We start from the raw sequence: 144,179 nt of genomic DNA on the forward strand, positions 1-144,179 counted from the left end.
TGAATTTGTCTGTTCTAGTTTCTTGTCTGTTCATTCACAGTATATATATATATATATATGTATATGTATATGTATATATGTGTATATATATGTATATATGTATATATATGTGTATAATACATATCTATATATGTTTTGTCTTTCCAATGTGTCAGGCTATGTCCTGTCATGTCCCTGTATATTAAATATATTGGGGGAAGAGGTGGTTCTGCCTAATGTATCTATTAGTCTTCTTGTATGTTTGGGTATCATAAGTATCAGGTTTTGAGCTACTTACAGATCATTTAGTTCCATCCCTTATTTTACAGATGAAGAAACTGAGACCCAGAGACTTTAAGTGACATGCTAAAGATCACATAGGTGTTTTTCTGGGGTGTATATGTGTCTTGAAAGTTTTCGATGGAAGGAATAAAATAAGCATAAGCAATTTATTAACTGCTTGTTATGTGCCAGGCACTTTACAAATAATTATTTCATTTGATCCTCCTAACAACCCTGGGAAGTAGGTGCTATTCTTATCCCCACTTTACAACTGAAGAAATTGAGGCAGAAAGCAGTTAAATGATTTGCACAAGGTCACACAGCTAGGGAGAAAGTGGATTTGAACTCGTCTTCCTGACTACAGGACCAGTACTCTTTCCAGTGTACCACCTAGGCGAAAAGGTCATTGAGGTGTGTGATTGGGGCTCATTTGCCAGGGTGGGGAGGGAAGAGGAAGGATGAATTTATGTATTGAATCATGCTGTAAAAGCTGTGTTGTATGTTTGTTGATTCCCAGGGCTCTAAAACTGAGTACCTGACATTGAATTACAGCAGGAAAGGGAAAGGCTGTCTAAGAGAATAGGAGAGGATGTCAAGAAAGATAGGATGGCTTCCTAGAAGCCATCTTGGACCAGAGAAAGAATAGGGCTCTTCCCCTGGGAGCCACCTGGCATTGATTTCTGTCCAGTCTAAGAGCAACAGCTCCACCCTGAGCCCCTGTGAGGAGCATGAAGGGACCATGTGGGAACATGAAAAGGGCTGGGGTTCAGACATCTGGGTTTCAAGCTGGTCTCTGCCACCAACTTGCTTTGTGACCTGATTGAGTCATTTCCCTTTTCTGGGTGTCACTGTCTCCATTGATCAGCTGGAGAATGATTTGTGTGTCTCATCTACCTCAGAGAGCTGAGGATCCTGTGAAACTGGGATGGTCACATTTAGAGAACAAGCCTCATCTTTGACTTGTAGCTGGAAAAGGTTCGGTGGAAAGAGTGTTGGATTTGGAGTCAAGGGGATCTAGGTTTGTGTCTTGCCTGTGCCACGCACTTTCTGTGTAACTTTGGACAAGTTACTTCAATTCTTGAGCCTCAGTGTGCTCATATGTAAAATGAGAGAATTGGGCTCATTGACCCCTGAGGTCCCCTGGGGCTCTACAGCTGTGATCTGGCCCCAGAAAGGTTTAAATCCAAGATGCCCACTCTCCATGGACCCTCACTCAACCAGGCCCCTGAATATGCTGAGTTCTCTTGGCTGTTTGCCTGCCTTTGTTTACATGGTGCTTGATGGAATCACACATTTGGACCCCGCCTTGGCTGAGAAAGAATCCATGGAAACTATCTACCAATGAAAATCAGCAAATCCCCTGGAACCTATTGTCTCAGAGAGAATTGCCCAGGCACTGGAAAGTGAAGTGACTTACTTCCCCATGCTCATACAGTCACTATGTGTCAGACCTCAGACTTGAAACTAGGTCTGTCTGACTCCAGGGCTGGCCCATGTTGTTCAATCGTGTCCAACCTTTTGTGAATCTGTGGACCATAGCATGCCAATGCTGTTCATGGAGTTTTCTTGGCAAAGATACTGGAGTGGTTTGCTGTTTCTTTCTCCAGTGGATTGGGGCAAATTGAGGTTAAGTGACTTGCTCAGGGTCACACAGCAACTAACCATCTCAGACTGGATTTGAACTCCAGTCTTTATGACTGCAAGTCCAGCACTCTAGCCACTGAGCCACCTAGCTGCCTTTCCTGAGATACCAATAATATTTAAATAGGCTACCTCATAGTTTTGAAGTTTTAGTCTCGATTTTTGCTTATTTGCTGTGTGCTCTTGGACAAATCTCTATCTCTCTGAACCTCACTTTTCTCCTCCGTAAAATGGCCCTTTCCAGCTTTAGCATTCTGGCTTAAGCTCCATTCTACTTCTGACATCCCATGATCTATGGTTTTTTTGTTTTTGTTTTGTTTTTTTTTAGGTAATTGGGGTTAAGTGACTTGCCTAGTGTCACTTGTAAGTGTCAAGTGTTTTGGTCTGAGGCCAGATTTGAGCTCAGGTCCTCCTGACTTCAGGGCCGGTGCTCTATCCACTGTGCCACCTAGCTGCCCCATGATCTATGTTTTAAGATCTCTTCCAACACTGATTATTTTCTGTTCCATTCCAAAATGTCACATGATGTCCTTTACTGTGTTCTTTACTCTTGACCCATACAATAGATTCTGTTCATGGGTATATCCTGTCATTGAAAACTGAAAGGAATTGTTCAGATGAGGAAACTGAGACCAAGAGTTTTTAACTGATATGTGCAGGATCATAGAGGTATTAAATAGGAGAGCCGAGATTTGAACTCAGGTCCCCTGACTCTAAATCCAGGAACTCCATAGGTGACAGCCTGACATGCCCTGGGGATCCCTAGGAACCCTCATTTCCTATGCCCTTTTTAAGTCTCTTCACCTTCTTGTCCCTAGATGAACCTCACTCCAATGACACTCTCTATGGATTCTCCCCGGAGGAAAAAGCAGCTGGAATTTGATGACAATGACAATGATGACTCAGTTCCAGAGCAGCCCCCCCTGAAGCGAGCCCATCGAGACCCTCAGCTTTGCCTGGCCCCCTGCCAGCAGCCTCTCATCAGGTCACCAGAGCCCACCTCTGATGCTCCTGCTGCGTTTTCTAAGCTGGGGCCCTACATACTCCTAGAGGCCCAGGAAGGTGGCAGGGCCTACCGGGCAGTGCATTGCCCCACAAACACAGAGTACATGTGTAAGGTATGAGCCACCCTTCCCCAACCCCTCAACTGGTATCACCACTTCTTCCACAGCGCCAGAGAGCGAGGTCAGAGAATGTCCTGTTGGAGAGCTCGGCTTGTGGGAGGGAGTGCGGTGGGTACAGGAGGTAGCGGCATGAGAGGCATGGTGCATAACAACAAAGGGTCAGGTGCCAACTTCTAGCCTGTTGCCTGCTGGCCCTTAGATTGCCCTTAGGGTATGGAAGCTGGAGGAACCCAGAGGATTTCAGGAATGGCAGGAAGACAGAGAGCTGTCTCTGGACGTTCCCATCTTCAGATCCTAGAATTTGGCTCATCGGAATATAGAACTGGCAGTGTTTCTGGGCATACCAGAAACATACCCTTAGAGGTAGCTGGTGGCACAATGGTTAGGGTGCTGGGTCTGGAGTCAGGGAGACCTAAGTTCAAATCTGACCTCAGACACCTTCTAACTGGCTGACCCTGGGCAAATAATTTAACCACTGTCTGCCTCACTTTCTTCAACTATAAGATGGGGATAATAAGAGCACCTACTTCACAGGGTTATTGATGATAAAATGAAATCATTGTAAAAGGGCCTCTAAGTAGCTCAGTAATAGAGCACCAGGACATAGAGTCAAGAGGACTTGAGTTCAAATGCCCTTTCAGGCACTTACTAGCTGTATGACCCTGTGCAAATCACTTACCTCTGTTTGCCTCAGTTTCCTCATCTATAAAATGAGCTGAAGAAGGAAATGGCAAACCACTCCAGTATCTTTGCCAAGAAAACCCCAATTAATTGTGTCGTGCCTGAAATGACTGAACAACAACACAGTGCCTGACACCTTGTAGCCCCGATATAAATGCTTATTCCCTTCCCTCCTAGTTAGAACACAGGATGTCAGAGCTCTAAAGGACCTTGCACGGACCACAGATTCTGTGTCTTAGAAGGGACCTCAGAGATCATCTACTCTACTCCAGTCTGTACCTCTCCACAGCATCCTCAATAAGGCATCATCCAGTTTCCACTTTGAAGATCTTAGACCGTAGTATATCAGGGCTTCAGTGGGCTTTAGAACATAGAACATGAATCTTTCTGTGTCTGGGTCTCAGGGCCCACTAAAGTTCAGAAGATTTAGTGCTGAAAGGGCTCTCAGAAATTATCTGGGATAGGGATTCTTAACCTGGGATCCATGAACTTTGTAAAAAAAAATTTGTAGTGGTAGTTCAACATAATTGGTATAATTGGTTTCTTTTGTAATCCCAAGTGTTTTTTTTTATGGATTTAAATTATTCTTCTGAGAAGGGATTGTTCAACTTCACCAGATTGCTAAAAGGATCCATAACACAAAACAGGCTAAGACCTCCTGCTCTAGTCCAACCTGCTCCTTTTACAAAGGAGAAGATAGAGCTCCAGAGGGCCTGGCTAATAGCTGCCCTTAGAGGTACCCAGCTTGTGCCTATCAGGAAGCCCCACACTCTGGCTAGTGACTTGTCTAAGGTCATACAGTCAGTCTTTGCCCGAGTTGGAAGATGGCACTCCATTATGTGCCATTCTTTTTTAGATCAGGGGTTCTTAACTTGGTGTGAGAGAGATTTCAGGGGGTCTGTAAACTTGGATGGGAAAAATTATATCTATTATACATTAGCTTGTAACTGAAATTTAGTATTTCCTTCAGTTATGATGAAAAAACCCCACCATTATTTTGAGTAGGGGTCCGCAGGCTTCACTAGACTGCCAAAGGGGTCCATGACACAAAGATACCTGTTTTAAAGGATTATCTGCTATTTGGGTTCATCTTGCCCCTGCTCATTGACATATTAGACCCAATCTGCTGACTGCTAGTGTGACCTTGGACAAGTCAATTCTCTCTGTGCAACCGTTTCCCGTATGTAAAAGGGTTTGGGGTAGGTGACTTTCAAAGGTCCCTTCCAGCCCCAATAGTCTAGGATTCTGTATTTCCCTAGCTTGTTAACGCCAAACTAGCATAGTACCTGCTGGGTTGTGCTGGTGAGTGCTGGCCCCTGGTGGACATCATTGGAATTGCAACTAATCCTAACCTTCCTTTCCTAGGTGTATCTAGCCGGAATCTATCAAGAGCTGCTGTCTCTCTATGCCCATCTACCCCGACACCCTCATGTACTTCCTGTGGCTGAGGCAGTCTTGGGCAAGCACCATGTCTATGTATTCTTCCCACGGGCATATGGTGACATGCACAGCTATGTGAGGGAGCGAAGACGGATCCCTGAGCGGGAGGCGGCCTCACTCTTCCTCCAGATGGCTCAAGCCGTGGCCCATTGCCACCAGCACAGTCTGGTCTTGCGAGACCTCAAGCTGAGGAAGTTTGTCTTTGTCAACCAGGAGAGGTGAGTGCCTGAAAGCAAGCACCTCAACCCAGAACACCCCTCCCTCCCCCCCTCAAAGAAACCTGGATTCATAATCATTCAGCCTCAGGTTTGGCTTATATCCATCAATCCATCAATGGACAGTTGTTCATTAAGGACCTACTGTATGCTAGGTGCTGAGAATACAAATGTGGTGAATGAAACAATTCCTCCTGGCAAATAGTTTGTACCCAGGTTATAGTGATGGCCACAGTGGCCTTACTCCCCTCATGCCCCTTGCAGCCAAGAATCATAGAACACAAGATGTTAGTTCATAATAAATGTGTGTTGGAATGAAGGGACCATAGAACATAGACTGTCAAAGCTGATGGGAAACTTAGAGATCAATCAGTCAGTCAATAAACATTTATTAAGCTCTTACTATGTTCTGGGCACTGTGCCAAGTTCTGGGGGTATAACAAAAGGCAAAAGCAGGCTCCTTGCCCTCAAGGAGCTTACATTCTAATGGGGAGACAACATGCAAATAACTTGGTACATATAAGATACATATAGAATAGATAATAATAATAATAACAATAATAATAACTAATGTATGTGTAGCATTTACTAAGTGCCAGGCACTGTGCTAAGTGCTTTATAATTATTATCTAATTTGGTCTTCATAATAACTCTGGGAGGTATGTGCTATTGTTCCCCTCCCATTTTACAGATGAAGAAACAGGGAAGCTGAGGTTAAATGCCTTGTGCGGGGTCACACAGCTTGGGCTTGTCTGAGCCTAGGTTTGAATTCAGGTTTTCCTGACTGCAGGTCCAGCGCTCTTTCTGCTACACCACCTAGCTGCCTCCAAAATGGGAAATACAGAAAATGGAAAGATGGAACATAATCTTAGAGGGAAAGCATCCTTCTTGTTATGATGATAAGGGAGCCGAGGCACAGAAGGAAGCAAACAATTAATGACCTGGCTTCCTCTTTTTCTCTCCTCCTGTAACCTAGGACAAAGCTGGCTCTAGAGAATCTGGAGGACTCCTGTCTGCTAACGGGGCCAGATGACTCCCTGTGGGATAAGCATGGCTGCCCAGCCTACGTGGGGCCTGAGATCCTCACCTCCCGGCACTCGTATTCGGGCAAGGCAGCTGATGTATGGAGCCTGGGTGTGGCACTGTACACCATGTTGGCTGGCCGATACCCATTCCAGGACACAGCCCCTGCCCTGCTCTTTGGCAAGATCCGAAGGGGCGCCTTTGCCCTCCCTGAGGGCCTCTCAACCCGTGCCTGCTGCCTTGTCCGCTGCCTGCTCAGGCGGGAGCCCAGTGAGAGGCTGACCGCCCAGGGCATTTTGCTGCATCCCTGGTTGCAGGGAGGGGGGGATCCCTCTGAGGAGTCTGGAATATGGGGGTCAGAGCAAGTGGTGCCAGACAGCCAAGACCCCAGAGAGGAGGAGGCCAGGCAGGAAACTGAGGAGGAGCTGTATAGTTAGGCCAGGAGGGCATCTCCTCTGCCATAACCCTGACTGGCCCTAATGGCTGGGGGCAGCTGGAACATCATGGAAACTCCCCCACCTTCCTCTTTGAATCAAACCAAACCCCATTCAAGTGCCTTAACGGTGGAAAAGAAGGGATGCATGTATGTGTACATGATTGTTACCTGCTACACACACTTGTCTCACACACATGCTAGTATGTGCACACACTAGTATACATGGAGGTTGGTACACACATGTGGCAAACTCAGGCCAAACATATCCTGCACCACATGCATAGTGGTGCACATGTTGTCATACGGACATAGCCGGCGGTGTGCAGACACCTAGAAGTCATGCTGTTGCCGTAGCTTCCTGAATTGAGTTGCCATAAGGCCCCCTCATGGCCCTTTCCCCGGAGACTCAGAGTGCTGAGGAAGGATGCTGGAGGGAGAGCTGGGTCACCAGCCAGCCAATAAGAAAACAATAGGAGAGGCCTCACTTGGAGTGGGAAGACTGGGAAGAAGGTATTATCCTGGGCAGACTGGAAGGTCTGTGTTTGGGGGTGGGTAAGAAGCAGTCATCTCAGGTATCAGATCCAGTCCTTGGTTCCAGAGCTCTGAGGCTTATGAGGAATTATAGGCCCAGGTGGCTGATGGTGGACCAGGGAAGGAGAGTATGAAGGACTTCTCAGGCCCCAAGAGAGGCCCTCAGCTTACTTACTCTGGGAACTGTGTTTTCCCTTCCCTGTCCCCAGACACCAGTTCAACATTCCTTCAGGCTGTGTGATTTCAGAGCCAGTCAAAGGGTTCAGTCTGAGAACTAGGCCCTCTCCCCAGGGGCCTGCTCCAGTGCCTGGACACCTGCTTTCTCAGTTCCCTTGGGACCTCCAATTGACTCTATGGGGCAAGGACATTATATGCAGCATCTATTTTTGTCTTTTGACTAATAAAGGACATTTTTTAAATACTTCCATTTCTCCATATGGTTTCTTTGGCCCACCTCACCCCACCACTTTTTCCCTGGCTTGAAACCAGATCATCAGAGAAAGGCCATGTTTCCTAAATCTCAGGGGGGTATGAGGAGGCTAGGGTGCCCTGGACCTGCCTGTAGGTGGGAGAAGCCTAGCTGGATCCTTGTGAATAATAATGACAGCTTCTACTGATCTAGCCCTTTAAGGCTTAACAATAGCTCCACGAGGTCAGCCGTGTAAGTACTATTAGAAGAGCCAATACATTCTTTTTTGATGGGACCTGCGAACTTCCTGAGAGTTAACTCCCTCTGCCATTATAGACTGACACCTTCTCTGCAGCTTATGGTCTTGGGGAGTCTCCTGGGGGCACTGAGAGATTGTGACTTGCCCAGAGTTACCCAGCCAGGATGTGGCAGGGGCAGGACCCTGAGATCACTTCTCTTATCTACTGCACCTTCCTAATTCCTGAATAAAGTCCATTCCTGGCTTGCCTTAAGGACAATTTCATCATTCAGAAACTGAGGGAAGTCACAGATGGAGCTGCTTTCCTGCACCTGATTCCAATCAACCAGGGGAAGGTGGCTGCTAAAGTAGAAATGATGATAACCCTGGGAGAAATGACCACTCCCTCTCAGAATTCCCAAAGAGAGAAAAGCTGGGCACAGACTAACGTGAAGATTCTTTTTTTTGTTTTGTTTTGTTTTGATTTTTTATTTTCAGTTCTAAATTCTCTCCCTCCCTCTACCCCTTCCCCCCACCCATCGAGAAGGCCAGAAATTGGATACCCATCATACACACTGTCATGCAGAACATTTCCACATTAGCCATAACATGAAGATTTTGAAGGATTCAGAGAAAGGATGTTCGGTAACCCATGGACTAGAGACCTTTAGGTGAAGTCAGCCTAGGAGGTGTGTGAAGTTCTTGAGCATGGAATTCTAAAAACAAAGAGAAGAGATCTGGATGAGTAAGAAAAATGGGAGTTGTCTAGGGAGATTGGTGTAGACACAGAGGGAACACCATGACTGACTTTTTGATTCAATTTCATTTTTTAAATGTTTTATTGATGCAATATTCTTTTTTTAATGTCATTTCCTATTGACTTCCCCAATAGAGCCCTCTCTTGTAAACAAATAACAATAATAATAAGCTGTTATTTCTATATGGCTTTAAAGTTTGCAGAGCACTTTACACAGTTTTATTTGAGCCTCACAAGAACCCTGTGAGATAGGTGCTATTATCCCCATTTTGCAGATGAGAAAATGGAGGCTCAGAGAGATTAGAATTGCTCACCGTCGACACATAGTTAGTAACGACCTCAACACGTTTCAAATCTAGGTCTTCCTGACTCTTAAGTTCAGCTCTATGTCCACTTTGCCATGCTGTCACTCTAAATTAGTATATTCAAGCAAAACAAAACATCTTGGCCCTTTAGTCTTCTGAAATCATTACTGGTCACTGCTGTATATCAGCATTCTGAACTCTTCCAGTGTTGTTTTCCTTTATGTTGTTGTGGCCATGAAATGTGTTCTCCTGATTCTGCCTATTTTACTCTTCCTCTGTTAATGTAAGTCTTTCCAGGTTTCTCTGAATCTTTCATTTTAATCATTTCTTATGTTCCAATAGTATTGCTTCATGTGTAGGTGCCATATTTTGTTCAGCCATTCCCTGACTGATAGGCACTCACTGTTCTAGTTTTAGTTTCTAGTTCTTTGCTACTTGAAAAAGTGCCTGCTATAAATATTTTTGTATATACGAGACCTTTTTCTCTGTGGCTTCCTTCTTTGTTGTATAGCCCTCTAACTTGGAGTTTAAAAAGACAGGTAGAGGACGAGCTATCTCACCACCTATAAGGGATAGGAGGTGACAAGATAGTATAGTTGAAAGAGCATGGGTCCTAGAGTCATGGGTTCAAATACTGCCTCTGTCATTTCCTACCTATTCAATTTGGGGCAAATTGTCACCCCTCCAACAGGCCTCAGTTTCTTCATCTGTAAAAGGAAAGGGTTAGATTAGATACTGTCTGAGATTCCTTTGTAGTAGTAGATCTAGGATGTCTCCCATTTGGACTCTATCTTGCATATCATTTAAGACTCCCCCAAAGTATTTATTCTTCCACTTAATGCCTAAAACTCCCACCTCCTCATTACCCCTATCCCAAGGGGCTCTCCCTCCCTCTGATTAGAGAGAGTAGAGGATGAACAAGATTCCTTGAAGGATGTCACAACAGATCTATCTTTATTCAGTTACCAAGTCAATAGACATTTATGAGGCACCTATTATATGCCAGTTGTTGTTAAATCTTTTATTTTTTCACTCATCTGACTCTTTGTGACTCTAGGGTTTTCTTGGCAAAGATACTGGAGTGATTTGCCATTTCCTTCTGCAGCTAATTTTATAGACAGGGAAACTGAGGCAAACAGGGTGAAGTAACTTGCCCAGGATCACACAGCTGATAAGTGTCTGAGGTCAAATTTGAACTCAGAAAGATGAGTCTACCTGACTCCTGGCCTGGTGCTCTATCCACTGCACCACATACCTACCCCATGTCTATGTGCCAGATAATGTGCTTAAGTGTTAGATATACAAAGAAAGGCAGAAGACCATTCCTGAAGAACTCCCAGATCCATTTAAGGAAGGGGCACACGTAGCCAACTCATCACTTCCTACTTGTCTTCATTCCTCTGGCTTTGTTAAAAAACCATGAGCTGGGTTATCCCCCCTCTCCCTTTCAATTTCTTTTTTTTTTTTCAGTTTTGGTTATCTGATTTATTTTAATCCCAACTATACATATAACATACACACACATACACACACAAATACATGTAACAGGCAGTTGAATTTTATTTAACATAAACTCTTAATTTTTTCCCTTTTTTTCCTTAATTGCTATTTTCAATTTCAAATAATCTCCTTCTACCCTTTCCCCCATCCTTTGAGAAGGTAAGAAATATTATACCCATTATACATATGAAGTCACGTAAGACATTTCCACATAGACATGTCTGGGGGGGGGGGAAGGAAGCAAGAAAAATAAAGAAAATTGAAGAAAATATGCTTCAATCTGCATTCAGAGTTCATCAGTTCTCTCTCTAGGTGGATAGCACTTTTCATCATGAGTCTTTTGGAATTATCTTGGATCATTGTCTTGATTGGAGTAGCTAAATCTTTCACAATTGATTACTGTTACAATACTGTTGCTACTGTGTATAATGTTCTACTTCTGCTCACTTCATTTTGCATCATAAGTCTCTCATTTGATCATCCCAACAACCTTGGGTGGTATAGTGCTAGTAAGGTGGAATTTGAACTCAAATCTCCTTGACTCCAGGCCTGGCATTCCATCCACTGGGCCGCTTAACTTCCTATATTATATGGTAAATATGATAAATACAGAGAAGCATGGAAAGACTAGGGGCAGCTAGATGGCACCATAGTGCACAGAGTGCCGGTCCTGGAGTTAGGAAGACTCATCTTCCTAAATTCAAATCTGACCTCATACATTTACTAGCCTTGTGACCCTGGGCAAGTCATTTAACCCTGTTTGCCTGAGTTTCCTCATCTGTAAAGTGAGCTGGAGAAGAAAATGGCAAACCTCTCCAGTATCCTTGCCAAAAAAACCCTAAATGGGGTCACAGAGAGGTAGACATGACTGAAAAACGATTGAACAACAAATGGATGATGGAATATGACTGTGCTTTAAGAAATGATGAGCTGGCTGATTTTAGAAAAACATGGAAACACTTGCATGAAATAATGAAGTGTGAAATGAGCAGACGCATGAGAACATTCTAGACAGTAACAGCAATATTGTTCTAAGAACTAAGTCATTTTGAGTATTAAAAACTCAGATTAGCAACAAAGGATCTATGAAGGAAGATGCTATCCACATGCAGAGAAGGAACTGATAAATAGAAGCATGCATAGTATGGTTTTACAAATATACACATATTTGTGTCAAATGGTGGCCTTCTCTAGGGTGAGGTGGAGAGGGAGAGAGTAAAAAAAGTACACAGCAGAGAACAAAAGAAAATTTAGAAGGAAGCACAGAAAAGTAGGGTAGCCTTGAAAATAAGTTGTAGTATTTATTACATGGTTTTTCTTTTTTTAATTAATTATTTTTAGTTTTCAACATTCACTTTTATAAGATTTTGAGTTCTAAATTTTTCTCCCTCCCTCCCCTTTACCTTCCTCAAGATGTCATGTAATCTGATATAGGCTATACATATAACATGGTTTTTCAAAAAAAGCAAATGGTGTGAAATGGAAATTCATGGTTTTATATTTAATCCTCTTTTTATGTTGTGCTGCATACATGGAAATGTTCTTTTTTTTTTTCTTTTTGCATTTAAGTTCAAAAAGAATAAAAAATTTTAAAATACCCAACAAATGGAAAGACGTGAATTGATGAAGAATTAAGCAGAGCAAGGAAAACAATATCTCCAACAACTACAACAATGTAAATGGAAGGAACAACTACCACAAAACAATTGAATATTAATGTTGTGAAAATATAAAGAACTAGTTTTGACACAAAAGAAAGATATGAGAAGATATCTCTCCTTGCTCCTTAGCAGGGGGAAAGGGGAGTGTCTATGGATGTAAAATGTTGCATGTACCATCAGATTTTTTTTAAAGTTTTAATCAGTTTTGCTGAATTAAATTTTTTTCCTAAAAAAAATTCTTTGTAAATAAGGAATGGGTCTCTGGGACAGAAGGGTTGCGAGGGAAAATCTAGGTGGCAAGGTAAAGACAGAAAATATCAACAAAAATCTAGCATTACAAAATAAAAATGAATTTAAAAAAAAGAATAATATTTAGTCTGTTAATAAAGTCCAGTGACAAATGCTAAGGAAAAGGAAAAGAAAAAGGGAAGTAGGTGTATTTTTTAAGTTACTTTGGGAAAAGAAGAGGAACAAAGTGTGCTGCCCTGAGTTGTTGAGACAATGACAATGAACGACTTAGAGAGGGAGGGGCCCTCAACTCTTACTTTGCTGTTGTTTTTTCTGCCAAGTAGAATGGTTTTTGGTTTGGAAAAGGCAGCACCAAAGTTATGAATAAGAACTTGATTCACAAGATCCCAGAAGAGAAATTGCAAAACCTTCTATATTTCTGCTAGTCGTGTATTACTTTCTCAAGGTCACATCATTCCGCCAGGCCTGGTTCTCTGCCTAGCCATGTGACCTTGGAGAAGTTATTTCTTCTGACTGGACCTGTTTTCTAACCTGTAAAATGGGAACATGGATTAGATGGGCTCTAAGGCTATCTACACCTTTTGTTTGGGCAGCTAGGTGGCACAGGGGAGCTCCAAAGCCTGGAATCAAGAGAACCTGAGTTCAAATTCGGCCTCAACACTTACTAGCTGTGTGATTCTAGGGCGGCAAGTCACTTAACCGTGTTCGCTTCTGTTTCTCATCTGTAAAATGAACTGGAAAAGGAAATGACAAACCACTCTAGTATCTTTTCCAAGAAAACCCTCAAAAAAAAAATGGGGTCACAGAAAGTCTGACACGACTCAAAAAATGACTGAACAACAACTAAATGGGATAGTTTGTAAAGATATTATTATTATTACTATATAATTATTATTCCGATCCCGAGCAGTCCTAATCTTTGTACGTTTCTCTGCATCGCTAGGTCTCCATTCCCCCCTCCCCCCTTTTTGCCGGCCTTGTCAATTTCTCGGATGCCTCTCCCACCCAATGAGGCTTCTCCGATTCGTGACTCCGCCTCCCCAGCCCCGCCCCCTCTGCGCCCTGGACTTAGCCTGTTCCCCGCCCCTCGGTCTCTGCCCCTACTTGGGGCTTCCTCTTCCTTCCTCCTTCTTCCTCCTCCTTCCTCCTCCTTCCTCCTCTTTCCTCCTTTTTTCTCCTCCTTCCTCGGGCCGCAGCCAAGCCGGGCCGGATCGGGTGGTGAGTGGAGCCTACGAGGGTCCGGGAGGTATCCGGGTCGCCGCTGCCCGCCGGGGGCCGGGAGGAATCGTCCACTGAGAGCCAGCTCTGCCTTAGGGCCCCGCGACCCCCTCCAGGGGCAGCCCTGGCAGCGAGCGCCCAGCATCCCGACCTGGCCCCAACCAGGTCAGCGCCTCCGCCTCCCCAGGTGTCTGTCCCCCCTCCCCTGCCTCTCCACTCCCCCCTCCCACGGCCGAAAGTTTCCATTCCCTCTTCCCCTCCCTGGCCCTTCTCCCTCATTTCCTGGCCCCGGGTCACTTTCGGGTTTCTCTTCTCAAGCCCCTCCCCTTCCCAAACTTGGGGGCCCCTGATAACGATAGGCCAGACGATTACCCCCTTTGGGCCTGTTTCCCCACTATAAAATAAGGGAACTGAGCTCTAGGTTCTTGAGGCCCCTTCCAGCCCAGACATTCTTTGTGCTGAGGTCCCTTCCAGTTCTGACATTTTATCTCCTCAGAGCTCTGAAATTCTGTGTTCTGAGGTCTCTTCCAACCCTGACGTTATGTATCCTAAGATTCCTTCCAGTCCTGACGTTCTGTAGTCTAAGGTTTCCTCCACCTCTAACATTATGTTCTAAGATTCTTTTCGGCTCTGACATTTTGTGTTCCAAGGTCTCTTCCAGCCCTAACATTATGTATTTATTTTAACTTCTGACATTCTGTGTTCTAAGGTTCCTTTCAGCTCTGGCATTTTATGTTTTGGACACCTTTCTAACTCTAAATCCTGTGCTCCTGTGATAGATTTGGGTTCTCTGTGTCTCTCTAACCTCATCTACCCCCATCCCTTTTCAGATTTACTGGTGGTGTCACTATCACCAATTAATTCTGTTATTCAAGGGGCCTGCTTTGTAGTTGCCTGTTGTTAGCTTTTCTCCCCTCACCACTGGCATGCCAATGGCACGGAGGAGATAAATAATACCAGCCAGAGTACAGTAGAATTAAAAGGGTGAATCTGCAGCTAAAAAAATACTCAGAACTCATCATCCAGATGAAAACTGCAAAGGTTTGTTAAACATCCAACAAGTGCAGAGTTGATGTGTCAGAGATTTAGGGGATATACTCTGATCTATGCTAAGAGATATACAGCTTGGGGAGCTGGTAGGATGATACTGGGGAACAGTAACTCCTGAGCTGAGATATGAAGGGAAGGGATTGACAAATGGAAACTGTTCCAAGCAAAGGTGAAAGTGTGAGCTAAGGCTGGGAGTCCAGAGAGAGCTGGATCACCCAGGGCTGGGGAGGAGGAGTTTGTGAAGGCAGTAAGGCTGGACTTTGCACACAAAGTTATTTATTTTACATCTCATAATGCTCTCTATCTCTTGTTTGGTTATAAATTCTTCCCTTATCCATAGATCTGGCAAGTAAACTATTCCATGCTCCCCTAATTTGCTTATAGTATCACCCTTTATGTCGAAATCATTTACCCATTTTGACTTTTATAAAAAACCTCCAAATGGGTGTTCTAGCCAATATACTTGGCCAAGAGTTATCTTTCTAGTGAATAGCTCCAACAACATTCCTCCCCACTTCTGAGACCTTTCATGGTTCCCTATCATCTGAGAAAAACCTAGCTCTATGTTTCAATATCCCTACTAAAATATGGTGTGTAAATATAGATATATGATAACCAGGGCCCTCTATAGCCTTGCTTCACTTTTTCAGTTCATCAAACATTTACTAAGCTCCCTAATGTGTGCAAAGTCCAGCCTTATTGCCTTCACAAAGTCCAGTGAGGCTAGACAGGGCTTGCCTAGAGATAGTACAGAAGAAAGGAGGAGGATGACTGAGAAAGAGACTGAAGAAATAAAATGGAAAGTCCTTGGCTATGGTAATCGTCAAGACAAGCTGGTACTGACTAAGAAATAGAGTCATGGATTAGTGAAATAGATTAGGTACACAATACACTGTAGTATGACCATGCTAATCTAGTGTTTAATAAACCCAAAGATCCAAGTTTTTGGGGCAAGAACTCACTATTTGACAAAAACTCCTGGGAAAACTGGAAAGTAATTTGGCAGAAACTAGGTATAGATCAACATCTCATACCGTATACCAAGATAAGGTGAAAATGGGTAAATGATTTAGACATAAAGGATGATACTATAAGCAAATCAGGGGAGCATGGAATAGTTTACTTGCCAGATCTATGGATAAGGGAAGAATTTATAACCAAACAAGAGATAGAGAGCATTATGATATAAAATAAATAATTTTGATTACATTAAATTAAAAAGGATTTGCACAAACAAAACCAGTGCAGCCAAGATTAGAAGGAAAGCAGAAAACTAGGGGAAAATATTTATAGCAAGTTTCTCTGATGAAGACCTCATTTCTCAAATACATAGAGAACTGATTCAAATTTATAAGAATACAAGTCATTTCCCAGTTGATAAATGGTGAAAGGATATGAACGGGCAGTTATTAGATGAAGAAATCGAAGCTATCTATAATTATATGAAAAAATACTCTAAATCTCTATTGATTAAGGAAATGCAAATTAAAACAACTCTGAGTTACTACATCACACCTATCAGATTGGCTAATATACCGGAAAAGAAAAATGACAAATGTTTGAAGGGGTGTGGGAAAATTGGGACACTAATGTGCTGTTGGAGTGGTCGAACTGATTCAGCCATTCTGGAGGGCAATTTAGAACTATGCCTAAAGGGCTATAAAACTGTGAGTACTCTGACTTAGCAATATCACTACTAGTTCTATACCCAAAGAGATTTAATTTAAAAAAAAAAAGGAAAAGGACCTACATATACAAAAACATTTATAGCAACTCTTTTCATGGTAGCAAAGAATTGGAAATTGAGGGGATGCCAATGGGGAATGACTGAACAAATTGTTGTATATAATTGTGATGGAATACTATTGTGCTATAAGAGATGACAAGCTGGGTGCTTTCAGAAAAACCTGGAAAGACTCATACAAATTGATGCAAAGTGAGCAGAACCCAGAGAACGGTGCATACAGTAACAGCAATACCATACGATAACACCTGTGAATAACTTAGCTATTCTCAGCAATACAATGATCCAAGACAATTCCAAAGGACTTAGGATTAAAAATGCTATCCAATTCCCAGAGAAAAAACTAATAGAATCTGAATGTAGGTCAAAGCATACTTTTTAGGAAAAACTTTATTTTTGGGGGGTTTTTTGTCTGTTTTTTTTTCACAATGTGGCTAATATGGAAATATGTTTTGTACGACTGCACATGTATCAACACATGTATATAACATATCAAAATGCTTGACTTCTCAAAGAGTAGGGAGGGAAGGAGATAATTTGGAATTCAAATTTTTAAAAAATGAATGTTAAAAATTGTTTTTATATATAATTGGTAAAAAAAATATTTTAAAACAAACAAAAAAAGAAAGTGCTTGGTTAACGATTAGATGTGGGAAGAGAGGGAAAAATCAAAAATGACTGGGACATTTCAAAGCAAAAATTGAGAAACTTATTCTCAAACTAAAGGAAAATAACTTTTGAATTTTTCTGTTTGGGAATTCTCTCCCTTTTCCTTTCTTGTTCGCTTGGGTTCTCCCATGGCTTCTAGGGTAAAGAAGGGTTCTGGATGGTCCCTCTACAGACTGAGCCTGCTGATTGGATTTGAGTGGGATGGGCACAGTGCAGCCTGATGGAAGAGAAGACCAAGAAAGGTAGAGCATTGGGTTCAGAGTTGGAAGACCTGGGTTCAAGTTCCAGCATTGACACTACCTAGATGTATGTTGTTGTTGCTGAGTCATTTTACTCCTGTTGGACTCTTCATGACCCCATTTGGGGTTTTCTTGGCAAAGATACTAGAGTCATTTGCCATTTCCTTTTCCAGCTCATTTTACAGATGAGGAACTGAGGCAAACAGGGTTAAGTGACTTGCTCAGGGTCACACAGCTAGTAAATGTCTGAGGGGGGATTTGAACTCAGGTCTTCCTGACTCCAGGGCTCTGTCCACTTTGTTAGCTAGCTGCCCCATCCTAGAAGTATGACCTTGGGCAAATTACTTCCCTTCTCTGAGTTTCATTTTCTTCTGTAAAATGAGGGTAATAATACCAGCCCTTTCTACGTCATAGGGTTGTTGGAAAGAAAATCCTTTTTATATGTAAAAGTAATATAGAATTGGGAAATATTATTGTTATTGTTGATTTTGTAAATAAGAACTATCTGGGAAGTAGAGGATGGTTTAAGGTGAGGAGGGTTTAAGGTCTGGGAGAACTGGGAAGGGCTTTGTGTGGGTAACCTGGGGACATTTTCAGGTTTAGGTCTTCCATTTCTATTCCCCGCAAGTGGGTGAGGTTTGAAGAGGTCAGGATTAATCTTTAGCTCTTCCCAAGACTCATGTAGTTCACTTTTGCCCCTGTGGAAATGCCAAGCCTCTATGCCCTTGGCCAAGCTTTAGATTTACGAGAACCAGGGACTCTCTGGAGATCCATTCTTGCTTCTGAATAGAGAACAGAAAACCCTTTCCCCTACTTCCCTGCCTCAGATGAATACTTTGCCTTACAATCTCTCTCTCCCACATCCCTCACTCCCTTTGCAGTGGAGGAGATGGCCCTGAAGCTGGCTCGGGCTGTGGCAGGTGGGGATGAGAAGATGGCAGTGAGCTGTGCCACCTGGCTGGCAAAGCATCGGGCTCTGCTGACACTGCAGCTTAAATCAGAGGTCTCTCCCAAACAGGAGATCAAGTGAGTGCTGGACAGTAGACTGGGCAGAAGGGAGAGCTTGTCAGATTGTCTTGGGGGGGCGGGGATGGTACATTGATCTCTGAAAGAATTCTAATTACTGTCTCTGTGACCCTGGGCAAATGACTGTACCTCTTAGGGCCTCATCTAAGGCCTTTATAAGTAAGATGAAGGCTTTGGATGAGATGATTAGAAGTAGTTGCTAGGTGGTGCAGTGGTTAGAGGATGAATCTGGGCTCAGGAAGATCTGAGTTCAAATTCAGCTTCAGATATTAGCGGCATGACTCTGTGCAAGTCTGTTTGCCTCAGTTTCTTCATCTGTAAAATGAGAATAATCATAGCATCTACCTCCAAAGATTATTGTGAGGATAACATGGGATAATATTTATAAAGAAATTGCAAACCTTAAAGAGCTATGTAAGAATGCTAGCTATTATCATTATTATTATTATTGTTATCCTTTAAGGTCCCTTCTACTCATAAGTTCTGACTTTCAGATAGGATGGAAGGCAGGCAAGTATTAGAATAAGTTAACTAGGTTAAAAAAAAATGTAGGAAAGCTTTGGATTTTGTTATTTGTTCCTAAGGGAGGAACCAATGTGGGACAAAACTTCAGGGAGAGTTTATCCCAAAAAAATACTGAGAAGTAGGCTTGATTTTAGCTCAGGAGACAGAGAGGACTTCGAAGTCCGAGCCCTGTAGTGCTGTGCCAGATGGGATGCCTGTGGTCACTCTCCCTTAATAGGCTGTCAGTTCCTAAAGGGCAGAGACTTGGCCGCCTCTGCCTTTGCTCTAGCACAGACACCAAGGATGGGGTCAGCCTAACTTAGCAGCTAGCTTCCTTTCTCAGTTGGGCTGTGATGTGAGTGGTTCTGTCCTACATCTCTGGGTGGGTCTCATTTGGAGAAATGGTCCAGATTTGGATACTATATTTTAGTAGGGATATTGAGACTGCATAATGTAGTTGATATAAAGTCCCTTTTGGAGTCACTAGGACCTGGGTAGAAGCCCCTCTTCTGCTACCTGCTAGCTGTGTGACCCTGGTCAAGTCGCTTAATCTCTTAGTGTCCCAAACAACTTTGTAAAGAATATAATTTGTGCCACAGGAGGTGACTGTGTATTGGTAGAGAAAGTTTCCTTATTGGGGAAATACCTTATACCAATAAAAATCAGAATTCTAGGGGCAGCTAGGTGGCGCAGTGGATAGAGCACTGGCCCTGAAGTCAGGAGGACCTGAGTTCAAATCCAGCTTCAGACCAAACATTTGATACTTACTAGCTGTGTGACCCTGGGCAAGTCACCTAACCCCAATTGCCTAAAAACAAAACAAAAAAAATCAGAATTCTAGACCTCCCCCACCCTATTTTCTCCCAAAAAAAAAGTCACACTGTCTGAAGCAAGATTATGGAGATGAGGGAACTGGAAATCGGGCTCTAGAGGAGAGAGTGAGAGTGACAGAGACAGAGAGAATATGAGAGAATGAGAAAGAGAACAAGAGAGAGAGAGAGAATGAGAGACAAAGAGAATGGAAGACAGAGAGAGTATATCTGTCAGTCTGTCTATCTGTCTGCTGTGCTTAGAGATTAAGCACTCTTGCTGGGATGAGGCCCCACATGGGATGAACCATGTGACTTTTAACAAGAATGATGCCTTTCTATAATACCGTACTTTTGTGCACACCTTAGGTAAAGAACCTAAACATTCTATCTTCCCAGTGGCCCATAAGGGAGGCAGCCTCTAGAAAGGTTAAGAGAGGTCAGATAACTTGCCCAAGGTCACACAGCTAATGGGGCAGAAACAGGACTCAACCCTAGCATTCTACCTCCCAGCCCAGGGCTCTCCCCTGGGCAGCCAGCTGCTTGTACCCGTGGGATCTGTGACCTTGGGTGTCTGAGTGCGTATTTGTTTGTTCCAAGAAAGGTAGGCTGTAACTATGTGTGTGATTGGGTTACGGGAGAGAGGAGATCGTATATTATGTCTCTCTGTGTGTGGCCCAAACTTCTCTTCCCAGTGACAGCATTGTCTCCCCACAGGTTATGGGTGGGTGTGGAGGATGCTCAGATGCAGACTCTTCACATCTGGCTCATGGTGCGGCCCAACATGACAGTGGCTTCTCTGAAAGATATGGTATGAAGAGCTGGGGCTAGTGGCCAGGGCTGGGTTTGGTAGAATTGGTTTTCAAGGAACCAGAATGGGCTTGGTCACTGTAGCCAGACTGGATCATTTCCTCAACCTGAGGCTGGACCCAGCCAGACCCACTCCACAAGAGCACTGTGAGGTTGGGGATTGGGGGGAGAAGTGAAGGCGGGTGGGAAGCTCTTTCTCTGCCATAGATTCACTCAAAAGACTATGACTTTTTTCCCCTATCTCTGTTCCTCATCCTACCTATCCTTAACATATAACTCCCCACTGACCACTTCTCCCCTTTCCCATCCTCTTCCTTCCTCTCTCCTCCCCATCCCAATCTCCTTTTCTCTCTTTTCCCTCCTATCTCCTTCCCTCTCCTATCTTTCCTATCCCCTCTTTTCCTCTCTCTCCTTTTCCTCCTTTACTACTCTTTCTTTTTCTCCCTGCTTCTTTTTTCTCTCCTCCATCCTCCCTTTTTCCTTCTCTCTTCCTCCTCCTCCTCTTCTCCTTTCCTACCTTTTTTCCCTCTCTTTTTTTGTTTCTTCTCCCCACTGGCCAGGTCTTTCTGGACTATGGCTTTCACCCAAGCCTGCAGAGGTGGGTAATTGGCCAGCGGTTGCCGCGTGACCAGGACACACTGCATTCATATGGGGTGAGGCAAGATGGCGACAAGGCTTACCTGTACCTCCTGTCTGCCCACCACACCCAGCTTAGCCAGCAGGAGCTACAGAGGCAGCGGCAGCTCCGGGTTCTAGAAGGTAACAATTCTGGGGGCCAGTCCTGGGCTCTGGGACTGATTCCAGGGACAGCTGGAGGAAGACACAAGGGCATCTTCTGTTCTGTCCACATAATATATAGCTAGAATACATAGGTTGGGAGCCAGGAAACCCAGGTTTGAATCCTTTTTCTGCCATCCTGTGACCTTGAGTAGGTAACTTCCACTCTCTGGTCCTCTATTTCCTTATTTATAAAATGGAGGCAGTAATACCTAGGCCTTTTTCAGGCAGAGGGCAGGGGAATTGCAAAAATCATATGAGCTACTAAATGGATAAACCACGGTGAGGATGGCGGCGCAGGTGAGGGTGTCTCTGATGCCTCTTCTCCTTTGCAGACTTGGGCTTCAGAGACCTTGCTCTACAGTCTCGGGGTCCACAAGAGCCCAGAGCCATGGAATCTCAAGAAAAAGTCCCCTCTGAGGATACTGGAACTACTGCTCCCTCTACTGTGGAAGCAGCCCCTGATCCCTCTGTGGTAAGGGATTAACTCTGCTCCTGCCTGCCCTGTGGCCCTCACCACTGAAACCCCCTTACCAAGCCAACCCTCTTCCTGCCTCTGAGTCCCATTCATAGCATCAGTCAATCAAACCTCATTGTTAAGTGCCTGCTACATGCCAGGTGCTCTTCTAGGTGCTGAAGATAAAAATACAAAGATTGAAACAAAATGTACTTTTAGGGAGCTTAACATTCTAATAGGGGAGACAATGAGGAAGCGTATGTGTAGAATGCTTTATGTACATACAGATTAATTATAAAGAGAATAAATACAAAGCAGTTAAATTCAAGATATTTGGAGAGGGAGGGCACCAGCATTTGGGGGGATCAGAAAATGCTTCATGTAGAAGGTGGTGCCTGATTAGTGTCTTGAAGGAAGAATTCTATAAGACAGAAGTTTGGAAGAGGGGAATTTTTCTGGGGGGTGGGGGTAGATAATGAATTCATTTTTGGACAGGTTGAGTTTGAGCTATCTCTAAGACATCCAGTTTGAAATGTCCAGGAGGCAATTGATGATTTGGGACTGAAGCTCAGAAATTGGGAGAGACTGGGGCTGGATATATAGATCTGGGAGTCATCTGTATAGTGGTGATAATTAAACCCAGGGGGAATTGATAAAATCACCAAGAGGGAGAGTATATATAGAAACAAGAGAAGAGGTGCTAAGACAGATTCTTGGAGAACACTCATAGTTGGGGACTTGATATGGATGACTTAGCCAGAAAAAGAGATTGAGGAGAGTCAAAAAGTAGAAAGAGATAGGTAGATAGGTAGAAAAGAGAACTAGGAGACAGTAATGTCATGAAACTCCAGAGGATTTTCTCTATCCATAGCTACCCAAGCAAGAGGTATAGATAGTTGTTTTTTTTTAGGAGTTTAGCTAAGAAAAGGAGGAAAAACATAGAACAGTATCTCAGGTAGATGATGGTCTAGTGAAGGTTTTTAAAGGCTATTTTTGAGGAGTTGAGCATGTTTGAAAGTAGGAAAGGAATTAGTAGATAGGGAGAGGTTGATGATTCATGAAAAGGGGGATGATTGAGGATGCAGTATACTGGAGGAGATGAGGGGGATAGGATCAAGGGTAGCTGTAGAAGGCTTGGCATTGACAAGAAGGGTCACCCATTTGTCAGAAACTGGAGGAAAAAAAAGAGAGTGTGGGGATGATATCAAGGGGGTTTGAGATGAGGAGAGAAGATAGAGCTCACATTAAGTAGCCTCAATTTTTTCAGGAAAGTAGGTGGGTAGATCTTTGGCCGAAATAGCTGCCTAAACAGAGAGGCAAGCTGCCTAACTCCCCCAAATCCACTCCAGCAAAAACCTGAAATTCATGCCAGACTAAATCAAGAAATTCAATGAGATTTCTTCCACTCTAGAACTGCACAAAAAGTCAGCAAGCATCCTCTCAGCATTTGTAAAGAGGGCTGCCAGCTATTGGTAACCCAGTCCAGTAAGCCAGTGGAGGGCTAAAGATGTGTATAGTTTGCAAGGCTTTGTGTCTGGAGACAGCAACCACCAGGGTGCTTGTAAACCCAAGGAGCCCTTGGAAGCCCTAGGAGACAGTAGCAACCAGAGTGGTCCCTAGCATGTAGTCCTGAGATGCCATAGTGGGCCCTGAAGATCCTGTACTCTGAACCTTACAGATCCTGGGTTGCGGGTGGGGAGGGGGGTGCTTAACCCTGGGAAGGTGAAGTCAGCCCAGGAACTCAGGGAATCTAAAGAGGCAGAACACAAGAACAACCACCCTACGCAAAAACACAGCATGAGGTGAAGCCTGGCCCAAAGCTCCTTTCAGGAGCTGAAGATGGAAAAATGAGTAAATCAAAGAAGACACTAATCTGAATCAAAAATTATTGTGAATCTAGAGATCCCAAAAGGAGGAGCAGATGGCTCCATAACAACTTCAAGCACAGACTCAAGTTTATTAAAAAAAAAAATCATCTTCTACAAGGACTGCATGAATAGCTAGAAGAAATGAAGCAAGACATTAAAAAATGGAATAAAAGCTCTGGAAAAAAGAATTGGAAGGAGGATAAATAGTTTAGAAGAGAAAATGATAAACTTTACCCAAATAAGAGACTCTTTGTAAACTGGAATATACCAAACAGAAATTATGGACTTTTTTATTAGAATAAAATCAAGTGTTTTAATAGAAGAAAATAATGATATCTGATATGAAAGAACAGCTGGACTTGAAAAACAAATCAAGGAGAGATTTAAGAACTATTGGGCTCCCTGAAAACCATGTTTTGATGGGGGTGAAAAGCCTGGACATGTGAAAACTGTCCAGATCTATTAGAACCAGAGGGTAAAGTGAAGATATGAAGAATCCACTGGTCACCTCCTGAAAGGAATCCCAAAAGTCCTGGGAATGACTATCATAACCAACATCCAGGACCACCCCCCATATAAAAAAAAAAATGCTGCAAGTATCCAGAGAGAGTTCAGGTACCAAGGAACCACAGTTAGGACCACACAAAACCTGGAAGATTTTATGAAAAACTAGAGATCTTGGTTTGCAATATTCCAAAAGGCAAAAAATATAAGCTTACAACCAAGAGTATCATTACTATGAGGGGAAAATGAATAGTTGGTGAAATAGAGGATTTTTGAGCATTTCTGAGGAAAAGATCAAGGCTGAGTAGGAGCTTTTAAGTGCAAATGACAAAGGTCAAGAGGAAACCTGGAAAAAGTGTGTTTCTTTGAGTATTTGGAAGGGGCTGTGTATGATATTGTGATAATATTCCAAAGGAGGAAAAGAAACAAGTGTCTTTTCAGAACCTTAATATCTTCTAAGGATATTGAGGGAATTAAATGAAAAAACAGAGGTCTCCTAAGGGTAGATTAGTTCTGATCTGTGGATTTTAAGGGGGAGGGGCAAGGGAGAGTAAAAGAAATAGACTTACAAAAGGAAAAAGAAATGGGTGGAACATACTATTTCTCAGAATTGAGTTTGTGAGAAGAGCATACAAACATGGAGAAAGGGATGGAGGAAAAAGGAATCAGATAAACCTCACTTTTATCTGAAATAGACAAAGACTGAATGCCCACAAATGATTTGGTGTAGAAATACGTTAAACTTAACAGGGAAATAAATGAGGAGGCATTAAGAGGAAGCATAATTCAAGGGGGGTGATTTGGGGGTGGAGGGGCAGAACAAACTTCCTGATCCTGAAGGGGGAATTAAAAGGAAAAGAACTAGAATCTAAAGGGTGCCCATCAGTTTGAGAATGTCTGAACATTTGTTGTATCTGAATGTGATAGGATATTATTGCTCTGTACGAAATGACAAGGGGTTCATAGGGAATGTTGACTAGCATGACCCATTGTAGAATCAAGTGAGCAGAACCAAGATAACAGTGTTTACAAGAACAACACATTGTAAAGAAAAACAACTTTGAAAAACTTAAGAACTCTGATCAATACAATGACCCACACTATCTCCAGAGGACCTATGATGAAGCATTTAACCTACCTCCTAAAAGAACAGTGATGGACTCAAGGTACAGAAAGAGACACATTTTTGGTCCCGGTATCTGTGTGTATTCATTTTGCTTGACAATGCTTATTTATCTTAAGGTTTTTTTTTCTTTCGGTTTTTAAAATGGGGGTGGAGAGATAGAAGATGGTTAGCAATGCTGATGTCCCCCAAAATTCGGACCATCGAAACCTTTTCTAAAATGCATAGAAGACATCAAAATTCAGATGTTCAGAAAGAAACCCAGACAAGGATAGTTCTAAAAGTAATATGTGGAATTTATTATATACTTTAAAAATACTTTGAAATAGAGATCATGGTTTCATAAACAGTCTTTGTGATCTGCTGTGTATGTGAAAATGCTTTTTTTTTTTTTTTGGTGTCTAAGTTCAAAATAAAAGAAATTTAAAAATTAAGCAAGAAGCAACGCCCTTAGCTGAGAGGGAGAGGGATGAGGGAGGTGTGGGAGTCTTGATGAGAGAAGGTTTGGAATAACTTTTGGGGGAGTGAGACCGGGAATCAGTTAGGGAAGAATCAGAGAATTACATTTCCTTGAGACAGTACAGTGAGGGCTCAGTTGGGTAACATGAATTTATAATGTACCCAATCACCAGCCTGTGGACTTCTGGATTTCCATTCAGGAAGGGAAGAAATTAGCATTTACTAAGGCTTACTATGTGCCAGGCACTGAGTAGAGTGGGGAGTAATCTAGCTAGGGTTGAGGTTTAGCAAGGGATGAACAGTCATAAAGAGAAGGGATTAGAGAATAGAGCACAATACAGGAGAATTGACTGAAAAGGGAGGGAAGAGAGTTCAGTGCAGCGGTAACAATGGCTCGAGTAAGCCCTGAGGGGTTGGAGGAAGTGGAGGTCTGATGGAGGGGTAGAGGATTGATTTAGGAGGGTTGGAGAGATGGAATGTTAGAAAACTGTGGTCACTTGCGGGTAATGGTGGACTGAGTGTATGACCATCCCTTTGTGGCTGGAGTGGAGTAAGCTGTAGGTTGTGGGAACTGAGAGGACCGAGGTATTGGGAGGTTAAAAAATATGGATGTTGAAATCCCCTAGTATAAGGGTGGGAGTTGAAGAGCAGGTCATGTGGGCCAGGTGCTGAACTCCTTGAGATAGCAGGGAGAATGACCTGGGGGCTGGTATCCAGCAGCAGCCACCAAAATCTGGACTGGGTAGAAATATTTTATCATACCCTCCTTCCCTCTTCCTGCCCAGGCTGGCTGGGAATGTCCAGGGTGCACTTTTGTCAACAAGCCCACCAGGCCAGGCTGTGAGATGTGCTGTGAGGCTAGACCTGAAGGTTACCAGGTGCCCAGCTCCCACCAGCCGGATGAAGAGGAGCAGGCCCGGTTGCAGAATGAGGAAGATGCCCTGCGGCAGTACCACCTGGTAGGTCAGGGAGGACCCCAGAGTCCTCTGGGAATGTCCAGGCTGTCAGTCCCTCTGTTCCCCTCTTTCGAGCCCCTCAGAAGCAGATCTATCCCACACCAAGGAGATTTCTCCAGGCCCTTCTTGCTCTGACCATAACACAAGGCACTCTGCGTAAAAGAAATCAGGGTGGATTGAGAAGTCATTGGGTCCTAAGCCTGGCTGGCCGTAGGCTGAGACTTGTGGACTTGTTTGTTTTACACATTCTTCACAACGAAGGCTGCCTTCTGAGCCTGACCCTCAAAAAAGCTGCCTCAGGAATGGGCACCAGGAGACCTGAGTTCTAGTCTAGATCATGCCCTGAATGTAGCAATGTAGCATATTCTGTCTGTACACTGTACTTCTCTTAATACAGCCTGACTAGTACATCATAATACTGACTCATATTGTTGGAGCTTGTGGTCAACCCAAACCCTCAGTTTTTTTCACATATATTTCTAGGTGGCCAGATCTTCCCCATTCTGGGCAAGTGCAGTTTTGTTTTGTTTTGTTTTGTTTTGTGTGAGGCAATCGGGGTTAAGTGACTTGCCCAGGGTCACACAGCTAGTAAGTGTCAAGTGTCTGAGGCCATATTTGAACTCAGGTCCTCCTGACTCCCAGGCCAGAGCTCTATCCACTGCACCACCTAGCTGTCCGTGCAGTTGGTTTTTTGAACTGAAAGTCCAAGTATAGGACTTGGGTGGGGAAAATAGGAAGAATCCTGGACAAGAAGTTAGGACATTAGGGCAGGGGTCCTCAGCAAACTATAGTCTGGGGGCCAAATCCAACCTAACACCTGGTTTTGTACTATCTGCGATTTTTAAATAAAGTTTTATTGTATTTAAAAATACAGAAGCCAATTCAAAAGTAAGAACATGTACAAAAACAGGCAAATAGCTTGATTTAGTGCTTGGGCTATAGTTTGTAAGCCCCCTGCATTGGGATTTGAGTCCTTGGAATTACAGAGGCTCCTATGTGACCGTGGGTAAACCACTTTCATTTTCTCAGCCCCCTTTTCCTCATGTGTAAGAAAAAGGGTTAAAGGGTCTAAGATCCCATCAAGCTCTGACATTCTGTATTTCTTTAAGAAAAATATTTTATTTATGCTTTTTTACAAACATCACTGTTACTTCTCAATGTCACTAGCCCTCAGAGAATCTTCACTTATAGCTGATTAAGTAAAACAAACTGGCATACAGTGGCTTTGCCTCATTTCATATCCATAGCCCTGCACTTGTCCAAGGAGAGGAAGCAGGGACCTGTTTGCCCACCTCTCCTTCTGAATTAAGATTGGTTGCTGAATTTCTCAGAGTTCTAATGTCTTTAAACTTTTTTTTCGTTGTTGTTCTGAGCTTAATCACCAAAGAGTGAACCTTTCAGTATACAAAGAACAACAAAAAGGACTCTCTCTCTCTCTCTCTCTCTCTCTCTTTCTACATATATATATGTATATATATGTTCATATAAATATATGAACTGTTACATAGTTGTGGGTTTTTTTAATCAATTTATATTGATCTTTTGTTTTCACATCACCAACATGTTATGTCATTTTGCAGATATTTTTCATTATGTTATTGTGGTCTTTGTGTAGATTGTTTTATTTTTTTAAAATAATTGAGTTGATATCTTTTGTTTTTATGTTGCCTACGTTTCCCAAAACAGCCCTATCCTACACCCCTTTCCAGATAGTCATCTCTTATAATAAACAATAAGAAAGAGGAGGGAAATTTCATCAAAACTAATGAACCCATCGGAAATGTCTGATATTGTGTGGAGTATTCCTTACCCATAGTGCCCCACCTCTGCAAACAAGAGGGGTGGGTGCTGTGGCCAGGGGCCGAGCTTGGTTATCAAAATTGTTTCATGGCATTTAGTTTTGATTATTTCAATGCCACTCTTTCTATTTGCATTGTTGTAGTTGTGATGGAGATGTTTGCTCTGTAGCAGTTCATACCAGCTTTCCCGAGTCCCTCTGCATCCTTCATAGCCATCACTCCTCATAGGGCAATAATATTCCATCACATCCATGTACCATGATTTGTTCAGCCATCCTCCAGTCCTTGGGCACTCACCTTCCTTCTGGTTCTTTGTTGTCACAAAAAGTGCTGCTATAAATATTTGCGTAGGTGGAGTATCTTTCCAAAGCTCTCTCTTTGGCCTCCTGGTCTGATTTTCTCTATTCCCAAGTCTTCTTTGTCTAGCAGTCTTATAATCCTGACAATAGAAATTAGTCTGGGAAGGGAGAGGGAGTGGGATGTTAAGGGAAAATGTAGGCTGCCTAAGAACAAAAGATATCAATAAAAAACTTAGTTAAATGACAATGAAATGAGGCTATTCCTATCTGACTGATGCACAATGAACCCATGCTGACTCCCAGGTGATCCTGCTCCTTCCCAGGAACCTTAGCTCTCTCTCGATATGACTCCTTTCTCTCATTTGCTCAGAGGAAGCAGAAGCAGCAGGAGGGAAACTACCTTCAGCTCCTGCAGCTGGACCAGCGGAGCTTGGTGCTGAGCACGGAGGCCGTGGAGTGCCCCATCTGCTACTTGTCCCTGGGGCCTGGCGAGGGAGTTGTCCTGCGAGAGTGCCTTCACTCCTTCTGCAAGTACGGCCTGACTCCCTCGCCCCTGCCCTGCTCCATGCCCTGCTGATGGCCAAGCCCGGGCCTGGGGCTGGGAGGAAGAGGGCTGTCCCCCAGTGGAGTCCAGAAGCCTGAGGGGTTGGAGCAGAGTGTGGGGGTGGGATGGCACTACTCTGCCCTGGTTCCCAGAATCCCAGAATCTCAGGGAGAAGGGACCCAAGGTGACCCAGAGTCACTGGTGCCTGAGCAGGAACCCCTCCTACAACATCCTTGACAAGTGGTCATGTAGGCCACACTCTCACACCTCTATTGATGGGGAGCTCACTACTTAGAGAGGAAGTCTCCTACTCTAATTAGTAGGAAGTGTTCATTTATATCAAACCCCACACTTCTTACCCTGTAACTTTCCCTCCCATCCCCTCTGGTTCTTCGTTCTAGATTGAAGCAGTTGGAAGACAGCAAGTCATAGTCTGCTTAAATTTTCTCTTCTACAGGCTAAACATCCCGAGTGCCTTATAATAACAATAATAACAACTCACATTGCTGTAGAACCTTGAGTTTACAAAGTGCTCTCTCCATAACAATTGGGTGAGGTAGATGTTTCAAGTATTATCCCCATTTTACTGATGTGAGCACTGAGGCTTAGTAATATAGTGTAGTGACAAGGGTTTGAATTCTGCCTCTGACACTATATAATCCTTGGCAGGTCTCTTAACCTTCCTAGGCCTCAATTTTCTCATCTGTGAATTGGGAATAATAACAGTGCCTATCTCCCTGAGTGACCGTGAGGATCAGAGATATTTCTAACGTACTTTCCAACCTAAATGGGCTGTATGTTTAACTGTTATTATCACTATTATTGGTTTTGTCCTGATAAGCACTAATTAATTGTCTTGTCATGACTCCTCAGATCAGGGATTTGCCCCAGGTGTCCAGAGTCTAACTGCAGAAGACTTTCTCCTAGACCACACTGCCTTCCTTTAAACTTCCAGGGCCAACCTGGTCCCTCCTCCTCTCCTTATCTCCTTTTCTCCTCTTGCCCGCCTTTGCCAGGGACTGCCTTCAGGGCACAATCCTGAATAGCCAGGAGGCTGAGGTGTCGTGCCCCTACATTGATGACACTTACTCCTGCCCAGGGAAGCTGCAGGAGCGAGAGATCAGAGCGGTAAGGTCTGGTGTGGGGGGCACCTCGAGAGCTGAAGATGAGGGAGGGACCAGGGACTGTGGGGAACTCACAGCCTCTCTCTGTGGCAGCTGGTGGTGCAATAGATAGAGCACCAGGTCTGGAGTCCGGAAAGCCTGAGTTCAAATCCAACCTCAGACACTAGCTGTGTGGCCTTGGGCAAGTCACTTAACCTCTGTGCCTCAGCTTCCTCACCTGTAAAATAAGGATAATAATAGCATTTGCCTCTCAGCATTTTTGTAAGGATCAAATGAGATAATATTTGTAAAGTGCTTAGCACAGTGCCTGGCATGTAGTTAGCCTTATAGAAATGTTAACTATCTTTATTATTTTTTTATTACCTGTGGTACTAGTGCCTGATCATTAGTTGTGATTAGAGCCCTGAATAGAGACAGAGAGCAAAGACCTAGACCTCTCCCTTGTCCTCAGGGAGCTCGTGGTCTTGCTGGGGAGACAAGACACACACAGGAGGACAGAGTCCAGTTAAGGGCTAAAGGTGTATGAGTCATAGTCAGGGCTGTGGGACCTCAGGGGGAGGAGAAGTCACTGGAAACAAGTGGTCAGGGATGACTCCCTGGAGGAGGGATATCCCAAGCTGGGTCTTGAATGAATAATACTCACAGAGGAGAAGGAAGGTATCCTAGGCTAGTAATTCAACCGAGTATTATAGAATTCTAGAATCTCAGAGCCTGAAGGGAACTCAGAGATCATTTAGTCAGGAGCTAATGTCCAGAGTCTAACTGTAGAAGGCTTTCTGCTAGGTATACGGTGAAAGGAGCCGTGGATTTGGAATGGATTTAAGACCTAGGCTTACTTAAATTCTGGCTCTGCTGCCTACTATTTGAGTAAATCACTTCAATTCTCTGGGCTTCAGTTTTGTCATCTGTAAAGTGGGGACGGAGGGTCAAGTTAGATGGCCTTTTAAGGTTCCTTCCAGCCCTAAATCTGTGTTCCTGTGATTCTTACGATATTCTTGACAAGTAGCCATCCAGCCTTCACTGGAAGAGCTCCCAGGATGGGGATGCCCTTTCTCCTGAGGAAGCCTTTGGGACAGCATTGAAATGTCAAGTTACAGATTAATGGAGACCTCAGAGGTGGGTGGAGTTAATCTGGGAGGGCTTCCTGGATGGGTGACTGTCGAGAGGATGCTAGGAAGAGGCAGAGAGAAGGTGTCCGGGGCAGGCGGTCCCCCCAATGAGGGTAAGTTGTGATGGCAGCTCCTGAGCCCGGAGGACTATCAGCGTTTCCTGGACCTGGGCATCTCCATTGCCGAGAACAGAAGTGCCTTCAGCTATCACTGTAAGACCAATGACTGCCGAGGCTGGTGCTTCTTTGAGGATGATGTCAACGAGTTCACTTGTCCTGTGTGTGGGCACATTAACTGTCTGCTCTGCAAGGTCAGGATCCCAACCCCACCCCCACATCCCACGTCCAGCCTGGGAGGGGTCAGACGATCTTTCAACCCAACACACCCAACCTCCAACATCCCCAGACCCAATCCTGCCCTGATGCCTGCCAACCACCTCCCCTGCCCGTACCCATTCAGGAGACTGTTAAAGGGAGGCTAGATTGCCCAGTTCATCCCTCCTGTGTTTGGGGAGTGGGAAAGGAAAAAAAAGCTAAGCCTGTTTCCTACTCAGGGAAGATCAGAAGCTTCATCTTCATGTAACCAGAATCCATTTCGTAATTGGAGGAGCTGAAGCCCAGAGTTAAGGGGAGGGAGGGCAGAGGGACAGGATGAAGTGAGGCCTAGGGCCTTGGCCCAGAGGAAGCCGAGGCCCCATAGTTTACCATGACAAATACAGATGGGGCATTTACGGTAGGAGCCAGCAAGACAAGTGGTTCTGTTAGCTGGTATCAAAGTGAAACAATGCCACCAGCAGAGCTCTAGGGCAGGGGTTCTCAACCTGGGCGCTGTGACCTTGTTTTGAAAATATCTTGGTAACTATTTCAAAATAATTTGTTTCCTTGTAATCCTGTGGGATTTTATTTTATGTATTTAACAACATTCTGAGAAAGGCTTCACCAGACTGCCCAAATGGAGTCCATGATACACAAAAAGCTTAATAACCCTTGGTTAATAAGCCTGAGAAGTTGTACATCATGGCTGGGGAAGCCCAGGGCCCTTGAGGAATGAACTGACTGAGGAAGTTGGGGGAAGAGATCTGAAAAAAGAGCCGCTGGTGGGAGCTGGGCCACTGGAGGTGTCCGACTGGCCACAGCATACGGGTTACAGCTAGGGGCGCGTCCCGGCCCCAGGGCTTTTCCTACTCAGCAGAATGTCTTTCGGAGGCCTGAGAGCTAGGATGTCAGACTAGAAGAAGGAGCGGCCAGCTTCCAGGGGCACACTCTGATCCGACGCTCCCCTCCACCCACAGGCCATTCATGAGAACATGAACTGTAAGGAGTACCAGGATGACCTCGCCCTGAGGGCGCAGAATGATGTAGCTGCCCGGCAGACCACAGAGATGCTCAAGGTGAGGGGGTAGATGGGCCCAGCGTAGCTTATCTCTTAAGGCCTCTCCCAGCTCTGATGTTTCTGACATTCTAAGAATCTTCCCCTCAGTCCTAGTCCCTTCCCCTGTCCAGGCCAGTTTTTCTATCTGTAGCAGGAGAGGGGTTAGACTCAATGGTCCCCAAAGTCCTTTCTGGTTCTAAAATGCAATGATTCCATTCAGGGAAGAAATGGAATTTGAACTCGGCCTTGGAGGGTGGGTAGGCTCTGGGTAATAACAATTAAGGCTCACATTTCTGAAAGTGCTTTAAGGCTTACAAAGCACTATCCTCACAACTGCCTTGTGGGGTGGGTAGTGCAAGGATCCTCATTTTATAGATGAGAAAAGTAAGGTTCAGAGAAATTAAATGATTTGCACCATGTTCACATCATAGGCAGGGCTTGAGCTCTGGTATTCCAATATATGAAAAACTAGGGAGCTGGGGCTAGTAAAACTGGTGAGAGGAATAGCATGAGCAAAGGAGGGGAGGTAGGAATTAAAATTAATTCATTAAAAACATAGGTGACATAGGGGAGAGGGCACTGTATTTAGAGTCAAAAGACTTGGGTTCTAAAGATAACTCTGTTAGCATGGGATTTTACACAATCTGTCTGATCTTGGACAATTTGCTTCTCCTTTCTGAGCCTCACTTTCCCCATCTCTAAAATGAGATGGTTGGACTGGATGATAATAATAGCTGACATTTAACAGCACTTCAAGTGTTTATCAAGCGCTTTACAAATATTATCTCATTTAATCCTCACAATAACCCTGGGAGGAAGGTGCTGTTACTATCCTCATTTTACAGATGAGGAAATTAAGGCAGATGGTGGTTAAGTGACTTGCCCATGGTCACACAACTAACAAGTGTCTGAGGCTGAATTTGAACTCGGGACTTTCTGATTAGATCTAACACTCTGCCCACTGTATCACCCAGCTGCCTCTTGAGAGCTGAGGCTTCTTCTAGCTTTAAATCCTGCAGTCTTATGAAGCTTTGTGTGAGGTCCTGTGCTTGGAGCCAAGAAAGATAGAGAGTTATAATCCTTGTTCTACATGAGTATGAAATCAAATAGAGGAGAATGAATTATGTACATAAATAATTAGAATACCAGTTAGGCTTTGTGATAGAGGCCTAGGTCATTCAGAGAGGCCTGAGAAGCTTAAGGAAGAAGGGATCACTTCCAGCTGGGAGGAATCAGGGAAGCCTTCCTAGAGGAAGTGGTTATGATCTGAGCGGTGAAGGATGGCCATGAACCTGGCAGTGAGACGGATGGGGAAGACCAGGCCAGCGAGGGGAGAAGTGCTAGAATTGTCCACTACCCTCATTTCCAGACGAAGAGCTGGATGGGACTAGTCGGTCGAAGGTGGAGCTGTGGGTGCCTGTGCCTTCTGTGGGCAGTGGAACTGCTGGCAGCCTAGTGGAGACCCCTGGGACTGGAAATCAGGAGACTTGGCTGGCTTCTAGTCTACACTGCCACTCACTCTCAGTGTGACCCAGGCTAGGTCACATTCCATTTCTGGACCTCAGTTTCCTTATCTGGAAAATGGAGACCATCATCATCAGACTCACAATTAGGGCAGTGTGATCAGAGCTTTGGCCTAGGGCATCAAAATTTAGTGGTTGTATCTCTTCAACAGGTAGAAACAACTGAGCTCAGCTCCTAGTTTAGCAAAAATTATTAAAAAATTATTAAAATTATTAAAATTAAGAAGCCAGGTAGAGCACTTCCTTCTCCTTCTCTTTCTCCCTCACCCCAAATGAATTTCTCCCTGCCGTGGTCCCACCCTGTCCCCTGTAACTGTGGCAACCTCCCCAGCTCCAGCATCGTAGTGGTAGGATCTGAGGCTCATGGGGGTCAGGTGATCTTGCCTGGAGGTCTGTCCATCGTCTTCCTCCTTCTACGTACCCTGTCCCTTCCCCCAGCTGAATCAGCCAGGGCCACATTTTGTGGTGTCTTCTCAGAGGGAAGTAGCATTTCTGGTTCTGACTCTGGTAGCGCTCATATAACCTCACCTCACAGGGCCATTGTGACAGAGGCACTTTGTGTGACACCATAGAAGAGGGAGCCTTTGTTTTCAGCCATCTGGCGACGCTAACAGCCAGACTCTCTGTTACTCTGATTGCCGGTAGCTGATGCTGCAGCAGGGCGAGGCCATGCACTGCCCTCAGTGCCAGATTGTGGTGCAGAAGAAGGATGGCTGTGACTGGATCCGCTGCACAGTCTGCCACACGGAGATCTGCTGGGTTACCAAAGGGCCACGCTGGGGCCCTGGAGTGAGTCCTGGGCCCTGGGGGGGGCAGGGAAAGGGGCTTCCGAGGGCCCAGGAACCTGGTGGGGAGAGTGCTGGGGAGGCCAGGTATGCCCACATGACTCTTGTAGAAGTCATATCCCAGGAAGTCCAGGTCTGATTAACCGTTGAAGCAGGTATGCCCTTGTGTTTCTAAGACTGATAGACCCTTGGAGTGGGTGGGCCTTGAGGGGGTCTCTATGCTCTGTACTCAGCTGGCTTTCAGCAAGTGCTGTGTTGTACAGAGCCCCCGTCTCAGCAACATCCCTAGGTGAGTACTTGAGACGTAGGCAGAGAGGAAGCCACCTTGTCATGCCCTTTCTCATTCCTGTCCCTCCTTTCTAGTGTGGTCATCTCCCTAAAGTTCTCTCTACCCTCTGCTAATTAGGGCCTTGGGGATACCAGTGGGGGCTGCCGCTGCCGGCTGAATGGAATCCCCTGCCACCCCAGCTGTCAGAACTGCCACTGAGGAGCCCCTGAGGAGGCACAGAGCAGATCCTGGCCATGACAGCACAGCCACCCAGGCCACCAGGGCAAAACCAGCCCTCGGGGAACTGATCTTCCCAGCAGACATCCCCAGCCCTCACGTCCCGTCCTGCCCAGCACCACAGGCCCCCGGTGGGGCTGCCCATCCCAGCATAGATCAGGGATGATGCGGATGTGGATCCTGGGGGAGGCTTGGAGTGGGAAACTTGCCTTCCTGTGCTACCAAAAGGCCATCACTGGGGAGGAACCACAGTCCCCAGTGACTCTTGAAGGTGTGAGTTCATTGCAGTGCCTTTGTTTCTTTGGCAACTTTTGGCCAGCCTTCAGTAGAACAGACCTGCAGTCCCCTTCTCTGCTGCTATTGCTACCATTGTCTGGCTCTTGGCTTTAACCATGCTCTGGGTAGCCAACAACATTGAGGCTACCCACCCTGAGCCTTAATCACCTACAGACTTCCCAGCCAGGACAGAGTCACCCATAGGCTGGCCATCTACCGCCTACATGCCGGTAGCTCACAGGGAATCATTACCTTGGACCAGGCACAGAGGGGTTTTCCTTTTTCCCTGCTGCCAGGGTTTATAGACCAGCCCATAGTTGAGTGGGAGGCTCCTCACTTGTACTGGGCCCCTGGATTACTGAGGGAAGAGAGGTGTCCTCTGCATGGGGTAAAGCACCTTGGACTTGTGTGTTCACATTAAAGTTTTCTTTGAGGAACGGGAAGCCGTCATCTTTAAATGATATGTGCCAGCTCATCTGGGGTAACCCTTGGAAATACCTCTAATGGTCAAGGTTTTTTTTTTAAAACTTAACCCTAAATATACCTCAATGCAACTTCTTCTATCCCATCTCTACTCCTGCCCTTTGGGGCTGTTGAACAAAGGAAGTGCATTGATCATGATCCCGGAGCAAGTTAACAGCATAGGTGCATCTAGGCACTTGCCTTTTCTACGTTACACTTTCTCCCCCTCCCAAGGTCTGTATGTTTTGCTCTGATCATTGCTTGTCTATTGTAATAGCGGATATTAACATAGCACAATGGTGTGTTTATAATATTATTTTTTAAATTAATTAATTTGTTTTTGGTTTTCAACATTCACTTCCATAAGCTTTTCAGTTTTGTTTATGATATTCTAAGAAGCAAGAATCTTCCCTGACTGTAGTATCTCTGACGAGTGGTCAGATTGTACTTAAAGACTAACAGAGAACTCACTACCTCCCAAGGTAGCCCATTGCACTTTTAGACAGCTCCAATACTTTTTCTTCACATGAAGTTGAAATTTGCTTCCTACCCATTGCTTCTCATTCTTCCCTCTTCCACAAGGTGTGGTCGCTGAGTCATTTTCAGTTACGTCCGACTCTTCCTGACCCTTTAAGGGGTCTTCTCGGCAAAGATACTGCAGTGGTTTGCCATTTCCTTCTCCAGATGAGGAATTGAGGCAAACGGGGTTAAGTGACTTGCCCCGGGTTCATGCAGCTGGTGAGTGCCTGAGGCATGATTTGAACTCATGAACATGTCTTCCTGATTCCAAGTCCAGCGCTCTATCTACTGTGCCAACTAGCTTGCCCTCTTCCACAAGACAGCACTTCAAAATGCTTAAAGATAGATATGAGCACTTTCCATCCCCTCCTCTCTCTCCTCTCTCTCTCCTCTGGGCTAAATAGCTCCTTCAGCTGGTCCTTGTTATGTGGCATAGTTTCTAGTGTGGTGTGAAAATGAATACTCACATGTAATGGTGAGGTAAAGAGAGTGTACCTTACACATAAAATAGTGTGTGAGTGGGGCTGCCCCAAGTAACACTCATGTGTCACTTCCCATTGTTTTGACTTCTCCACCCACCCTGTGTGTGACCCCTAAGGAGAACACACTGCCGTTGCGGTTTCAATTACCCTTGCTATAAGAAATAGTCTTTTAAAAGTCAGAGTAATAAAATTCCATGAGAGACATCATGTGTAGTAATTAGTAGAGGAGTTAGGATGACCTGGGTTCAGTTCCTACCTCTGATACATGAGTTGGTAACCGTGGGCTAGCCATTTGTTTTAACCTGTCAGTTGCAGAGTGGATGCCACCCGCATTGATAGAGGGATTTCCCTATACCATGGAAATCACTATTCTTGTCCCCCAAAAATATAAAAAATAAAACACCCAACGCTGCTCAGGTCAGCCATCTCTGTGTGTGGGGTGTTCAGGGAGGACTAGCACCTCAGGTGTGAGGGCTTGCCAAGCGCATTTCAGGGCTGCTCACCCGCCTTTGGTGTCTACCTTCACACAGCTCTCACCTGTAGCTCCAAGAAGCTGTAGCATGAGCAGTGGTCGCACACCGGTAAAACTGTCTTGGCAGACGGGCTAACCCAGGTGGAGGGTAACCGATTGGCTTTAGACCCGCAGGTGAGATAGTGAGGTGTCTATCCCAAGCATGTGAAGACTTCCCCTGGTGGATTGGGTAGATGAGCACAATTTGTTCCAATGGCCACAAAGGCGGCTGAAGCAGGAGCTGTGGAGCACTTAGGGCTTGGTCAGGCATTGAAGATGCCAAGGTCATTCACTGCATCCTGGGCCATCGCCAGTCGTCACTGGACTTGGATGACTCTGGAAGAGAGAGTGAGGCTGACAACTTTGTGCAGCTCTGCCTCACTTCAATCCAGTCCACTCACAAGTCAAGACATCACCTGCAATGTCACTGGCTCTTTTTGAAAACAAAGGACAAACAACAACCATCTCTGCCTAACAGCAAGAACTACATCAGGAGCTAAATTCAAAACTTTACTTTCACCAAGGGAATGAAGGTGTCAGCTGAGTTGAGCACATGCTCTACCAAAGGCCCTCGATATTAGTCATAGAATGATGGCATGTACTACCTCACAGCACCCCAGATGGTAGATTAAAATGGGTCACCAAATGTCAAAGACAGAAAGGAACCAAATACACCCAAAAATTCATAGAGGCATTTTTGGTGGCTGTAAAGACCTACAAGCAAAGTAGATTCCCATCCATTGGGGGATGGCTAAACAAGTTATGGTATATTTATGTAACAGAATCATCTTAAGAAATTAGGCATGTGAAGAATTCAGAGAAGCATCGAAAAACTCATCTGAACTATTGTAGAGTGATGAAGACAAATGCAGGAAAATCAAACAATGACAACAATAGAAATAGAAAGAAAAATAATCGAAGCTGCATGCTTTAATTAAAATGGCCTAGTTGAGCCCCAGAAGAAATAGGGAAAAATCATTCCCTTCTTTGCACAAATCGGGGAATATCACATATACTTGTGTGAGTTGCTCTGTTCTTTCTTTCCTTTGAGCTTCACCTCCCTCCTGCCCACTCACTCCCACAAATTGCAAAAAAGAGAAACAAAACTCTTTTCACAGTTATGCATAGGCAAGGAAAACAAATCCCCCTACCAACTCTCTCCAAAAATATTGGCCTCATTGTACAACCTGAGTCCATCCTCCCTCTACCAGGAAGTGGGTAGTTCATTTACTTCGTCATCCATTGGTCATTGCATCGATCATAATTCTTACAGCTTTCAAAGTTATTGGTCTTTGGTGTTGTTGTTACTGGATCAATTGTTCTACTGGTTCTGCTCCTTTCCCACTGCCTCAGTTCCTCCAAGTCTTTCCTGGTTTCTTCTCAACTATTCCTATTGTCATTTGTTTATAGTCACATAATATTTATGCCATAAACTTGTTCAACCATTCCCAAATTGACGGGCACCCCCCTTAGTTTTCAGGACTGCACCACTTTCCCTTCTTTTTAAATCTGTATCTCTATTAAACAAGAGTTGGATTTTTGGAAATGGTACCTATTGAGAAAAGGTGGTGCAAAAACAAAAGAAATCCTCTTTTCCCTTTTAAACTGGACCTGTGATTTCCTGTGTAAGGTGCCCTGGTGAGGAACTTTCTCAACCTATGTAGATTATCACTTAATCTGCAGTTTAGAATTTTAGAGAATTGCCTAAGGTACCAAGAGGAGGTGACTTGCCCAGGGTCATACATCCGGCCAGTATATGGTACAGGTCATACTTGAAGCCAATTCTTCCAGCCTGAGACCAGCCCTTAAACCATTACCTCAGTCCACCTCTCAGAAACAAAATATGTGAATAAAATTATGATTTAAAAAATAATGCAATGGTTCTCTGGGAGGGGGAGAGGGAAAACTATGGTGATATAAAAATATTTCAATAGAAATTTTGAAAAGAATGCAGTGAAATCATAAAAAATTAAGAAAACTAAGACATTTTAATGCACGAATAAAGTTTTTTTAAAAAATAAAGTAGTTCATGAGCAGATTAAGGGTCTAGAGTATTCTTCTCCAAGGTCTCCTGGAATCTCTCAATTTTTCTCTAGATAGAATAGGAGAGAGGAGGAAAGACAGTTTGAGAAGAGGGAAGGAAGAAGGGGGAGAGAGTGAGAGTTGGGGAGGGGAGAGAGGAGAAAAAGGGGAGGAGATGGAAGAGAGAAAAATGGGGAGAGAGGAAAAGAGGAAAGAAGGAGGAGAGACGGGGAAAGGGGAAGAGAGACCCCCCCACAGACACAGCCCACCCCCTCAACAGCCAAGGTGAGGTTTGCCCAGCAGGCTGCGAGCCCACTGCTCCCCATCCTGGCCCCCAGAGCAGGCTACAGATGTGTATAAAAACCCTCTCTTAGCATGGCAATTAAAGACCTACCAGGTCCCAGGCAATTCAAAGTCCAACTCTCAGCACTTCCGGTCCTCAGCTGGCACTGGTACGGGCGGAAATCCAGGGAAGGAGAAGGAAAGATCCGCGTCCCTGCCTTCACCGATTCCCTTTGCCTGTGCTCTCCTTACTGATAAGGGCAACGAGGGAACCCTCATACTTTGCTGATGTCCACATTCTGCCAGCAGAGACACCAGCAAGGCCAACCCCAGGGCAAGAAGGAGAAGAAAAAAGATGTCCTGCCCTTCTTTCGCCACTGCTGCGCTCTACCCCAACCCTTTGTGCCCATCCCTCTCCCCTCAGTAGGGGCTCTGAAATCAATCACGTTTATACTTCATGAATTCCATCACTCTTCTTTCTGACTGATTGATTGCTCACTCGTTCATTCAACCGACCAACCCACATTTAGAAAGTCAGCAGGAAACAGTGGGATGGCAAAAGTCAATAATCTTTTGGGGTTCAAGTTGAATTCCGGCAAAATTGTTTGCTCCAGGACAAGTAATTTAACCTCTAAACCTCAGCTTCCTTTTTCTGTAAATGGGGATAATAAACACTGGGGGGCTCTGCTTTTGTGCTCTGTGAACCAAAGCACTCTCTAAATGCATCAATACTTCAAATGTGGGAACTCCATCCACCAGCTCAGATCACATCCTAATCAAAATATAGTAGATAAAGTGTCTGAGGCTCCAGAGGCCAGACAAACCCAGTAAGTGACTCAGAATCTTAGGAGTCTTCCTCACTCCATGTTCATAATTATCCACAGCCTCTCACTGTACAGATGAGTGATTCTACGATGGCAATGAAGGAACGGTGCAGTGAAAGTTTTCATCCTGTTACTGGAATTCTGGGCCCCAGAGAGCAGGTAAGGGGGTGGTTTTCCAGGCCCTGAAGTCATGCTGTCTTTAGCTTTGCACATGAAGACTTAGAGGACAGATCACATAAAACATTAGGGGTGCTCTTTTCTGGGTTCTATCAATTCTGCTATGATACATCACATGGGAATTTCCAAACCAGATCATGGCTGGAGAAGTGGTAATTACAAACTCAGAGCAGAAGCAGAAAACTGCCACGTTTTATGAAAGAAGAAGGATGTGGCTGAACCACAAGGGCTGGTGGGGGAAAAAAAAAGAAGAAACCAAACCAGAGAATGAAAGCAAGCCTTCCTGGTTGACATCAGGATTCCTGTGCCAGCTGCTCCTGTCTTTCACCCTCCTCCAGACTTACAGTGCTAGGTCCAGCTTTAGGCCTGTCCTGCCCTTTTTTTTTTTTTTAAACTTAGAGACACTGGGAAAAAAAAGTAATGCTGATTCATTTTTCTGTTGTCTTTATCTAACAACTACCTAATGAGAATAGTTTTGCAAATATCATTATAGTCATTTCACAGAGAATGAAACAGACATAGGGAGGAGAAATAATTTGCTCACAGTCATTGGGCTGGTTTGTGGAAGAATTGATCTTGGACCCCAGGGCGCCAGGCTGGCAGACGCAGGACTTTTCAAATGGAACCACAAGCTGTGGTTAGTGTGACATCTAAGAGGCACATAGAAGATTGAGGCCATGAAACCAGAGCAGTGCTTTTCAGCTTTCTGCCATGTCGTAGCCTATTTGTCAAATGCTCTAGTTCTAAGGCAGGACATTCAAGGAAAACAGCCCACTCCTTTTTAAAAAGAATAATTTTTTTATTGATCCCTTTTTTATATTACTATAATTTCCCCCACTATTCCCCCCACCTCTGCCAGAGAGTCATCTCATATAACATTACTTTTGAAAGACAAATTAAGAAAAAGAGGAGAGAAATCAGCATAACTGATCAATACATTAAAAAAAAAAAAAAACTCTGAAATTACGTACAATGTCCGACACTTGTGGCCCTCTCACCTCTGCAAAGTGAAGGGGTATTTTCTCATATTTCTCTTTTGAAGTCATACTTGTTCTTTGTAATTTTTTTATATCCACTTGGGTTGTTTTTTTTTTTTGGGTGCGTGGTTGTTCTGTCCATTTACATTGTTGTAGTCATTGTGTAAATTGTTTCATCAGCTCTGTTTATTTCACTCTGCATCAGTTCATACAGATCTTTCCATGCTGTTCTCTATTCATCTCATTTGTCACTTCTTACAACACAGTAATATTCCATTACACTCATGCACCACAATTTGGTTAGCCATTTCCTCGTTGATGGGCATTCACTTTATTTCCAATTCTTTGCTATCACAAAAAGTATTGTTTATGCATGACTAATGTAGAAATATGTTTAATATGATTGCACATGTATAGTCTATATCAGATTGCTTGCCATCTTGGGGAAGGGGAAAAGGAGGGAGGGAGAAAAAAATTTGGAACTCAAAATCTTATAGAAGTGAATGTTGAAAACTTAAAAAAAGAAATCAGGATGTAAGGAATAAATGTTCATTATGAAGATGCCAGTGACCTAAAAAAAAAAAAAAAGGTACTGCTTATGAATATTTTGGTAGATAAGGGAACTTTTTTCTTATCAATGGCTTCCTTAAGCTATAAGCCTAGTGATGGAATCCCTGGGTCAAAGAGTATGGACATTTTAATTACTTTACTTGCATGACCTAAATTGCTTGTACTGATTCACAGCCCTACCAAAAATATACTAGGGTGCTTACTTTCCTACAATCCCTCCAACATTAACTACTGCCATCTTTGTCAATTTGAAAGGTTTAAGTTGAAACCTCAGGGCTTGATTTTAATTTTTATTAGTATTAGTGATTTGGAGCATTCTTTCCTATGATTAATAGTTTGTGATTTTTCTTTTGAGAACTGTTCATTCATCTTTCCACCATTTATTTATTGGGGAATGGCTTTTATATACAATCTGTTATATTTATATGTATATATACATATTTTATGTATAATGTTAATTGTTTATACAACATACATACTAAACCCTATCAGAGAAATTTGATACAAAGATTTTCCCTCATTCTATTATTTCCTTTTTTATCCTAACTTCATTAATTCTGTTTGTGAAAATTTTATTAAAACCATGGTTTTTTGTTTTGTTTTGATCTTTTGCAATTGGCCTCTATCCCTTGTCTGGTTAAGAACACATCTCCTACCTGTGCACATGAGAGTTATATGATCTGCTTCTCTTCGAATTTTTTTTTTAAAACATGACCTTAAGTAAAGGTCTATTTAGAATATACTGTGAAATACAGTGTAAGGTGTTGGTCTAAATCCAATTTCTGCCAGACTGCTTTCCAGTTTTCCCAAGTTTATCAGATGGGGAGTATTTACCTTGTTTTCTGGTTTATCAAAGACTGGGTTATTGAATTCCATTACTTCTGAGTCTCCCCTGTCTAGTCTGTTCCATTAATCTGCTTCTATTTTTTAACCAATACCAAATGGTTTCTGTTGCTCTATAGTAGAGTTTGAGTTCTGGAAGTGAACACACTATTCTTCATTACCAGAGACAGCAACGTGTTAATGCAGATGACTGGAATCAGCAAAAAGAATATGTCTTATTGATTTTGACCATGACTTCATTCTCTAATACGGGGAAACTTGCCATGGGGAAGAGTGTATGGACCTCCAACTTGGATGGCCAGTTCCCCCTTCTGTTATAGGCAGAGAGGTCTGCTTATAGCCCTAGCTAGCTTGCCAAGCCACACTAATGAACCACGTGCAGAGATACATGTGCCAATATGTAGCTTTAAGGCAAAGTCATATCTAACGTCCCACTCTCCCACTAATTGGTTGTATGACCTAAGGTGTGGTACTCACCTTCGGTCAGCCTCAATTTCTTCCTCTGTAAAATGAGAGGCTTGACTGAGAGAATCAAAGTCTCACTGGAGACACGGATTTATATCTCTCTTGACAGCAGCCTTTTGGAGGTAGTATGGTGCAGTGTATAGGATGCTGGACTTGGCAATGTAAAGATCTGGGTTCCAATACTGTCTCAGAGTGTGACAATGGGCAAGTCACAATTTCTCTCTGCCTCTGTATCCTAAGCTTTAAAACAAGGGAGTTGGACTTAATGACCTTTAAGGTCCCTTCCAGTTCTAAATCTGTGATCTCTTAAGGCCCACCTTTAAGCTTGGGTGATATGGTTCAGTAGAAATAGAGGTTCAAGTTATGGCACTAACTGGCTTAGTGACCTTGGGCAAGTCATTTTGTGCCTCAGTTTACCCATCTGCAAAATGGGGCTAAATAAAATATTACCTACTTCATAGGGTTGTTATGAGGAACAAGTGCTTTGAAATTATACAGCTATATTTGTGAGTAACAATTCTTACTGGGAAAGTTGTTTGGATAGATTCTGAAGCAGTACTTTTGATATTGTTCCATTCTCTTCCTACTTTAGGACTAATATGGAGCCTCTTGAGTCTAGATTACAGGTTGAGAACCAACTCGGTCATTCTTCACAGAACGAAGGGGGAGGCTTTTGGGGGAGGCAAGGCTAGAAAACAGTTCATGTGAAAAAAAGAGTCAAAAATTCCAAACTCGGTGAACACCCAGTGTGATGGCGAAAAAAAGTTAATACACTCTTCAGCTGCTTTCATAGCAGAGTGGTGTCCGGAACAAGGGAAGTGACAGGCCCTGATTTGAACCCATATGGATTTTTGTGTTCAGTTCTGGGTACCACATTTCAGAGAGGTGATTTACAATCTAGTACATTCAGAGGGAAACTAGTATGATGAAGTGACATGAAAATTGGGTGAAAGAGATCCTTAAAATGATAAAAGTAGTCTTAGGGATAGGGGAGAGGGAGGGGGGAGGAAGATGGAGAGGGGTTAAGGGTGGGGTGGTGGAGATGATGGTTGTCCTTAAGTATTTAAAAAGCTGCAATTCAGAAGAGGGTTCAGACTTATTCTTCTTGGCCCCAGAGCACAGTACAGAACTAACTACAGGTAAAAATTCCAGAGGCAGATTTTGACTCAACATAAAGAAAAAAATTTTCTAATACTAATGAGCTGCCTCATAAGAAAATGGGTTACCCCTCCCTGGGGGTCTTCAAGCAGATGCTGATAACTACTGGTCAGAAATATTGCAGAGATTTGTATTTAGCCACTAACTTGAAAAACAAATAAACACTAAGTAAGCCTACAGGCAAGCTCATCTGCTCTAAGATGTCACTATTCAACATCCAACTGTGATCATAATAGCTAACATTTGTACAGCACTGTACTATGTGCCAGGCACTGTGTTAAGTGCATTACAATTATTATCTTACAATAATCTTGGGAGGTAGGTGCTATTATTATCTCCATTTTACAGATGTCAAAACTGAGGCAAACAGAAGTTAAGTGACTTGTTCAGGGTCACACAGCCAGTGTCTGAGGTTGCTTTTGAACTCAGGCTTTTCCTGACTCTAGGTCCCAGTGCTCTATTCTTTGAGCCACCCAGCTGCTCTACCCTCCTGGTTGGCAGCCAGGAGACAAAACTAATCTAAAGCCCCAGCCGAAGACTTCATAAAACATACGCTGAATAATTTAACCTTTAGAAGGCTGGCATTGGGTTATTCCATGGTACAAGTTATGGAAGTATGGAAGGTAGGGGAGAAAAGGATGGAATAATACAAATATCTAATATTTCTATGCTGCTTTACTACTTACAAAGCATTTTACAATATCTTGTTTAATCCTAACCAACTACTCTATGAGGCAGGCAGGATTATCTACCTCCTGGCTCATTATCCTTATTTTACAGATGAGAAAACACGCCCAGAGAGAGGCCAAGTGCCTTGCCCAATGTCACATGGCTTGTTAAGTCGCAGAGCCAAGTTTTGTACAGACCTTTGTTTCTGCTGTTAGAGACTAGCTTAAAGGGTCCCAAAGGAGGCTGGAGGCACAGGGCATGATTAGGAATGGAAGTTTCTCGTCTTTGGCTCTAAAGCATTGGCTCTACCCGTCACTGTGTCGCAGATCCCTTTGCCAATCTGACGAGGCCCATGGACCCCTTCCTCGGGACTTTTTGAAATGCATAAAAATATACAGGATTACAAAAGGTTACAATTACATTGAAAGAGTTATCACAATATTTTTAAAAACAAGTTCATAGGCCCCAGATCCAAGAACCCTGCTTTGAAGCAATGACAAGCCATCTCAAGGGGTGAGTTTGGGTTTCTTTAGCACTTCTTTCCTTCTATATTCCTGGCCTGGGCAGACAGTATTAATAGAAAGCTCATGCTAGAGCTGCTCTCCTCTTCCCAAATGAACCAGCTCTAGGGCAGAGGCTTACTGCTAAGCCCTGGGCTCCTGCCTGCTGCCAACTGGAGGTTAAAATGTAGGCAGGAGGGCTTTTAGAGGACTACTCTCAACAGTGCTGATGCATGTAATCAATCCCATAAGACTTCAGGGCCTGTGACTACTTAACCATTAACAATCCCATGCCCTTCCCCAACATAGTACAGCTAGGAGTTATACAGATAGCTAGCTGTCTTTCCATAAATAGATAGGTATCAAACTGCAGAAATAGGAGGGATGTAGCTAGAGCATCATGCAGCTTTTGTTACAGATCTCCTGGCGAATCATGGAGCTACATCTGATTTGACGTGGTCCAGCTATATTGGTCAGAAGACTGGTCACTTACCTGCAGGAAGCAACATAGAGGCTGCCAACCCAATTTCCCAGATGGGATATGGAAAACCTTCAGTGCTAGCTGGCTTCTGACCTTACCATTCCACCAAAACTGATCTCTCCAAAGTTACTAATGATCTCTTACTTGCCAAATCCAATGGGCTTTCTTTAGTCCTCCTTCTTCCTGACCTTTCTGTAGCCTTTGACACTATTGAGCACTCCCTCCTCCTTGATACTTGTCTCTCTAGGTTTTCAGGACACCATTCTCTCCTGGGTCTCACTCCTTCTCTGTCTCCTTTTCTGGATCTTCTTCCAGATCATGCCTTTAACCCATAGGTGTCCCTCAGGGTTCTGTCCTGGGCCCTCTTCTCCTTTTGTATTTCTTTGCTTGGTGATATCATCAGCTCCCACAGATTTAATTATCATTTCTACACTGATGATTTTCAAATCTACCTATCCTGCCCCAATCTCTCTGCTGACCTCTAATCTTAAATTTCCAACTGCCTTTCAGACATCTCAAACTAGATGTCCAGTAGACATCTTAAACTCAACATGTACAAACCAGAACTTTTCCCCTAACCCCACCCCCCAACTCCTTTCTCCATTACTGCAGAGGGCAAGACCATCCTTTCCATCCCCAGGCTCACAAGCTAGGAGTCATCCTGGATTCCTCACCATCTCTTGACTCCAACATCTAAGCTGCTATCAAGGCCTCTCAATTTCACCTTTGCCACATCTCTCTCCTCTGACACTACCACTATATCGATACAGGCCCTCGACACTTCACACTGGATTACTGCAATAGCAGCTGGTGGGTCTGCCCGCCCCATGCCTCTCCCCACTCCAGTCCATCCTCCAGCCATTAGTGATTTTCCTGAAGTGCAGTTCCAACTATGTCAGCCCTCTACTTAAATGCCAATGGCTCCCTATCAACTCCAGGAGCAAGTACAAAACGCTGTTTGCCATTCAAGGCCCTTTATAACCTAGATCCCTTCTACCTTTCCAGTCTTCTAATACTTTACTCCCCAACAGGCACTCTTCAGTCTAGTGACACTGGCTTCTTGGCCACTCCATAAATAAGGCACTCCGTCCCTTGGCTCTGAGCATTCTCTCTGGCTGTCCTGCATGACGGGTGTGCCCTCCCACCTCCTCCCTGGCTTCAAGAACGAGACAGATTCCTATCTTCTTCTACAGGAAGCCTTCCCCAACTCCTCTTTATTTCAGTGCCTTCCACTAACTACGTCCAGTTCATTGCTTTGTTTGCACATTGCCTCCCCCGTTAAGACTGCAAGCTTCTCGAGGACAGGGGCTTTTCTGCCTCTTTTTGTACCCCCAGTGATTAGCATAGGGCCTGGCACATAACAAGCCTATAATAAATGTTTATTGATCAATAGAAGTAACCTGAATTGCTGATCTGGTCCATCCAGAAAGGAGGGACAACAGGCAATAAGCTGACAGAAGAGGCTGAGATTGTTTAGTAACCACACATGGCTGTTTATTTCATACAGGGATCTGTACAAATTGTATTTACACATATATATTCTTTACAGAATAAGTAAATCACCTGAAGATAGGAGAGTATGAGTTTTTTCCTCGTTGGCAAAAGGACATCCTTAGCCTCAAGAAAGGAGCAAGGCAAGTGAATTTTCCTTCCTTTTTTCCATCAGGGTAAGAGAGAAGCTAGTTTATTTTGCTTTCAGGAAGACTGTGGGTTGGGTGGAGGGACTGGTAACAATTTTAGGATCCTGACTACACCTGTTCCCTACTAATGAGCACCTTCAGCTTATTAAAAGAGATCAGTCTCCCTGTAGCAAAATGCTAATACACAGCCAGTCCTCCCTTATGCTGACATCATAACCTGGCGGGGTTCCACTCTCTTTACTTGGGAAGGAGTTTCCTTTGTCATCAGAATCATCAGGATGGCTCCCTAGAATGCAACCAACTTAAAGCTAGACTGCCCCTAAGCCCTTGGGGAGGATTCTCATCACCTGTTTGGCCATTCGTGTCAAACCTTAAGAAGGATTTCACAGGATCCTCCCTTCACCCTGCTTCAGAGTTTCTCTTAGTTTTAAAGTGCGTAGTGAAAATTCAATGTTTGACACCCTTCCAACCCTTTGGGAAGGCTCCTGCCAAAAAAATAAACCACCCATCTCATGCCCACCATGTGGTCAGACTAGGCAAAGATTTCTGAGTGAGAAAGGAGTGAAAGCAGGATTCACTAGGGGGAGTGCATCTGATACCTTCACTTGTAACAAAATACCTGTAAAAGAGAACCGTGCAGAAGAGACCGGGAAAGATTTAGAGGAAGACGGCTGAGTGGCTGTTTAACATCTGACACCCCAGTTTCTCTAAAGAAGCAGAAAAGGCACTTTTTTTTTTTCTAGCCAGAGTCAGGTTTAAAATAAACCTGGCTCTGGGTATTGGAAAAGCCACTTTCTAAATGGACTGATGAATTTAAACCTACTTCCCCCACATCTCGTGCCACAAGTATGGGAGCGTGGGTTTGGTTCCTCCAGGATCCTGCTGAGCTTCACAGAGACTGCAATTTACCCCTCCTGAAGGAATGGTCAATTTCTAGCAATATTCCCTACAAAATAAGAAACTGCCTGGGGGAAAGACAGAACTGAACCTATGAAGTGATAAAGAGGTAGTGTGTGGGTGTTTCTTTTGGGGATGGAGGGACCAGAGAAAAGCCCAAGACATGACAGGCTGAGTGGGTTTTGTGGAGGTTTGGACTGTTTACAAATTTAATTTGGGTTGACATACAAAAACACTTGATGGCAAGTAGTTTTCAGGGCCTCATGTTCACCCTCCTAAGTAGTAGCTCTTTTTCCATGGACAAAGAACGTTAGTAAAGCAAGTTTATATGTATATTCAAAAAATTGTAATAACAATGGCTTTTATATGCCATCTATGTGGCTCAGGGGCCCTGGGGGGCAGAGGAACAAAAAAGAAGAGAAGATCAACTCAGAACTGAATCTGAAAAAATCATTACCCATTTATGCTTGACAGGATGTGCCCAAGGGATCCCTGGGCTGGGAATAGGATTTGCCCAGTGACCTATTTCATACCTGTCTGTTTATTTCTCAACTAACTGCACTGGGAAGATGGAAAAAATTAACACTAAATCCTTGGCTAACTGGGTCATGTCAAAGCTTCACTGACTGGAGAACTCAGAAAGTGAACTTGGAAAAAAAGTATGGTGGCCAATGGATTATCAGGACCTTACAAACAGTTCCGTTTAAGAACTTTCTCTGTTCTCTGAATACCTACAGACCCTCCCTGGCTTTTGCTCAACCTTCTTCCAACCATTCAACTACTGTGATGGTTCCTTCCTCCCTTGTATAAAAAGGAAGAGAGGCAAGAGAAACCCCTGCAGTAAGGACAGGAGGCTTGCAGTGGCTCAGGTTACTACTGGTCTCCCATAATTCAGTTGAGCTCAGTCCACATGAGCTCCAAAGACAAAAGGGAGTTAAAGTAACTCAATTCCCCTGTCACAGGGGAAGATGGCAGACATCTGCCCAATTAGAAACCCACTGCTTAATGACCAAAGAGATAAAGAGGTTTAATACCATGGCCCTAAAAAGCCCTTGGTGTTGGGTGGACCCTTCCATTAGCCCCTGAAGCAAAGGCAAATCATGGACAGGGAAGGTAGGGTGGTGGGGATAGAAAACCCTTGACATAAACCCTTTTAATAAAGGAATGCTGACTTCCTCTCAATCTTCCCATGGAAGGGTGAGAAGCTTAATTTAAAATAACAGGAGCCTCCTCCCCAGTTGTCAGGGAAATAGCTGTAGTTGAAATTTAGGGGCCCACTCAAGGGCACTCTTCACCACTGCTAAAGCAGCTGCTCCCAGAGCCACTGTCAGCCCCATCACTGCCAGCTTCACAAAGCGATTGGTCCTTGGTTTGGTCAGGATATTTTTTGTCCGATCTTCAGGCTGCAAGAACCCTCGGAAGCGCTGCCGCAATACCATGTCTGGTCTTTGCTGGGCAGATGCCAACTCAAAGTCTTTAAAGGTAGAGGCTGCTGTTCTGCAAAGGAAAGTGATGGAGATGAGAATTTGTGTAGGGGGCAAAATGGAAGGATACCTTTTGTACATTTTTCCCTTAAGAGGACCTGTGAAGTCTAAAATGGGAATCCTATCCATGTCTAGGTCTCTGGAACCAAAATTTCCACAAAGACATCCTTTATACTGTATGATTCTGTCCAGGAAATACTTCCAGATCATGTAGCGCCACGGAGCCACTCACCTCTCAGCTTGTTGCTGAGCCACCTCCCTGGCAAGCTCAGATGGAGGAAACTGAACGAAGAGATCTCCTGCTCTACTAATCAGGGTTTCATACGGCAAGTCCTGAGGGATCTGGGACAAGAGGTGGTGAACAGAGGCCATATCACACTCACAATCAAGGACTTCTTGCTCTCGATACAACACAATCTACAGAGATAAAGCCAGAGATCCTGCAATGAAGACCTGAGAAAAGATGATGATGCCCTGTCCACAAACACACCATTCTCCTTGAAGACAGATGTATATTAATCATGGAAAAGATTCTTTCAAAATTTCCTGTGAATCCCAGTACCCATTTTGGATGTAATATTAACATGAAGGTGGAGTAGTGGATAGAGCACCAGACCTGAAATCATAAAGACCTAAGTTCAAAACCAGTTTCAGACAATTACTAGATGTGTGATCCTGGGCAAGTCACTTAACATCTGTGTACCTCAGTTTCTTCATCTGTAAAATGAGGATAATAATAGCACCTATCTCCCAGGGTGGTTATGAGGATCAAATGAAATAATATTTGTAAATACTGAGCACATAATAAGTGCTATATAAATGTTAACTATTATATCATATTTATCATATAATGGGCTTCAGTGCTGTTGGGACTAGAACTACTGCTATCTTAATGAGGCAGCTGGACACAAGGGATAGGGTGACGGATCTGGAGTAGGGAAGACCTGAGTTCAAATGCAGACTCAGACACTTATTAGCTGTGCAAGTAAGTGACCTGAGCAAGTATGCCTCAGTTTCCTTGTGTGTAAAATGGAGATAATAACAGCACCTACTTCCCAGGCTTCTTGTAGAGATCAAATGAGATAACAGATATAAAGTGCTCTGCAACCTTAAAGCGTAATATGAATGCTAACTTATTATTGCTGTTGTTATTATTATTACTATTAGAAGATAAGGAAAGAGCGTTCTTGCTGGAGGCTTAGACTATGTGAATACCTAAATAAGTCCTTTTGAAGCACAGAGGCTCAAGTGCCTCCCCAAATTCTTATTTAGACACCAGAAACAATCCTTTTAAGAAAAATAGAAGGGAAAAGGAGAGTTGAAACACTGAATTCACCCATAGCAGAAATGATTTCCATTGAATGCCTCATTCTCTCTGTGCTGATGTGGATACTAGAGGTATTATTTTCTTTTCACTTTCAAACTCACTTCTTTCTTTTCAAATACATATATTTAATTTTTGCCCCAATATTACATGTAAAGATAATTTTTAACATTCAATTTTTTAAAATTTTGAGTTCCAAAATTCTTTCCTCCCTCACCACCTCTCTCCCTAAGACAGTTAGCAATAGGTTATATATATGCAACCATGTAAAACATATTCCCATATTAGTCAGGTTGTGAAAGAAACTAATTGCCCCACCAAAAAAAAAAACCCTATGAAAAAAATAAGTGAAAAATAGTATGATTTGATCTGCATCAGTTCTTTCTCTAGAGGTGGATAGCATTTTTAATCATGAGTCCTTTGGGATTGTCTTGGATCACTGTCTTGCTGAGAATAGCTAAGTCATTCACAATTGATCATCATACAACGTGGCTGTTACTGTGTACAATGTTTTCCTGATTCTGCTCATTTCACTCAGCATCAGTCCATACAAGTCTTTCCAGGTTTTTCTGAAGTCTACCTGCTGCTCATCATTTCTTACAGCACAATTTTATTCCATTACAATCATATACCACAACTTGTTCAGCCATTCCACAGTTGATAGGTATTCCCCTCAATTTCTAATTCTTTGCCACCACAAAAAGAGCTGCTATAAATATTTTTGTACAAATAGGTCTTTCCTCCATTTTTTTTGATATCTTTGAGATATAGACCTAGTAGTGGTATTGCTGGATCAAAAGGTAATGCACAGTTTGGTTGCCCTTTGAGCTGAGTTCCAAATTGTTGTCCAGAACAGTTAGATCAGTTCACAACTCCACCAACACTGCATTAGTATCCCAGTTCTCCCACATCCCCTCCAACATTTATCATTTTCCTTTTCTGGCATATAAGTCAATCTGATAGGTGTGAGGTGATACTTCAGAGTTGTTTTAATTTGCACTGATCAATAGGTAGCTTTGATTTTTTCATCTGAAAACTGCCTATTCTTATCCTTTGGATATTTATCAATTGGGGAATCACTTGCATTCTTATAAATTTGACTCACTTCTACATATTTGAGAAATGAGGCCTTTGTCAGAGACACTTGCTGTAAAAATTGTTTCCCAGCTTTCTGCTTTCCTTCTAATCTTGGCTGCATTAGTTTTGTTTGTACAAAACTATTTTAATATAATCAAAATTATCCATTTTACATCTAATAATGCTCTCTATCTCGTTTGGTCATAAACAAACCCACTTCTTCAGCAGGAACAAGGAGTGAGTCAATTCACAATATCTAGAAGCAAGCACTCAAGAATGTCTTACTCTTCTACAGTTTACTTCATCCAGTCCAAGTTGTGTCTACTTTCTATTTTAGAGTAGCAGTGGAGAGCAATCACAAGACCACTGGATCTAAAGTCAGGATTCAAGGCCGCCATTTATCAATTCATGACCATGGGCAAGTCACCTCAATTCTCTGAGCCTCAATTTTCTCTACTTATAAAAAAAAGGACAATAGTACCTATGTGTCCTACCTTACAATACTTTTGTAAGGAAAAGTGCTTTATAAACTGCAAAGTGATAAAAGAACGTGAGACTTATGCTTCAAAGACCCACTGTGGGTACTTCTTCTTACAGATTATAATACCTTCCTGCCTCAAACGGATTGTTTCACGGATTGCTGTGGTGGAAACAATTCAGCCCCTGGTGGCCAACCTTCTGAAAATCAGCATCTCAGAATCTGGTGATGCTGGTGCAGACAACAGTTTTCTTCGGGGCTTGTACTCAAAACCTCTTCAGCCTGGGAAGGCCCATAGGAGCTTTGGCATTGCTGGTTGGCAGAGCCTTTGAGAGCTCAGGCCCAGCTGGGGAGGCCTTGGGAGTTAAAGTAGGGCTTTCCTGGAGGTTACCATTATTATCATTATCAATATTAGCACCTACTTTTTTTTTCCCTTTAAACTTATGGTTTTTATTCATCTTCCCACAAACTATTCTTTTCCACTTTGTCCCCACTGGAACCTGTAAATCATGGCACAAACCAAGGTACATAAGAACACTGAAAGTGGAGCTATGCATAGTTTAGTCATTCTGGAAAGTAATTTGGAATTATGTGCCCAAAGGTACATAGAATACATACTCTTTAACCCAAATAAACCATTACTAGGTCTCTACCCAAAGAGATCAAAGAAAGAAAAAAAGACCCATGTGTACAAAAAGCTTTATAGCAGCTCTTTTCACAGTAGCCCCCAACCTGGAAACTAAGGGATTACCCATCTCTTGGGGAATGCCTAAACAAACTGTGGTCTATGAATGTAATGGAATATTACTGTGCTATACAAAGTGATGAAACGGACAATTTCAGAGGACACTAGGGAGACCTTTATGAAATGATACAGAGCAAAGTGAGCACAACTAGGAGACAACCAACACAATGACAACATTATATAGTAAAACACCTTTGAAAGTCTTTGATAAATCAGGACTGACAATGAATCCAATCACCCATCTTCTGCCAGAGAGGAGATGGACTTAAAATCTAGAAAAAAACTTGCATTTTTAAAATATGGCTAATGTGAGAATGACTTTGCTGGTCTATGTAAGTTTGTGTGGGCTTAGTCCCCACCCCCTAACTGAATATGGGAGAGGCAATGGAAGGGATAAAAACTGCTTGTAAAAATAAAAAAAAGGGGGGCAGCTAGGTGGTGCAGTAGACAGAGCACTGGCCCTGGAGTCAGGAATATCTGAGTTCAAATCCAGCCTCAGACACTTAACACTTACTAGCTGTGTGACCCTGGGCAAGTCACTTAACCTCAACTGCTTACCTAAATAAATAAATAAATAAAATAAAATAAATCTTTAAAAAGGGGGGGAGAGTGTCATAGATCAAGGAGCTACTTTTTCTCTCCCCCCAATTTTGGTGGAAAGAAACATGAAAAAAGGGAGAAACACCTTACTTGGGACTCAGGTGACCATGTCTAGCTCCATTTCTAGATATGTTTGCTCCTGGAGGTGGAATAAGATCCTTCTTAACTGACCCTTTCCAAGGGAAATCATTGGACTGCTATGTTACAGATTTATGATTAATACTTACCACAGCAGCAAAGTAAATGGGCATCAGTGGGTGGCAGGCCAGGAAGAAGTCATACAACCGTACCACATGCCTGAAGTCGGATAGGACGTGGCCAAACCAGGTGATCAGCCAGCTAAGTGCAAAGATGGTTCCCACCTCAGCACTAAGAGCCAAAGGAAATCCAGTTGTTAGATTCTGTTTCAGCTTCCTCCACATCTTCCCTCCCTTTTCGGCTTCCCCAGCCTCAGATCTGGTGAGACATTTACTTAAGAAATATGTTTCCTGGCAACTTTCTCCATCAAGGAATAAGCTGTATTCCCCAAGACTTCAGAATCCAAGGCTGTAAACAGTAATGTTAATAGCAGCTTGATGATGCAATGAGTTCTGGGCCCACAGTTAAGAACACTTGAATTTAAATCTAGTTTCAGATACTTCTTGCTGTGTAAGCCTGGTTAAATCACTTAACCTCTGTACGCTTCAATTTCCTCAACTATAAAATGGGGATAATAATTGCACCTACCTCCCATGGTTGTTATAAGGATCACATGAGATATTCATAAAGTGCTTAGCAGAGTGCCTTAGGAGCTTAATAAGTTCTTGTTCTCTTCCCTTCCCTAATTTCTCCAACACAATCTTGTGATGCTCTCCTGATAGAGTATGAGTCCTAGTTACTTTGCTTCAAAAAAAGGCATTATGGTATACTAGAATGAGCACCAGACCAAGAGTAAAAGGATCCAAGTCCCAGTTCTAACAGCTATGAGATATTGGTAAATTATTTCTCATCTCGGAGTCAAAATTTTTTAATTTGTAAAATTAGGCAATTAACTGCAAAATGAAGCACCTGGGTGGCACAGTGGATAGAGCTCTGGGCCTGAAGTCAGGAAGAGCTGAGATCAAATCCAGACTTAGACACTTCCTAGCTGTGCAATCCTGGGCAAGTCACTTAACCTCTGTGTGCCTCATTTTCTTTATCTGTAAAACAGGAATAATAATAGCACCTACCTCCTAGGGTGGGATCAAATGAGAGAATAACTGTAAAGCACTCTGTACTGTGCCCAGCTTATAGTAAGCACTATATAAATGTTACAGATTAGCTATTATTGTTAAAATGAGAATAATAATAATTCTTATACTAGCAACTTTGCATGGTTATCATAAAGATAGCAAAATACCACATAAAGGTGAGGGGTTTTGTTTGGTTGTTTTTTGGTGAGGGCAGGAGAGGGCAGAGTTGAAGAATAGTAGAAAGAGTATTAGGCCTGGAGTCCAAAGACCTGGATTGAAGGCCTGGCTTTGTCACTTGTGACCACAGGCTCAGTTTCCTCATAATGCTGCTTGAATGAAATACCTTAGAAGACTGTTTCAAGAAAAAGGTTTTATAAACTATTAAAAAAAACCATAAATAATCATTGTTATTATGTTCCACAAAGTTAAGTGATGGCATTATGCCACTCCCCAGCTGGTCTACAAATCTAAAAAACATGGGACAAGAATTAAAGTCAAGTGTTTTTTATTCCCACCATTTTTAGAAAGACTACATCTTCAGTTACCTTCTGACAGTACTCAGATCTGTTATTCTGAGGCTTGGGCAACACATTCTCTTAAGCTAGGAAACAGGTGCTTTCAATGATCTGCAGACTTAGTGTAACTAAAATTCTTAAAAAAAAAATCCTTAAGAGATAGTATCATCTTTCCAGAGATGACACCCAAATCAATATATCCAGCTTTAATTTCACTTCCAATCTCCCACTATCAGTTGACTGCTGGACATCTCCACCTGGGATGTCCCTTAGGCCTCTTAAATTCACCTTGTCCAAAGCAGAACTCATCACTGTTACCCCAAGAACCTCCCTTATGTGGAGGATACTACACTTTTCTAGTTATTCAGGTTCACAGTCTTGGAGCCGTCTTCGCCTTTTCCCTCTGCCTTTCCACTTCTATTTAACAGGTGAGAGGTGTTGATAGCTCAACCTCGAGCATGTCCTCTTCTCTCCATCTGCACTACGTCAGCACTTCCAGCCTTAATCACTTCTTGCTTGGACTATTTTAACTGCCCTTGCAATTTTAATCTTTTCTTTCTCTAACAGCCACCAAAATAATATTTCTAAGGCACTAGTCTTTCTATATAGCTCCTCTATTCAAAAGTCTTCAGTGGCATTTTAATGCTGTTAGGATAAAATATAAGCTCAACCCTCCACAATCAGGCTATAACCAATGTTTTCAGTTTCATCTCCCAATACTTCTGGTTCTCTATGTTACAGACAACCTGGACCACTAGCTGTTCCCTGAACTCAGCATTGCTTCCCCTGCCAACATGGATTTGCATAAGTCATCCTCCACACCCACAACGTATTGCCTTTTCTTCTCTACATCTCAGAATCCTTATCTTCCCCTCAGTGTTCAGCTCATGAGTCACCTCCTCCACAAGATACAGCATTCTCTGATCCTCCTCATTGTTACCTGCCTGAGTAATTAATGCTCTCCCCTCCTTAAGTTACTTTGTATTATTGGTCTGCACACCTATTATATCCCCCCATTGGAAAACAAGCTTCTTGAGGGTAGAGATTGCTGCACTTTGTGTGTGTGTGTGTGTGTGTGTGCGCGCACGCGTGTGTGTGTTAGCCCTGTGCCCAGCACCCTGCTTTGAACATAAGAGTTGCTTAACAAATATGCTAAATTTGGGACCAGGTGGTGAAGTGGATAGAGCTCTAGCCTTGGAGTCAAGAGGACCTGAGTTCAAATCCAGCTTCAGACACTTGACACTTACTAGATGTGTGACCCTGGGCAAGTCATTTAACCCCAACTGCCTCACCAAAAACAAAAACAAATATGCTAAATTTAATTGAATTAATTCCCCTACAGATAGGACCTAATGGCCAACTGTGGCTTTTCAGAGATCTAAACAAGTGGGGAAATAAATCTATACTTAATTTGTAAAGGCACTTTCTATTACTGGAACTGAGAAGTACTTAGGAAAAAAATCCTATGCCTGAGTGATTTTATGAAGTCTAGGGGTTCAATGAGTTTATCTGTCTTTTAGCGCAAAACAGCTTAGGACTTGCCCAACCACACTAATTAACACAAATTTCAGATAATGAAATATGTTTGGATTCCCTAAAGGGGAAAAGTTGGGGAGACTATGTTGTATACCTCTGCATGAAGTCATGGAGCTCTGGATTCACCTGATCTATGATGGGCATCAGGTAGTTTAATATATGCTTGGTATTGTCCATTGTTGGGTCCATGAAATCCCTGGGGTGAGACAAGAAAAAGAGTTTGGTCAGGTCAAAACTAGATTAAACCCTGCTAGGGGTTAATCCATTCAGTAAATAGACCAGTAATAAGCTCAGGGGGAAAACATGGTTTGTTGGTCTTTTTTGTGTGTGACACCAAGTAGGCAGAAAATGTAACTCCTCACAGTTCCCTGGCAAGATACCTGAGGTGGTGGGTAGAAAGCTTCTCCACTAGTGATGTCGCCAACCTCTCACCCACAACGAGCAGAAATGTGACCACAATGTCATGGTAGCCCTGGTAGTAGTGCAGCTGGGGATTGCGTTCCAAAACATACAAAATGATGTCAATCAGTTCCTCTTGGAGCCCTTCTCTTTGTTCACTAGGCATGCCTGGAGATGGAAGGAGAGAAGCACATGGGCATGGCAAATAGCCAAAGAGCAAGAAAAGGAAGAAGGACTAGAGCTGGCTTGCCCAAATACAGAATGGTAACTTTTAAAGGAAGTGTGTAATCAAGGAATGAATCCCACTGCCAACATCCTACAATGGATCCTTGTGACTAACTTCTGGACCACTGCACAAGCCACCCACCCTGCATTCCCCACACCAGTTTCTCTAGCTTCAATCAATCCAACACAATGTAGCCAAATTAATCTTCTTTATGAACAAATATGATTATGATCTTTTGCTCCAAACTCCTGAATGGGATACTGCCTACTGCATAAAATTCAAATTCCTCACCTTGGGAGTCAATGCTCTTCAGAACCCAGCACCACCTCACATTTCCAGCTTTATCTCAGTCCATTCTATATCCTTTTACTATATGCTCTAGCCAGCTAAAATGGACTGCCTGCTCTCTTCTGTATGCAGCTCCTGTGGTTTTCTGCTTCTGTACCTCTCTTCTCTATATTTCCTATGCTGGCAATGCCCTACCCCATCTCTGCCTGTTGAAATCTTACCCATTCTTCAACTCAGCTCAAAAGCCAAAGCCTCCATTGAAGCCTTCTCTGTTTCCCTTCTTCAGATCTCACAAAATACTTTGTACTTCTGCTCTATTTACATTATCATTATTTGTATACACAGGCAGCTAGACGATCCAGTAGAATCAGGAAGTCCTGAATTCAAATCCAGCCTCAGATACTTACTAGCTATGTGACCATCGGCAAGTCATTTAACTTATGCCTGCCTCATCTGTACAATAAGGATAATAGGAGCACCAACCTCCCAGGGTTGTTGTGAGGATTAAATAAGATATTTATAAAGCACTTTGCAAACCTTCAAGTAATATATAAATACTATTATAATTATTATTAATTCTATCACCTTACTAGAATGTAAACTCCATAAGGACCGAGTCCCCAGCTAATTAAAAAAAATTTTCCCCCAGTGCCTGGTTGCATATTTTGCATATGGTAGGTGTTTAATGTTTAATTTAATGGGAAACTGTTGTATTTTATTTCCAACTCTCCTAGTATGCACCCCTGAATACACCACTAGGCCTCTACACCATGGCTGCTGGCAAGAGCTTGGAGGTCCTGGAGTGGAAGCTATCACTGTGATGGAACACTACAAACCAAGGCCAACAAGGCTGCCTACTCCTCCCAAAGCAAGGCGCTGGAGGTGGGCACTATCATGCATTTCACAGAATCCTCTCATTAGAAAAGACATTGGGGATTATCTATTCTAATCGCTGCCTAATTCACAAGGATAGCATTTATGGAACAGAACACAAAATCCCGGGGGGGGGCGGGTAGTGACTATTTGTTTTTGAGTCCTCAATACAAACACAGCAGATGCCTAATAAACAATACTTACTGAAAATTTTTGTTTTAAGCTAACAACTATTAAACTCTTATTTTTCCACTCTTCCCACTCTCTCACATTAAATCTTCATGCTTATCAACTTCCAATCCCTTGATCCCTGCTTATTTTCCCAGTCTAATTAGCCCACTTTGGCTTGGCTTAATTCCATACCCTAGCCTTGGTCCCAAAGGTCACTTTCATGTTTCACTAGATACTACTCCAGGATTCCTTATCCTCCTGAGCTTCCACTGTTCCTAAACTGAAAACCTCCATTCCCAGGTATTTTATTTCTCTGTTACTGTCACTGAGCTGCTGAGTACTGCTAGACAAAGATAAAAATCATTAAACTGGGCTGATTTTACTCATTACAAATTTATACAACATAACCTCAATTGGATCCTTGATGCTGCCTGCCAAACCTATTTCACCCTTATTCACTCCTTATCTCATTCCCCACATCTGTTCCAAACCTTTTCTCCTCTTCTGTATTCTACAATCCTAACCCCACATCTCAAACTTACAGTGATCTATTTCACCATGAAGATTGATGTGATTTAATGTGAGCTTTCTACCTGCCTCAAATATCTTCAAATCTCAGCACTGTCTACCCACACTTTCTCCTTCACTCTGGTCACAGAAGACATATCCCTCTTCCTAACTGAAGTTAATCCTTCTACCTCCATCTTTAATCTCATCCTCTTCTACCTTATATAGAAATTCAGAATTAAAAGGCACTCTAGTAGCTATCTAGTTCAACCATACCTCAACAAGAAGCCTTTGCTTGAAGACCTCCAGTGAGAGGAAACCCACCACCTTCAGGGCAGCCTGATGCACTTTCGAGCAGTGATATCTGTCAGGGAGTTTCCCCCCAATACCAAACACAAATATGCCTCTTTCCAACTTCTCTTCATAGCACCTATTTCTGCCCTCTGCAGAACAAATCTAATCCTTCTTCATCTATGGGAAAAGCCCCTTGAAGACAGTTATCTTAACACTATTTCTTTTCTTCTCCAGGCTAGACATCCCCAGTTTGTTTCAACCAACCTTCCCATAGGATAAATTCAAGGTCCATCACCATTTTGGCTGCTCTTCTCTCCAGCATATGGTGTTTGGAAATGAATGCAATACTACAAGTGTGGTCTGACAGAAAACAGTCTTCCTTATTGCTGGCTGTTAAACCTCTCTTAATTCAGTCTAAGATCACACTAACTTGCTTGACTGTCATATCATATCACTTTCTCATACTGAACATGCAATCTGTTAAATCCCCCAGATCTTTTCCAGATAAACTCTTCTCTAGCTACGTCTCTTCCATTTTGTGTTGCTAAAGTTGATTTTCTGGATTTATACAGTTTAATTTAATCTCATCTCTATTAAATTATTTCAGCTATTTTCCTTCCCTGAACCTCACATTAGACTTGGTTTGTGAATGTATTCTGATTTTGTTAATTGTGTACCTGTTGTGTCAGCACTGCTAAGTCAGTAAACTCTATTAGGAGTGGGGCCACCTCATATAATATGGTTTGAATATATTCTATACCTTTAACATATTTCTTTGGGGTGGGGGGAATACACACACACAAATAGATACATTTGGTAAGCTTTACATTTCAAGGATCCATGGGTACATTATAGTTGGAATTCCCATAACTGTTCAATTTGGTGTCAGGAGGACCTAGGTTCCCTTTTTATTCTAATCAAATCCTGCTTATGCCACTTACTCTTTGTATAGCCTATGAAATGGATTCTTAACTTTTTTTCATCATGGATCCCTTCAGCAATCTAGTGAAGTTTATGATCTCTTTTCAGAATAATATTTTTTAAATGTACAAAATAGATCAAAAAGGAAATCAATTATACAGAAAGTTATCAAAATATTTCAAAGTAGTGATAAATATAAATCACGTTGTGAAGTATTTGCAACAACTATAATGTGAAATGAAAATATCTGTGATTTCTAGAGGTAACAAAGTCATAGATACACCTAATACTACTATGGTAGTATTAGGTATTATAGTAGTATAGTAGTATAGTATTAGGTAGCATAGTAGTATATTAGGTAGTATAGTAGTATATTCGCAATGAAAAGAAATGTTAAACTTCTCCCTCCATTTGCTCTTCAAGCTTTCTTTTTGTTTCTGCTATCACCATTCAAACTGTCTTTCATAACTGTAATGTTCACAACTGTGGACTTTGATTCTATTCTTTTACTTTCAATCAGCTATCAATTCCCACCGATTCTATCTTGACAGCATCTCTTACATCTATTCCCACTTTTAGATAACTGTGAGAGTTTAACAGTTCTTCCTGCCTCTACTCTCTTACTTTCAACTTTTCCAAAGTACTGCATGAGTAACCTTTCTTATGCGTAGATCTGGCCATGTTACCCAAACTGTTCAGTGTCTATTTCTTTTGAGTAAATGCCTTTGCCTGACATCCACAACCTTTTACAATTTCATACCATCCTACCTTCCCAGTCTTATCTCCTCTTCTTGCCTCCATACATTCTACTCTAGCCAAACCGGACTAATTTCTGCTGTCCCTCCCCTAACCCTGAACATGTCTCATGCTCTCCTGCTTTCTATTACTTTTTTTTTGCACCAATCATTGTATCAGGAATGTCCTTCTTTCCTTCCCCCTCCTTCACTGTTGTACTCTTTCCCATCTTCTAAAGTTTAATTCAATCAAATATCATATTGTAAGTAGTTTTCCCAGATTCACTACTCATCAGTAACAACCTTCTTCCTGTCTTGGGTCTGAGATAGTACCTTGGTTGAACTTCCCTAATGAATTTATATAATACAGTGAATTGCAGTTACCTGTATTAGTACCTTATCCACATTTAGACTATAAACTCTATGAGGACAGGCCTCATGGTTTTTCCCCAAAGTTTCTCTCCAATTCTTTGACTAGTTGAATGAAAGCCAATAATTATTATATGTAGTCATGGTTTCAGGTGACATGAATAGAACTTAAATCCATGTAATTATGAACCATGGTGTTCTTCTATATTTAAATGCAAGAACTCTGTAAATAAGGTTGGAAAAATTCTATGTTATGTACTCAATGGGAGATCAGTGAAATAAATCTTCAGGTTTCTAGAACATCAGCTTATCTGAGAGGCAAGAATTTTTAGTGACAAGTACATTGGAAACAGACTTGTGGTTCTGACTAAATCCTACCATTTGTTGTGTGAAGTTAAGCATGTTATAACTTCTACATCCCCATTTCTCCCCGGTGGAAAACCTGGGACTATCTATTACACACAAATGTATTTTGAGTATTTTTTGTATTCCAAAACTTACAAGAAATCCTTATTAGTTGTCTGCAGGCACGTTTGGTTAAGGTGTAATTTGTAGTCATAAATCCCACAGAAAGAGGCAGTGAATCTCAAAGCAATTCATCCAACGGTGTTCTATGTAAATGGAAGCTGTCTTTGGCAAAGTAAAGCCTAAGAGGTATGCAGTTTCAAACTTCTACTAACCTAACATTTACTTCACAAAATGATAAAATCTCAGGCTTTGACAAGACCTCAGAAGTTAACAAGTTCAACCCCCTTTTCATTCTGCATGTGATTTTATTTTCTGGTTGTGTTTCTAGTACGCAGCAATTTCAGGTCTTGTTTTCTTATCTGTACTGCTACTGGTTTTATTGGAATGTTTAAACCATTCACATTTAACGTTATGATTGTTAGGTTGTATTTGCATCTACTTTTTGTACTTATTTTCATCCCCCTTCTGTTAAATCGGTACTTTCTCCCTGCAATTAGTTTTCGTTATACACTTTGGTGCTAGGGATATCACCTTTGCTTGTCCTATTGCAAATTTTTTTAATTTACTTAAATTGCTAACATCTTTTTATTTCCCTGAATCTCTTTTGAACCTTTTCTTCTTCCACTCAGTTAAACTTGTGGTCAGAAATTTTCCCTCCCTCCTCTCCAACTACTTATTTTATAAGTAGTTCTTTTGCTGAACCTCTTTCCAGTAAGTTTTCCTTTGCTTTGTCATCCTTATTTTTTTTCTCTACCCGATGACTGAGGACACACTCACCCACCCTTATTTATTCCTTTTTTATTTTTTTTCTCTCTGTGCAGAGTTTCTGAATTAAACTTCCCCTTCTATTCCATTTCTGTCACTGCATTTGTAGATATTACCCTATTCTTTATTTTATGGTGTACCTCACACTTTTTAGAAATATCAATTCATAAAGAAAAAAAAATGTCAAATGAAGCAATGTCATCTAGTGCAACTTACTTTGTGTCCCAAGTCCTGAAGCAAGTCCTATCCCCTACTCTTAGCTTGATCCCTTTTCACTGAGGCCAACTTAAATCATCTTTGGTTCTAGAGCTATCCTACTATTCATACATCCCTTCTCCTGGGAACTCTTCTGCAGAGACATCAGTCTCCTAGTGTACAGATTCCCTCAGAAGAATCTTATGATGAGGGCTGTCTTTTTACCAGTCATACTGGTACAGTGGAGAAGAACACTGGACCTGGATTAGGAAGATCTGAGTTTAAATCTGGCTTCAGATACTAGCTCTGTGATTCTGTGCAAGTTACTTAACCTCTGCTTGCCTCATTTTCCTCAACTGTAAAATGAAGAAACAATAGTACCTACCTCCCAGAGTTCTTATGAGAACTGAACAAGATATCTGTAAAGCATTTAGCACAGTGCCTGGCTCATAGTGGCACTGGCACTCAATAAATGCAGGCCTCCTTCCTTCTTTCCTCCTTCCTGCCCTCCATAGCAATGTTTTTTAGTGGAACCCTTTTCTTTTATGTTCTGGGGCAAGACACTCTTCTATGCCATATTATAATGGTGTTCCACTGTGATTAAACACAACAACTTTGTATATGAGGTTCTCCTCCCCACTCTTCTTTTCCAATGCCCTCTCTTCCTTGTTCATGAAACTTTTCACTGTTGTCCCTAGCGCAGAGGACAATGATTCATTTGTGGGAGCTCAACAAGTGAGTCTTTGGAATATTAATTCAACTACTCCTCCTTCTTGCAGTCTTCCGATCTTTTAGATTTTTAGCCCCTTGTGTCTTTTTTCTTCCCAGAGGATCCCTCTTTATCTTTCAGTTCAATTTACTTTTTTTCTTTAACCAATAGCTTTTAAGCATGAGACAAAAGATCTTACTATTTAAGTGTTTTCTACATCACTGCGTTTATTTACCTTTCTTGTGTCTCCATTGTTTGGGTATCTGCAAGTCAAATATTCTGCTTCTCTTTTTCTTTCCTTCCCATCATCTAAAAATGATTAGGCTTAATTTTATAGAAAGATTACTTTGGGTGGTAGACTAAGCTCTTTCATTTTTTTAGAATGTAGTATTCCATTCACTTCTCCAATGTCTCATGACTGAGGAGTAATCCTGGGTTATTTGAATATGGTGTTCCTTCACATTTTAAAGATCTTTCTCCTGAAGGCTTTTGCAATTTATTATTGTTGAAATTTACTTGTTCACAGTGTTTTGGCCTCAGTCTTCAAACATTCTTCCTTGTGTTTTTTATGAGCCTCTAACTGCTGGTTTACCTGCTTCTAAGGGTTTCACTTAGATTTCTCTCTTGGCCTTTTGGTCTTTTTCAGCCTCTCATATTCCCAGTCACTTGTTTCCGGTTTTCCTCCAACTTTTCAATCCCTCCCCCTTCTTCTGCTGCAGAGTTGCCCAAGACTGGGAGTTCTTAGTCTCTATGCCTTGGAAGTAGAGGGAGGCCCAGCCTCAGGACAAACTCCAGAGGTGAAGGTTTTGTCCCTGCTAACCTGTAACTCTATATTATCCAAGTCTTTCATCTACCCTTACCCAATTGATTTACTTGGGGATCATGCTAAGTCACTGACATGGGAGACTGGCAGACATTTCCCCATAACCAGACCCTGAAGCACAGGCCTACAATACTATTTGCATTGTTTGCACCCAGCATGTTGGGTAGATTGGGGAGATGCCGAGCTCTATGACTTTATGTTCTCTGATGCTATTATCTTTATATGACATTTGTCTTATGGTTTAAGCTACATACTCAATATCTAGCACATAATCCCCCCCCCTTTTTTTTGAGGCTCTGGGTTTGGAGAAGTTTATAGAAAATAAATATTTCAACACAATGCCAGTAATATTCCAACCTACTCCTGGATATATGAGTCCTCTTTACTGTACAGCACACTTTTAAAGTGATAATGCACTGCTGGAGGAGAGGTTATGCTGGGGAACGGGGTTTCCACTTATGTCATTCCTTCAGCAGCCAGCTCTGTCACTGGACTGGTTTGGTGTCTCACTCTCTTCTTCTTCCTGCTTCTCTTAATCCAGGAAGCATGTCCCATATGAACCTCAGACTGTAAGATCTTAAATACCTGTACTGCCTTATTGCCAGACAAAGAATACAGGTGTAGTGAATGAGAAAGCAAGTGATATCAGGGCCTGAATATCACTGGCAAAAAATTCAGGCCAAAAATCTCATCACCCTCTCATGCTTACCTCCACCCCAACAAAGAATGGTGTATGCTTGATGATACATTAGAAGATAAGTGCAAAATGCAAATAAACTAAACTTACTAAAATAACATTAGTAACTAAGTAAATTATTAATAGTTGAGGTAAAGAATGTTATCAATAGCCACAAATTAACGAATAAGATATTGGTATTTTCTGAATAATTAGGGCAAATGAGATGGGGAGAATCAAGGAAAAAAACTCAGAACTAGAAAGGATCATAAGAACTCAAAGATCATAAGATCCAAGACTATCATTTATCAGAATATAAATGGTATTCCCTTTGACCCAACAATAGCACTTCTAGGGCTGTATCCCAAAGAGATCATACAAATGGGAAAAGGACCCACATGTACAAAAATATTTATAGCAGCTCTTTCTATGGTGGCAAAGAATTGGAAATTGAGGGGATGCTCATCAGCTGGGGAATGGCTGAACAAGTTGTGAAAAGTTGTGAATGTAATGGAATATTATTGTGCTATAACAAATGATGAGCAGGTGGACTTCAGAAAAACCTGGAAAGAACTGTATGGACTGATGCTTAGTGAAGTGGGCAGAACCAGGAGAACGTTCTACACAGTAACAGCCACATTGTGAGATGACTAACTTGGATAGACCTAGCCCTTCTCAGCAATGCAAAGATCTCCAAAAGTCTCATGATGGAAAATGCTATCCACATCCAGAGAAAGAACCATGGAGTTTGAATGCAGATTGAAGCATACTATTTGCTCTTTTTTTTTTCCTTCTGTTTTGTTTTGTTTCCCCTTTCTTGTGGTTCCTCCTATTGGTTCTAATTCTTCCTTACAACATGACTACTGTGAAAATATGTTTAATAGGAATGTATATGTAGAGCCTATATCAGATTGCACACCGTCCTGGGGAAGGAGGCAGGGAGGGACTGGGAGAAAAATTTAAAACTTAAAAGCTTATGGAAGCGACTGTTGATAAATCAAAATAAATTAATTCAAAAAAAGAACATAAACAGTAGTTTCAGCCTAAGAGCACCAGGAAAGTACAGACTACAACACTTATGTTATAGATCAATGATGGTTTAAATCAAGGTTTCTTCACCTTTTCTGTACTATGGACCCCTCTGGCAGTCTGGTGAAACCCTTCTCAAAATAACGTTAGTGCTTATTGTCACAGTCTTTGAGAAACCATCATCATTATGAAGTGTGTCACAGTAGGATTTTAGGGGAGTTATTGACCACAAAATCTGTTTGTCCCATTTACTGTTTTTCCATTTAAGCCAAGGTTTCTTAACCAAGGGTTCATGAACTTGTTTTTTTTTAAATTAATTTATTTTGATTTATCATCAATCACTTCCATAAGCTTTTGAGTTTTAAATTTTTTCCCCCTCTCTCCCCAAAGTGTCATGTAGTCTGATATAGGCTATACATATACAATCCTATTAAACATATTTTCACATTAGTGATGTGTTGTAAGGAAGAATTAGAACCAATAGGAGGAACCACCAGAAAGAGGAAACAAAACATGAGAAGAAAAAAAATAGCAAATAGTATGCTTCGATCTGCATTCAAACTCCATAGTTCTTTCTTTGGATGTGGATCACATTTTCCATCATGAGGCCCCTGGAGATGTCTTAGATCCTTATATTGCTGAGAAGGGTTAAATCTATCAATATTAGTCATTGCACAACGTGGCTGTTACTGTGTACAATGTTCTCCTGGTTCTGCTCATTTCACTCAGCATCAGACCATACAAGTCTTTCCAGGTTTTTCTGAAGTCTGCCTGCTCATCATTTCTTATAGCACAATAGTATTCCATTACATTCATAACATGAACTTGTTTTTTAAAAAATACTTTGATAGCTGTATTTTAATATGATTGGTTTCCTTTATAACCCTATAATTATGCCTATATGTGTGTGAATTTTATTTTATGCAAGCCTTACCAAGCTAAAAAAAATGTTTCAAGCAGTCTCAATGACAGATTGTTTTCTGAAGACTAATTTAACTAACTTAGAAGAGGGTTCTTTATCAACTTGCCAAACACAGCATTGATTTTCTAATGATAACTCTTGAAAACCAAGTTACAGAGTTGTAATCTGTGTTGGTAGTAGAAGTATCCACATATCACTGAAATTACAGACCTTTGAAGTACTGAAGTTGTTAAAATTAAAAAAAAAAAAAACAAAAAAAAAAGGATTTTGAGGGAAAACTGTCCTATATATTCTAGACTAGGTAACTAGGATAGGAAAGGGAACCAGGGCATATATATGGGTATATGTATATATATACCCACATAGACACATAGTACATAGATATATTCTGTGTGAAAAAAAAAATGCAGTCAGTAAGAAGAACCCTTTCAAAAGATAAACAAAGCAACAGGTTTTTAGTCACTAGCTGTCTATGTAAAACCAGGAGATTCTCTTGGCCTCATGACTCCAGATACAAAATTTCCTGGAGAATAATAAACAGATGATAAAAACAGAATTCTGGCTCAGTTTTTTTCTTTCATAAAAGTATTTCTTATTCCTCCAAGGATATAAGGATGACTACAGGGTCTAAACAATAGAATAGAACCACACGTAAAGGTGATGTTCTACTGAAATATTCAGCTAGATAGGTCAAGTGGCCTCCCAAAGTACCTGCAATGCCCAAGGACAGCAATATAGACACTAGATAACATTATCTGAATCTAATCAACTTAAGGCATTAACAGGACTTATTAGTGCTCAAAATCCAAAGCAATTTACTCCTTTAAAGCAGATTGAGTATAGATTTGAGTATGACTCTAATCCCTATTAAGCCCCACTGATGGCTTTGGGAAGAAAAAAATACTCTTATTAGTTCACTATCAATATGTCAGGCATACTTGTTTTTAGCTTGAACCTTTATATCATCAGCCAGAAAGTCAATGATTCAAGGGATAAAATGACTCAAAAGATTTGAAATTACTAACTAATGGACACATTGGAAGGAGGGTCAAAGGTGTCATGTACAAAGCACTTTTGCCTCCCAGTTTCCCACCTCATCAATGTTCTTGTTGCTGCCACTGACACTAAGAGCAGGAGTGGACAGAGCAGGAAAGACAGGCAGGAAACTCATGGCTAAATGCAGATGACTTTGACATGGGAAGCCACAGCAACGTAGAAAGAAAATGGAGACACAAAAAATGAAACAGGGAGCAAGCCAGGATAGCCATCATCTCACCAGGTGGGAACCGCCGCAAAGACCGTCTCACATCTAGAAGTACTTGCTGGTAGTCCTTGCTATCTTCCCGTAGAGTCTTCTCTGAGAGAATAAAAAGGACAGCAATATTTCATAACATTATTTTGTTCCCTTCTTGGTCTTTAAAGCCCAACTCAAAATCCATCCTATTCCAAGGTGTCTTCCTTGAAGCCCCTTGGTTGGTAACCTTTCCCCTCAGATTTCACAGACCTTTTTGTTTCAAACCTCTCTAATATACTTACCATGTAATACCTGTTTAGCATAACTACCTGTCCGTGGCATTGTATCCCCTTAAACTGTAAAATCCTTGGGGGTGGAACTGTGTTGTATCTAACCTATGTACCACCGCAATCTAGGCACGATGCTTTGCACACAATAGGTGCTTATTACAATTGTACTGTAAAGAATCCTAGAGTTGGAAGTATTCTCATAAATCTATTCCAACCCCTACCTGAGGAGTCATTCCATACTATAGCAACCCTGACAAGTGGTCTGCTTGAATTGCTGTAATGACAGGGTACTCACTACCTCAATAAGCCAGCTCATTCTCACTGTGAACATTTCTTCATCAATGAAAAAAATTTCTTCTGAAACCAAATACAGTCAGGTATAAAACAATCTAGAATAGAACCAAAGGCCTATCTGTAGGGACAGAAATATACTGACTTGCTTCTCAAAATAGGACATAGCTCAGGTCATGTCTTTGGCAGAATTTCTGATTTTGTAGTCCAACACATCTCTACCATTCAAACCTAGTTCTACTCATTTCCATCAAATTAAAGTTATCAATAAAGGGAGAAAGTACACAGAGTTAATCTCACCTGTCTAGTACTCCTTGGGTTTTAAAGAGTTATTATCTTTTTTCAAAAAAGGCCTAGAAAGTATTTTGAATATCACAGAAATAGGTATCATATAAATTTTTTTTTAAAAGTTCTTTTTTCCTACCTCATCAGTAAGAGTAGACAATCAAGGCATTGCAGAATGAAGGAGAATATCCCCACGTATTTTGCTGATAAACTCAGAGCAATACAAGAGTAGTCAGCTCTCTAACCAGCTACAATGAGTGTGCAACCACACTTTCACTTGCAATTAGTGCCTCCACATATATACAAGAACTCATCTTACGATTCAGGATGAGAATTCTCAATCTGACTGGTTAGGAAATATCTTCACTACAAACACTAACAGCTCAGGGTAGGAGATTCCAAGGTGTACAGAATGTAAAGAAGCTAAGGTCCCTCCCGAGAAATAGTTTAATGTCTTGAAAACCATCTGTCATAAGAGCAGATCAGAAAGAAAGTGTGAGGTAGCAGAAGACAGTGAATTTTAAGTCAGTGGAACTGGGTTTGAATTCTGGTTCTAATTAGTACCTCTGTGATCTAAGTTACTCAGCCTCTCTAGCTCCTCATTTTTAAAAGAAGGAAATTGGGTAAGATGATTTCTAAAGCATTCCTGTAGCTCTAAATCCTATTATGCTACAGTAATGGCGTGAGGCATACAGAGTTTTCTTCTTATTTTGCCATCTATTTTTATATCAGGCATGTATCCTAAGTAACTGGCACATAACAGTTTATGAAATCTGGGTAAGAGCAGTTTAGCTGGAAGAAATGTGGAACAATTGTGCCACTTTTTACCACAAGAACTACCTAGGGTCAAAAAAGGTACCATGCATACACATGGATGCTTTTTAAATGAACCGTTGGTGAACTGAAAAGAGCAAGGAAGGAGAGAAGGAAAAAAAAGGAGACATGATAGGCAGGAGATTCATACTTAAGGTAGGAGTTGGACTAGATAACCTATCAATTCCCTTCCACAAAAGCATTTCTTATATTTTCTACCAATACTTGGAATTAGCAAAATCAATCAAAAAGAATTTATTATGTACCAGGCAATGTGAATACAAAGACAAAAGTGAGACAGTTCCTGCCCCGCCAAGGAGCATATATTCTATCAGGGTATATACAACCTTATAATGATCTCTAATTCTTCATGTGTATAACCTTTTCTCCTCCTTGGACTAGTTTAGTCCTTGGATGGGTGGGAGAGAAGGAATTCTGCCACCAGGTGGAGAGACCATGGGCAGGGAAATTAAATTAAGAGGCTATTGCAAGAGTCTGGGTGAGAGGTGATAGCCTGATCAACACCTGGCAGCTAGGTGGTGAAATGGCTTTGAATGCCAAACAGAGGATTTTGTATTTGATCCTAGAGGCAATAGGAAACTGCTGGGGTTTATTAAGTAAGAAGGAGACATGGTCAGATCTGTGCTTTAGGAAAATCATTTTGGGGCTGAATGGAAGATGGATTGGAGTGGGGAGAGACTTGAGGCAGGGCAGACCCACCCATCAGTGGACTAATACAATAGTTCAAGCATGAGGTGATGAGGGCCTACACCAGAGTAGTGGTAGTGTCAAAAGACAAAAGGTGGTGTATTCAAGAAGTGTTGCAAAGGTGAAATCAACAGATCTTGGCAACAGATTGGACAGAGGGGGGGGAGGAGAGGAGAGATAGTGAAAAGACAAAGATGACTCCTAGGTTTCAAGGGACTTGGAGAAGGCATTGCCCTCTACAATAATAAAGAAGTGGGAAGGGTGGGAAGGTTCCAGGGGAAAGATAAAGAGTTCTGTTTTGGATATATTTAGTTACTGGATGTCTACTAGAAATCTAGTTCGAAATGTCTGAAAGGCACTTGGAGAGGTGTGAAATTGGAGGGCAGTAGAGCGGTTGGGGCAGTATAGGTAGATTTGAGAATTATCAGTCTTAGAGATAGTAATTAAATTTAGTGGTGATGAGATCACCAAGTGAGATAGTATAGAGGGAGAGGAGAAGGAAGCCTAGGAAAGAACCCTGAGGGATATCTGCAGTTTAGAGGATGTAATGTGGAGGACAGAGGAGGCACAGTCAGATAGGCAGGAGGAGAACCAGAAGAGCCTAGTGTCCTGAAAGCCTAGAGACGAAAGAGTATTCAAGGAGGAAAGAATAATCAACAGTGTCAAAGGCTACAGAGAGGTCAAGAAATTGAGAAAAGGCCACTAAATTTGGCAATTAAGAGATCACCAGCAACTTTGGGAGAGAAATTTTGGTGGAATGTAAGTTGGAAGCTAAATTTTAAGGGCTTAGAGAATGAAAGGAGAGAAAGTGGAAATACCTATTGTAGACAGCTTTTTTGAAGAGTTTAGCTACAAAGAACAGAAGAAATATAGGATGATAGTTAGCAGGAATGGAAGGATTGAGTAGGGTTTTTTCAGGGCAAGCCACTTTACCTCTACTTCTGTTGCCTTAACTGTAAAAGGGAGAAAGGCATAAGCATTTATATAGTGCCTATTATGTGCTAACGTAGCATGCTAAGTACTTTACAAATATTATTTCATTTGATAGCACCTACCCCCCAGTGCTCTTATGAGGACAGAAAGAAATAGTATTTGTAAAGTGCTCTGAAAACCTTAAAGTGCTATATAAGTGCTAGGTATTATTATTTAAGAAAGATAATATAATACTAGGCTACATTAAGAAAAGCAATGTTCATTGACTAGAGAAATGCAAATCAAAATAACTCTCTATCACATCATCCCTTCAGACTGGCTAACATGACAAAACAGGAAAATGATAAATGCTGGAAAAGATGTAGGAAAATTGGAACACTAATGCATTGTTGGTGGAGTTGACCCAATCATTCTAGAGAGCAATTTGGAACTATGCCCAAAGGGCTATAAAAATGTGCATATCCAGCTATACCACTTCTAGGTCTGTATCCCAAAGAGACCATACAAATGGGAAAAGGACAAATACATATACAAAAATATTTATAGCAGCTCTTTTTGTGGCGGCAAAGAATTGGAAATTGAGGGGATGCCCATCAGTTAGGGAATGGGTAAAGAAGTTGTGGTATATGAATATAATGGAATACTATTATGCTATAAGAAATGATGAGCAGGCAGACTTGAGAAAAACCTAGAAAGACTTATATAAAAAGATGCTGAGTGAAGGGAGCAGAACCAGGAGAACATCATACACAGTAACAGCCACCATATGTGATGACTAACTTTAATAGACTCATCTCTCTTTAGCAATGCAAAGATCTAAGACAACTCCAAAGGACTCATGATAGAAAATGCTGTCCACATCCAAAAAAAGAACTATGGAGTCTGAATGCAGATCAAAATCTATTATTTGCTCTCTCTTTTTCTTTTTTTCATTTGTTTCTTCTTTCTCATGGTTTCTTCCATTGGTTCTAATTCTTTTTTACAACATGACTAATGTGAAAATAAGTTCAATATGAATGTATACGTAGAGCCTATATCATACTGCATGCCGTCCTAAAGTGGGGGGGGAAGGGAGAGAAGGGGAGAAAATTTGGAACTCAAAATCTTATGGAAGTGAACATTGAAAACTAAAAATAAAAAAAGAAAGGAAAAAAAAGAAAATGAAAAGCAGTATTCAAAATGAGGAAGGTGAGGGTCTTGCTGTCTTACTTTTGGAGTTCAGTGTTTAGCTCCAGGACTTAAATATTTAAGAAAGTTATTGACAAGACAGTAAGGAAACCAAATTTTAGCTCAAGAGAATTTTGGAGGGGGAAGAAGGCTCTATGATATAGTCTTCAAATATCTAAAGGGCTGTCACTTAGGAAAGGGATTAGAATGGTCTTGCCTGGATCCAGGTACTTTAACTAGGCGAGAAGTTACACGGAAGTAAAATTTTGGAAAACACAAAGAAAAATCTTCCTAATAATTAGATCTATCCAAAAACAGAATGGGATGCCCAAGAGGTAATGCTATTGAAAATGATCATCATCACAATATTGAACTCCCCATCAATGATCGTATTCAGAGGCTGGACGACTACTTGTCCAGGGTATTACAGAAAGAATTCCTACTACTGGGAGAGGTTGGATTAGTTGCCCTCTAAGGTCCCTTTTAACTATGAGATTCAGTGAAGATGAAATAAAAACAGATGTTTATGAAGTAACTCTGATAAGTAGTAGCAATTGTATTAGTAATTCTGCAGCTCTTCCTTCCACAGACAACCCCAAACAAATTCATCCTAAGACAGTCATATTTACTTCTAGGCATCAGCAGCAGAGACAAAACCTTTGAGACTGTCCTTCTTTTCCCTATTTCCTGGCTATTACTTTCCCGTAATAAATTTATTTTTCCTATACCTGTTGGAGAAGGAAGGTCATTTATGTTGACATTGAGAAGTTTTGGCCACACTTCACGGCGGATATCATCTGTCAGAAGCCCGCCTTCACTAATTGCCATGCGTCGAAGCGCAGCCACATCAGTAGGATCACTGCTCAGGGCTTGGTGAATCTCTGCAGCTTTCCTTTTCTTCTTGACATTATAGTCTACAGAAAGAAAAGAAAGAAGTATTTCTGAACTGAGCCAGGGCAAAGCTGGGACGGGAATAGTAAAAATAGGTGGCCGTGTGTGTGTGTGTGTGTGTGTGTGTGTGTGTGTGTGTGTGTGTGTGTCTGTGATGAAAGACTTAACATTATTTTTTACAAATGTATATGTTTTTAAGATCAAAAAATGCCACTCTCCATGGTATGTGCATAGATATACACAATATACAGATATGTGTGTGCATATATATTTGTATATATGCAGCCATATACGTACATATATATTTTCTAATAAGTGACTGTGTTACAGTAAGAGCTCAAAGCCTCTTTTAGACAGAATATACAGGGGGTTGAAATTTTCAGAAAGGGTATGTACACAATTTTCTAAACTCTATGAGGGTATACAAAAGTTATGATAAAACCTGACTCAGGTTCTATTATCATAAGGTCTCTGGCTTAACAATATTATTTGGTTTGAAATTTACATTGGTGTAGGACTCCCAGTGTGGAAACTCTACTAATCTACTAAACTGGCAACCAACTCCCCTTTAACTTATAATCTTAGAGAGACTTGGGCACTGAGAGGTTAGGTAATTTGTCTATGATTACAAAGCCAGTATATGTCAGATGGGACGTAAACATTGAACAATACAAAACGACAAAACAATAGACGTTACAAAGCAGTACAATGAATCAATGAATCTGGAAGGTACTTCAGGTCATCGAGTACAATGTCCTCATTTTACATTTACATTTATAATGCTTTACATTTTACAGTCCTGATAAAGGGCTTCCTCCATTTAGGAGAAATGAATTGAAGTGAGGTGTAGAGACAATAAACACAGTATATTTAAAGGAGGGAAAGATTACTATGGACTAGATTGATCTGGGAAGGCTCCACAGAAGATGTGGGATCTGAGGAATAAGGAGAATATCTTTACCTATAAAATAGGGAGGAGAAAGGAGGATGTTTTAGATGGGGGAAGAACATGAACAAAAGCAGTATGACATAATTGAAATGCTGACTCCAAAGTCAGAGGACCAGGGTTTAAATCCTGTCTCTGATATTTGTACCTTCTGATACCCACGTGACTGTAAGAAAGTCATTAATCCTCCCTGGGCCTTAGTTTCCTCATGTGTAAAATAAGGGGTGTCGGAATAGAAAGCTACTAATGTTAGTTCTAGCTCTAGATCCATGATCCTGTTCATATAAGCAAAAACATTCAAGCAGTCTGGTTTGACTCTGCAGTGTTTAAACTAAATCAATGAATATTTGAAGAGAACTTTGCTATGACACTGTAACTAATATGGGTGAATAAGGTCTTGAATTTGTAGCTAGAGAATATTTCTATGCTATATAACTTCCACTTTGTACTTAAACAATAGTTCAGCGCTCATGTAATGAAGCTGCTATATCATGAATGTGAATAAAAGCATGAGTGCTGCCTACTTACTATGTGCCAGTTTTGGCAGATGATAAACTAAGGCACACACTGGTTTGGTAATAGGTCATGATGTCAAAAGTAGAGGCGAAAAGATGACCTAGACACATGACTCCATTCTCTACCTTGCCCTACTTTTCATGATAACCTAATAGCCTTGAAAGCAGTGCCCTACTTCCTTCTGTCAGCATAGCACCTGACCAGTCAGATGTTTGATTAAAAAGTGATTCGTACTCCTAGTTCAGATGTCTATTAGGTTTTTTCCTAGGCTAGTTTGCTTGTAGAGCATGTACTAAAGAGGCCTAAGTCAAACAGAGTACGTTCTACATATTGATAAAGCCTTGGAATAACAGCTGTCCATCTATACAGCACTTTACACACAATATCTGATTTGATATGATATAACAGCAAAGATGAAATTAGCTACACTAACACGATCTACGACATATTCTATTTACTCAAAGAGAATGCTCTTCATTTTCCACAAATCAGAAAAGGTACCAACACTGACTGTAATAACAGCTTCTAACTGGTTATACTGAATACTGTTTGAAAAAGATGAGGCATTAGCTGGAAATCTTTTGTGTTAAGCTTTTTCTAAAGACAGGAAAAGAAATCTGCCCTCAATTCAAATTTATTTCCCTCCACCTTGTTAGTGTGACATAGCAGCACTGTATTAGATGGGAGAGGGGGTGGAAAGAGCTGTTGCTACATATCTGGAGGAAAAGAACACTGCTTGTAATCATGTGAATTTCCACAAATTTGGGCAACTGTTCTGCCAGAACATTAACCATCTCAAACAACTCTACAATTCTAAGAAGAAAAATAGCTCCCAACTGGATTCTATCTAGATTCTGTTTTGCCCCATCTTCTTAAAATGCTGCTATTCAACTCAAAAAACATTTATCAAGCACCTACTATGTACCTCATCATATCATGGAGATGATACTGGGTTCTCAAAGGCCAAAACAGTGAGGCACAAGTACTGGCAAGTTTTACCTGACTGAAAAAGCTTCCAATGTGGACCCAGCAATGGATTGTTTATGCTTTGAAGACTAAATCTAGCTAGACTAGGAAAGTCTCAATCAATCAACAAGCATTTATTAAGAACATAGTATGTGCCAGGCCCTGTGATAGGTCACTGGGGGTATAAATATAAAGAATGAAACAATCCCTACCTTCAAGTACTTTACATTCTATCAAGGGAAACAGGTGTGTGAGTATATGGGGATCAGAAAAAGTTTGCTGTAGAAGAAGGTGCTTGAGATTAATACTTGTAGGAAAAGCAGCAGTGTCTAAGGCTGAGGGGAGAAGGAAGAAGTATGCCTAGGCATGGGTAATGGCCAGGGCATAGACCCAAAGGTGAGAGATGCAGAGACCAGAGAGAAGGCCAGTGAGACTGGATCTTCAAGTGCTAACAGAGGGAATATGTATAATGAGGCTAAGAAGGCAGGCTGGGGCCAGGTTGTGAAGGGCTTTAAAAGCTAATGAAAAGCTTATATTTTATTCTAGAGGAAACAGTGCCATTGAAGTTTACTGAATAGGGAAGTAACATGGTCAGAAACATGCTTAAGGGAAATTACTGGCAACTGTGTGTTAATGGAGGCGTCCATTTTAGGGATGGGGGGGACAGCAAGCACAAAGGCATGGAGGTAGGAAAGGGCACAATGAGGTCAGAAAATAATAGTAGCTAGTAAGTATATTGCACCTTAAGGTTTGCAAAGTATTTTACATATGTTATTATGTGTGATACTTACAACAACCCAATAAGGTACGGTGTTATTATTATCCTCATTCTACAAAGGAGGAAACAGAAGTGACTTGTCCAGGCTCACACAGACATTAAATATCTGAGGCAGGATACACATGCAGGTCTTTCTGACTCCTTAGCATTCAATCTACTGAACTTCCTAAGAAAGCAGTGAGCAGTGGAGCTTGATGGGAAGTGGACCCATGAAGGGCAGTGTTGTGAAATAAGACAGGAAAAGAAAGTCGAAGCCAGGCTGTTAAAGCTTAAAATGCCAAACTATTTTACTCAGCAGGTAACAGGGAGTCACAGAAGGTTAAGTACTTTCCCCTTCAATTAAAATGGAATAATCTTAATTTAGTTGGATTTTTCCCCTTCCTGGAAAGAAACCTGGTCTAGCAGAGAAATACAAATGATAAATGAAGAGGTCATCTTCCATTTCTCACTGCTGGTAATATGCAAACTCAAACCTAAAATAAATGTTCTAGCATCTTCTGGCTTAAAAATTTCAAATTACTAGGCACTCTCCAGAGAGCAGTTAAACAGCTTACGTTGTTTGTAGCGTGCAGTTCTGGTCCCACTACTACCTCCTTTACAGGAAGATGACTGAATGTTTGGCAAAGAATCTACTATGTCAAGGAAGTAAACGTCACAGGGTGGACGGGGAAGACTTTACTTTGTGGCACCACTCCTCTCTTCTCTTACAAATATCTTACTGTTCATGACACACACACTGTGATCTTGCCTTAATAAGAGGAACAAAGCACTTTCAGGAATAGAAATGTTCAAAAAATGTACACACTTCTGAGGAAATATAAAAATGGCAAATGATATTGTAGAATTAGGAAAAAAGTTTTCATTATAATATAATTATAATTAATTATATATAATTCAAAATAGAAATGAGAAGATGGATATTCTTTAGATGCACAGGAGAAAATGAAATGCTTTGGCTTCCAACAATTTAATATTAAAATAAATTCTGCAGGTAGCCTTTAAGTTATAACACATGATTTTGAACTTCAGAATTTTATAACTTAGGTTTAGGATAAAAGCCTACAATTCACCTGGAGATTGTAAACATGTAATTTCAGGGTCCCAGGCTGCTTTTTTTTTTTTGTCCCAATGAGTATAGAAATGTGTAAACAAAAGCTCCGTGGTGGTCATCAGCATAAAAAATGATGGATTAGTTGGGTGACTGAATTAACAAAAGATACCACAACAACATGCAAAGCTTCCTCTGGTTATGAACAAATCTTCTGGTAATTCTCAGGAAAAGGGAATTCTATATGTACTATGCTTGTCCATTCTCTATTAAAATGATTATTCATATTGTGCCAATATCACAGTGCTTCTTAATATTCCTGGGATGAGGGTGCCTGCTTTCCAATCACTGCATTGAGCCACTCCCAACTTCGGATACAAAACAATCTAGAGTTCTATCTCCACCAAACAACAGGTGTTTCTAGAACCACCTGGCTGAGACAGCAGAATATTCTGGGAAAGAAAACAATGACTAACAATGCTCACTCAGTTACCCTTCCCTCTGGCAGAGATCAAGTTTTTTCCAAGTCACTAAATCATCAGCTGACCTAAAATCATCTTTGTTTTTTGCCCTTAAAGTCTATTTCTAGACACTTACATGTCCTAAGATTACCAAATGGATGAGTTCTTATGCAAGGGCACAAAATTCCATTGTGATTTTGGGGAGTATGCCTACATTCTACATTATAAAAAAATCTTATATTCTTTACTCAGAAATTAAGCTCAAGACACTATAGTCAACATTGTTCCTAACTAAAACAATGAAGTGGGGAAGAGCCAGGAAAAAATCCTCCTCTTCAAATAATGTTCATTTTGTAAACAAGTTTCAGGGAGAATAATAGACATTAGATTTATGGTAGGACCCCATTTCTCTACGATAAGACAGTGGGAGAAGAAAACAGGATTTTTAGGTATCCTGAGTTGGGCTCTAATAAAACAAACATAACACTCCCCCAAAAAATAATGCAGCCCTTTTTGGGGTACTAGTCATTTTCCCCAAACTCAAACCTAAATTAGTAGGCCCTCATTAAAACTACCTGAGGGGAAAAAAAAGGAACAAATTTAAAACTCTTTCATCAATGAAGTATATTACTTTCAATGCTTTCTTTAACAGGCATATTTTTTTTTCATTTGGTTGCTAGAACAGTCTATCTACCTTATGCACAGACCTGGTCATGTCACTCCTCTATTCAAAGTACATCCCTATTGCCCACCAAGTAAATTTCAAATTCCTTTGCCTAACATTCAAAGCTTTCCACAGCCTGGCACCAGCCTCTCCCTTATTTTATATATATTCCATGCACAGTCCAAATAATCTCTTCCTAATCCTAGAAAACATCCTGTTTACTTCCTCCCTCACTTGCTTGCCTTTGCTCATCGCCTGGAATGCCCTCTCTCCCCTTCTATGCTTATTGAATATCTACTCACTTCTGAAAGCCCAATTCAAACACCACATCCACCACAAAATCTCCACTTCCATGTTCATCAACTGTGACATTCCCTTGTATGTTATAATTTCACCTGCCCCTATGCCCTGGTCACCATGATTTCCAATCCTTCCACCTTCAGTTCTTTCCCAGGCCATCACCCCTTCAGTGGTTACATTCTCCTCCCTTCCCTATTTTGACCCCCTGGGTGAACCTGTTCAACTCTATGCTGTTGTCTTCTCTAGAGTCTCCCCCCTCCACTTATCTTACCTTGCAAAGTCTCAGTCTTGCATTACTTTCATTAAATGCTTCGTCCTTCACTAGGAGTCGTGTTTCTGAAGGACGATGGAGAAAAATCACAAAACTGTGCTGAGTGAGTTCACTGGAAATTTCTTAAACAATCTCAACTGAGCCTTCACTGTAGCAAAGCAGTTCTCCTTAATTCACTCATTTTCCCACTCACCACAGCAGCCCTTCAAACCTTTTCATCTCTCCTCAAACCTCTTATAAATCTTTCTGCTCTCAGCTAAGTACCTTACTTCATAACTAAGGCCAGTGCCAAGAGCTCTCCCTCCTTCCTTCTTCCTCACCTCACATCATCCAGGTGCCTTCTGCCAATATGTCCTTCACCCTTGTCTCACATGAAGAACTGGCCCTTCTCTTTGCCAAGACTAACCCCCTCTCCATGCCCAAGTGATCCCATTCCATTCTATCTTCTCCAGAAGATTGTTCCCTCTATCATCCTCATTCTTTCACTTATCTTCAATCTCTTCCTGTCTATTGGTACTTCCCTAATGTCTATAAACATGTCCATTTTCCCTCTATCCTCAAAAAAATCTCATTTAATCCATCTATCTCCCCCTAGCTATTCTCCCATAGTTTTCTTCCATTTTGTGGCTAAACCTTTCGAGAAGGACATCTACAACTGACGCCTCCACTTCTTTTCCTCTCACTCTTAATTCTCCACAATCTGGCATCTGACCTCATCTTTCAGTTAAAATGGCTCTTCCCAAAGTTACCAACTGTTCTCTAAATTAACAAATCTAATGGTCTTTTCCAACGGCCTTATCCTTCTTGACCTTTCCACAGCCTTTGCTACACTCAATCACCCTTTTCTTCATACTCACTCCTCTCTAGATTTCTGTGATAATATTCTGGTCCTCCTCCTACTTGTTTGACCGTTCTTCCTCAGTCTCCTTTGCTGAATCTTTATGCAGGTCACACCTGCTAAAAGGGGGTATCCCCTTAAGCTCTATCCTCTTCTCTCCTCTTTTTTCCCTCTATACTATTTCACTTGGTAAACTTACCATTTCTCTTAGATTCGATTTTCAACTCCATGCAGGTGATTTTTTGGTTTATTTATACAGTTCCAATCTCTCTCCTAACCTCCAGATTACCAGTTCCAATTGCCTATTGGACATCTCAAACTGGATGTCCTAAAGACAAGTTCCAATTTAACATATCCAAAACTTAACTCATCATCTTCCCCTCCCGAGCCCTCTCCTCTTCCTAACTTCCCTCTTAATATTGAGGTCACCATCATCCTCCCAATCATCAAGACTCACAAACTAGGTGTCATCCCTGACTCTTTACTCTCTCACCACTACCTTCCATATCCAATACGTTGCCAAGTCCTGTCGATTTTACATCTGTAACATCTCTTGAATACTCTCCCTATTCTCCTCTGATACTGCCACAACCCTTCTACAGGCCCTCATCAACTCATGACTAGATTACTACAAAAGCCTGCTGGTTGGTCTCTCCAACTCAAGATTCTCTCCCCACTGTGGTCAATTCAGCTGTGAAACTGATCTTCCTAAATTTCTTTTCTTTTTTTTTTGGTGAGGTAATGGGGTGAAGTGACTTGCCCAGGGTCACACAGCTAGTAAGTATCAAGTGTCTGAGATTAGATTTGAACTCAGGTCTTTCTGAATCCAGGGCTGGTGCTCTATCCACTGCGCCATCTAGCTGCCCTGATCTTCCTAAATTTCTAAAGGGCAGGTCTCTCACAAACCCCTACTTAATAAATTCCAGGGGGATCCCTATCACCTCCAGGATCAAATATAAAATCCTCTGTTTGGCAAAGTCCTTTATAACCTTTTCAGTTTCCTTACACCTCACTTACCACCCTCCTTCCTTCCCAAGTGCTCTCTGATCCAGTGACATGGCCCTCCTTACTGATCTTAGAAGAAACCTTTATCTCCTGACTGAGCATTTTCACTGGCTGGCCCTCATATTTGGAATTCTTTTCCTCCTCCTCCTCTCTCTCTCTCTCTCCCTCCAGGTTTCCCTCAAGACCCAGCTAAAATTCCAAGTTCTATAGGAAGCCTTTCCCAACACCCCTTAATGCAAGCGCCTGTGCTCTGTTGATAATCTCCAATTTTTTTTGTATATCTCATTTGTACATAGTTGTTTTCATGTTATCTCCCCCATTAGACTGAACTCCCTGAGAGCAAGAGTTGTCTTTTGCCTTTCGCCTTTTTTTGTATCCCCACTGTTTAGCACTGCACCTGGTATATATTAAGTATATGTTGAATAAAGGCTTGTTGACTTGAATTGACCTAATACCTCCTCCCTGAATGGACCTCTTAAAGGCATTGTGTTTTGCATCTCTCTAATGTCTTTATACAATAATGTATATTAGTTACCTGTGTTTGCGGCTTATCCCCCCCCCCCCCCCCCGACAGTAGGCTCCATGAAGGCAGAGGCTATAGCTCATCTCAACTTTTAATCCCCCCCAGCACCTACAGAGAATGGCGGGTGCTTAGGAAATGTTCATTGATTGAATTAATCCTATTTACAGCATTTCCATTAACTCTCAGAAATAAGCCCATCCTTGACAAAAACCTTTCACCCCTAAATTCTTCTCATTCATTCAAAGTGGCATCATAAAAGGAGGCAGGGTTAAGTATAGTATCCTGTGTACAGGACATACATCTGGCATCTTGGAGACCAAGATTGCAAAAGAAAAAAAAAAGCATGATACAATTTGGGAAAGAGCCAATTGTATCACAAGAATGGAAGTCACAAGACAAAGCAAAAAGTTATGATGCAAAAGGGCCTAGAAAGTCAGTTCACAATTGTTAAGAATTACTTCTGAGCTATCACACTGTGGGAAAAAAAAAAGGGAAAGAGAACAGACAATGATTAGGGCAATAAATAAATTAGGGCTATGCAGGGAGCATAGCAAAATGTAGGCAAGTTAGTTATGCTGTCTATCTTGGACAAAGACCATTGCTATTGGGGACCCAAGAAGAATGTCTCAGGGTCCTAAGAAAGTAGATAAACTAAATTACTGTCTATTCCTATAATTATTAATTCCTCTTGGAATTATGCAGTAGTTAAAAATAAAATAAACAGGAATTTGTGGACTGGCCTGGCAGTCTGGTAGAAAGAAAGAAAGAGGATGTTAGCTTTAGATAATGGACTAAGCCAGGGGTGAAGAACCTGAAGGCTTGAGGCCACATGTGGCCCTGGACTAAGCTCTAGAAAGTTTTGGAACTAATCCTACCCCCCTTCACATTACCATTCTCAATGTAAAGGTGCCCAGGGTCCAGATGCCCTCCTGAATGACTGCTCTAATCTCAGATTCCTCATTCTTTAGAGCCTTACTACTCTAGCAAAATTCTTGAAACCAGTGCTATACTGGCTTACTTGCTGTTCCTCAAACACAGCATTGCATCTCCCATCTCTGAGACTGCATTGGCTGTCTTCCATGCCTAGAATGCTCTCTCTCTCTCTCCCCACACATTTTCATCTCTTAGTTTTCCTGACTTTCAATATTCTGCTCAAATCCCACCTTCTTCAGGAGCACTTTCCCAGTTCTTCCCAGTTGCCCACCAAACTTACCTATTATAGGGACAGCTAGCTGGTGCAGTGGATAGAGCTCTGGCCTTGAAGTCAGGAGGACATAAGTTCAAATCCAGTCTCAGATACATGACACTTACTAGCTGTGTGACCCTGGGCAAGTCACTTAACCCCGATTGCCTCATCAAAAAAAGCAAAAAAAACTTACCTATTATAGTTGAGAGTACCACCATCCTCCTATCACCCAGCTTGAAATTTACATGCTCAACCCTCACTCTCTTTCCCCTTCAAGTCCAATCAGTTGCCAATTCCTCTTTATTCTGACTACATGCATTTTTTTCTTGCTGCACCCCATGCCTAGGACGTTCTCCCTCTTCATCTCCATTTCCTGGCTTCCCTAAAGTCTCAACTCAAAACTCCACCTCTTCAGCAAGAAGTATTTCCAGGCCCCCCTCAATACTAGCACCTGCCCCTCCAGAGCATTTCCTAATTACCTTTTATATTATCTTGTAAATAGTTACTTAGAATATTAGAATGTGAGCTCCTTAGATGGGGATGACAGAGACTACCATAGTTCTTTGTCTCCTCATTGCTTAGCACGTCTGCCACAAAGTAAGTGTTTAATAAATTCCTGCTGACTTACTAAATATTCCTTTCCCGTGGACCTTGGGCCTCTTTCCTTAACAAGCAATATGGTGAAAAGAACATAAGACGCTGTGTCCAGAGAGACTCAATTCTTAGACTTAACACTGTAGGACCCTGGGCAAGTAATTTAGCCTCTCTTTCCTCACCTGTAAAACAGAGATAATAATACTTTCAGGACTGTCGTGAGGAAAACACTATATAAAGCTGAAAGCCCTAAGAACCACATAACCAAATCCTCCCCTTTCATCTCTCAATATCTTTTCAATCCACTTAAGTCCTTGCCTTTCTACATCACTATAACCACCATCACCCACAAGCACTACCATTTTCATCTCAAAGCCCTACCCCCTGTACCCCATTATGGACCCTATTTTGCTCCCTGCCTCCTGACATCAGTACCACCACCCCTCTTCTCAGAACCCCTTCCCCTGGAGTCATCAGCACCAGAACCACGAAGACCCCTCCCCAGGCCCCCTCAACAACAGGTTTAGCACCATTCTCTCTTCTCTCCCCATCCAGCAGCAGCAGCACCATCACCGTCCTTTCCCCAGGACCCCCCAACATCATTAGCCATACCCAGCCTCCTGCCCTTGGGTCCCCCAATCCTAGACACCACCTCCCCGTCCAGCAGCAGCACCACCACTGTCCTCTCCCCAGGAGCCGCCCCCATGCCACGAGCACTCTCCCCACCTTTGCCATCCTTAGGTCCTCCTAACACCGGACTACCTCAGGAACAGCAGCGCTCTCCCTCCCTCTCCGGATCTTCGTCCCCGACCCCATTGCTCCCGGTTTTGCTGCAGCGGCGGTGGCGGCGGCAGCATCCCCCCTGTCTCCCCGGGACCCCTCACGCCACCATCAGCACCCCCTTCCCGCCCTGGCAGCATCGCTCCTTCGCCGACGCCCCCTCCCTCCTGCTCCTCCTCGGGCCCCCTTGCTCCCCCAGGCCTCCTTCCCTCCCGGCCCCATCCTCTGCCCTCCCGGGTGGCGGCCGCAGCAGCAGGAGCAGCCCGGCCCCTTCCGTCCCGCCCCCCTCAGGCCTCAGGCCCCGGCCCCGGCCCCGGCCCCCGGTACCTGCTCTCTCGTCCCCGCTGCGAGACGAGGAGGCCGAGAGCCCATCACCCCAAGCCCTCGGGAGAGCCATGCCCCGGGGCCCCGGCTCCTCCCCGCGCCCGTGGTGGTTGCCAGGGCTGGAGCAATGGTGGCGGTGGCGGCGGCGGCGGCGGCAGCTACAGCTCAGCCGGCCCGTCCGCTCCTCGGCGAGCTCCGCCCCTACCACGTCACCGCGACCTCGCGCCGCCTGCACGTGACCGCGCCGGCACTAAACAAATCACGAACGAGCGGGATAAGTTAATGAGGAAGGGAACACACGCCCCCTGGGGGTCGCCATGACAACCGCTCGGGCTCTGGGTCTTTCAGGGAAGGGCTAGGGTTGACCCAGGGTGCACAGCGGCAGGGAGGCGGAGGCTTTAGGCTAGACCAAGCCAGGACTTACCCATCCTGGCCAGTAGTATCAGAAAGGGTAGGGCCTGGGCTAAAAAGCCCATTCTACAGATATGGAAACTGAGGCCCAGAGTGGCAAAGAGACATTTTGTTTCCTGGCTCCTGCCCCGGAACTCCTTCCATCACATCACAAAGTTTTGGGAACACAGGCTGTCCCCCTCTGAATGGGCACTTTTTTGAGGGCAGGAGGTGACCAGGTATATTAAAGCCTTAGACTGGGAATAGAGGAGTCCTTCCTTCTGCTGTTTACTAGTTGTGTGACTTTGGACACACTCTCTGGGCCTCAGTTTCCTCCCTTGTAAAATGAGGAGTCTCTTTAGGTCTGTTCTGACTTAGGCAATTTGAAAATTTATCTAACCCATCCTCCTCTTCCCTTTACAGGTGGGGGTAGGGGTGGGGAATAAGGAAACAGGTCCAGAGAGGGGCAGAGACTTAGGCAAGGTTGTGTTAGTGGGCAGAGTTGAGGACTAGAATCCAGGTCTCCTCAGTCACAGCGAAGTACTCTCCACCGTGTCAGACTGCTTCCCACTGGTAGTGTGGGTACTGCTTTGGCCTTGGATCACCCACTTCACTCTGGAATCTCCTCATTTGGAAACTGAGTCAGAACCTCGGAATTGGGAGAGACCTTAGATAACAACCTCTGCAACTTCTGTTACTTTGGGAAAGGGATTTCCTCTCGGGGCCTCAATTTTACTTATGAGGACCTTTCCAGTTCTAAAGCTATCATGATCATATCCCCTAATCCAATCCCTTCGAGACCAAACAGCACGTCCTCCATCTGCCCAATTTCTAGGCCTAGCAATGAACTAGGCATGCTCAGTAATGTCAGCTGCACAGCCAACTAGGGGAATTCCATCCAGGAATTTCCTACTCTTCTCTCTCTGGAATGAATCCTTCTTTGCTTCAATAGAAAGCTGTACATGCAAAAGAAGGGGTTTTATTAGAGGATCTCTCCACCCCCCACCCAGCCTTGCAAGTGCACATAGCCCAGGGCAGACAGGTTGTTAGGTAAGCTCTGACCGGCTATTGCAAGCCCTGGCCAGGACCCTAAGAAAAAAGCAAGGGTTGGAGCTGGAGAGGGGGCATTAGGCATCTAATGATAGAATCTTAGAGCTGGAAGAAACCTCTTAGGCCACTTGATCCTACTTCCCACCACACACAGGAATCCCTTCTATTCCTCCCTGACAGTTCATCCAAATTCTCTACTTGGACAATTACTGTGATGAGGAGTTTATTCCTTATGGGTTCATTCCATTCTATTGTGCTACAGTTCTCATTGTTGTTAGGCAGTTTCTCCTTACTTCAAACAGAAATTCTCTCTGCATCCAATGCCATTACTTTTAATTTTGTCAAAGTGTCAAACTAGACTAATCTTCCTTCCACATGACAGTCTTTCATGTTATGCTCCCTCCTAAGTAATTTCTTAGTTAAATATCCCCATTTCTTTTTTTTAACAATACTTTATTTCCCCCAAGTATATATAAAAACAATTTTTAACATTTGTTTTTAAATTTTGAGTTCCAAGTCCTCTCCGTCCTCCCTTCCACTCCCCCCTCTCTCTGAGACGTTAACAATTTGAAATGGTTACCTATGTGCAATCATCCAAAACAAAGTATTCCCATTTCTGTCAACCCATCCTTATATGGCATTGCCCTCTTACCATGTTCACTGCTATTCTCTGCACCTTAGGGAAATCAATATATCATAAAATATGACTCCCAGAGCTGGACACATTGGATCTCAGATTAGTTTTGACCAGGGAAAAAAACAGCAATGATATAATAAAAATCCATTTCTAGAAAGAGTTGAGAGATAGTACCAACACTCTTTTGAGGGGAGATAACATAATCCAGTGGAAAGAATACTAGATTTGGAACCCAAAACCATATGATTCTACGTTCTAATATTCTGTTTCTAATTTCTTTTCCAGTTCTAACATTCTATGTTCCAGGTCTGACAGTCTGTGTTCTAAAGCTAGGCTAATCTAATTTTTATGTTCTTTGATGCTAGGAGTCAAGTGCTTTAGTGTGAACAAAAAGATTAAGTCCCGGTTTTAAAATAATATCTTCCTCTCCATGTGGATAGGAAACTTCCTTTGGACCTTCTGGACCTTCCTTTGAAGTTGCAAGTTCCATCATAGGCATCAGCATACCCTCGTGCCAGTAAGTCCATCAGAAAAGGTGCTATAAATCTGCCAGGTGGGGGTGCTGTGTGAAAAGATACAAAGATCTCAATAAAAAAGACTGACTGGTCCAAACTGAGGCAAATCAAAACGTATAATAAAACCCTGGAGTTAATGAACCCCAGTGGTCCTTTTGCAGTATATTCAGAGAAGGGATATTAGAACATGCTGTGGAAAGAGCCTTGAATTAGGAAATAGAAGAATTTAAAATTGTAGTCCCTGTTCTGCCACTGACTCATTAAATGACTGACCCACCATGAGTTAGTGTCAGTCAGGACTTGAACCTTGGTCTCTGGATTTCTAATAATGCAAATCTTAAGTGATAACATAAATAGCTAGCTATAAAGCACAGCTCCCATTCCTCTAATGCTTTATAGATTGCAAAGAGCTTAACTTAACACTATTGAATTTGGTCCTCATCACACCCCTATGAGGTAGTTAGTGAAGGTGCCTCCATTTTACAAATGGAGAAACGGAGGCTAAGAGAGAAGGGGATTTACCAGTGTCACAAAGCTATGAATTTGTGAAGCAGAGACTAGACAGAAGCCAGGTTTTCTGTTTATCATACCAGTGCGTGTTCCCTTTTGCCCCATTTCTGTTCTAAGAAGTATTTCAATACACCAAAGTTTGGTCCCCTTTTGCCACACTATTCATGACAGCCCCACATATTATACAAACAACCATGATTTGCAAGACTAGATCAGAAAACAGTACACCAAGTCTCTTTTATTTTTAAAGAGGAATCATAAAAACTGTGTCAGAGGAAGGTGATGCAACAGTGGAACAAATTCAGAAATACCAAATCCCCTCAGGAAAGCACTCCATGAAATCAGTTACCTCTCTCTTCTACTAATTCTCTCTGGGGAATTTGTCTTGTGTGGTATAATAGAAAGAGCAATGAATTTCAAGTTTCAACACCAGGGCTCCACCTCTAGTATTTACCAACTGTGGGACCTTGCAAAAATCCTTTAACCTTTCTTATACTCAATGTTCTCTTCTGTAAAAAAGAGGACCCACAAATCTGGGTGACTTCCAAGGTCCCTTCCAGGACTCCAAGATCAGCTTCTGTCTGTCTCTCCGTACATGCAATCTGTTACAATGATATAATCTCTAGGGTCCCTTCCAGTCTTCATTCTGGTCCCAGTTCTACCACTTAACAAGTTGCTGGCTTCCTTCCCCTCTCTAGGCGTCACCTGTCTGTAAGATGAAGACCTGTCTGACTTCTCAGGACTTTTGAGAACATCAGACAAGTTAACATTTGTGAAGTGATTCATAAATTGAAAAGCCCCATACAAATGTAACGTAGTATTTATTATTTGGTCACATTGGAGAAACAGTGTGGTGTAGTGGTAAGACCTAGAGCCAGGAGAAACCTAGCTTTGAATTCCGGCTCTCATACTTACAAGTTGGGTAACCCTGGGCAAATCACTTTAATCTCTCAACCTCAGTCTCCTCATCTATAAAATGGGGATGATAATGATACTAGTAATTTACAGGGTTATTGTGGGGAAAGAACTTTTTTGCAAACCTGAAAACACTATACAAATTTGAGTATTATTATGAAGCAAGTGTTTTGTAAGCATTAAAGCCCACCAACAATTTGAGTTATTATCATTAGTGTTATTTTCTCCTAATAGGAAATAACTCCCAATTGGTTGATCGAATAGTGATCAGACAGATCTAGAAAGAACTTGAATATATTTGGACAAATATTTTAAATAACTGAATTCAAATTAAAAGGGAGCTAGGTTGGTAGACAGGAAACCCAGGAACTCATAGGACACTTGTTTAGTCATTCAATTGTGTCCAACATTTTGTGACCCCTTGTGGGGTTTTCTTGGCAAAGATACTGGTGTGGTTTGTAACTTCCTTCTCCAGTGGATTAAGACAAACAGAAGTGAAGGGTCACACAGCTAGTAAGTATCTGAGGCTGGATTTGAACTCAGCTCTTCCTAACTCCAGGCTTAGGGCTCTACCCACTGAACCACCCAGCTGCCTCACAGGACACTTTGTTGTTTAGTTGTTTTTTAGTCATGTCCAACTCTTCATGACTCATTGGGATTTTTTTTGGCAAAGATACTGGATTGGTTTGCTATTTCTTTCTCTAGCTCATTTTACAGATGAGGAAACTGAGGCAAACAGGGTTAAGTGACTTGTACAGGGTCACAGAGCTAATAAGTGTCTGAGGCCGAATTTGAACTCAGATGAATCTTTCTGATTCCAAGTCCAGCACTCTATCCACTTTGACAACTAGCTGCCCTCATGGAATACTTATTCAACTATCAAAAAGAAAGTGAGGATACACTGAGTTTTGTAGGGTTGGATCCAGAATACAAGACTACCATGCAATACCTATGATAGTTGTTCAACTTGGGAAGTAGCCTTAGTTCCTAGAATCATGGTAAAAAGTGTTTGGGAGTTCTTTCAAGTTTCAATGGAACAGCCTAACTGGGATTTACAAGTAACTTGGGCAAATTTATTGCTAGAGGGACTCCTGCTTAGACTCTGCTGTTAAAGGCTACCCATTGGAATCACTGAACAAAAAAGGAAGCAGTTGTGTAAGTATAAGGTTGGTGAAAATATGGTTAGAATCATACTGGAGCATGTTATAAGTGGAAGAGTTATAAAACGGAGCTTTATGGGAATGTATGACATAGAAATTTTGACCCGGGAAGGACATTAGAGAACATCTAATCTGACCCCCTCATGGAAAAATATGATCAGAGAGAGCGGGGGCCTGCCTGATGTTTACAGAAAGCTGATGGCAGAGCTAGGACTAAAATGACCCAGGTCTCCAGATGCTCAGTCCAGGACTCTTTCCACCGGTTACTTGGTGCAGTAACACTAAATTTTTCAAGAGATGCTCGGGGATTTGATTATAATTCTAACCACAACTGATAACAAAGAAGGCAATGTGAAATTTGATTTTAATTGAATTTAACAAGCATTTAATAAGTGCTTATTATATGTGCAAAGTTTTGTTAGGTGCTGATTGAGCACAAGATTGAAAACAAACAAAAATGCCCAAATCAGCCACAAATCATGGCCATTATACCATTTTAGAATAGCCATAATCAAGACTGTTCTGGCATATTTAGATTTCTATATTTATTCTGCCAATCTTTACAGATCCTACCATACTAATCTACCTTCCTAGGCCCCATTTTTCTTCTTCTGTAAGATGCAGGTAAATATTCCACGCCTATACAACATTAGATCTGCATTTAAAAGCCAACTTTTAATTTAAAAAATGAAAGAAACCTTAAGGTTTTAACTATGGGATTCTGTATAATAAACTTCAGAAAAGTACATTTGATATGCATTTATTCAAAGTGAATGACAGGGGAAAATAAATGACTATAGGGTGGCATGCAGCCAAAATCCGAACTCAGGAGCTCTGGCTTCTTTAACATAGGAATAACAGCAACCTGTCATGACTTTGGTGTATTTGATGCTTACCACCCCATTAAGGATTTCATCAGTTAGCGAACAGGTGCAGAAAGGGACTTGCCCGAGATTTAGAATATTCCCTACCATCCATCCTCTATACTGATGCCAAAACAATCTTCCTAAAGCACAGTTGCGAACACATCATGCTCCTGCTTTAAAAAAAAAAAAAAAAGTCAGTGACTTCTTGCCCTTAAGACATAATACAAACTACTTAACCTGACAATGTGGATCCCTCAACCTTTCCATCTCCCCTTTAAGAATTCTGTTCCAGGGGGCAGCGAGGTGGCGCAGTGGATAGAGCACTGGCCCTGAAGTCAGAGGACCCGAGTTCAAATCCGGTCTCAGACCAGACCAGACACTTGACACTAGTTGTGTGAGTGGGCAAGTCACTTAATCCCAATTGCCTTAAAAAAAGAAATTGTTGCAGACAAACTAGATTACTAGCTCTTTCCTAAACTTGCTACTTCACACCTCCAGTCTACTCCATGCTTAAAATGCGCTGGTTCATCTACCCTTCTCAAGATCCTTCCATTCTTACAAGTCTTCCCAGGTCCTCTTTAGTTGTTAATACTATCTCCTCAGTTTTTCATGTACTGTTATTTGTGTACATGTTTCTCCCCCAGATAAAATGCAATCTTGATAGCAGCAATTTTTTCATTGATGCTTTTGTATCCTTAGCACCTAGCATAATGACCTGTACATAGAAAGCCCCTCAGGTTTGTTGAATTAAAACATATTTAAAGGGCTGCTACACAGCAAGTACTGTGCTTCTAGTGGAAATACAAGAGCCTATTATCTAGTAGAGCTCAGGCAACCCTAGTAACAGATCAGAATTAGAAGGGATGTTAATGGCACCTACACTTTTCTGCTAGATCTGGAAGGGCATTCAGAGAAAAGACAAGGTCACTGCTCTCAAAAAGAACTCAAAAGACTTTTGAAGAAACTTATGTCAGTGTAATCCTTTAATTTAGATAGGACCAAGACCATCAAGATCTCACACTACTCTTTTCTGAAACTTTCTTTTCATATTATTCCCCTCAATGACCTCTACATTCCTGCCACACTGGAAAAACTCTCACTTTTAGCCTTCTTGCCTCCCCTCACAGTTCCTCATGTCTATTTAATCTTCACCTGAATTCCTATTTATTCTTTAAAGGAGGCTTTCATTCCTTACTGCTTTAAAAAAAAAAACAAACAAACCAAAAACCAACAACTTTCCCTTCAGGCTTCATGTGCCACTTTGAATACTTCTACTCTAATGATTTTGAAATATGAATCTGTTGTTGGCTTCTCTATAAGAGTTCCATGAAGGCAGGGACCACTTTTACTTTCCCCCAAGCAGTGTTTTGCATATAACTGGTGCTTTAAGAAATGCTTTAACTGAATGACCAATGGTCAAATAAAGGTATATGTTAAGTACCTGGAAAAAAATAAAGTTTCTGCAAGTGGTTTTAAAAGCACTCACCACTTTTCCCCTCTCTAGTAACTTAATATGGATTAAAATGCATTTAACCAAAAGTGGATTTTTGTCAGTAACACCATGTTCCCACAGGTATGGTCCAGCACTGCTGTATAAAAGTGAGGAGCCAGTTTTATTAATGGAATCCAAAAAATGTTAGCGGTGGAAACCTTATACAGCTAGTCCACTTCTCTTTTTACAGGGGCTGATAGTCCATAGGCGAAGCAACCTTTCCCATGTCGCACAGTGAGCAAATCAGATCTTGAGCCATCTAGCGCCTTTTCCTGACATATCAAGGGACCAGATAAATTCTGAATCTGTTTTTTGAGCACCTGTTATGCACATAGCTTAATGCTAAGCTTCTAATGGAGTCACTCACAAACAGCAAATACCACAATATTTTTAGGACTAATAAGTATGCAAAAGGAGTATTCAAAGCCTTGAATGCTTAATTCACATAGGGCTGGGGATCTAGATCACTTACTGTATCCTTAAGCCTTTTTTTAGGCTAACAATTTCTCTTAAAATTTCCCATTTAAGCACTGATCCAACAGCATATGTGTGAATTCCAGGGAGGAGTTCAAAGATTAGGTAATGAAAATTTGGAAACCAGTATCCCAGAGCCTCACAGTTCCCATCCCAGGTTCCATCAATATAAACTTAATTCCTTTCCTTCACCACTGGACAAAACTTACTAGAATATTAGATTGACAATCATAAGGAACAACTTAACACGTCAGCTGGAAGGAACCTTAAAGAAATCTCTTGTTCCATGGTTTCACATTAGAAGAAATTGAGGCCTGGAAGGGAAAAGTGATGTTAGCCCAAGGTCTCACTAGCAGAGCTGGGACTAGAACCCAGTTTCTCTGCATTCTCAGTCTAGTATGATTACCCAAAACATTACCTCTCAAATCCAGTGCACTTTCTCTGCATTCGAAGTCAGATAGAGAAAAGTGTATTTATTTACTCAGGCTCTGGGGACATTTCATTTGTTTAAATGTTTTTATTAAAAAAAAAAAATTAAAGACCTCCATGGCACAACTTCTTCCCAGCACAGTTAGGTTTTTAGTTAGATCAATTACAATACAATTACAACCAAGAAATTTTTTTTCTGACTTAACTAAAAAAGGGGGTGAGGGGGCACACTTCAAACAAGGTTAAAAAAATATGCTTTTAAAAAACCTTTAGAAGTAATTGCCAACAAAACTTTCACATATTGGCATCCAATTTCCTGCTATCAAATGCAATGCAAAGACGCAGGGAATGCTGAGAAATGTGCTCCAATACAAGGTGTACAGATGAGGTAATTTACAACACAGAAGTTGTTACTCTGCAAACCCTTGCCCACCTGCCCACCCACCCACCCCAGCCTCTTGTGTTAAACTCTCTTTCCTCTTTCCAGATTCATGCATGTGCAGTGGCTCTAAAGTAGCATATTTTTTTTTTTTGCTTATTTATTTTTGTAAAAAAAAAGCCCATGGGTGGCATTCCTTCCAGGCTTGTTTCAATTCCTTGTAAGGCTGATGGGTGTTAGAACCTCCAGCTGTTTGTAGCTGCCCTCATCAACCTCAGCTACAACTACATTTTCTGAACTAGGAGGAAATGAATATTGACAACTCTCCCTCCCCTTTTGAAAAAGAGAAGAGTTCCTTAGAAAGAGTCCTGTTTAAATCACAATTCAGTGCAAAACCTAATCACGAGTTGCATCCCTGGCACAATGGTTGGTGCCATCTGTTCCTGTGCACAGTCAACATGGTAGCTTTCACATCATTTTAGGGCCTAAATAGGTAAAAGTATAATAAATATTTACTCCAAGTGGTCATGGGGAATAAAAGTACACTGATGTGCATTAGGAATTTCTCCCCTTCAGCTCTCCCTTGGCTTCATATAGTGAGATAAAAAGGAGGCCACAATTTTCTCCTTTTAAACCCTATTGCTCCTCCAAGCTCCAGTACTCACTACTTACTACCACTACTATACCTCAGTACATTCACTGAAGCAAAAATGGGTTATAAAGTTAGACAAGTTTATTAAATAGAACAACCCAAGCAACTGCTTACACACGACACTCAAGTGAGAGGCTTGTGGAACCACTGAAGGTCAGGGAAAATAGACTTTAGGGCTTGAGGAGGGATTGGCAAAGAATTCCTGACCCTGAAAAAAGCAGCTACTGCAATGGGATAAGGGGAGAAAATCCAGAGCTGATGCTTTGTCATTGTGCTTAAAAAACTAGGCTTCTCCAATGGTGCACCCAATAAAGTTTGGTGGCTAGGTTACAGTGCAGAGTGTATCCACACACATACATATACACACACACACACACACACACACACCACGCACCCTTTTCCCATCCCAAATCCTGGCATGGCTGAGACACAAAAGGAGTTTTATGGCAAAGTATCCTTATTCCCCAACATTTTGGCTTGATGTTTCTAGAAGGCTTCTATGCACTGCCCAGTATCATTCAAAGTGGGTGAGAGAATGGAAGAGGTTGCTTCCCCCAATCCATAAAGGGCTGGCTGCAGGCCCCTTCAGTGTAAAGTGACACACCCATCCAGCAAGATCTTTACACAGGGACTTAAATCTAACCTTGATAAATAAAACCAAACGTTTATTTACACCAAAGAATTCCAACACTGGATCTTTCACAGAGGAAGGACAAAGTAGTATATATATATACACACAGCAAGGAATGTGGAGCAGGGCTGAAATAAGGGTGCTTTGTCGTTGTCAACAGTTAATATTGTTCCACAACTACGGATCTACTGCTTCACTTTCATTTAGAGAGACTTTGCTTTGCTCCTGCCCCTCAGCATATATTTATGAGACTGAGGTCACAGGTGTTCTCACTGGATGGCACGTGAGGGAAAGGGGCAAATGGGGGGAAAAGAAGCCTCCAAATGTTACTTGGTGTGGTCTGATGTCCCATCAGCTCTAGCTCTTTAACAGCCACTAGCATGAAATTGGTATAAACAACGTTTTGGGGTTTTTGTTGTTCTTTTTTTAAAAAAAGGCAAGCGGTTATACCCAGTAACAAATTTAATGCAAAATTGCAAGTAAAAAAATCAGGGAAGGTTTCTCCTTGTCTCCCCCACCCCTCATCTGCCATGTGAAAAAAGATCTTACCTATAGCACAGTCAACTCTACTAGGGAACCTTGACTGGAAGGGGAATAAAGGAAGAAGACTGGGGAGGCAGAGGGGAAGAAGGCAGGGCAACTGTTTAATTTTCAAACTAAACTTTCAAACTAAAATTACATGCAAGTGAGCTGAATTTAGGGTTAGGTCAATAAGACATGATTCAGACTAAGTGGAGGTTTTTAGGACCTGTATGCACTTTGGGTAAACTTTCAACATCTATGTGACTGTGTTCCATTGGTTGGGTCAGTGTACCCTACTGGATTCCAGCTCCTCTGGAGTTGAGTGTTAAAGTGACCAGTACATTACTATAAAGAATTGGGCCCTCTTCCTCCTTCCCCTTCCTTCCTGCTTCCCTGGAAAAGCTGTATTTTGGTAATCTCTGGAGAAGAGCACAAAGACAACAGACCTCCCAAGGTGTGGGCTGGTGGAGGAGTAATGGTGGGAACTGGAAGAGATTTCCAGCTAAATGCAACAGCCAGGAAAAGGGATGGTTCATCATTGTTCTTGAGATGAAGAGCTGGGATTGGGGTTGGGTTGGGGGGGGGGGGCAGGGAATTGTCCGAAAAATCCATCTGCAGGAAATTTTTCAGGGAATCCCCCGAGTTACGAAAAGTTCGAGTAAAAAAAAAAAAAAAAAGAAAAAAAGAAAAAAATCAGCCTATAATAATTTTTTATAATGACTGAACTACTATAAATCCACAAGCAACTGTTCAGACACGGCGCCTCCGAAGTGTTCCATCCCCTCCCCTGCCAGGCACAACTGCATCAAAGGGAGAGATGGAGCGGAACCCCCTCCCCCGCCCGGCTCTGCTCAGGCATCAGGAGACAGAGGCCGTCATTACTGCTGAGCGCCTGCGGTAGCTGGAACTGGCATCCCCAGAGGGTTGGCAGCAGCAATCACTGGCGAGCCTGCTAGAGGTCCAAGTGGTGAAGGGGTTGGCACTGAAGTAATCCCTGAAACCAAATAACAGAGAATAAGCTAGGGATCGTGACCAGATGGAAGCTTCTATCACTGGGTGGCGTGGAACCTTTCTTCCAAAGTTTGACACACTCATGGAGAAGACTGGGTTAGCATTATTAAATGTCAATGAAAACGGCTTCAAGTGACTATGCTTTGGAAACTCTAAGTTAAAGTGGAATTTGGTTCTGATTCTGCTTGACGTCCCCTAACCTCTAATCAGCATATCTGAAATTTTAAGGCTGTCTCAATCAAATAATTTCTAAATATGGACTTTATTGCTTTCTCTTTGGTGTTTGACCACACAGTCTCTTTGAATAAAGAGGCTCATATAGAATGCCACATTGTACCATATTAAAATACAATTTGGAGTCTGGCTCTAGCCCTGCCAGGAGATGTGTGTATCCTCACTTCTATTCTACCTGACCCAGCCTAACTCAGCTTTATTTTTACCTCTACTATCCCCAAATTCCACTGGAACATGACCTCTTCTTTTTTTCTTTTTTTTTTTGGTCATGAGACCACATCATGCCTTGCTTGGAATTATTCCTCTAATTTCTCTTAATGTGACACAAAACCAATAAATGAGCTCTCAAAGGCTTTTACAAGCATTTAAAAGAACGTGAATAAATAAAACCTTACAAAAAGTCAGGTTAGATGGTACCCAACTCTCATGCTAATGACCAGTATGAACAAGACAGAGTAAGATAGTTTCTGCTCCTGATTTACTAGTATTTGGCCTTGGCTCTAAGCAAATCTGCTGTTTTGTCCTTGCAGCTGAAGGAGAAGCAAGACCAGCCAACAGACTAAATAAAACAGATAATAAATTCCAGGTGGGATTGAGATCTTGGTAGGTCTCCTCCTTTCCTGAATAGACTGGGTGGCCATCCACCCCCAATCCCAAGTATATGTATTAACAAATAGTAACATTCCTAAGATCAACAGCTATGGCTTCCTTTGAATAATCTTGTCCTACCTTTTATAAAGGTTCTTCCACCCACTCAGCTAAGGAGTTGGCAACATTGAGCAATGAAGATGATGTTTAATAGCTAGGCTCATTCTCAATGTCTGCTCCCTACTAGGAATTATGGAGCCCAAAGAGGGAAACAATACCCAGTGGAATAAAAATACCACCGTTATCTCTTCCCCTTTCCCTTCTAAATTTTCTATTTCCGTTTCTGAAAGTCATATAATTTTCCCTACCCTTTACAAGTGAGCTGAAGCCTCTGGTAATTAATTACTCCTTTCTAAAGATGACTTGCAGGAATCATTTGTTGATGCTAATAACAGCATCCAGAAGGGGAAGGATATAAAAATCCACCACTCTCTTCCCTAAGATACCAGAAGAACTGACCTGACATCATGTTGGCGGTGCTGACAGGAGTGCTGCCGCTTGGCATGTTGGATGTGCCCATCCGAGCCTGGTCCTTCACAATTGGGTCTATGAAAGAGACAATATGTTTAAGTTCTGTTTTGTTTGAATACAGTCTGGGGATTTTATGTATGAAGTAGCAAACTGGTTCTTCATAGTTCTAGAAAGGGAAGAACTATGTCTTGCTGCTGAAAGCTATAAGGAGGCAAATTCTGGCTTGACACAAGCTTAACAAATCAAGATTATCCTAAAATAGAAACACATTCCCCCTTCCTGGAGGTGTTCCAATAGAGACTGATCATGTATCAGGAATGTTCTAATTTGGACTATCATCTCTGAGATTATATGACTTTTAAGTGACTAATCCCTTAAAATTAAAATTCTTGATGTTTTGTTTTTACATCATCCTCATTTCTAAATATCCTGACTCACACCTCTCCTATTTAGCAAGTCCTCTCTTTTAACAAAGATTTTAAGGAGAGAAAAAAAGCAGTTCAGCCAACCAAACAAATCAATTGTGGCTAAGAATTTACACAATATTCCACTCACATTCAGAGTCCCCAACCTCTGCAAAAAGGAAAAGAAGGGTATTTTCCCAATATTCTCAGGAGCCAAGTTTAGTCAAGGCATAGTGTTTAGATTCATTTTGTTGATGCTATTTTTCTTTCTCTTTATATGGGGCATATACATAGTACAGTGGGATAGAACATTGCACTTGGGAGTCAGGAAGATTCAAGTTTGAGTCCTGCCTCAGTCAGACACCTGGGCAAGCCACATAACTGCTACTTGACTCAGTTTCCTCATATATAACATAGGGATAATAATAACACCTGCTTCACAGGATCTAATATGAGGATAAAATGAGAACATCTGTAAAGCACACTGCAAACCTTAATGAGCTATATAGATTTTAACTATTATTATTATATTCTTGTGATCATCTGCTATATCACATATGAACATATTTATATATGGCAGCTTGGTGTAACTTAGGACTTAGAATTAAGGATCAAGTTTGAATTCTGCTTCAGTAACTTACTAGCTGTCCAACCCTGGACAAGTCCTCACAACAACACTGTGAGGCTGCTACTGTTATTATCCCCATTTTTCAGGTAATAACGGTAGCAGCCTCACGTTGTTGTTGTGAGGACTGAATGAGATAACATATAAAGTGCTTTGTAAACCTTAAAATGATATATAAATACTAGCTATTTATTGGTTGAGGTTCTGCTTTTCAAGTAACTTAGTTGTATGATTAAATTTGGAGACACCCTGAATCACATATAAGTAAAATAAAAGAAAATTTCTTCCCCATTGTTAAACTTTATTCTTAAACCACATGGTATGATTATTTTTTGGTCACGCAGGTCTTTATAGGCTTCAATAAAGCAAACATTATTCATTTTGGCTAGAACAGTACTTCATAGCACCTAGTACTATACTATTTGACAATTGCTAAATATCTTACATGAATTTAACAGAGATAAGGTTAGTTTTACTGAAATCTAAGGATGGAGGTGTCTGGGGCATGGTATACATATTTGATGCCTATTTGAGGCCAGTTATCTTTGCAAGAAATGCGACAATGGGGTAGCTAGGTGGTGCAGTGGATAGAGCACTGACCCTGGAGTCAGGAGGTCTTGAGTTCAAATCCACCCTCAGACCCATAACACTCACTAGCTAAGTGACTTTGGGCAAGTCACTTAACCCCAATTGCCTCAGAAGAAAAAAAAAAAAAGGATTTGGAGTTGAAGTGTGTATGTAGTTCAGCAGAGACATCACTATACTACTCTTAGAACAATAATTCCAAAGAAGCTATAAACTTGTAAAACATGACAAGTTAGATTTCTGGATGTTATATAATGTTAAGGTCTGGCAGAACTAACTCTCAGGAATACAGGATGTTATAACTAGAAGGGACCGAGCTTTTTAATCATCTGATATAATCCCTTCATTTTAGAGGGGAAAACTGAGGCCCAGAGAAAGATTGTAAAGCACTTTTGGAAACCTTAAAAGTGCCATATAAATGTTGGCTACTAGTATTACTGTTGCTCAAGGCCACAAGGTAAGGTAATGGCAGAGCCTGGTCTTTTGATTCCCACTCCATGGGTTGTTTCATTCAGATACTGTAGGTAATCATTCTCTTCACATACAAATTATGGCACAGTTAAAAAAAACAACTTAATGTGATTTGTAGTTCCACATTTTTTTTTTGATATATCCTACTTCTCATAGACACAAAGGAATTTAGAACTGGAAGGATTCTCATTTATCATCTAGTTCTCCTTACCTAACAATGATTCTAGAGAGGAAAATGAAGTCCAGGAGGACACAAATGACTTGCAAAAGGTCACAAAGCTCTTGAGCTGCAGAGCCAGTACTACAGAAACCTTAGTGAACCTGATTCATGGTTCAATGATCTTTATTTATACTGTACCAAACTACCTTTATCATTATAGTCTCATGAGAGGAACAATAAATATAATGCTACTAGTTTGTTCTGAACTCTTCTAACCAGTGATCAGATTGCCAAATAAAAGTATAACCCACAAGGACTTTGTTGTTAGGGTGGCAGGAGTCACAGGATCACGAGGGAAAAGAATTTAGAAGATTTTACTCACAGAAATAAGGGTGTTCCATGGCCTCTCTTGCCGTGAGTCGTGACTGGTGATCATATCGCAGCAGTTTGTCCAAGAAATCAAGGGCTTCTGGACTGACCAGGTGCTGGTTTTCACTGTGAACAAAACGCTCCCATCGCTTACGGGAGTGCCTGAAGAGCAACGAAGGAAGACAACAATTAGACAAGTACAACTGTTGGTGAGAGGTTTCATTTCTCCTTAGAGAGCCGGGAGCTGAGCCTGTGGCAAAGTGATCAAAATTATCAACAGTTGCTACTGGACTCCAAGGACAGTTTTACTCTATTCTTGCCACTTGGTGGCAACAAAATAAATTGAAAATATGAAGTATATGTTGTTGGGGGGAAGAAAAACTGACTTACATATTTCTGGAATCAACAATAATCAAGTTACTTCAGGGGGTCATATGCTAACACAGATAGGGGAGACTCATGAAATCTGCCCTTTTCTCTCTCCTAATATTAACACTAAATTTCAGCAATGGCTATATTTATCCCTTGCCCAATGACAGTCTAGCTCCAAAAGACTCTAACTTTCATTTTAATACGCAATTATAAGATACTCTTATGTAATCCCTAGTGATGAAGAACCAATTTCCTATATGTAAGGTACAGAGTTGTAATTCAGAGCATGTAGTTTCTTTTCGCTCCTTCCTCGACAGCTATCTATTTTGAAGCAGCAGGTTAAGTGAATATGAGGATGTGACTGAATTTACTGAGCTTTTAATACAGATTTCATTCGCTGAAAATGAAACCAAACAGGTAACAATAGAGCTAGAAAGGGCCTTAAGGATCATCTAGTCCAACCCACTTATTTTGGAGAGAAGGAACCTGGAACTCAAGAGAAGTGATTTGCTCAAGGTCAAATAGTGAGGAAGTAGTAGTGCTAGGCCTAGAACTGAGGGTCTTTTTATTCATAGTTCAGTGCTCTTTCCGCTCCATTTCCAAACATAACACTAGTCACTTTAGGGTTGGAAAACTGCCATTCAGTCCCAACCACACTTTTAAAAATATGTTTCCTGTATATAGTGTGCTGCAGCACTGGAGCAATGTGGGCAACTAGAACTTAACTGTTTTTCCTTAGTCTATAATGGTCAAGATTTCCTTCTGAGAAAAAAAAAAAGCCAACCCTCCTTGCCTCAGCCCAACAATGTCTTTCCTTTTCTGACTTACCTGCCCAGGATATCATTGAAACGTGGATCTAGTTCAATGTTGTACTTGTCGATATAGTCATATAAGTCTTCTGTCCCCAGCACCTTTGCTATCCTTACCAACTAAGTTAAATAACAAAAAACAAAACACAACATAAGCATATGCATAAAGATAAGACTAATCAACTGAAAGGGGATTACCAATTATATCCTATTTCTAAAACCAATGGAGTTACCCACATTTTTTAAGGAGGTGGAGGAAAATGGCAGACTTTCACATTGACCTGTAAAAACCTGCTAGCCACAGTATTTACTAGGCAGACTAAACATGGTGCCAATCCTTATACACACACACACACACACACTCTTTTAGGAACACTTGAAAAAATAGGTGCTATGGTCAAAAGAGAATGGAAAAATCCTAGGATCAGTAACTAATCCTTTCATGGATAAAGACTGCCATAGAACAACTTTGATCAAGCTAGTGAGAATATCAGCATTCAAAAGACTCTTCTTGAGATCTGTAGGTGTCAGTACACATCTTTTTATGATTCCAGATTTTTATCACTGATGGTGGCTCTTGGTTTTTACTCCAGTAGACTCATGAATGAGAATCTACTTTTATAGAGTCAGGAGGTCCCAAATAATTCCACAAGAGAAGGTGGTTAGGTCCTACTAACACTCTTTCACATGTGCGAGCTAATTTTTAAAAAGATATTTTGCTAAAAATCTCAAGTCAATCATATCCCAGGGTCAGATAAGCTACATTTGTGATGTTTAAGATGTGAGATGCACATCTTTATTTGACAGGTAAGAAAATGAGTCTACAGAGGTCAAGTGATAAATTATTCAAGATCACATAGCCAGTTAGTGACAAAACCAGGATTTAGAACCCAAGTTTCCTAATTCTCAATCCAGTACTATTTTTTCACTTAACATATCACTTATACTAGCTGTGAGACTCTGAGCAAGTCTATCTGTAAAATAGGGACTGTAATACTACTCAATTTGAAGTCAGAGAAGCTGTATTCAAATCCTGGTTCTGCTACTCATTTATGTGACTTTGGACAAGTCATTTTTACTTCTTTGGATCTTATGCTTCCTTGTCTGTAAAATGAGAAGGTTGGAGTAGATGATCTCTAAGGTGCCTACTTAAGGTCTAAATTTCTATGACCTCTGTACCTTAAGCTATAACTCAATGGATTGGCATGATGATCAAATGAGGTAGATTACATAAAATGTTCATATAAACGAAGCTATTATTACAGGCATACCTCTGTTTACCTCAAGTACAATCAACTGGTCAACAACAGTCTGAGTTAGTGCTTGAACCCTCGGTGGCATTAACTCTGCCCCTCCTCCCCATGTCAGTCTGTTGTCTCACTGCTTACTTCATGGGAATAGACATGCTACTTGTGGAATGTTTCAGTGACTTTTGTTTTGTCCAACTGTGTATTTTTACAGGACCAATTAATGACATTAGGTGAGATATACTTGTATTAGTAGACATAAAGCAAGAGAAGCTCCTTTCTCCCTAGTTCTATCAAAACACCATCTCACCCCTTCTATAGGAAGAGACAGGACAAGATTGATAAAAAAAAACCAAATTAACCCTTTAAACATTCAACATAAAATCTGTGAAAATGTTTGGGGAGATATTTCCAGTCGTGATGCTTGCAAATTTCAGTTCAAGAAATGGTGTTTTCCTGATAGCAAATACATGTCATAGCATATCACCTGATCATAATTGTCATGTCCATGGAAAAATGGCTCCTTCCGGAAGATCATGCTTGCCAACATACAACCCAAGCTCCACATATCCAAACTGTAATCATACATCTGCACAAAAGAACAGAGAATACAGAAATCCTTTGGCCTTGTTCATGATTAACTTGGTCCAATCTTTAACAAGGTTCCTAGGGTTGTGTATTAAGTTCCACTTAGAATTTATAAAGCATTTGATAAATCTAAAATGTCAGCTGACCATAACTTAGTAAGGAGGAAGGGCACTGAATTCAACAGACATAGAGTTAGGAAAAAAGTGCTAATCTAAAGATTCACATGTATGATACCTACATTTCTAATTCAGATTTGGTAGGTACTACTGATTTAGTTACAATATCTTATATTATTCCCATAAGTTTAGGATCAAATACAAACACATTCTTTTCATCAGGTTCTTCATGTGGTAGGTACTCTGTTCATTGAAGTTAGTGGAATTTCACATGTGAAATGGGTCAAACTAGGGATATATAAATCAAAGAGGAGATGAAGTACTGGAAAGAATGTCACCCTGGGAGTGAGAAGACCTTGGTTTTAGTTCCAGCTTTATTGTAAGTCAATTGTGTGATCTAGAAAAAATTACTTTGAGTCTCAATTTCCACATGCGCAGAAAGGAGTGTTTGACTTGATATTTAAGGTCTCCTCCAATTCTAAAATTTTATTATCCTGAGTTATTGGGAGATGAAAGATGCGCTCAAGTATATGAAGAACTGTTCATGCAGAAGAGTGGTTAGACTTGTTCCTCTTGGCTCCAGAGATGAGAAGTAGGACCAAAGGTTTGAAGCAACAAGTAGGCAGATTATGAAATATAATGAAGAACTTTCAAACAATTTGAGTTGCTTGACATTGGGATAGGATGTCTCACGAGGAAATGCATCTTCAATAACTAGAAGGTCAGAATATTCAGAAATAGCAGGACCCTTAAAGAGCTTCTAGTCAGTCAAAAAACATTTGTTAAGCACCTACTATGTGCCAGGTACTGTGCTAAGTAATGGAGATACAAAGAAAGGTAAAAGACAGTCTCTTCTTCAAGAATTTTAGGTGGGACTTGAAGCAAGACAGGAGAGGAGGGAGAGATGAAGAGGAAGAGCTTTCTAGGCCTGGGGGACAGTGAGTGAAAATGAGCAGAATCAGGAAATGGAATGTCTTGTTCTAGAATCACTGAGGAGGCAAATGTCACTGATCACAGAGTAAGATGTAAGAAGACTGAAAAGAAGAGGCAGGAGAGAGGAGGTTAAGTTATGAAGGGCTCTGAACACCAAATAGAGGATTTTGTATTTGACGCTGAAAATTACACGGAGTCCCTAGAATTTATTTGTTGGGGGTGGCGATATGTTTTGTGTGTGTGGTGTGTGTGTGCACGCGTGCGTGTGACATTATCAGACCTGCGCAATAGGAAGATCACTGTGACCACGAAGTGGACGATGGACTGGAGTGGGGGTGAGGAGCAGGGAGACTTATTGCAAGGAGACCAACCAGCAGACTACTGCAATAGTCTAGGCATGAGGCGGTGAGTCTTCATCAGGGTAGTTGCAGTGTCAGAGAACAGAAGAAGTTTTGAGAGGTGTTAGTAAGGTAAATTAACCAGTCTCACCAACAGCTTGGATATGGAGAGTAGAGAGTAACAGGTAGGTTGCAAGTCTGAGTGATAGGGACAATAGTGGTGTCCTTGACGTTATTAAGGAAGCGAAGAATGGAGGGTTTGGGGAGAAAAATGAGTTCAGTTTTAGACATATAGAGTTTAAGCTGTCTAACTAGATATCTAACTAGATAGGTAGATGGAGATGTCAGACTGATGGTCAGAAGTAAGGTTAAGGCTAGATGGGTACATCTGATAAGTACATTTGAGAATCATCAGCACAGAGATGATAACTGAATCCATGGGAACTGATGAGATCATCAACTGAAATAATATAGAAGAAGAAGAGTAGAAGACGCAGAACAGAGCCCTGGGGGACATTCAGGGTTAGTAGGTGTGACCTGAACAAAGATACAGCAAAGGACACTGAGAAGTAGCAGTCAGATAGGTAGGAGAACTAGGAGAGAGTGGTATCAAGAAAACCCAGAAAGAAGAGAGTATCAAGGTAAAAAAGGTGATTAACATGTCAAAGATTATACAGAAGAAGGAACAAGACTGAAAAAATGTTATCAGATTTGGCAATTAAAATACTATTGCTAACTTTGAAGAGAGCAGTTTCAGTGAAATGATGAGGCTGGAAGCCAGGGTGCAGAGAGCTGAATAAGAGGAAAAGCAGCAGAGGCTTTTCTAGGAGTTTAACCACAAGTGGAAGGAGAGATATGGGATAATTAGGAAGGATGGATGGGATCCAGGAGTGAACAGAGTAGATATATTTGTAGGAAATGTGGAAGTAGATAGCAGACAGGGAGAAACTTAGGGTAAGAGAGTAGTAATAAGAGGGAATCAGCTGGAGAAGAGAGGATGGAATGGGATACATGTTAGAGAAGTTAGTCTTAGCAAGGAGAAGGGCTACTTCTTCATGTAAGATGGGGTAGAGCAGATACTGGTGGAAAGCATCTGGGTAACATGAGATGAGGGGGAGGGGAGAAGAAGCTTTTAATGAAAACTCTTTTTTTTTCTCAGTAAAACATGAGACAAGGTTCTCAGTTGAGAGAATGGTAGGAGAGGGAGCCATGGGAGGTCTGAAAAGGTTTGGAAGAGCTGCTGTGGTGAGTACAGGAAAAAAAATTGTCTTGCAGCAGTGAAGACACAGTTGAGGCTGTGTAACATTAATTTGCAGTAGAACCAGTCAGTTTGGTTTCGTGATTTTCTTGTTTCATTCAGCAGCACACAGGTAACAGTGAAGGATGAGGAGAGTAGAAATACAAGTCAGGCTTGGCAGGGGCAAGACAGGTGATAGGATAAAGGAGTAAGGGACTCAAGAGATGAGTATATTGTAGAGTTGAACTGGTTCACCAAGGGGTCAAAAGGGGAAAACGAGGAGGTTATAGTTAGTGCAAGGTTATGTCTGGGAAAGAACTGAGAGGCTGAGGGATTGGAGTTTTCAGTATGGGTGAAGAACAGGGTTTAAGATTGCAAGACCGAGGGAAAGGTAGACTGACAATCCACTTATTCAAAGAAAAGGAAACTAGAGGCTGCTAGGTGATGCAGTGGATACAGCTCCGGCCCTGGAGTCAGGAGGACCCGAGTTCAAATATGGCCTTAGACACTTGATACTTAGTAGCTGTGTGACCCTGGGCAAGTCACTTAACCCCAATTGCCTCACCAAAAAGCAAAAAAGATAAGGAAACTAAAGCTCAGTGGTTTTATTTATTTATCTGTCTGTTTGTTTATAGGGGCGGAGGGGGGCGCAGGTTCTCAAAAGTAAGCAAGTAGCAAAGACAAGGCCCTGAGTTAGATCCTCTGACTCTAAATACAATGCTTTTTCCATCTCACTAAGTACTTTATTTTACATGGGGGATTTATGCATTCAGCAGTTTGAACAAAGTTGAGTATACAACCCTAACGCTCTATGTATTTATGATCACTAGGTCAGAGTATGGTGAACAATTTGTGGGTAATCAGGTTTAGTTTTTAACCAGGTAGAAGCAGCAAGGCATGATTGCAAAGAACCAATTAAGAGCCATCTGTGTTGGCATAAACTAACGATCCTTCACATATAATCAACACTCCCAATTTGAGTCTCATTTGTACCTCTCACCTGATAGTCTACAAGAAGCTCAGGACCTTTAAAATACCGTGAAGCCACTCGGACGTTATATTCTTGGCCAGGATGATAGAATTCAGCCAAGCCCCAGTCTATTAGTCGCAGCTAGGAAAAAAAAAAGGGAGAAATAACATCAATTTGGGGGTCTTTGAAAAAGTAACTCTAAACAAAACAGTCCCCCTCCAAGGCAGAAAATAATCAGTGGAGGCAACATGATCTCAAATGACAAACATCCACCACCACCACACCCCAATACACATAAGAGAACTGTGCTTGTGAAGAATCAGTTTCTGAATGAAAGTTCAACTGTGCCTTTCCACTTCTGCATGACTCCTTCCCTTCAGAATTACATTTCAGCCACACTGAACAAGGTGCTGTTTTGGATGCCTTCTATGCCTTTGCCCTCATTGTCCTCCACATCAGGAATAGTCTCATACCACACAACACTTCTTGAAATCCTTCACTAGCTTCAAAGGCCTAGATCAGTTACCACTTTCTCCACAGGCGGTCTTGTTCTTTCATCTGGGCAGTAATCACTTCCTTTTCAAATGTGAGACCCATAGTACTTGATATGAATCTTTTATTTGCACTTGTTACCTTTGCACATAAGGGCAGGTGTGCACATGCACACATACATCCCATTGTTACAGTACCCAAAACTCCCCCCCAGTGCTTCGTAGTGTTCTCCACATTGTAAGCATTTTTAAGGCTATTTATGTACTATGGCACTAGATACTAGTTCATTACACTAGTTGCCCATCATCCTTAAAGCATACAACAGATGGGAATTATCACATGTCTCCAAGTAACCAACTTGCTTGTCGCAAGAAACTTAATGTTATACAACTTTTGCCCAAAGGATGACTCAATCAAATATTTCCCAGAGACATGTTTAGTAGGTATTAGTTTACTTATTTGTATTTCTTTAGTAAAAAGTCTTACGTAAAAAATCCCAAAAATCTTCATCCTTTTCTCTTAAAAAACAGCATATGATGGCAAGAACAATGAAACTAGGAATCAAAAAGTTTTAGGATTTAGCCCTGTCTCTGTTTACTTATTAGCTGTGTGACCCTGGGAAAGCCATAACTTCTCTATGCCTCAACTGCTTTATCTTTAAAAGAAAGGCAATGATAACTACCCTGCCTGCTTTATAAGATATTGTAAGGATCAAATGAAACAATCAATATGAGAACCCTTTGTAATAATAAAGATCGAGATAAATATGCGATTAGTATCACTTTATAATTATTTTTTATTTTTAATTAATTTATTTTTAGTTTTCAAAATTCACTTTCATAAGCTTTTGAGTTTTCAATTTTCTCCTGTTCCCTTCCCTCCTCAAGAGGGCATACAATCTGATACAGGCTCTACATATACATCCATATTAAACACATTTAGCACTTTATCATTTGCAAAACACTTTCATATACTCTTGGTTCTCAAAACAACCCTGTAAGTTAGGCAGGTTAGGTATTATTAAATGCACTATACATGTGAGGAAATGGAAGCACCAAAAAAGTAGGCTGGATGACTTGATCTCACAGATTTTTACTGACAGATTTGGAATAAGAACCCAGGTCTTCCGATTCCTAGCTCAAAACTCTTTCCTGTTCATCACACTGACTCTCTTCTTATATTTTTATCCCCAGCAATGACGGCTTCAACATGTTGCAGTTGAAAGTGGATGTTGGAGCTGATCATGAAAACAAATGAAATCTTAGTTTGCTGCTTTATACCTTTCTGTGTTCGTGATCGATCATGACATTATGAGGTTTAACATCTCTATGCATAATCCCCATGCTATGACAATAATCCAGGGCCTGCAGAGAGAATGTGTAAAAGAAGAAAAGGATCAATCTATGAAATTACATTGCTAACTTATATCTCGGTTCAGTTCTAGAAGCCCAAGTGTCCACTATTGTATTCCTATCAATCTTCCCTCTCAGGAAGTCTTGACACTTCTAGGAAAACTCACCTATAAGTAAAAACTCAAATGTAAACAACTACTTGTCCGTCGAAGTGCTAACTCTTCAATAGTTTTGACACAGACCACCTGAATGGTTTATCTTTTTTGGCAGTAATCAAAATCACAGAATGTTAAAATTGAAAGAGAACACAGAGCCTTTGAGTTGAAAGGGACCTTAGGATACTGAAAATGTCACAAGTAGCCCCAGAACAGAGAGCCAAAGGAGAGCTCCGAGGCCATGTAGTCCAATCTCCTGTCATTGTACAAAATAAGAAAACTGAGGCCTCAGAAAGAGAGCAGGAGTTGGTATAAGGATAAAGGGGAGACATATTAAAACCCGGATTCTTCTGGTTGCTAGGTCTAGTACTCTTTCAACTATACCACATTTATAGCCCCTATACCCTAGTTTATTCAAGGATAGCACTGTAATTCTGATAGATACACATACACTAGTTTTGTGCATTTGGCAGCATTGTGACTGACAGATACCTGTGCTCCTAAAAAGGTTTATATTTAATGAAATAATTCACATTTCCAAAGTATTTCAAGGTTTGCAAAGGACTTTTCTTAACACCACCACACTTCTAGTCTAGTGAGATACACAATGCAAGTATAACCTGCATTTTTAAAGATGAAGAAATTGTAGCTGAGAGGTAAAGTAACTTTCACAAATGTCTCAAAGTAAATTAGTGGCACAGCCATGATGAGAACCCAGGCCTTTTGACTCCAAGAGTAGAGACTTCACACTGTCTTCTTAGTAAGTAAAAGAAATATTGTTTTCAAGCAAGGATCTGCCACATCACAATGTAGCAGTGTCCAAATTCTAACTAAGGTGTAGAGGGTGTTATAACCTTTGGAACTTGCCAACACAGTTCTCTAAGTCAGCTGACAGGAGCTGCTCAAATTATTGTCCTTTCTGAAGGGCAAACTGGGCCAACACTCCTCCTGGGGACAAGTCTCGTATATTTGTAGCATATTGAGGCCTATGAGTTTTGCATTTCTTTGTATCCACAAAGTTTATTATAACAGTGCCTGGCACGAAGGTGCTTAATGAATGCTTGCTGACTTGACATGATTTGACAGTAGAATGAGAGCATTCGAGCTCTAGAGAAGAAATGGGAACATCCATTTCATCCCCTTTTTAAAAGTGAGGGACTATGGATGTGGAATGGTATACAAACATTTTTTTCCTTTTTAAAATCTTTGTGTACAGAATCACTAGTTGAGTTGGAAGGGCCATTAGAGACTATGTAGTCTATCCCTTTCATTTTACAGGTTAAGAAACTGAAGCTGATATTGGATGGGGGTGGGGAGGGTATAAAAGTCCTTGCCCATGGTTATACAGGTAGTAGCAGTGTCTTGATCTGAATGCTGGTCCTCTGATCTAAAGCCAGTATTCTGTCCATTACAATGATCTCCCTCGACATCACTCTTGTCATGTTCTGTTTACCACAGTTGGTAGGTGAATCCTCACTGGACATAAAAAGAGACAGTCATATCTTCTGAACTAATAAGAGTTCTTATGTCTATTAGGCCTAACTTGGGACTAAGTACTTTGGTAACTTAATTTTAAGAATCAAAGTTGACTATCAATCAACACTCTCCAAGAACTAGTTTAAATAAAACATGGGACAATGATCTCTTAGTAACTGGACAGTAGATAATCTCCTCTTGATTTGCCTGATAACATCCTTTCAATGGGTGTGGGGGGGTGTTTATCAAATAAAATTATGAAAGGGCCTACAATTTTAGCCATAACTAGCTTTCCTAATCTTGAAAATAACATTTTCAAAGGATGAATAAAATATAGTGGAGATCATCAATACATATCACATATCCCAGATACCTCCCAATTGCCTTGTTTCAGCCCAAACCGTATTGTTCACTGATTTAAACCTTCCAAACCTACCATAACCCACGCTCTTATGACAATTATGTTAATGATATTCCACTGAAAAACCTACTAAGGAAAATAAGATTATATAAAAAAGGCAATTTCTTAAGAATAAAGGCTGTATCTTACCCATCTCTGTACCTCCAAAGACACACAGCACAGTATTTCACACACAGTAAGTGCTTTAGTAAATGTTTGGTTCAATTTGGAATTGAAACTCTTTAGACAGTTACAAAACCAGTTACTATTTCTGTGGCTTGATAAAAGAACCTCTAACAAAGGCTTACTCAGGTGCTATAGTATGGCATAAAGATGATCTTGAGGTCTGAAAAGCCATGCCTGTTGGGCATAAGGTTTGCTAGGTCCTACACTAAGATGCAAAGGTTTGAAGGATGGGCTAGGAATAATAAACTGTGCACCTATCATCCAAAGACCAATCTAGGCTAGTAAGGAGAGGCTTATCACCAGAAAGCTGACCACCAACTGGTGAGTTTTTTGGCCAAAGCAACTCATTAAATACTAAGTCTACCATAAGCCAAGAGGGGGTTGGGAGCTGCACCGTACTCATCCCAATGAAATCAGTGATATATCTTACTGTTTTATAAAGTTCTCACAGTACCACTTAATACCATAGAAGAGATTCCTAGGTAAAATTTCTTGCTGACTTAGTCTCAACAGGACCAATCAAATATATAGAATCATAGAATCTCAGTTAAAATAGACTTCAGAGGTCATATAATTCAGTCTCTGTAACAATGCCTAACAAATAGTCACCAAGTCTTTTCTTGAAGACCTCCAGTGAGCCAGTAACTCCAGTAGTACCTCTAATTGTTACAAAGTTTTTCCCTATATAAAGTCAAAATCTGCCTCTTAGCAACTTCATGAGAACTTAAAAGAGGAAGAGGGGAGAGAATACTAAAATTTGGAAGACTTATTTTTAAAAAAAAAACTTATGTGTTTTCTTATAGCTTCTTGCTTTGTGTACAATAGTTGGGCAATTAAGAATTTTAGGACCATTTTCAGGATGGTCTTACTTTCAGCAATAGAAGTCATCTGAATATAATAAGCTTATTCCCCAAATCACCATCAAAAGTCTTACCTTCAAAATCTCATACATATAAAATCGAATATCATAGTCTGTTAACGTCTGGTACAATTGCTGTTGAAGACAAATACAATAACTCAGGATGAAATAATGCCAATAGGAAGGTAATTTCTCATTAATGTTTCAAGTAATTCAAATTGAATCCTACTTTGAGAACTTTCCAAAGCACCATTGTTCCAGTTTCACTAACTTACTGGTCTTGCTTTCTCTCATCTAAAGTTCACATTAAGGACCCTTTAGATTCTTAACCCAGTATGTAAAGTGAAGAGGAACTATTTAGCTCATTATGTGGTAGAAATACATAATGGACTACTACAGATGGATTCGACTTTGGAAGTGATAGCCCAATTCCCTTCATTGTACCAAGAAGGAAATCAAGGCCATGGGAAATGATCTGCCCAAAGTCATAGCTGAGATGTAAACAAACCTAGAATTCCCAGCTCTCAGTTCAGTGCTCTATCTACTATACTACATTGATCTCCTTATAACTGTGATATACTAGTAAAAAGCTGTTGAACATACACAGTATCACTTCAATAGGAAATATACAATCCTTGGTTTACGCACCCAGCACTGCAGATTATCACCCAACATGTAGGATCAAAATGGTGCCAAACATGCAGAGCCAATTCAACAGTGCTTTTATCCTAGTCCCAATTCAAAAGCAAATACAGCAAAATCTGATAATCTCTTCTTCAGTTTCCAAAGAGCTGCAGCCTTTTTTGGTTGTTTAATAAATGGATGATGATGTGCTAAGAGGGCTTTTCTGGGTATTATTAATCTGATTCTAAACAAAATGTTTCTCTTTTTTTTTTTGGCTGCCAAAGGAAAATTTTTGAGATTCAACATTACTGTTACAAGAATGATGTGAAATATGAAATGCATGTCAAATCTCTTTATAACTCCAAAATTCTCTAAGCTCCCATAGTCTAGACAACTTTTGGTCATTTCATGTAAAAGTCATATGTGTTCTAACAGGATTTGATCTACTGTCATATCAAGCATTAAAAGCATTTTAGAAGTTCTTCATAATTATCTTAAGGTAAGAAGAGCTTCATAATTATCCTAAGGCCTCCAGGCCACAGGTTCCCCACCCCTGTACTAAGGCAAAGAAGATCCTTGCTTATTTTTAAACACAATAATGTGTTCTTAGAAACCACATCTCAGAGTAGATCCAAACTAAGCATGCAGTACTGCTTTCTTCTGTTCAGACATTAGGGGAAATCTTTCAGCAAGTGGGTCAGAATGGTGAGAAATGAAGTACAGATTTTTGTTAGGCACTATCAAATGAGCGGAGTGGCAAAATACAAAGATTGTTAAGTTTTTACGTCTTAAAATATATACTATGTCAAGATGACATGCTTCCTCTTAAAGTAACTTAGATGCAGGCCCTTCTGATGGCATCATTTTTAGTTAAAAGTCATGTAACAGATCGAAAATCAACAACTGAAAAGGGCTGTCACATATTATACCTTGAAGTCTGTGTTGTTTACGTGTTCAAAAACCAAGGCAGGTGTTCGTGACTGGGGAAAAAAAGAAAACAAAAATTAGCAACAACACTGAAATCTTTGACTGGTACAGTGTTTTGCAGGCTCTTTGTGGTGAGTTTGGCAGTCTCGGCCTCAGCCTCAGTAGTAGAAAACCCTCTAGTGCTAAGATCCCTCCCCCCCTCAGATAATCACCACACTTAGGTAATTTCTGGGATGGATTCAGACAGAAGACATGGAGCTGAAGTCTCACCAGGCTCTAGGCAGCCCAAAATGCGTGCCCATCTGCATCGGACCTGAGTTTGCAAAATGGATTAACACATTTCAGTTTCCAGTGCTATCAGTCTCTTATCCTAGAAGAATAAGAAATAGTCTGTGGGTGGAGGTCTCTTTGAAAGAAAGAAGCTAAACTGATTAAATGGTTGATCTGATTAAGCATTTCAAAAGTAGGACTTAAGGGCAGAGGGAAAAACAGAAAGAGGCCAGTTTTATTCTAAGTCAAACCCAACCTCAGTGGGCTTTGCTAACATCTACCATACTCACCACAGGGTCTTTTACTATATCTGCCAGCGTGATTATATTGGGGCCACCTCGAAGATTCTCCAAAATCTTTATTTCACGCTTGATTTTCTTCTTCTTTACAGGCTAAAAAGGGGAGAAAGTCATGTTAGTAAAATATGATATTCAAGAGTATTTCAGTATATAAAAAAGATGCACAAAGATATGACTACCATAGTTATATTCAGATATGCACAAAATAGGACCTTTGTGGTCACAGTAGCTAACATAGCTTGCATGGAAATGGCTATGGTCTATAATACACTCTCATGAAAATCCAATGCAATCTTAACTATTCCTCTTTGTAAAGGTTTAAAAAGTAAAAATTTAAAACAGCAGCCGGGAAGTTAAATGCCCCGTCTCTCCAAGCTACTCTCAAAGTCCTTCACAATTTAAACTCATTGGTCTTGAATTCAAAGCGCCAACGTATCCATTGTAACTAGAATTACTAATTAACAACAGAGGAACCCTCTGCCATATAGCTGTTATTTAGGGGACAGTGAACAAACCATTCATATTTCTGCCAAACTACATGATATTACCACCTCTCCAACTCACTGCCCTTTACCTGAATCCTATCCACCTTCGAGGCCCTGGTCTAGACCCAACTGTTTCCTTCCATGAATCCTTTCCTGATTATAATACTAGAGTCACATAATCACATAATTTTTCAATTGGAAGGGGCCACAATAGCCATGTACTCTCACCCATAATCGATGCCCTCTTTTTCTTCTTAACCTCAGCAACATTGGTCTATATAGCCTTCATTTAGCATATATCCTATATTGCCTTCAATTAATGCATTTATTAAGCACCTACCATGTGCTAGGCACTCTGAAAAATGAGACTGTAGTCCCTGTCCTCAAGAAACTTGCATCCTACTATATAACTATCATTTTTAGTGACTTGTTTGTTTTAACTAGTCTTGTCACTTTAACAACATTAACTTTTTTGGTAATTAGATGCTTGTTTTTACTTCTTTACAAGGTTGTGGCTTACACATACTCGGCATTCAATAAATAAATATCAATCCCTTTTTAATCAACTGACCCAGAAGCCCAGGTTCATAGTCTCTCTCTCTCTCTCTCACACACACACACACACACACACACACACACACACACACGCACGCACGCACGCACACACACTCTCTCTCTCTCTCTCTCACACTTTGGGGAGAGTGTGTGAACATGTGTTATACAAAAATTTTTCACCCCCAAAACATTACTCAGGACCTTCACATCTTACATATCTGGATTACTAACAGAGCCTCTAATCTGTCTTCCTGCTTCTGGTCTTAACCCTTCAAATCCACTTTGTCAATTGCAGCTAAAACACTATTTTCCTTTTGTTAACACACCTCCCCAGCTAGAAAATTTTGATTCCCAGCTGTATAGAATATAAAAAATACAGAATTTTGAAACTGGAAGAGAATTTGGAAGTCATTTGGTCCTTCTAGAATACCTCTCCCCAGCTGCTTAACCCTACCAGCTTTTTAAGGCCCAGTTGTGAAGCATTTCTTGTTCCCAGTAGCTAGAAATGATTTCTCTTTTCTCCAAACTTTCACAACTCCCTTATTTCTCTCATTCTAAAATGTTCATCTGACCAGTTAATCAGTTAAGCTTCCAGAGAACAAGAATTGTATTTAAAACGTTTTTGCTGTCCTCCACATATCAACATACAGAGAAATAATACTGGGTAGTATGGAAGCATAAGTTATTAAGAGCTGGATTCTAACCTTGGTTTTGCTACTAACTAGCTAGTTGTGACCTCAGACAAGTCACTTACATCCACTATACCTCAAAATGTGAAACTTGCTTTACCTACTTCACATAGTTATTAGAAAATAAGACCGGTATAAAAATATAAAAACCTGGGGCAGCTAGGTGGCGCAGTGGATAGAGTACCAGCCTGGCCTCAGACACATAATACTCACTAGCTGTGTGACCCTGGGCAAGTCACTTAACCCCAACTGCCTCACCCAAAAAATAAATAAATAAATAAAAATCCATTGAAAAGTCACAAGTGATATATATAAATTCAAGGTATTAATGCCTAATGTTTTTCCTACTACTAAAACAGTAATGAGACCCCATTTCAAATTATCTCTGAATATTAAAATTTCTCCCTTCACTTACCTTGAGAATTTTAACAACTACTTTTTCATTATTTGTGATGTTGATGGCTTCAAATACTTCACTGTATTTACCCCGGCCTAACTTTCGAACTAGTTGATAGTCGTCTTGGTTTCTGTAAACAAAGGACACCATCAGCCTCACAAGACTTCACATTTATTTACTACCAAGAAACAAATCTTCTTATAAGGGCCTATCTCGTCTAACCAGGAAATGAACAAAGAGGTTTTAAAAATGACTGTACCTATATTTGCATTTGTAAAAACCCAGTAAACTCTGTTTTTTGTAATGTACATCTTAAAGGACAGCCCCATTTAAAGCCTAGAAAGGAAAGAAGAAATTTTTGGTAGGCTATTCTGTAGTTCATGAACCATGGAGACAGGTCTTTTCTTCTGCTTTATCACATACTAGAGGTTAATGAAATGTTCATTTCTACTGTTTCCTACTCTGAATAATTTTGCTCCACACAAGTACCAAACAGGTCCCTTTTATGAGCACTAAAGTTTTATTCTAGAAGTCAACTAAATAGTTAATTGGCCACCTATTTTATTCAAACAATTAAAAGGGACCCAGACATAATGGAAAGGCCTGAAGTATTATAAATGTGAAAATGATAACTGCTATGGAATAAATGCTTTACACTTTGGACAAGTTAAGCTTAGTTGTCCCATTTCTACTCTTCTATAAACACATAAATGAAGGAATTCAAGCAAACTAAATGGCAGTATGCCAAAAACTTGAAAGAGATGGATACGATAGGAAGGAAACAGCAGTCCTCCTGTATGTATTTTTATTACTTTTTTTTTTTTTTTGTGCTTACACTCAGGGTATGACCTGATAAATATGCACCACTTCGAGGAGGAAATGGGTACTACCACCATTAAACAAGCTTCACTGAATGACACTGTAACTGCTCCAGTGAACATTTGGGTCAAATTCCAAGGACATTGTCTTCTGACAAAGACAAGCATTTAGGGATTTTATTTTGTATTTCATAAAAAAAGGGAATAATATTCAAGATTCACCTCAAAATCCTGAAGGGTGGCAAAAGAAAGTTCCCTATTCTTAAGAGTACCTTGGACAAGATTTGGGGGTTTCCTTAATGTATCTAAGTAGCAACTGCTATACTATCCTCAAAATTCTTTGGGTTAATGAAATATTTCCATAGAAGTCTAATTTGCTTCATACCTAACAGTTACACCTAAGGTAAATGCTTTATGCCAGGGAAAAGAATGCTAGGATTCACTGTATTTTTAAATAGTGAGGCCAATGAAACAAAATTATTTCTTCAGGACAGTAACAGAATTTGCAAATCTAAGAGATGTATGCAAGCTGGGACACTGGTCTCGACCCTGATGTATTACAGCTGTACGAACAGGTAGCTTTCCAGACATAAAGCCAAATCCAACAAGGCTCAGGGCCCTTGGGGAAATAGTGAAGCAAGTGGAGACAATTACCCCCATTCCACCACATGTGACTCGTAGTCCCAGTACTCCCGGGGTCTGTGCGTGTTAACATCAGTGTAAACTCTGGCCCTGCTTGGCACGGGTCCCGACATGTCAGACAGGTTGGCTTGCAAAGCTGGACTTGATGTTAAAGTTCTGGTAGTCACTTAATTCAGAGCCAACTAGGGGTAAGGCCTTGTTTAGACCCCTTGTTTTCTCCAACTGCAGAAACAAAATGAACAAATGGTTACTTAAAAAAATGTAATGGGGAACAGAGGGAAGGAATGGCTCACAAATACCATTCTTTCTAATACCTCTGGCTCTATGACTTAGCAACAAATCTCTCTTAAATGTTATCAACCACAGTACTTACTGCTGTATGAAAATCCAAACTATCCTTAAAATGATACAGTTCTTCCCATATTATGAAGGATCATTTGAGACTTTTGCAAGGAAATCTTGGATGTCTCATGTTTCCAGAAAAAAAAAAGGATTTGGGATCCAACCATTCAATATTTAAACATAACTATTATTGGCTTATTAGCACACATATGGTACAAAGATAAATAAAAAACAGTATCCACTCAAGTAGTTTACAATTTAATTGAGGAGAAAAGTTATGCAGATCAAAAAATGCAACAGAAATTTGTTTAAGTATCCAAGAAATGCAGAAAGTACAGTGAGAACAGAAGAGGAAAAAATAATTTGGTGGTGGGTAAAAATTAATGAGTAATCCGGTTTGTCTGTAACAAAGAGGCAGAACAGCAGAAGGTAAGTCTACATAGGTAGGTGGGGTGATATCACAGAGGACTTTTCAAAAATCACACTAAATAACTTATCTATCCAATAAACAATGAAGACATTGAAACTTTTTGAGCACTGCAGAGACATGCACAGTAGGAAGACCAACATGGAAGGATCAGATGCACCTACTAGTAAGACCCAAAATTTTATACACAAGTTATCTGTTAAGGCCTGGAATTTTCACCTCAGTAGATGCCTTTCCAGGGTAGATGCTCAAAGTTAAAGGTACTATAGAGGTACCAGAGGATCAATGTACTAAATAAAGGTACACTGATTATTGAGATTACAGCACTTTCTTAATACTTGCCAAAAATTGAGCTAAATCACTCCCTTTAGCTGTAACTAAAAAAACTCTGTTCCTACACAGAGTGAGATATTAGTTTAATACTATTGTTTGGGAACTTCATACAGTAATGATAACATCAACAATCACCAATGCCATTATTGTAATCCAAGCAATTGACTCATTCCATTTTACCAACTAGCACTTAAAAATAAAAATAGAATTTCAAAATTGAAATTAAATTTTGTTTTGTTTCATTCAGTGTGTGGACTCAACTAGTGTTCTAAGGTAGAGAAAGTAATATTACATATATAACTACTCAATACTTATATACCACTGTAGTCTTTACTTTAACATGTGTATATACCTTATCTCCCTAACTAGATTACTAATCCTCAAAGGGAAAGAAACAATGTCAGACATATTGGTATTCTCCAAAGAAGTAAGCACAATGTTACACACACAGTAGGTTGTCAATAAATCTTTAAGTGAATAATATTGCCTAGGACAAATAGTTCTATAATCTATTTCTCATAGAATCATATTCAGAGCTGGACAGAACCTTGCAAGGCATCTAGTCCTTTTAAAGATGAGGAAACTGAAGGCCCAAGAGCCAAGCAACTTGCCTAGTAGTAAATGACAAAGACAGGATTTGGACCTAAGTTCAATGAAATCTTAAGTTTTTAGTACAACTGTGACCAGATAGATTAGAAATCAGTTCTACAAAAGGAAAGTTGGGCTGTGTGTTATGTCTACTCCAGCCATTTCCTGAAACTTCTTTCCTTTCAAAAAATTATACTTAGTTTCATACACAATCTTGTTCTTTTTTATACTGAATTGTTATACTCATAATAAAATATAAAATAAAAATATATTCGAATCACTTATGTGGTCAAAGGACAGATCACAGATATAGGACTACAAGGATGGTTAAGTGATGTGCCCAAGGTCACAAGCCATTAAGCAGCTGAACTCAGACTCAAAGAACAAAATATCTCTGTATTCATAAGTACTTTCCTTTCAAAAGGGGCTCTGTCTTTACAATATACCAGCTACCAAATAGTCTGATGAGCCAGTAAGCATAAACCACTGCTTGGCTTTTCACTGGCTTAAGTGAAACAAACACAAACTATCCTATTTACACCGCAGATGTTGAAGATACTGCTATACTAACTAGCACTGCCATTCCAAAAGGCAGGAAAAAAAACTAACAAATCTTTGGGGACCCACCTCCTCCCTTCCCTCAGTGTGAACCACTAAAGCCTCAAAACCTTGCACATTCACTTATAAACTAACTCATCTGGAGGAATCCCATCTCCCTCTATGGTCCCTATACAGTCACTGGGTATTGACCAAAACACAACCTATGATCTTTGTAGTCCAGCACACAGGTCTATTTTGCTTAAAATATGTTTTCCCTGGTTCCTACCTGCCATTTATGACACTAAATTTGGTGGCTTTAATCTCATAGACCTTGACCTATTGACAAAAAGGCTTTAAAAAACTTCAAAACAAGAAAAATAACTATCAAGCTATTTCCTAATTGAGAAACTTATAGGACATATAGAAATGTACAGGACACAAAACAGAAATGAGCATCTATTCCCCAAAACCTTGGCTACTCAGTATGAACACTGGAGCTTGACCTAGGACAGTTATCAATACAATATTCCAATTAATAACAATAATACAATGCATTTATATAGTGTTTCCACATCACTGTTTCATTGATCATCACAACAATCTTGTGAAGTCCTAAAGACAGGATATTATAATCTCAAAAGGAAGAAATGGGGGAAAGGAATAGGGAAAAGGGGATAGAAAAGAAATAGGAGCCAGGTCTCCTGGCTGCCAATTGAGAACACTGTCCATTTCTTTTTCTTTTCTCATGAACTTAGTCAACAGAAAAAGAAAATAATGAACTTATGAACACATGAAATTATGAACTCCTATTACATAATTTTTTAAAAGTAAATATTAAATTCAACAAAGCAATAGCAAAATTGCCTTGTTCTCTTCTGAATTCTTTTTTGTCTTCTATTACATAGTTTTAAAATGTTTTATTTATACTCTTTTCTTGCTTTTTCATTCAATCTCTTCTAGCACTAAACAGCTAACAAATGCAAGAACAATGACTTAATGATTTTCAGGGTGAAAACTGAGGAATCTTTCTCTGGAGAGAAGTACAGTGGAATTTTAGGTGAGGTCTTGATGTGGTCAAGACTAGGTCAGTGTATTCTAACTTTTGTTACAAGGGAGGTTTTTATACAGAAAGTCATTGAGATGTGACATCGTTGTAAAAAGAAAAGCATTTACAAAACTTTTTTAAAATTCTGAACTAAAAACATCAAAAAAGAGCATCTCCATATACACAGCAGAACAAAGATTATATGTGAACCTGTGAATCATTTCATAACTGTTTTCTTTAAAAAAGTATACAATAAATTCCACAAATTATTTCTAAAAGTTTGTTTTACTTTCCACTATGCCCTTCATGGCATTATCTTTCCACTTTTAAGTCCTATTCTCCCCAATACCTACTTCCACCAAACTGTCTGTATATGTTTAATCGTCCTCTAATCCCCTCCCAATTTTTCCTTACGCACTCTAAATTTTGAGAAATACAAAGTCTTACCCCTTCCCTATTTCTATACTAATGTATTCCTTTGACCCTTTCACTCTTTTCTCCCCTTCACACCCTTGGAACAAAACCAATCCATTCCCCAGGTACTGTTTTTCATATTTAACTACCTAATACCCTTTGAAGACATTAAGGTTTTGACATTTGTCTCTTCTCCCCAACTAGAATATTAGTACTTCATATGGCTCCTTCCAAATGCTCAAATAAATTCACCTTTCTAGTTTCTCCACTCACATTTGTATTTCTAAGTCCCTATTCAGGGCCAACACCTGAAAAGTCCTCTATTCCATTCCGTCACTGCCCCCCCCCCCCCATTATACTTAGCTTTGCTCGTTAAGTTATTCTTGATTATAAGCCTTTTTCTCTTTTTGGCCTTCTAGAATGCTGTATTTTAATAGCTTTCATTTAAGTAGAAGCTGCCAAGTTTTGTGTGATCCTGACTGGTTCCTTGGTGTATGGAACTTCTTTCTGGATGCATGTATTACTTTTGATGTGGCAGCTCTAGATTTTGGCTATAATGTTCCTGGGACTTTTCCTTTTAGAATTCCTTTTAGGAGATAATTGGTGGATTCTTTCTATCCTCACTTTGTCCTCTGGTTCTAATAGATCTGGATAGTTTTAATTTATGATTTCCTATAGTCCTAGGATTTGTTTTTTTAAATCATGTTTTTCTAGGAGTCCAATGACTCTTAAATTACGTCTCCTTGACCTGCTTTCCAAGGTCAATTGTTTTTCTAGGTCAGTTTTAATATCAGACTTCAAATTTTTTTTCTATGTTTCAATCTTGATTTTCTCCTAATATTTATTGCTGTTTCATAGAATTACTCATTTCAGTTTGGTCTACTCTACTTCTTAGAGAGCTTGTTACCTGGTGAGGTTTGCCAAATTCTCTTCTAGGTTATTTATTCTCCTTCCAATTTTCCTCCAGAGCTTTCACTTCATTAAAAACAAATAAAAAACCCACCTCTTGTCTGATTTTTTTCCCCTAGGTATTAATATAGTACTTATGGAAATTCCATTTTTTTCCCTTTGAGTTTATGCTTCTGGTTGTTATGAGTTACTCTCTCCTTTGATGAGAGAGGGCGTCTCTATATTTGTAATCATTTTTTATGTAGGCTGGTCTCCTAATTTTTTTAAACAAGAAGGGGAAACTTAAGTTCTGTTCTTATAGAACAGTGGTCTTCAATTTTTTTTTAAAATTATCTACCATGACTAAAAAATGTGAGCAGACACCCAATCCACCATGTGTATATCTACTTATTTATAAATTATTTCTGGCAGTCTTGTGGAGGACAGATTAGAGAGAGGCAGGGAGATCAATGAAGAAGTCTAATGTAATATATAGTCCAAGTGACAAGTGATGAGGGTTTCAACTAGGGTAGAGACTGTGAGTAAAAAGAAGGGGCCAGATTTGAGAGATGTGGAGGTAGAAATGGCAAGATCATGTACCTGATTAGATGTGTGGAGTGAAGGAGAGTGAGTAGTTTAAGATGATAGCAATGTTTCAAATCTAGAAGAATGGAAGGATGGTGGTATCCGAGGTATCCAATGGTAGTATCCTAGTATCCTAGAGAAATTTTTGAGAGAAGTGAGTTTAGGGTGAAAGTTAATGTAATGAGATCTATAATCCTTGGTAACCCATCCATGCCTGCTTATTCTGTTCAACTGGCTAAGCCACTGTAAATGAAAAGTGGGGGAATAAGGGCTCTTATCTGGCCATTACTCCTGATTCCAAGAGGTGACCTTGGGAGACATGGGTGAGTAATCAGTGGTATGCATGTGAAGGTACTGTACATCTGCACAGCAGGAGGTCCTCAGGTAGTGGTTAGCTTATAATTGCCTGTAGGAGCCAATTTTTCTTCTCTCCTCACATTACCCAAGAAGGAAAGGCTGGGAATTTGCATAGCAGAAGAACAGGATGCATTAGGGGAATGTTGGGTGGAAAGGGTAAAGATAACTCTAACTGGAAAGAAGCCCCACAATGGGCTATCAAAGGGAGAGTATATCTAACAACCATCTAGTTGATGACACATCTCTTGGTGTCAGGCCATAGTCCCTCAGTTAGTGCCTATCCTTACTTTGAAGACACTGGCACAGACAACCATCATACACTTAGAGTTAACAAGACAATTATTTGTGGGTGATTTAGAAATATTCTTAATACAATGGTGGCATAACAGAAAGGAATGGAATTGGAGTCAGAAGATTTGAATTTGGCTCTCCTGAATGTCACTCTAGTAGCAGTTTGACCTTGGATAAGTAATTTCATTTCTAGAAGTCTGTAGCTGCTGAGGAAGAATATCTGACATAGAATTGTTGTGAGGATCACAGAATGTAGTCAAAATACTTTGTAACTATATGACATAATGTATTTTTGAAGCTATTACCATGACTAGGCACAAAGCCAGTTCATTTTTAGAATATAGGGGCCCTAGTCTATTCAAATTATATTTTGGAAACCCATCCCACATACCTTACCCAGTAAGTATTCTGAAGGAAAGTACTCTTTAATAGATAAATAATATCTTATTACTTCTAAGTTGTCAGTAACTAGGAGGTTAAAATGATGATTTGAAATAATTCCTGCTACTTCTGTCTTATCCAGTGATAGCTGGCAGGATACCGTAACTAATTTCTAAGCCTGAAAAGATCAGTATTATCTTGAGATACAAAAACACCAGGTCTAATTTCCTGTTCTGTCCCTACAAGTAATTAGATAGTAATTAGATAAAGAAAGTATAAACAAAATGTAAGAAGATCAGCTGCTTTCTTTGTTAGCTACAATATACTTAGGTATTAATGTTAGACTATGACCTGGGAGGGACCTTAGAAATAATCTAATCCAACCCCCACAATCTACATACTGAAGAAACAAAACTCAGAGAAGTAATCTACCAATAAGCATGCATTAAGTGTCTAGTATCTGCCAGGCATCATTCAAGGTATCAAAAATTCTTTTCTCATAACAACTATGAGAGGTAGGCAGATCAAATATTATGACCTCCTTTTTGCAGATGAGAAAATTGAGGCTTTGAGAAGTTAAGTGATTTGCCCATGGATCACCTACGGTAGTATCTGAATTGTGGTTTTCAGATTCCAAATTCAGCACTCTGTATATGTACTACAGCAGGTTACTTCTCTGGTTGTGTGTCACTTAATGTTACACATCTAACAAATGAGAGAACTGGAGCCCAAATCCAGGTTTTTTTAAAGTTTAGTGTTCCTTTCATGCTGTCACAAGTCAGAAAATCCTAGATCCTGATTCTGCCATTTATTGTCTGTGACCCTCAAAACAAAAATCTCTTTTTCTCTTTGGACCAGATTCCTTCATCTGTAATGAGGATACTACAACTAACCCTAAGGGTTGTTATAGGAAAAGTTTTATAAACCACAAAACATCACAGTAAAGGTGAATAATGTCATTGCAATGGGTGTTTCTTCTTTCCACACAGAAAAAAAATGCTTCATGATCCAAAGACAATTTTCTTCCCTTTCGTTAGTTTTTAGTTAGGTGAGCACAGGCAAGTCACTTCTACTTCCCTCTTTCTCAATTATAAAATAGGCATAATACAACTTGTAGCACCTATCTTATAGGGGTCTTGAGAAGTTACACATATAAACTCTTAGCAAACTTCAGAGTCCTCTCACTTGAGGACGACAAGGCAGCATGTTCTAAGGGAATAATAAAAGTGGAACCAAAGGTTCATAATCTGGCTCTGCTTAGTCATTTCTTTCTGGGCCTCAGTTCTTTTTTTTTGGGGGGGGGGGGGTTGGTTGGTTGGACTAGATGGCCTCTAAGATCCCACAAAGGACAGGTCCATCATGCTTTGTTTCCCTTAGAACACAACAACTTTAGGCATTACAGTTAACCCACTTCTGATAAGACAACATAGCATAATGGGAAAAGCCCTGGATTTGGTGTCAGTAGGCCTGGGTTTGAATCCTAGATCTATGACTGGGCAAACCACTCAACCTCTCAAAAACTCATCTGCAAAGTAAAAATACAATCTGCATTAATGGGTTGGTGTGGTGAAAGCATTCTATAAATCTTAAAGTGATTCTAATTTAGAAATAGGAGTTATTAGTAATTTTGACACCCAGCTGTCAAAATGGGGGATCATAATATTATAAAGCAGGATCTCAGCTAAAGAAACTAATGACAACCACTCAGTTGTCAGACTAAGAAAACCTCCATAACCTAACTTTAGACTGTTCAATTGTTTATTACTTCACAGACAAAAGTACATTTCCAGTCAGACAATAGTTAACACTGCAGTAACAGGCTCTGGGTTCTTTCTTGCTCCTTTCTGCCCTGAGAGTGTGGTTTGCTCCACCAAAAGCAGAGCAAAGCTAATTACTAAGAAAACTCTCCAGATTCTCAAGTGTTTGGCTAAAATGACCCCTGCAGCTTCTGACTCTGTCAGATTGGATCTATAAATTATGAACTAGTGGACTTAATTCTCTATTAGAAAAGGTCTAGTTAATTATTTAATAATCGACCACATTTGCACACTGTCAAACATACATCACCATTCAGACCAATTCCAAATGGTTACCCTTCATCAGGCAGTGAGAATTACACCAGGGATTCTTGAGCTGTAGCAATGTAGCCCCACAATGCTCTGCCTCTTTAGAAGAATCTGTGGGAATAAAATGGTGCCCAGGAGAACTAAACACAGGAAAGAAAGCTAGGAAACAAAGTAAGGGGTGGGAAAAAACATAGAGGAGCACAGAAACTAGGGACAAACAGGATCATAGGACTTAGAGCTCCAAAGGACTCAGACCCCATGTAGACCAATACCCTGATTTTATACACAAGGAAACTGAAGTTGGTTCAGAGAGGTTAAGTGACTTGCCCCATGTAGGGAGAGTAAGTACAGAAATGGGACAATCAATCCATGTCCTCTGACTCTAAATCCAGCACTGCTTTAACATGTTATAATAAGACTACTAGACTATGTCAGTAGAAAGGAGATTTAATTTTGACACTACAACATAACAGTTGTGACCATATTCAAGTCGCTTCTCTGCCCTCAGATTTCTCATTAGTAAAATCCAATCTTGAAGGGTTATTATCAAGATGTAATTAGATAATGTATGCAAATTGCCTTGTAACCATAAAGTGATTATTATTTTAATACAGCAAAATTATCTTAAACGTAAATACTATTACAAAAAGATTTATAATGGTGTTGTGAAAAGAGTATCAGATTTTTAACCAGAGGATCAGTGTTGGAATCTTAACTCCACCATTTACTACCTGTCTGATCTTGGCCAAGCTCCCTCCCCTCTGTGGGCCTCAGTTTCCTTATCTATAAAATGAGAAGGCTGACCTAGATGAATCAACCAACAAGTATTTTCAAAGCATCTAATATATGTCAGGCATTACACTGGGCGACATGAAGACAAAAAAATGAAATAGTCCCAGCTCTCATGGAGTTTATACTCTACCAGGGAAGACATGTACACATTTAAGTATATACAGAATACAAAGTAATTTAAGGAGAGAGGGCAATAGCAGTTGGTGAAAATCAGGAAAGGCAAAATGTAGGAAATGGTGCCCAAAATGAGTCCTGCAGGAAATAAGAGAGTCTATGAGGCATAGGTGAGAAGGGAGTACCTTCCAGGAATGGAGGATGGCCTGTATAAAGGCACTGAGACTATATATGGAGTGCCATGTGAAGAAGAACAAGAAAGCCAGTATAGCTGAACCATAAAGTACATGAAGGGTATTACATATAATAAATTGGCAATACAGATTGAGGCCATGCTGGGAAGAGTTTTAATAACCAAAGAAAGGAGTTTATATTTGATCCCAACGGCAATAGCCATTGGAGTTTACTGAGTAATGGGGTGACATGGCTAGATCTATGATTAAGGTAAATCACTCTGGCAGCTGGGTGGAAAATGCAATTGAGTGGGAAAAGACCCAAAGTAGAGGCTCAAATAGGAGGCCATTCTGAATAGGTATAATTAACTTTAAATTGGGGATCCTACTTATGAATATATGCCAGCCTACACAAATTAAAAAGGAAAAGATCACAAGATGTCAGAGCCAGAAGGACCTTAGGGATCATCTAGTAGTTAGTTATGAACCTGGAGGATAGGGGGTAGAAGGAGATTGGAAAGGTACCTGTAAAGAGGCATGGTGGAGAAGGAAGTCTGGAGTCAGGAGTGGAGCCTGAAGAAGAATGAACATGATTAGCGAGGGCACTCTTCCTTAAAATGGAGGTTCTGGGAAAAACTGACCAATTAGAGAAAAGGGTGACACAGATAGAGGGATCTTCCAAGGTAAGAAGGGGACAGGAATAATGGGAGTTTTCAGGTTTTTGGGACACAGTTTTCTCTTGGTTCTCCTACCTGGTTCTCTCCTGTGTGACTACTCAATATCCTTTGCTGAAATCTTCTTCCAGGTCATGTCTACTACTTGTAGGTATCTCAAGTACCAATCAGACCACTCCTCTATCTCTTTTGCTTGATCTTCATATAAGTCACACCATCTAACTGGAGGTGTCCAACAGAGCTCTGTCCTAGGCCTTCTTTCCTTCTCCTTCTATACTAAGTCACTTTGTGATCTCCTCTCTATGTGGATGACTTTCAAATCTACCTACCCTACCCTAATCTCTCTGCTGACCTCTAAATCTTGCATTTCCAACCACTTTTCAGATGTCTTAAACTGGATGTTCAGTAAACATCTTAAACTTAACATGTCCAAAAGTGAACTCATTATCTTTCCCCCTAAACACCATCTGTCTCCTTCCACTTTCCTAATAGTGTCAAGGGTACCACCTCGAAACTCAGGTTTCATCCTTGATTCAACACTACTTTCCCTTCCCCCACCCCATATCCAATCTGTTGCCAAGACCTGTTGAATTCACGTTTGAAATCTCTCAAATATGCTCCCTTCTCTCCTCGGATACTGCAACACCTGGTACAGGCCCTCATCACCTCATGCTTGAACCTTTAAAGTAGCCTTTGGGGGGGGGGGTGTCTTCCTGCCTCAAGTCTCTCCTTATTCCAATCCATCCTCCATTCAGTTACCAAAGTGATTTTCCTAAAGTGTAGGTTCAACCTCCCCCCACCTCCACCCCACCTTTCCAGTCTTCTTATACCTTATTCATCATCAGCATGCACTCTTTGATCCAATGACACCGGCCTTCTTGCTGATCCACAAACAAGACATTCTCTCTCTTGGTTCCAGGTATTTTTTCTGGCTGTTCCCCAAGCCTGGAATATTCTCCCCTCATTTCAGCCTACTAGTTGTTCTGGCATCTTTCAAGGACCAATTAAAACCTCATCTTCTACAGTAAGCTTTTCCCAATTCCTCAATTCTAATGCCTTCCCACTTTCAATTATTTCCTGTTTTTCCAGTGTATATAGTTTATTTGTACATATTTGTTTGCCTATTGTTTCCCCTATTAGATTGTGAGTTCCTGGAGGTCAGGGGCTGTCTTTTCCCTCTTTTTGTACTCCCTTCCTACTGGTGCTTAGCACAGTGTCTGGTACATAGTAGCTGCTTAATAAATGTTTATTGGCTAATTTGAGCCTGTCCCTCTATACTACACCTCAATAGTAATCAACTTCCACGGATTCAATGCAGATAATTCTCAGATCTATTTATCCAGCCCTAACCTCTACCCTAATCTCCAATCTCACATGGCTAGCTGCTTAACTGAACATTTCAAAATGGATGTCTAGTAAATATTTCAACACAGTCAAAAGAGAATTTATTTTTCTTCCCAATTTCACTATTACTATCCAGGCCAGCACCATTCTCCTGGTAGCCCAGGCTTACAACCTCAATGTCATTCTTGATCCCTTGTTTGTACTCCCCTCACATATCCAATCTGCTGTCAAGTCTACCTTTACAACATCATTCCTAGAAGTCTCCTTTTCTCCACTCACACAGCCACCACAATGATGTGGCCCTTGTCACCTCATGCCTAGACCACTACAATAGCCTTCTGGTTCATCTCACTGCAACAAATCCCTCCTCATTCCAGTTCATCCTTCAATCAGCTGTCAGTGATCTTCCTAAAGCATAGGTCTGACCAACTTATCACTTTCCTACTCAAATTTTAATGGATCTCTATTACTTCCATTTTATACTTTCCTCAATTGTAAAATTATGATAATAATAGCACCTACTTCTCAAGGTTGTTGTCAGGATCAAATGAGATTTCTGTAAAAAGCACTTGGCACAGTGTCTGGCTATCCAGGATCAAATATAAAATTTTGTTTGACATTTAAAACCCTTTATACCCTGACCCCTTCCTACTATACCTTGCCAGTCTTCTTACATTTTATTCCTCTTATGATGGGGACACTGGCTTTTTTGTTGTTCTTCTCACATGATACTTCATTTTCTGACTCCACAAAAGTCACTTAGTCTAAAACTCCTCATTTCACAATAGGAAATGTGCCTGAAGAGGTTCTAAGGGAACACAATAGGGTTACTATATCCTTCTTTAAGTTACCTATTGCAAATGACTTAAAAAAAAAAAAAGTTATTCCCCAACTACAGCGACAGGAACTGGACCTGTGATTTCACTGATATAGGGAACTCTCAGATGAGAAAACTCCTTCTAGCCAGGTCAGCACCTTCACAACTTATAGTCTTAAATTTGCCTAGAGCACTTGAGGGGTGAAGGAATGTGCCAGTATCAGAGAGGTAAGTACTGAACCCTACTCTTCCTGGTTCCAACAACAGCTCTCCATCAAGGACACAAGGACTGTCTCCCAAGTTATGCCACTTTAAAATACTCCAATAATTTATATTTTCCATTTCTCTCTCTTCTAGACATCATGGCACCTGGTTAGACAAGAAGCTATGATTGATGCTAAACTTCAATAATGTACAGTAATTGTAGGTACATCATCTTAAGTTACTCATTTAGGTGTGAAGGCTAGTCACTAACTGTGTGACCAGTTTTTTATTATCTACTTTTAAGGAATGTTTGTATATTAGATAAGAGGCAGAAGATGCAGGCTCCTTTCTCAACTCTCCTATACCAGGTAACTGATTATGGACACTTCCTTTTTTCATATTCTTTCACTTAATTCATCTGTAAAATGGGAATCATATTATTTGTATTGCATAATTCATAGGATCATAAGCATTGCTCTTAGTAAACATTAAAATGCTATGAAATAGGAATTATCTCTAACACTATACGACTTTTTTAATTCACGCTCTCGACGTCTAAACACAAAAAGATGCCATCCTTCACAAAAAAATTCATCACAGATTCCATTAAGTAGAGAACTGCATCAGACCATAATATAATCTGTTCTTCTTGCTAGTAACAGCTAGATTTCAAGATTCACAAAGGCTCTCCAAGGCAGGCAATGCAGTAACTATTATTCCTCTTTAGAGTTAAGAAAACTGTTATAGTTTCGTTGGGGAGGGGGAGTTCACAGGGGGAAGAGATTTGTCCTTGGACATACAGACTGTGGGATTTGAACCCAGATCTTCTGAATCTAATCTAGTGTTCTTTCTACTATCAAGTAATTAGCACCATAGGGTTTCTCTAACAAAGCCTTAGGGCACTGATTCCTTGGACACGATAAGAGCCTTGTATTTTAAGCTAAAATTTTAAAACAGGACTTTATCAATCAAATATAAGAAAATCTCTTCACTATTTTTTCCCATTAAAAAGTCAGACTATGGGGGGCAGCTAGGTGGTGCAATGGATAGAGCACCTGCCCTGAAATCAGGAGGACCTGAGTTCAAATCTGGCCTCAGACTAAACACTTGACACTAACTGTGTGACCCTGGGCAAGTCACTTAACCCCAATTGCCTTTAAAAAAAGAGTCAAACTATAATCATAAACTAGAGATCATTAATGTGGCTCTGTAATGACCTAATATGGGACAAAAATGCAAAGTGATCGAGAAAAAACCCAGAAAACCCTGTTATTATGCACTGTTTAAAATGGAAGTTTATTGACCCGACTGGACTAAGAATCAGCAAAATCTCTTACTATAACCTTTCCTTCTCTCTTTCCTCTATCATTAATAATAGCTGATTAACATAAATAATAAAAAAGATTGGACCACTTCACTCCCTTAACTCAAAAATCTCCAGTGGCTCCCTATTTCCCCTAGGATATAACACAAATCATCTGCCTAGAATTTTAAAGTTCCCCATGAACGTACTTCCTATCTACATTTCTGGTCTTCTATTTATCCCCTTTATACACTCTTCATTCCAGTTTAACTGGCTTACTAGTTGTTTCCCTCCATCTCTTGCCTCACTGAGCCACAGACTAATTGCTCATCTGTATAGTTAAGGGGAATTTCCTCACTAGGAGTTTCCTACACCAAAAAAATCAGGTCTTACAGATGTAGGGAACCCCTAGTGAAAGAACCTTCCCCATGCAGATCAGCAACTGCTCTGCTTCTTCTAATGTGTGTGTATGTATTTTAGCAAAAATATGTGCTCACATTTTTTCCCAAACTCTATTTTTTTTTCTTTTAGTTTTCAACATTCACTTTTACAAGATTTTGAGTTCCAAATCTTTCTCCTTCCCTTCCTCCCCAAGATAGCAAGCAATATGATATAGGTTACACATATACAATCATAGTAATCATACTTCCACATTAGTCATGTTGTGAAAGAAGAATCAGAACAAAAGGGGAAAGCTACGTGAAAGAAAAAACAAGCAGAAAAAAAGTGAAAATAGTGTGTTTCCATCTGCATTCACACTCCGCAGTTCTTCCTCTGCATGTGGATAGCATTTTCCATCATGTGTCTTTTGGAATTGTCTTGAATCATTGTATTGCTGAGAAGAGCTAAGTTTATCACAGTTGATCACTGCACAATGTTGCTGTTACTGTGTACAACATCCTGATTTTGCTCATTTCACTTTGCATCATTTCATATAAGTTTTTCTAGGTTTTTTTGAAATCTATCTGCTTATCATTTCTAACATATGCTCACATTTCTGTAGCACTTTATAGTTTACAAGTTGCTTTCTTCTTAATAATCTTGTGATGTTACAAATATTATCACCATCACATTGATCAAGAAGTTGGATTCTGAGGTAAAAAAAGATAAAACTAAGGTTCAGAAAGGGAAAGTGATTTATTGAAAGCCACCCTGAGACTCAAATCCAGGGCTTCTGAATTCACGTTCAGTCCATCATACTGCCTTTTATTTTTAGCAATTAAAGATAAAATCAAGTTGACAGAGAAAAACTAATTAATAATAATGTTTTAGCAGCCTTCCCCCTGCAGTTGGTAGTTACTCTAAAGCTAGTTTGCAGTGGAATTCTAAACTAACAAACTAGCCAAAACAATTTACAAACTGTAACCCTAATATTTATAAGGCAAGTTCTATCTAGAAAGCAAGATTTAAAAAAAAAAAATCCATGCACTATAAATCAACCATTCATAAGGAAGACAGATTTGTAGAGTAAATATATCCATAAGTATTCCTGAGGAAAATACAGCTTCCATAGGCAAACGATGCTGAGAACTCTTTTAAAAGTTTAACTGTTGTTGGGAGCTCTTTTTTACAACCAGACTGTACATTTACATGACAAATAAACAAGGTAAGGGATGGTACTACATAATTACAATCTCAAGACCCAGATTCTGCACCTGAGTCTGGCATTCACTAGCTATTATTTTCTTGGCAATGCGATATGCCCAGGACAGTGGATTTAAGAGTTCCAATCAGGGCTCTACTTTCTATCTTTGTGCCACTGAGAAAATCACTTTTATTTTCCAGACCTTGGTTTTCCAAGCTATAAAATTAGAGGGTTTGGCTACATGTTTTTTAAGGCCCTGTCTAACTCTCTAAATTCCATGATCCTTAGTTACTTCACTTCTGAGTCTCAGTTTCTTCATCTATAAAATGCTGTGGATATGGGGATAATGCTCATATGGGACTGTGGTGGAAAAAAGCACTCTGTAAACTGTGAAGTATGCTTTTAAAATCTACATGTCTATGTTTCTCTAACTGCTTACCTTTATAAAAGAAGTTTCAAACAACAAAATTTCCAATTTAAAATGTGATGTCGCTGATAAGAAGCATCCATATACACCAACATTTTATATTACAGCAGTTCTTTTCATGGTAGGAAAGAACTAGCAACAAAGTAGATATCCATTTGATTAAGGAATTGTAAATTGTGGTACATAAATGTAATGAAATGTTACTGTGTTGCATGAAACTATGTATATGATGAATATAGAGAAGCATGGAAAACACTTGCATGATCTGACGGCAAAGTGAAGTAAGCTGAGCCAAGAAAATAATATACAAAACGATTACAACAATATAATGGAAAGAACTACAAAAATCAAGTAAATGTTGCAAAATTACAAAGAACAAACATGCCCCCAAAGAGATACATGAGAAGATAGCCTCTCCAACTCCTACCCCAATCCTCTGCAGAGGGGGAGGTCCACAGGTTCAAACTTTTTCAATGTGCTGGTTGGTTTTGCCGAGTCCCTCCCCCCCACCACTTTTTTTCTTTAAAAAACATTCTTTGTCATATAGGATGTTTCACTAGGAGGGAAAGGGGGAAGGATAATGGAAGAAAGTCTAGTGATATTAAAAAAAAGCCACTAATAAAAGTTTACTTTAAAAATTATAAGAGATCAAGGACACAAAAAACAATGTTCTCGGGTCTCTGAAACAACGCAAGTTTGATTTCTATTTCACATTACTCTGTTTCTGTATTTTAAAGAAAATCTTATTAATTCAATTAATTCCAATTCTGAACTTGGACTATTACCTTTCCATTATGAAAAAAAGAGTGGCTAAACAAATTAATAATGTAGGCTATTGTATAAAAAGAATTTTAAGTACTTAAGAGGCTTAGAATATACAAACAAAATGCTATGTTAATTGCACAGAAATTTTATCAACAAAGAATGGAATGCAGTCTAGTTTGATATTACTAAAATATTAAAAAAAACAAACCCTAAGATTTCAGTATGGCTAGTCAAGCAACAAACAGTAAATGGTCAAATTAAATGTTGCGGAGGTATCCACAAAATATTAAGACAATTAAAACATTACATAGGGAATTAATGAAAAGGCTCAGGCAGGAACTGTGCAAATGAAGCTGTATACTAGTTGTAATTTGTAGGAGGAGAGGGAGTAACCCCACTGATGAGATCATATACCCAGTGGAGTGCTATCAACCAAAATGCATCCAATTATATCAAGTTAGTTTTTGAATCAGAGAACAACTATGAATGATAGTTGCTATAGATGTTTTAAAGGGTACTTGGACGTAGAGAAAAAAGACTGAACCATAGAGTGAGTGTTGTTCAGTCTTTTCAGTGATGTCTGACCCTTTGTGACCCCATTTGGTGTTTTCCTGGCAAAGATACTGGGATGGTTTGCCATTTCCTTCTCCAGTTCATTTTACAGATGAGGAAACTAAGGCAAATAGGGTTAAGTGACTTGCCCAGGTTGATACAGCTAGTAAGTGTCTGAAGTAGAATTTGAACTCAGGAATATGAGTTTTCCTGACTCCAGGCCTGGTGCTCTATTCACTGCCCTATAAAGAGAATACCTGAGTTCAAGTCCTGGCTTTACCATTTAAGTAGCTGTGTAACTTTGGGCAAACTACTTAACACTGTTTCCTTATTTGTTAAAATTTGAGGGAAAAGGTAGAAAGCCAAAATACTAGTGCAGGATTTGCACTCAAAAGGTCCTGGCATCAAATCCTGACTCTACTGCTCTGAGATCCTGGGTAAGTCACATGCTTGCTGGGCCTCACGGTCCTTGTTTGAAAAAACAAAAAATGCCAAACAAAAACAAAAGCATCCAAAACACAAGGGGAATTCAATGATCTTTAAGATTTCCTCTAGCTTTAAATCTAAGATTATTTAATCCAGGTTTTGTTAAGGAAGTGTTTTGTATGCCTATATAATGTGAACCGTTAATTTATTAGTATTTAGAGATTCTTCCCAGGTCCAAACGAATGAGGTCTCATGCATTTAAGTCTGCATGATGCCATATAGTTTTAAAAGTGCTTTGCATCAATTATCTCATTTGATCCTCACAACAACCCTGTGAGGAATTTTAAAGATAAAGAAAAATAACCTAAGAGAAATTATTTATCCAAGGCCACATATTTAGTGTCAGAATCACATGAACCTAAGTATCCTGACTCCAAATCCAGTGCTCCAGTTTAACTATAAAAATATGTGTATTAATCTCCATAAAATATCTAAGGAAAAATAAATTCCTAAAGCACAACTCTGGTTCCTGATTGAAAATTAAGAAAATAAGGCAGTTTTACAGTAAACTAAATATGAAACTTTATGTATGATTAGGCCTCAAATAAAGGACATGCAGCTATCATTATTAATGCTGTATGCAAAACATCTCACAATCTTGCTTTCCAAGGAGACAACATGACAACAGAGAATGTTTACATTACTCCCTAGAGGGAGGAGATGGTATAAATGGATAGTTATGGATTTGGAGTCAGGAAGAATTGTGTTCATATTCCACCTATAATAGCTCATAACTGTGATCAAAATCAAGTTATTTAACCTTCCTAAGATTCAGTTTCTGCATCTGTAAAATGAGTCTAATACCTGTATTACCTAGCTTACTGTACTGCTGAGGCTCAAATGGAATATCATATGAAAAGTTCTCTCCAAACTTGAAAAAGGTGCCTAACTACCTTTCTCCACCCACCACTTTAAATAATTTTATTTTTTCTCCAATTACATGTAAAGACAATTTTTAACATTCATTTAAAAAAATTTTGAGTTCAAATTCTCGCTCTCTCCCTCCTACCCCCCTCCAAACAGTAAATAATTTGATATAAGTCATACATCTTCAATCATGCAAAACATATTACCATTATCAGTCATGCTGTGAAAGAAGACACAGACCCAAAGGAAATAAAAAGCCACCAAAAAAATACAGAAAGTGAAAAATAGTATGCTTTGATTTGCATTCGAACTCCATCAGTTCTTTCTCTGGAGGCATCACGAGTCCTTTGAGATTATCTTGGACCACTGTATTGCTGAGTATAACTAAGTAATTCAAAGTTTACCATCCTACAGTATTGCCGTTACTGTGTACAATGTTCCCCTGGTTCTGCTCATTTCACTTTGTATCATTTCACATAAGTCTTTCCAGTTTTTTTTCCGAAATCAGACTGCTCTATCACTTCCTATAGCACAATAACATTTCATTACAATCATATGCCACAACTTGCTCAGTCATTCCTCAATTGATGGGCATCCCTTCAATTTCCACTACAAAAAGCTGTTATAAATATTTTGTACAAATAGGTCCTTTCCCTTTTTTTATATCTCTTTGGGATACAGACTTAGTAGTAGTAGTATTGCTGGATCAAAGGGTATGCACAGTTTTATAACCCTTTGGGCATACTAACTACCCACTTTAAGCCTTCTCTTATGCCACTCCCTATGATAAATAAATTTCAATCAGTATGATTCATATTCATTTATTATTTTAAGTACCTGCTATATTCAAAGCCCTTGGAAAAGGCAGGGAAATCAACATAAAGTTCTGCTAAAATTCCACCTAAGAGGATTATTATTTCTGAGCTAGTTTTTACTCTCAGTTCCCTAATTCTGAAATACCCTAAGTCTCATCTCTGCATCTTGAAATCTTACCTTTTTTGCTTTAAGACCTGACTCAAAGGATAAATTCTTTCCTAATTCTCCTGGTCATAAATGACCTCTCATTCCTGAGATGTTACATAGTACTTTGTATCTTTCTTTAACAAGTGACATTTATATAGTATCTTAAGGTTTATAATATGTTTTATCTATATTTTTATTTCAGAGAATTTCTGGAAGGAACCCTAGACATCTAGTTCAACCCCCTTCATTTTACACTGAGGAACTTGAAGCCCCCAGAATAACACACCCAAAGTCATACAGGTAAAGCAGCAGAGCTGGGAATTCAAACATAGGTTTTTCTGACTCCAAATTCATGTACTTTCTGCGATAATGCACTGTCTACACGTAACCCTTTAAAGCAAGGTAGTACAAATATCATTTTTATTTCTATTTTATAGATGAAGAAACTGAGATCCAAAAAAAGTTCAGGTGATTTACCCTAACATCAGACTAGTAAATCATGAACCTGGGACTCAAGCCCAAGCTTTCTATTACACTACAATGCCTGATAGCTCTCCTTATATTCTGCAGTATAGTTATAGCTGTATCATAAATACCTGTTGTTATTGTTCAATCACTTCAGTAATGTCCAACTCTTTATGACCCCAGATGGGGTTTTCTTGGCAAAGATAATGGAGTGGTTTGCCATTTTCTCCTTTAGTTTATAAACAGGGCTAAGTGACTTGCCCTGGGACACACAGCTAATAAGTGTATGCGGCCAGATTTGAACTTATGAAGATGAGCCTTCCTAACTCCAGGCCCAGCACTCCATACACTGTGCCACCGAGCTGCCCTTGAATATCCTTTGCCCATGAGAAGAGATCTTAACTTGGCTGCCTTGCCCAACACAGGGCCCTGTATATACCAGGCATTTAAAATAACAAATGACTATGAAAGACGATTGATTGCAGGTTTGAAATACTATGATAGGTGTTTGGATGTTGTCTTCCCCATTAGACTTGCAAACTCCTTGAAACTAAGGACTAGCTTTCAAATTTTTTTCCTAACCCCATCACTTAACACAGTGCCTGGAACATAAAAAGTTCTTAATAAATGTTTATTGACTGACTATTCTTAAAGGCTTCTTATTACCCAATGTGGCCTGAAGTTGGATGCTTACCCTCTGAAGTTTAGACCAAAGAATGGCTAGGGGAAAAAAAATGGGGAAAAATAAATTTTCAGAAAATAAATTCTGCTGAGCCAAGCCTAACTGTGCTTCTTTTGCAAAAGCAAGCAACAGAAATTGCAAACTTAAGAGTTGTAAAACTACCCCAAACCAAGTATAGAAGCGTATGATAACCAGTTGATTTAAGGAAAACTGTAATAAAAAAAGTAATTTTTAAATAAAAACAAAAAACTACTTTTGGACCTACAATTTAATGAACTAGAAACAGAGCTAATAAATTCAATAAAAACCAAATGAGAAAAGAGTGACTAAAATGTCCATATCATTTGACCCAGAGATTCCATTATATCTAACTCAAGGAAGTCAATGTCAAAAAAGAAGGGCTGAAAAGAGAAAAATGTTATAGTGGCAATTTTGTGGTACCAAGGAACTGGCAGATTAAGAACATGCTCACTGATTGGAGAATGACAACTATGGGACATAAATGTAATTAAATATTACTGAGTGGCTCAAAATTAATATGGAGAAGCACTGAAAGATAAAAAACAGATGCAAAAATGATATAGGCTTAGTAAAGCAACGTAATCTGTAAGTATAACAATGTAAATGGAAAAAAAATTGAAAGCTAATGCTTTGACACATACACACAAAAAGTTAATGTTTTCAAATTATAATAACCAAAGGAGAATTATGAGAAGACACCTCTCTCTATTTCTTTGCAGAGGTGGGGTCTAGTGTGAAGTAGTGCATATAATATCAGACTTTTTCAATATTGGCCAATTTCAATGAACTTTTAAAAATTTTTATAAGGGATGACTTTCTTGAAGGGAGTGAGGGGAAAAAACAGCAGTTTACATGGATGACATGAAAGCAAAAATATATTATTAAATTTACCTTTAAAAAAAGAACAGGAATGAACTCAATTCATAATGTGGCTGAATGGGTCAGTAATTTTCCATTCACTCATACGCTACTAGATACCAATGTACCAAAACCCCTAGAGCAAACCCTTGCCCCTCCCTTCCTAGGTAAAAAAAAAAACATACCCAGAGAACAACCCGATTGATCCCCTTCAAACAACTTGATAAACTATGTTGATATTTGGTGACTCTGGAGCAATTAGAGATGATATGGGGATGAGGTGGAATAATGTGTTAACTTAAGCAGTTTAAAGTATGTATATGACTGCTAAGTTTTCTGAGGAATGGGAGGGAGGAGCGGGGGAGAAGGAAAACATTTTCTGCACTTTAATTAGGTCCCCAGTACAAGATCCAAGTTTGCTGAATGTTAAATGTCAACCTTCACTAAAACTTTTCAAAGATAATCAGTGGCACTTTTTTTTTTAAAGAAAAAAAGGTCTTTACTATTTCTTCCCTAGCAAAGTCTGTCAAAAATGGGGAACTTTGTTGTAATTTTGGGGGTGGGGTGTTACTTCTGTAATTTTATATGGTCAGTACCTATAATGAGCTATCTGAATAATTAATTTCTTAAGCTTTCATTAGGTATCAACTGTGAGTAGAGTACAGTGCTTAGTACTAGAGAAGATACACAGATTAGGAACCCTCAAGGAGTTAATAGTCTAGTTAGGAAATGACAAGAACAGATAACACCAGAACACAATTTATGTGCTAAATGAGTTACAGAGTTGCAAAATAAACTGCTAGGAGGAGTCGGAGGGAAACTACAGAAGGATCAAAGGGAGATTATGGGGGAGGAGACATTTGGGTTAGGCTTTAAAGGAGGTAGAAATTAGTAAGTGAAAGGGGAAGAAAAAGCATTTCAGGAATAGGCAACAGTAGAACAAAAGCAGAGGTGGGAAAGATCATAGGATGACTGGAAGCTTTGCAGTTTTGCTGAGGCATCAAGTGTGTATATGAGAAGTAGGGGGTGGGGTAGGATGGGCAGGTTAAATAATAGGAAATAGTGCTAGAAAGGTAAGATGACACTAATCAAAGGTTCCCAAAGTGGGCAATAGTGCCCTCTGGGGGACGCTGGAACAATGAGATGGGTTGTCTGGTAGTAGCTTCAGGTGCAATTGTGGGGCACTGAATAAAAATAAGGGGGCGGTGGAAGCATAAGGAAAGAAATTTTTTTTGAAAAAACATTCTTACACGTTTCATCTGTTGCGTAACAGAGTTAAAGTTGTAGTGCCTACATTATTTTCCAAATAAACACACAAAATGGAAGTTGTAAGAGATCAGTGGTAAAGTCCACTGACAGGTCTTAACAAGCAAGTGTTGGCAGGTAAGCGTGTTGAGCACTGTTGGGAAGTCCAGCATGCACTCAACGGGAATATGTGCAAGTAATGACTTGTTTACAGTATGATACTATAGGTTTACATGACGAAATATTGCACCACCAAAATTTCAATGCAAGAAAAAACTTATAAATTTACAATAAATAATTAGATTTGGGAACATTTGGGAAAGCAATTTGGAATTATGTAAACAAAGTGACTAAAATGTCCACATCCTTTGAACCAGAGACTCTATTACTGGACTTATACTCCAAAGGCAGCCATCAATAAGAAGAAAGTCCCCATATACTCCAAAATATATGTAGTAGCATTTTTTGTGGTAGCTAAGAATTGGAAACAAAGTAGATGCCCCTCAATTGGAGAATGGTTACACAAACTGTGGTATATGAATGTAATGGAATATTACTGTGCTGTAAGAAATGATGTGTGATGAAAACAGAAGCACAGAAAAATTTATATGGATAAAAAGCAAAGTAAGAGTCAAGAAAACAATATATACAGTAACAGAAATGTAAATAGAAAGAACTACACACCAAAAAATCAAGTTAATGCAAAAAAAAAAAAATTTTTTTTTTAAACAAAAATCAAACAAGACCCAAATGAAGAAATATGAGAGGACACCTCAGTCTCTCCCCAAACCCCAATGGATGTGGGAAGTCCACAGGTGTTATAAGTTTCCAGACTTTTTCAATGTATTTATCAGTTGTGCTGATTTTTTTCCTCTCTAAAAATACTATTTATAGTTATGTAGGATGGCTCTCTAGGAGGGGAAAAGGGAGGGAGACACGCTTTGCTTTGGATAACTATGATGATGTAAGAAATAAAAGATATCAATAAAAAAGCCAACAGTTCAATTTGCCTCATGAGGGTATAGAAGAATGTAAATTGCCACAGTTCCACTTACTACCTTGAAACTTCTGCCTGTATAAATCTGCATATTTACATTAAGAAATTATAATTCTTAGATTTATAGCATGAGTTGGAAAGGATCTTTAAAAACCATCTAGTCCAACCCCCTCATTTGCAAGTCAGGTAACAGACACAGAGAAGGGATGTGACTTAGCTTAAGTAAAATTATGCGAAGATTAGAGAGAGAACTTCAACACAGGTCTCTTAAGTCGTAGACCAGAGTTCTTCCCTATTCATAATTCGGAGCATTATTTCCTTTTACTTTTTTCCACTTCTCTCACAAAATATGGCATATACTATTTACTCCCCCCAAGGTAAAAAAAACCAAAAACCAAAAAAAAAACATGAGTTTTCCAAATAGCAAAACATTAATATTTTCACAATAAAAAAATAAGGAATGCAACACAGTATAAAACCTCAGAAAGTAGGACAGACGGTTTGAGACCTGGTCTCTCAACTTCAACCGTCAAATAAAGTACTCTCTATAGACCTTTGCTTCTTCACTTCCAATACAGAAAATTAATGAAGTACTTCTATGACTTGGCACAACTCACTTAAACCTTTCTTGGCCTCTGTTTCTTCACCTGTAAAATAAGAGGACTGACTAGATGATCTTTATGGTCTCTTCCAACTCTAAATTCTATAACCACAAGAATTTTGTGAGAAATAATTGATACAGCAAAAGCCGAACTCTTTCAAAGAAGGACTTTGTTTTTATAAGAAATTTAAAAGGCTATGATCTAGTGAACAAACTGGATGCATACACTGACAACAGTGTCTTGCTTAAGATTATTAGAAGAAGGGGGAGCTAGATGGCACAGGGGATAAAGCACCAGCCCTGGAGCTGGGAGGACCTGAGTTCAAATCCAGCCTCAGACACTTGACACTTATTAGCTGTGTGACCCTGGGCAAGTCACTTAACCCCATTGCCTCGCCCAAAAAACAAAACAAAACAAAAAAGATTATTAGGAAGTTAGGTAGCACAATATATAGGAGTGCTAGGCCTGGAGTCAGGAAAACCTGAGTTCAATATGGCTGCA

General features: G+C 40.6%; 4 protein-coding genes across 11 annotated transcripts in view; 2 read left to right on the forward strand and 2 right to left on the reverse strand.

Annotated features, from left to right (window-relative positions):
• The window catches only part of LOC114046837 (tribbles homolog 3-like), a 9,423-nt gene extending 1,650 nt beyond the window's left edge, over positions 1–7,773 (forward strand). Inside the window, exons 2-4 of one of the 2 annotated variants that reach the window (XM_027867371.1) lie at positions 2,721–3,020; positions 5,073–5,365; positions 6,339–7,773. In XM_027867371.1, coding sequence (XP_027723172.1) covers positions 2,721–3,020; positions 5,073–5,365; positions 6,339–6,822 — 1,077 coding nt within the window. In that variant the 3' untranslated portion in view covers positions 6,823–7,773. The remainder of the gene's footprint in view (positions 1–2,720; positions 3,021–5,072; positions 5,366–6,338) is intronic. The other variant, XM_027867372.1, reaches the window with a different exon arrangement.
• A 5,793-nt stretch (positions 7,774–13,566) lies between these two features.
• LOC114046947 (ranBP-type and C3HC4-type zinc finger-containing protein 1-like) lies at positions 13,567–36,462 on the forward strand. 4 transcript variants are annotated; one of them, XM_027867583.1, is made up of 13 exons: positions 13,567–13,876; positions 17,292–17,394; positions 18,273–18,417; positions 20,448–20,541; positions 21,101–21,299; positions 21,653–21,792; positions 26,514–26,687; positions 29,153–29,313; positions 30,343–30,454; positions 31,690–31,869; positions 32,851–32,949; positions 35,099–35,242; positions 35,645–36,462. In XM_027867583.1, the coding sequence occupies exons 2-13, from the start codon at positions 17,373–17,375 to the stop codon at positions 35,723–35,725; spliced, it is 1,551 nt and encodes a 516-aa protein (XP_027723384.1). In that variant the 5' UTR covers positions 13,567–13,876; positions 17,292–17,372; the 3' UTR covers positions 35,726–36,462. The 4 variants fall into 4 exon arrangements, with proteins under 4 accessions (XP_027723384.1, XP_027723383.1, XP_027723385.1 ...); XM_027867582.1 differs by having other exon boundaries at positions 13,567–13,854; XM_027867584.1 differs by having other exon boundaries at positions 13,567–13,689.
• An 11,968-nt stretch (positions 36,463–48,430) lies between these two features.
• LOC114046948 (TBC1 domain family member 20) lies at positions 48,431–86,771 on the reverse strand. Its single transcript, XM_027867587.1, has 8 exons — positions 86,653–86,771; positions 75,287–75,472; positions 70,114–70,194; positions 58,849–59,035; positions 58,563–58,664; positions 55,434–55,575; positions 51,215–51,399; positions 48,431–50,995 (listed from the first exon to the last, which is right to left on the reverse strand). The coding sequence occupies exons 1-8, from the start codon at positions 86,720–86,722 to the stop codon at positions 50,740–50,742; spliced, it is 1,209 nt and encodes a 402-aa protein (XP_027723388.1). The 5' UTR covers positions 86,723–86,771; the 3' UTR covers positions 48,431–50,739.
• An 11,171-nt stretch (positions 86,772–97,942) lies between these two features.
• Positions 97,943–144,179, reverse strand: part of LOC114047051 (casein kinase II subunit alpha) — a 52,953-nt gene continuing 6,716 nt past the window's right edge. The window contains exons 2-14 of one of the 4 annotated variants that reach the window (XM_027867729.1): positions 129,347–129,394; positions 119,498–119,707; positions 118,044–118,155; positions 115,891–115,992; positions 115,333–115,383; positions 113,855–113,914; positions 110,632–110,715; positions 108,890–109,000; positions 105,165–105,266; positions 103,450–103,550; positions 102,263–102,411; positions 99,624–99,710; positions 97,943–98,265 (exon numbers count right to left, since the gene is read on the reverse strand). In XM_027867729.1, coding sequence (XP_027723530.1) covers positions 98,150–98,265; positions 99,624–99,710; positions 102,263–102,411; positions 103,450–103,550; positions 105,165–105,266; positions 108,890–109,000; positions 110,632–110,715; positions 113,855–113,914; positions 115,333–115,383; positions 115,891–115,992; positions 118,044–118,155; positions 119,498–119,598 — 1,176 coding nt within the window. In that variant the 5' untranslated portion in view covers positions 119,599–119,707; positions 129,347–129,394 and the 3' untranslated portion in view covers positions 97,943–98,149. Of the gene's footprint in view, positions 98,266–99,623; positions 99,711–102,262; positions 102,412–103,449; positions 103,551–105,164; positions 105,267–108,889; positions 109,001–110,631; positions 110,716–113,854; positions 113,915–115,332; positions 115,384–115,600; positions 115,618–115,890; positions 115,993–118,043; positions 118,156–119,497; positions 119,708–124,662; positions 124,781–129,346; positions 129,395–144,179 lie in introns of those variants that run through there. The other 3 variants (XM_027867728.1, XM_027867727.1, XM_027867731.1) reach the window with 3 other exon arrangements.

This window comes from Vombatus ursinus, unplaced genomic scaffold, assembly GCF_900497805.2.
Source record: "Vombatus ursinus unplaced genomic scaffold, bare-nosed wombat genome assembly UNPS02014786.1, whole genome shotgun sequence".
Classification (NCBI taxonomy): Eukaryota; Metazoa; Chordata; class Mammalia; order Diprotodontia; family Vombatidae; genus Vombatus; species Vombatus ursinus.

Excerpts from the sequence above, each read along its gene's own strand:
- LOC114046948 (XM_027867587.1), bottom strand. The coding sequence starts at position 86,722 with ATGGCTCTCCCGAGGGCTTGGGGTGATGGGCTCTCGGCCTCCTCGTCT. Across the intron at positions 51,400-55,433 it reads CCATTTACTTTGCTGCTGTG|ATTGTGTTGTATCGAGAGCA; the intron begins GTAAGTATTAAT and ends TTATCTCTGTAG. Across the intron at positions 50,996-51,214 it reads GCTCAGCAACAAGCTGAGAG|AACAGCAGCCTCTACCTTTA; the intron begins GTGAGTGGCTCC and ends TTTCCTTTGCAG.
- LOC114046947 (XM_027867583.1), top strand. The coding sequence starts at position 17,373 with ATGGAAGAGAAGACCAAGAAAG. Across the intron at positions 29,314-30,342 it reads TGCCTTCACTCCTTCTGCAA|GGACTGCCTTCAGGGCACAA; the intron begins GTACGGCCTGAC and ends CGCCTTTGCCAG. Across the intron at positions 30,455-31,689 it reads AGGAGCGAGAGATCAGAGCG|CTCCTGAGCCCGGAGGACTA; the intron begins GTAAGGTCTGGT and ends TTGTGATGGCAG.